This window comes from Marmota monax, unplaced genomic scaffold, assembly GCF_021218885.2.
Source record: "Marmota monax isolate L192 unplaced genomic scaffold, Marmota_monax_Labrador192_F-V1.1 WCK01_AAM20220418_F8-fsc00125, whole genome shotgun sequence".
In the NCBI taxonomy this organism is placed as follows: Eukaryota; Metazoa; Chordata; class Mammalia; order Rodentia; family Sciuridae; genus Marmota; species Marmota monax.
In genome coordinates, this window is record NW_026695235.1 from 4,054,190 (window position 1) to 4,198,368 (window position 144,179).

A 144,179-nucleotide genomic window follows, 5' to 3' on the forward strand; every position below is an offset into this window, starting at 1 on the left:
CAGTTCATGGTATTGCCTTGGCCTTTGGCTTGGTACATAAATGCTTGGTTCATATTTTCTCATTCCCAAATAAGTGGGTCATGTAATTAACAAAAGGAAGAAGAGGTGAAGCAGGGATTATCCTAGAATAATCTGTAACTCAATCCTGAGGGTCCAGAAATTCCTTGTTTCCTTCTGTTAAGTATGCTACTCCTTTAAACTAAAAGTGAAGGAAGTTGACATTAACTAGGTAATTTGAATCAATTACCCGTGCGGTTTCATTCAGAAGAACACGGGTTGTGAACAAGGACAGAAAATATTAAAACCCAGATGTCACAGAAAAGCTTGTGTTCAAGCATCCTCCTCATCTTTAGTGCAGAATGGAGGTAGATGTAAAATGGCAAGGACTCTGGGTAAGGTGACAAAAGTGCTCATGGAATTAATTCGCTGAATAACCCCAGCTCATCCATTTGTGTAGGGAAATGTAGTGTGGTGCCCAAGAGTATGGGCGCAGCCTTTAGTTAGTCTAGATCCAAATTTTGTTTCTACTGTTATGTGTATGACCTTGGATTGGTTACATTATCTCTGCATGCCTGTATTTCCAAACACCTAAAATGAGGTTAATAGTTCTTGCTTCATATGGCTGTTGTGAGAATTTTACGAGACACATGTAACAGCCTTAGCATGGTGCCTGATAAGAGTGGATTCTCAATAAATGTCTGCCAATTATCGTTTAAGCACTTTAAAGTTGACAAATATTTCCCTTACAAACCCTTTAAATGGGATCAGCAAGGGGGCAGACAAAGCCTTTACAAGGGACTCCATCTCTAAGTAGTGGAGCCTGAGAAAATGGCATTTCCCACCAGTGGTTGGAGGGGGAAGTGAGCCCTGTGTGCGCGTGTTCCTGGATGTCAGGAGAGCACAGGCTGTGACCCCTTGATCCCCCAATCTTCTCTTCCAGGACAAGCTCACCATCCCTGACGGTGGCTAACCTCGGCCTATCCTTTAAATGAAACTAAGCAAATATTCGAGGAATATTGGATAAAGTCAAAGTATTGGCCTTGCCCTGGCAACAACTCCTGCATCAGGCAGGCACACACAACAAATACCCGGGTAGCCCCTCGCTCTGTCTGCGTCAGGTACCCTTTTGCCGTTTAAGTGCATCAATTCACTCAGAGGCATCACATCCCACTTTCCGCAAAAAGGAGCCTGCACAAGGTCACGCAGCCGCCAAGAGATGGAGCTGGACCCGAAGCCGCGCACCGCAGCCCGTGGCCTGCGCCCCCTCGTCGGGGAGGAGGCCTTGGGTAGGCGCGCCAGGGCAGCGGGCTGCAGGCGGAGAACAAGTGGCAGGCCCGCGCACCCGAGCAAGAACGCTTCCGGCAGCCCGGCGCGCCGCCATGCGCTGGGGCAGCCTGGGTCCGGCTTGGACACCGCCTTCCGCGGGGAAGGTCCCACGCGCCGGGGAGTCGGGGCGAGGGGCGCGCGCAAGGACGAGGCCGCACCGCAGCGCACGCGCACAGCGAGCACACGCTCGCCCGCCGCCCAGGATGAGACGGAAGGCATGGAAAGTTCCAGCCCATTCGAGAGCCGTAGGTAGAAGGAGCGGTCTGCGGAGGCGGGGCCACGCAGGGGGAGGAGGCGAGGAGGTTTGCCGCTTCCGCGAACCGCTCTGGACCGCGCCCAAGGGGCCGTGCCCGCACAGCAGCCGCGAAGCCCCGGGGTCCCGGCCCGTGGGCGCCGCGCAGAGCGGGGCTGTGGGGGCGGCGGGCCGGCGGGAGGGGCGGGGTGCCGGCCTCGCGGGGGCGTGGCGCGCCGAGGGGGCGTGGCGCGCCGTCTGCGCAGCTGCCAGCGCCTTTAAGCCCGGGCTCGCGCGGCCGGAGCGTGCTTTCGCCGCCCGGGAGCCGTTCGGCCTAACCACCAGCACTTCCCTGCCAGGTTTCCCTTCAGGTCCCCGCCCCTCCGCGTCCCGGGACCCGGCTCGGTTCGGAGCCGCGCACCTAGTGTTCGGGCATGCCCCGCTACGAGCTGGCTTTGATCCTGAAAGCCATGCAGCGGGTGAGTGACCTTCCCTCAGAGCCCGTGTTCTCGCGTGGGGACCCCGCCGCCGCTAGGCCGCCGCCCCCCGCGTGCCGGGGTAGCGGGACTGCGGGCCTCCCAGCGTGGCCCCGGGGAGGCCGGGGAGGGAGGCGGAGGGGGCGCGCGCAGGCCCGCTCGGCCCGGCCGCGTGCACGCGGGAGGCGGGGGTGTGCCTGCGCGTGTGCGCGGCCGCGGAAGGGTCTGCTTCGCACTTGGCCGGCCGGCGCGGGGCGGGCGCCCCCTCGCCCGGCGCGCGGAGTCCAGTGGAAGGTCCGCGGGAGGACACGCGCGAGCGCCCGTCATGAAGCTGCTTGTCGCCGGTCCCGCGCCCACCCCGTCCCGCCTGCCGGCCGCCGCCGCCTGCAACGTCCGCGCTCAATAAAACGTTGTTCCAAAGCGTGTTTGTGCAGTTATCTACACCACTCGCTTGTAACCGCTCTCACGCTAAAAAATCTTTTGACTTCTCTTTTTCTGACTTCAGCGACAGTCCTGCTGCGGGTGCCCTTAGCCCAGTTTCATTCATCCAAGTGTGGCCTTGCTTGCGCCTTCCGAAGACACTTTTCTCCCCCCACTTCCCCGTTTTTGATTGATCTTGAGGGGGGGGCTTTCAGGTTTGGAGGGATAAGCGAACCAGCAGCCCGTTCACTTCAGGTGATGGCGTGGCCGAGGACAGGGGCCGGCGGCGGAGGCAGCTCTTCGTCCTCTGTTCTGGGTCAGGCACTCCAGTCGTCGCTGAAATCCCCATTCTTCCGAGAATTTGGTAACGTAGTGTGTGGTGTATGCACTCCCCTCTCCCCACCAGGTATAATAAAAAACAAGAAGCGTTGGTACTTCGTCTGAATTTTGGAAACATCTTTCTACAGCGGCAGGGATGTGGACACATTTTATGTTTGGATCGAGCTTTGGGTCATTTTCAAAGGGTAACTTACCGAGTTTAACTGAACCTGGGATCATCGTCTAGGCTGTATTGAAAAATTAATGATCACGGAGCGCGGAGAGGTTGTTAACGAGGTATGCTTGGTCGTCAGGGAAAGGACACCAGGGCCGCTTGATCAGGTCATGAGAGTCTGTTCAGGCGTGCCATTGTGTCCCCAGGCTTGGTCTCCCTGCACTTCGGAGAAGTTAAGATTGTATTGTTTAGCGTCTTGATATTCCTCTGCCTTGGCTCATTACCAGAATAAAGAGCTTTAAGAGGAACAATGAAAAAAAGAAAAAGACCAAATTATTAAAAAGAATATTTTTACTTAAGTGGAAATTGCTTGAGCCCTCCCTTTAACTGTGCTTTTTAGGCAGTGTTACTGCACCTGGGAAATGTGGTTGCTGAAATTCCTTCATTACTTTTCTTGTTTTAGGGAGGTAGCAGGTTAGGGTGTATTTGCTCATTTCATAAATCTTATTAAAATGAAGATTCTGTGTTGTTCTTTGGTTAACATGACTTCAAGTATGTTGGTTAAATGTATTTCCTTTACCATGCTGCTTGTTTTCTTTTTTGCTTTTTGCTTTTAACACCCAGTATTCACAATTTCCAGGTGTGGAGCATAGTTTTTATTCCAGTTAGATAAGCCAAACCTGGTGTAATTTGGTTAAAACAATGATTAAATGCCTTCCTTGAAATATTTGAAGGCAGGGGACAAAAACACTTAGAAAGTAGATAATTCAGAATGCCCTATAGGAGGAGGCATTAATGACAGTAGATAAAATGTTGTAACTATATTGAAGTTGTGTCCAGGGAATCTTTGACCTAAATAAACTAAGATTAAACAGTAACAAAAGTTTGTCACTTTTTTATTCAAAAAATTATTTTAGAGTTAGTTGTAAATGGGTAAAATAAAAACTTAAAAGGTTTTGCTTGTTTTCAATTTTAGCAATATTGGATTCTAACCATAGGGTGACTTCTTGGGGGAAAATAACAGTAGGCTTCTTTAATGTAAAATCCACTGTGAGCTTGCACACCTTTAGCAGGCTCTGGGGAAAACTCACCTCCAACCTGAGGCAGTTTGTGCTTCTGTTGCAGAAAGGCTATTGCAGATCCTTAATTCTCAGTTGTCATGTCTTCTCATGTTTTCAGATTCTGGGAAGTACACTTAACAGTGTGATCCTTTAATATGATGGTATTTTCCTTTGATCCTCCATATAATCCATTTATGTGTTTCAGAATTGAGGAAATATGTTAAACAACTTTTGTAGCAGATAGGGAAGACTATTTTTTTCCAGTCTTTTAGATTCCTAGAGCTGTTTTCCTGTTTCTTTTCTATGCCTGAAGAGCATTCTTGCTCTCTTTGGGGATGTTAGTCTCCCTCTCCACCCCTATTATTTTGTTCTATTTGACTTCTGGCTTCACTCCTTAAAATTGAGCTTAGAGTTTTAAAATAAAGATACTATGTTGAGATTCTTAAAATATCTCTACTGTAGGAAAAGCACTTGTGGGAGTTCCTGTAGAAAGATCCCATGGTGTAGTCCATAGAAAAAGTACTTTTTTATTACATGATTGTGTGTTAATCAGTCACTTAGAATTTGCAATGCCATCTTTTTTCTCAGTTTGCAGTTGGGAGTGGATATAATAATGAGTCTTTGCTTTTGTTATATTTCCAAGTTTGTGCATTTATATAAAAGTTTTCCCAAGAAATATATTTGCAGGTACTGTTGAGCTTGTATGTGTGTATTAAAAGTTGTAATTTCTATATTCTCCCTGCTTTTACTTTAGCAGAAAAAGTAGATGAAAGGGTAAATTCTGAAATATGACATAGTGAAGTAATATTGTAAAACCAGGCTTTGAAAGTAATGACCAACTTTGAAAAAGAAGTTGTTTAGAAACATATTTATAGAAGAGTCTTTAGAGTAATGATTTTTGGAAGTCTTGTTACCCCTACATTAAATAGCAGCAGAAGAGTTTTATTCACTTCTGGAAAAAGGTGTTATTCATAGGCTATAATATGGAAGGACATAGCTGCAAAGGAAAGACCAGGACTGCAGATTTCAGGCAGTCTCATCTCAATATGAGGAAGACCTTTTCTAACAACTGAAAAAGAAAAGGATTGTAAGATGGTGAGTGCTTTCTCTGCCTCTACCTTGTCTCCTTGAAATGTGAACTTCCAGGTGAATAGGAGAGAAAGGGCCATGTGGTTTGGTGGGTGAGTTCTGATTTCTCAGTCACTTCTGTTGAGTCTGGGGGAAAAGATTATTGTACTTTTGCACTTAATTAGATTTTAAAAATTGATGTTTAATTTCAGTTAGGTAAGAGTAAATTGCCCAAACATGAGTGATAAAATCACTTACTGTGGGGAAGCCCAAAAAAGCTATAGAAAACTTTAGAACTTTTTTACATCTGGGATGGGTGTAATGAGAGGAATCTTAAGGAGAAAAATCTTTGCAGTACATAAATATTCTTTCATTACTTAGTTTAGGAGCACTTTAATTATCATGTCTTATTCTGTTGGCTCAGAAGATGATCGCAGTTGTCACAGTTAGATTTGTGAAAGCCCTATGAAAATATTTTCCCTGAAATCATCTCATCATTCAGGAATTTTTATATGAGAATAGTTTAATAACTAGCTCAATTGCTAAATTAGTGCATGCAAGTACCATAAAATACTGTATATATAATCTTTTTATATGTTTCAAATAGTAATAAAGAAGTAGGTAGCTATTTTGGAGATGTTAAGGTTTTTCATTAAATAATATTTTTAGGTTCAATACTTGCCATTTAGTTTTAAGTTGATTGAGAAGATTGTTTTAAGATAACTCACCAAAAGTAGTTTGTAGAGTTTTATGATACAATCTGAATTTAAATTCCTAGTTTCTAAAATGAGGAAAGCAGTAGGTGTTTTAGTTGTCCTGTGAAGAGATTTTCTTGTTTTTTCTTCACTTAGGTCTTTTTTATTATTTATTTTTTATTAGAAAACCTCAACAAAATTTTGTATTTGTTCTAGAGTTGTTGTCCTACTTAGGATATTCTGGAATACCTATAAACCATTTGCATTCTAGATTTTTTTGAAGATATAGGGTGCTAATGAACTCTTGTGGGACTGGCCAACCCTGTATCATTGTAGCTTGGCTTGCTTGACAACATTCTCTAACTAGGAAATATTGTAATTTCTGCTGTTCTTGGGAGACTTGACTTAAATTCATATGGAAACATGTCATATAATCATTTTTCCCCTCTTGGGCCCTCTCTCAACAGCAGCTTAGCTTGTATTTTTAATAATTGCTTTGTCTGTTTGAAATGAGACAAGTTAAAATAGTTTTTCAGTAGTGAAAGGTGTGAACTTGGTGGGCAATGTTATGCTTTCATCTGGTATTAAAGTTTTCTTGGGTTACAGCCTATTGCCGCAGCAAGTGATTGAAGAAGGAGTCCTGTTCTGCCCCTGAGCTACAGCTAAGTTACAAGGAGTGGCTTGGGGGTAAGGAGTCCTTCCTCACCAGATATGGTTTGTATGTGTGAAGAATTCAGAAGTTGACAATTCTGCCCTAATTAAAAAAAAAAAAAAATATGACTTGCATATTCAATACTGATATTTATAGGTTTTTAAAGTCTACTTATGTCTAGTATTTTTATGCAGGCTGACATTGAATCGTTTTATTTATTTTTAAAATTATATAAATTACTTTAAATGTTTAAAAGCAATGAGGGCTAAATTCTAAAGGCTAAATTTTCATCTGGTACCATTACTATGTTCATAGTATAGGAATAGCTCATCTGAAAGAAATACCAAATACAGAAATTTGACTTAACATCACAATGGAAGGAAGGGTAGAGGGAGAATGGTATATTGTATGATTATTCATATGTATAAAAATCTGTTTGCCATTTATTTAATTATCTTTTGCTAGTTTACATTACTGGCTTTGTGTTAGAATTTGTTTCTAATATTCTCACAGGTTTTTATCTTTTCGAGATAAGGAGTACCTCCTTTCAGTACTTATTTTAAGAAGACAGAGGCAGTATTCATTTTTTTAAAAAAAATTTTTTAAGTTGTCAGTGGACCTTTATTTTGCTTATTTGTATGCGGTGCTTAGAATCGAACCCAGTGCCTCACACATGATAGGCAGGCGTTCTGCCACTGAGCTACAACCCTAGCCCCTGAGAAGGCAGTATTCTTAAACTAACATGTCTATTAACACATAGTTGTCTCATGCTTAGGGGATCAAACTTGAGAACTTTAGTCAAATGGAAGTGGTAAGTTATCAATTTATCTATAAGAAAATATCTGTTAGAAGTTTGGAAAAGCATAGTCTTATCCTTGTTGCTGCTTCTAACTTAAAAGAGTAGGGGCTGGCAGACTAACCCACAGGCCAGATGATTCACCATTTCTTTTTGACTTTTTTATGATATTGTTTTCTGACATTTCTTCTTTGATCCCTTCCTTTCTTTTTATGTACTATACCTTTGGCATTATGTGGATGATTTGTTATATTCATAACAAGCTGACAGCTCTGGCATTGCCCCTCTGTGTTGGTCATAGCCTCCAGGATGCTATACTCATTGTGGTTCAAAACTTAGTGAGTTGCCTTCCCCAAAGCTTGCCTGTTGGTGTTTAACTTATTTCTATTTATTGCTACTGTGCCTTCTGTCATTTGGGACTGAACAAATCTACTTTTTATTTCTGTAGTCAAAATCTCATGTAGTCTCCTCTGCCTTAGTTGAGCTGTTCATCTTTCTTTTGCAGTTTCTTAGCTGGTCACTTCAATCCTATCCCTAAGGGGAGAATAGTTAATACTTGCAAGTACACATATTAGAGTGCAAACACACTGTTCTTGAGATATTTTAAAAGAATTAAACTGTGTTTTTAACAAGGAAATAATATAAAGTATAGTAATGGATTTCTGATCTCCATACCAGTTGATTATGTGAACACTATTGCTGAATTACATCACACATCTTTTCTCAGACATTTCAAATGAAGTCTGACGTCCATGGCCACCTTTGAAATGACTGACGTATTTTTGTAATCTCATAATTGAGTTTCTTACATTCTTTATTCCATATTCAAATAAACAGAGCTGCTATGGATTCCTGTGTATACAACATTCTCTTTGATTTTCTTTGGTGTCTATACCACACTTCTTTTCCGGAATGCCTTCCTTTTCCACATCACTCCATCATCACTATGAAAAACCTCCTCAAGCTCATTTTAACTTGATACCTTAAACATCAAGGATTTGCACCATTAATAGTATAGAACATGGGGGCTGGGTTGTGGCTCAGTGGGAGAGCTTGCCTCGAACGTGCAAGGCTCTGGGTTTGATCCCCAGCACCACATAAATAAATTTAAAAAAAAAAAAAAGATGCTGTGTTCAATTACAATTAAAAAATAAATATTTTTAAAAAAGTAGTATAGAACATGATCTTTCCTTTGATCACAGTTTTTCTGTCTCATTACATGGTCATTTTCTACTTTAACAGTTAATTGGCGAACGTATTTTACCTCCTTTGCTAGATAACAGTCTCGAGGGTCACTTCTGTTTTTATTTCTGTCTTCTGCTATGTTTTGTGCATGTTAGATGCTCACTGAGCTGCTTCAAGGAGATTATGACTGATTTCTTTAAAACTGTTTTTTGATATGATACAGTATACTGAGCTGTGCCAGTAGGTTGCTTTCAAGTCAATGTGTTTTCCATGGACAGGGTAAGTTGAATGCTTCCCAGAAGTTGGGTTGATTTCCAAGGCTTTTGTGGCAGGTAATCTTGATTTTTGTAATTATTTGAGTATTGTGTGAACTGACGAAGTGAGTGCAAAGAATCCAAGTTGGATTCTTTGGAAAGACTTGATAAAAGGTGAGCCACTGAAATAATGGTTGTAGAATTAGATGTGACTGAAATGTTTAGGAGGAAGAGTAGTAATAGTCTAGGATTCTGTGTAGATTGCTTATAAGGATCTCTTAAAGCCTTTTACTGTAATGAGACTGAAGCTGTAGATTATACCTTTATATAGATGAGGCTTAGATCAAACAGAAGGAACTTCAAAACTTCCATACCATTTCCCAATGACCTTGGCCCCCATGTTAAGGTTGGTTCTGTTAAATAAAATATTTAAGGTATGAGTGAGTGAGTGTGTGTGTGTGTATGTGTATATATATATAATTGGATATGATTGTTTGGGTATGAAGACTTCTGCTTCAGTATGTGCTCTGGTATTGTTTTCTAAATGAATAAAAGAACATGAGATCCCAAATGAAGATACTGGATGTATTGTGGTAGAATAAATGGAAATGATGGGAGAGCATCAGGAGCATTAGAAGCAGGTAGACCTGTTTTTGGATTCTAGCACCTGCTTGCTAGGGATCTGAACCATTTTGGACCCTTAGTTTCTTATCTGTTAAGTGAGGGTAATCCTTACATTGGAGAGCCTGTGAAGATAAAGTAATGTGACCTTGGAGGTAGTGGGTGTTCAGTATGACAATAGAGTAGCTTTGTGATCTTGGGTAAGTTACTGAATTTCATTGCCTAGTTTTTCAGTATTCCTTTACTGATGAGACTTAAAATATGAATTTACTATATGCAAGTATATTTTATCATAATCCTAGATTGAATCAAACCTGAAACATTTGCTCAGTTTATATTAGAATTTGATGGTGCTTTCTGTTCCACTCTAGTCAGTTATTGCATGTGTGGGACTGATCTCATTAACTCAGAAAAGAGTTAAATCTTTCTACTCCTCCTAGAATTCTAGATTTTATAGGGAATGTGATTTTTTAAGATGTTGGCAATTTATTTCAAAAATATATAAAAACCATGGGCCAAATGAAATGTATCTGAGTCCCATATAGCTCTCATTTTATAATTTCTGACTGACTTGGCTTTAGGATGACATTTAAATTTCTCAAGGATTTATATTGACAAAGTTCACCTTTTTAATTGGTCATTGGTTTACAGTGGGGCTCAGTAGCTGGGTGCAGTGGCGATGCCTGTAATCTCAGCAGCTCTTGAGGCTGAGGCAGGAGTATCTTGAGTTCAAAGCCAGCCTCAGCAAAAGCGAGGCACTAAGCTACTCAGTGAGACTATGTATCTAAATAAAATACAAAATAGGGCTGGGGATGTGGCTCAGTGGTTGAGTGCCCCTGAGTTCAATCCTGGGTATCCCCCACTCCCCCAAATAGGGCTCAGTAAATGGGTAAGTTTGTTCAGTTCTTTAAACTAATAGCAATCTTTGTATGCCTGTCATCCCAGCAACTCCTGAGGCTGAGGCAGGAGGATTACAAGTTTGAGGGCAGCTTCAGTAACTTAGCAAAGCCTAAGTAATTTAGTGAAACCCTCTCTCAAAATAAATAAAAAAGGGCTGGGTTCAATCTCCAGTACCAAAACAAAACAACAAAACATAAGTAATAGCAATCTCTAGTTTCCAACTGTTGGACATATGTCTGCATAAATGGCTAAAGTATAAGTAGATGCTTCAGTATTGCATATTATTGGAAGTGGGACATGACTTTATAAACTGTCAGAAATTGATATTCACAATCCTTTGGATGTGTCAGTGGTTGCTTATTTTAAGCATGCATTAGTACAATTTGATTTGTACTTCTTGAATTAACCTTGTAATACTGCTTCTAGGCAAAGATAGGTTTGTCTAAAAAATGACATTTTTATCCTCAGGGTTTATCTGTGACATTTACAATAGTTTCTAATACCTGTGATCTTGGAATATAGTATTACTGTGGGACAAAAAAATTTAGATGGCTTTCCTAATCAAGAATATAAAATTAAGGGGATGATAATAAGTTTTTTGTTTTATCATGTTTCCATAGAGAAACCAAGTTATTATCTCTACTAAATCTTTGTTCTTTTCCCTTCCTGGCTCCCACTTCAGACACTTAACATCAATTGCAAATTAAAACTTTCAGATCCATGTTGTTCTTAACATATCTTTTGGTACATGGTTCAATTAAATTGTTTTGCCTCAGCCACTTTTATGCGGCATTGCAGTGCCCCAGTTAAGGGAGTCCTTTACTCCCTTTGGCAACACCTCAGTAGAGGTTGGCGTAGATAAGATCTTAAAAATGAAATTGGAAGTGAAAGCATAACTTAACAAAACTTTCTGGACTGGAATCTTCAGTGACCATAAATAAGGCACTAACTCCAGCTGTATTCATAATCTGTAACACCATGGCCCTATAACTTTCTAGGTTCAATTCAGGGCTTTTGTCTCAGAATAGAGAATTCCTGATTTTGTCTTAGTTTTTAAGATGTTTTCCTTGACACCTAGCCTGGCTATTAAATGCTTTAATTTTGTTGAGTGAAGAAACTAAGTGCACCTCTCACAGTCAGATTGCTGTGGATGTAGTCCAGTTTGAGAATATTCTCATAATGATCAGAAATGCAGTGCTGTGCTTACTTAGGTTTCAGTGGCTGGAACAAGGCTCCAATGGGAACTATGTACAGTCCTTGTTTCTGTTGCAATATTACAGCATTGCTGTCCCCAGTGTTCTGTTTTCAGTTTGTATTCAGAAGTCTTATGTGTTAGTTAGGAATGTATAGTGTCTGTTCACGGTTTTGATTCACTTAAAGTGAGTTTCTAATAGAGAAAAGCTAAATATGAGGGTAGGGTCTTTGGCAGACATTTTGTAGGATAGGTGTACTTGTTTTTTTTTTTTAATTAGAATTTTTTTTATACCTTTGTTTTTATTTATTTATTTTTATGTGGTGCTGAGGATCGAACCCAGGGTTTCACATGTGCTAGGCGAGCGCTCTACCGCCGAGCCACAACCCTGGTCCCAATTTTGTTTTCTTTTTAAATTGCTTAACTAGATGGCCTAGTCATAGGTTGTTTTGATTGTCGTTCTTTCATTGGTGTACTGCTTGCCTTCTGTTTTATTGGTACTCATGAGAAAGTGTTTGCATGAAGTATCTTACCTTTAAACTTTGACAGCCAAATTTTCATCTGAGACAGTTGAAGCCAGCAAACTCTGGTAGCAACATTGGCCTCACATGAGAGCATTCTTATGTGTGGACTAAGTATGTTTTTGAAAATGCAGGCTGTGTGTAGGAGAAAATAAATTTCTCCTAATGTAATTTTTCCTTTTAAAATATTTCATCTAATTAGGATATAATCCCTGGAAGATACTTGTAATTTTCAAGATCTCCTATCTTCTGATATCCAAGAAAAACATTTTTTATATCATCTACTTGTCTCAAATACAAGAGGAAACTCCAGCTGTATTCATAATCTATAACACCATGCGCCTATTTTTAATGTTAACTTTCTAGGTTCAATTCAAGGCATATTTTCTACCTTTTCTTCCAAGTACTGTTAAAATTATCTTATTTGTAATCCCCACCCCCACGCCACCTTTTTAAAAAATTTCATGAAAAATCCTGTATTCTCTAAATTTTGGAGAAAATTAGAAGGTTTTTAATTTTTTCCAACCAAAATGATATTTCTGATTTCAAGATCTGTTTATGACTTGGTATTCTGGAAGAGTTAGAATCTGGTCTACCAGGAAGATGCTTGTGTTTACATTTTCTGCCTGTCACATGGGAAATAAGGAGAAACTATTCAGTGTAGGTTCTAGGAACAGTTTTTCTAGAAACATAAAATTGAAACCAGTAGGATGAGAACAAAAAACATAAAGGTGGACCACAAAGTTCTTCAGACCAGCTGTTTTACCTCTGTAAACCTTATGGTTGTTAGTGCCACTCTTATACCCTTCCTCAATGCCTAATACCTAGGCTTAGTGATTGATTGAAGCAGGGGTTATATATGTGTGTGAATATGTATTTAAGATAGATAGATATTTTGCCCTCTCTTTGAATCCTGAGTATCTTAATGGTTAGATAATATGAATTTCTATTCCAAGATTTTTTTTTCCAAATGAAAAAAAGCAGAAAGGGCCACACAATTCAAAGTGGCCAAGTCAGGATTCTACGGCAGTATCAAGGTGGTCATGTCTTTGAACACTGCATCTGTTAAAAGTATAGTTGAAGTCCCTTTAAACTAAAGGAAATGTTTTCAGTGTTGACTAGGTGCTAGTACTGCCATGTGTTTGGGGAATATAGTGGTAAATAAGACAAAAGTTCCAGCGTTTTGGTATGTGTTTTCTAGTAAGAGAGACATACCAGCAAATGCCATGAAGGAAACCAAAGTGGAGGATAAAGGGACAGAATGTGGAAAGTTCCAATTTAGTTAGATAGTTAGGGCGTCTGACATTTACCTATTTATAAAAAATCTTCCAGTAGCTTTACCTGAAAGAATCCATAGTGCACAGATAGCAATTATTTAGTGCTTAATTTTTTTCCATAGAACTTTAGTAATCTATCTTGCTGATGTTGTTTTGAGGTACATGATTTTCCCATTTTATAGAAGGAAAAATAGGCATACATAAAAGCAAATAATTTAATGACTCTCCATATTGTACCCATCACTCAGCTCCAATAGTTAGTCAACATTTTACCAATATTACTGCATCTCCACACTGTTTAAAGAACAGATATTAATACTTTTATGTTTTATGCTTTTTGCCTAGATCACTGATTGTTAGAATTACCTACTTAAACTTTTTTTATCTGCACTATTTGAGTTAGTCATCTTGATGTGCCTTTCTTAGGAATAAGGGCCTTTCTCCCCCAATCACGACATAACAATTACATTCAAATAACATTGATAGAATAGTAGTACAAAATATTAGGTTTATGTTGAAATTTCATTATTCTAGTAATATTTTTAGTTTTTTAAAATTAATATTCAATCAAGGGTCATACATTTAGTTGTGGTTTATTCTCCTTTAGCAGTTCTAAAGCCTTTTAGTAACAGTAGACTTTGATACTCTGAAAAAAGAGGTAAATATTTTGAACATTTCTAATGTTTTATATTTTAAAATATTTTTCTGTAAGCAAATAACTCACCCGATAAATAAAATGTATCTAAACTGTTGTATTCTTCATAAGTGTTTCCTGAAAAGTTAGGACAAAATAAATGCTTTATAATACAAAAAAAAAAAAAAAAAAAGACACAGCACGAGGCCCGTGTTTAGATATGGCCATCCAATCTTGAAATTTCCACTCCCCAGAACTATGAGCCAAATAAATCTCTATTCTGTACAAGTGAAAAAAAACAAAAAATACAAAAAGTGGACTCTGAAGTGTCCAGGTCCAGTATTTCTTCAGAATCCCTTGCTTAGAATTTTTCTGCAGTTACTTTCTCATTATTAAATACCAGTTAAATATCCATGACGGGAATGGTCATGGGAATGTCAGTTTGTGTGTTAAACAGTTCTTAGGTTGAGATGATAGCCACCATTGTAAACATTTCTTGTAATTAGCTATTTGTGAAGTGACAAATTTGAAACTGATTTTTTTTTTTTTTTTTCCCCTTCTAACAATCATTCATTGGCTTGAACATCCATCTCCTGGTGATTCTGAATGGGTTGTTGCAGGGGTATTTTCAAGCAAACACAGGTAGATAATTTCATATTAATATTTAGTGTATATCTAAAAGATAAGGACTTTTAAAAACAAACCACAGCTCTTTATCACACCTAACCATAATTTCTTAACATCTGGTAACTATATTTAAATTCACTGAATTATCTCTCCCACAGATAGTGGAGTCTGAATCTGAACCAGGTCACATTTTTTTCTTGATGGTCTCTTTGTAATACTTCCCCTACTTTTTTTTCCTCTCTGTGGATTTGGTTGATCATTTTCTAGCGTTTTTTGTGTTGCTCTATTCCAGGAATTTTCCATAAACTGATAGGTAGAAATTTGGTTAGATTCCGGTTTTGTGTTTTGTTTTGCACATGTACTTCAGTTGTCTTTGGAAATAGCATCAAATTGAGGCACACAGTCCTATCTTGTAGGAAAAGATTAACTTTTGGTGAGTGTAGTTAGTTACCCATCCATTTTGAAGTTTGCCATCAACCTTAAGTGTTTTAGCATCCATTATAATTATTACCTGAGGTTAATTATTGCAATAGAGGTTGCAAGTGTTGATTCTCATTGTATCATTTTTTAATGTATCAATTAATTGAATTTTTTTCTGACTTTTTTTCCCTTAAAAACAAAGATACATTCTTTATCTTTACTCCAGAGAGGACTTTCTTGTACTTCAGTAATTCTTTCTCTAAAGTGTCTTCATTTTTCTCATCTGTAAATTGGGTATAATTATGCCTGCCTTTTTGGTTTTCGTGAAGATTACAGGAGTTCGTATATGTAAATATAGGGATTGGTTAATGCTAGTTTAAAGTAACTCTTTGAGGCTGAGGGTGTAGCTTAGTGGTAGAGTGTTTGCCTAGCATGTGAGGTCCTGGGTTCAATCACTAGTACCAAAATATTACTACTAAAGTAACTCAGTTCTGTGGAAACACTGAACTGAAGTATAATGGAGAGCTGAAGCTGGAGAAGTTCTTCATGAGTTGCCATCAGCAGGAAGCTTGGGTCTGTGTGGAGTGAGGTAAGGGGAAGTGCTGGTGTCTTTTTGACTGTGGAAACAACCATTGACCATCAGACAAGAAACATACAGGGAAAATAGTAGTAAAAGCTGGAACACATTCCAAAATTAATAAAATGAGGGGAAGTGGGTCCCATTGTGATGGGTAGGTAGAGTGGAGATGGTGGTTCTATCTACAGGTTTTTACTGTTAAAAATCTTTCATGGCCTTCTGAGATTTTTATCTGAACAAAGAAGAGGCTTCTTGCCTAGTCTGACTTTTGTCATTTCATACACCCTCAATTGCATTAAGCTACTTGAGAGCACCTGAAATGTACAAGATAGTATCTGGACACTGGGAATATATCCGTGAACAGTAGAGATCAGAATCATTTAGATTCTGGCATGGAGGAGGCAGAACAAACACAAATAAGTTGGGTAGTAGTATATTAGAAGGTGTTACAGAAAATAGAGCAGGAGAGGAAAAATTGAGATGGCCAGGGATGTCACTTGAACAAGACCTTAAGGGACAGGAGAGCAAGCCTTCTGGGAATGGGGTGCAGAGGGTTGCCTGAATGGGAAACAGTCAGCCACAGAGGCTTGTTTGGTACGTTGTGATTGAAGGAGTGACTGGATTTTATCATAAGTGATGTTTGTAGTCTTAACTTTGTTAACATTGGCAATATAGCCTCCTTGGGTATTTTCTCTGTAAATACAACCTTTTTAAAACATTCATGGTGTTGAGTGATCTTTTATCAACTAATATTGTAATATTCTTCCTCTTGGTCCATTTCTTTGAAGGTAGTATTACATTGTGATTAAGGGCAGAAACAAGCTGCACAATCTTCCTTGTTTCAGTTCTCATCTGTGAAATGGTAATAATAATTGTCCTTATCATGATTGTGATGAGGATTAAAGTAACACACACAAAACTTAATTTAGATCCTACATGGTGTTAGTCAGGACTTAGTTCAGTAAGGCCAGGTTTGCTGATTTTTAATCTCCATTTATAAGTCATCGTCTTTGACAAATAGTTTTTTTGTAAGCAGATAATGCTGAGGATTTTGGATTCTTCCCACTAAAGTTACACAGATGTTTAGTCATTGAGATTTATGTGATAACACTGTGTTGTCACAGACACTGTCTCTTATTTCATATTTTCATTTTTCTCTAACAAAAAAGGTTGTTGAAGTTTGCTTTTTTATGTATGAGCTAATAAAATCCACGTAAAAGTTAAAACTAGTAACAGTTTAACATTTGTGTTTGTTCCCCCCATATCCAAAACATCTTGTTTCTCTGAAACACTTAAAAAAAAAATCCAATGAGCCAATTTTCATATTGATAGCAGGTTAAAATGAATATATCTTACGGAGTATATGAATGAAATAATCTTTTTTTTTTTAAGTTTCTAGGTGAACATGATTTTATTTGATGAAATGGTTTAGTTAGAAATTATCCATTTCACACCCTCCGTACCACATGAAACCCTGATCAAAGTAGAGGTATCCTGGTTGGTGTAGGTTTATGGGAGTATGCTGCTTCTCTTTCTCCCCTTGTATTGCTATCATGGTACATGAGGAACTGGAAATCCTCAATGCAGTTAAAAAACATTTGGGTCCCATTAGGGTTTCCTATACTTATGTACTTTAAAAACCTGAATAGCAAGAGTTGTAGGTATAATAGAAATATTTTCTCAGATTTAAGGGCAAACTCCTTCATTGATTAAGCACTGTTACATAGTTACTTATTGTGTTGTCTTCAGCTTCACTTGTAATTTTAAATTGGCTGGAGTTCATATCAGTTGTATTATGAAGACTTGTTTTTGCTTTTAAGTCATTGGTAAATCTTGTCATACCTGGTGCTCCACATTTTTAAAGTAAGAAAGGATTGAGGATTGCCTGTGTGTGTGTGTGTGTGTGTGTATGTGTGTATGCTTGGTACTAAGCATCATTAAGTATTCACTTGCAAATTTCCTTTGCTGAACTTTGACTCAGGATGACAAAAGTGAAATGTGTGAAAAGTCCATAAAAATAAACTTTTTTTTTTTTTGGTATTTTATTAAAACACAGTGATGTAAGAAGAAGCTATTGTGAAGATAAATTTAAAATATTGTGAAGATAATTTAAAATATTGTGAAGATAATTTAAAATACTGTGGAGAGAATATAGCTTTTTAATATGTAAGTAACTTGTGGAGAGCCTAATATGCCTGGCATGTAGTTGTCAGTTTAATTTGAAAGCTTCATGCCTTCTGGTTCATTCCAGTTGTGGCAAGTAAACTGACATTTACTGAGCCATTGGCCTTTTAACCCTGGGCAGTATTACAGGCTTTCTTTGTTATTCTGTATTAAGCCATTAGGAGCTAGGCAGATGATTCTTGAGCTTTATGGAGATAAATTGTTGCTCAAGATCCTGTAGGTAGGTAGTGACCTTTGAAACCAGGCTTTTTGAAGTTGACTGCTTTCTAGTCTATTCTACCTGTACATCTCTCAGTAGCCTACACTTATCTCCTTTGCAGAATCACAAAACCTGGTGGTAGGTAGTCAGAGCTGTTTCTATGACTGGGGGGTGAAAGCAAACCTCCAGTATTCCTATTATTTTCATTGTTTTTGATAGGTTGCACAAAGGCGATTATTATTCAGGTAGTCAGGTTTTTGAAGGTCTCTGTATAATCTATAACACTTACATTACTAGTTGGTATTATGAATATTTTTCATTTGATCAGTGTAGGAGCAGGGCTCATTAAGTCTACCGTTGGTAGTGCTAGGCTGGACTTCTTCAGTTTCAGAGTGAGTGCGTATAAACTGACCCCAAAGCTAAAGATAGTTGTTTGGTCACTTCGGGGCTGACCATATTCAACTCTTTGTTAGCCCACATATGTCAATGAATTTATTATGATGTGGAACCTGACTGAGTTCAGGGATCATTTTCCTGTTCTCTGTTTGGTTTTTATGACAGATGACTTTTCTTTTTTGATAGTGACTATACATCCTGAATTTTATAGATTGTTCTAAACTAATATGCTGATTTGGTAGATAAATAACGTAGTCACCTAGATGGCAGGAGAGAGAATTGATCATCATAGCCAATTAAATTTTTGGTAATCATGTTTTCATTTTCACTAAAGGAATTTATAGCTGATTTAAATTAGGTCTTAAAAAACTCTTTCTAGTTGAGCAAACAAAACAGATATTTATATGTACTTTTTCTCTTTGAAATTAATTCTTCAATTCCTACAAATACATGACATAGTATCAATTGCCTTCTAATTCTGTGCAAAACTGTTAATAAAACATTACTTTTCTGAGAAGGAAGCCTTCTCTTTAGGTGACAAATCTTTCAGAACACCTTTGTGTTTGAGGTTTGGCTAAATCTGCTCATTATCACTAGGGGACCATATCTATACGTTCTACAAATATTACTCTTACTCTAGAAATAATTCTTTTTTAAAAATGCTGTACCAAGGAACCAATCCACTTACCTTGTATAAATATACTTATTTTATTAGTTGTCCAACATTCTTTCTTAGGAGATTTACCTGAACTGTGAACTGTGGAAAAAATAAAGAGAACATGAAGCTTTTCGTTTTTCCATGTGTATTTTTCCAAAAAATAAAGGAATTTTGAAAAGTGTTCATTAAACTTTTGTTGAAGGGAATTTTATTTCTTTAAAGGAAAAAACTTAGTAAAATCTAAGTTTTACATGGGAGTCATGTTTAAGGAATGTGAAAATTATCTTCTGAAAGATTGAAATTTAAGGCTTTGATAATCTTAATGACTAGAGTATGAAAAAATTGAGCTGCATTGATAATACAAAGTATTTTATTTTTCCAACAAACTAAGTTGACTTGTTTTGGGTTCTGTTTTTTCCTTTCCCACTCTTTAGCAGGTGCTGGTCTGTGGATGTATTTTTGTTTGAACTGGAAAAATCTAAAAGCCACAAGCTGGTGTGGTGTCCATTGAGGAAATCTGTCAGCAGTAGCTTTTGAAGGGTTGAAGAGGCATAAGCAGAAAGAGTTGAACTCAACCTTGAACTCACTTTTGGCCCCTCCTTATTTCCCTCCCTATGGACGGAACATATCTAGGGAAGTTAGGGGACAGTCCTTGCATGGGAATTTCAACTAGTCTTTGAGTAGAATATGGCTTAGTGCATAAATCATATTTGACAGCAAGGAACAGTGTTATTGATATAGTAGCATTGCTTCCTAGAGATGGAGGAAGGAAGTGCTTGCTTTGTTCCTGAGCACTTTGCCTCTGAACAAATAAGCTGTTGCAGCAGCTATTGACAGACTCAATTCTGTTCCACATCCAAACACTGAAAGTCACTGGATTGGTTTCTTTCCCTTATTGGGGAACTTGTGGTACTGTCAGCTGCTGCTGCTTAGAAGAATAGTACCCAAAAGAAGGTCTTCTGACCTCCTTTGAACTAAGTTTACCTGTAAATGTTGAACAAGTGACAGGGAGATGGTTTGGATTTTGGGTAGCAGAGAGAGCTTCATCAAAGGATTTCATAACTGCCAATAATGATTTTCATTGTAAATGAAAAGTAGCTGTCCTTTCCACTGAAGCATTTAAAATGTACCCTTTTAAATAAACTACATTTGTCATAGATTTATTTAAGTGATAATTCCTAAATGATTTCAAAGTATTTGTTTACAAACTTGAAAGCTTTTGGGGCTGGGGAAGATGGTGGTAAAATATGACACAATTTCAGGAACTGCAGGTATGAAGTGATGCAAATCCCAGCTTTATTATTTACCTTTGGCAATTTTATTTATGCCATCCAGTGACTCTGACAGAGGCAGGATTTTTAATCGATTTTCTTAGCATAATTATTATACTGCTTTGTGTTTTAAAAAAGGGATAAAGATGGGATTAACTTTTCTTTTTTTTAATTTTGGCAGCTTTATGAATTAGACATAATAACCTAATTTGGTGGGGTATTAGTCTTTTTAGACCTTGTGCCTAGCTTCTTGCTGGTGGGAACTGTGTTTTTAAGTTTTTTAATATTGTGGGTATTTGGGGGTTTTTTTGTTTGGTTTTGTTTTGGTGGCAGGAGCTGAACCCAGAAGTGCTCTACTACTGAGCTGCACCCCAGCCCTTTTTATTTTTTTTATTTTGAAACAAATTGCTGGCCTCGAACTTGCAATCCTTCTGCCTCAGCCTCCTGAGTATCTGGGATTTACAGGCATGGGCCACCATGCCTGGCTGTGGTCTGTTTTGAACAGTTTGGAAAAGAGATGGCCTCATTTATGGGATTTAAGTTTTCCATTGGATTTAAAAAGAAAATGCCTAAATTCATCATAAAGCAACAACATTTATCCTGATGTTGCTTCAGGAACGAGGAGAAATCACTTAGAAGTTAACATATGGAGGTGTTAGGTTGAATGGTAATTTTTTTTTTTTTTTTAAGTTAAAATATCTTTGAAGAATTAGAATTTGTCTCTTTACCAGGGGAAAACCACTAAACTCAAACTTGATTTAGGTGAATTTAAATGTCTGTTTTGCAGAATGGTTACAGAATGGATATCTAAATCCAGGACTGACAGATATCAGAAGGACTTATTGAAGATGATTTATTTAATGATTAACAAATGTGTTTTGTTCAGGTTTGGAAGATAAATAATCCAGTTATTCAGTCTTCCAGAAAACTTTTTCTCCTCCCCCCTCCCCCTGATTTCTATACCCTTCAACAAAAAGGCATTAAAAGGAAGAAATGCTTGAGAGTGCTCTACAAAACTAAAACTTGAGTCTGTGCCTTTGTATGACTCAGAAGGTCTCTTGGAAATATTGCCTGAAGAAAAGAAAGGGAAGGAAATTACCTCTTTTAAAGTTCTTTTTGTTTTCCAACAACTTCTCACTAGAGGAAAGAATAAAATGTTAGGATTGTTTTGTCAGTTGTATGTTTCCAGTTTTTTTCTGTGTGGAGTATCTTGTTTCCCTTTAGGTGTTTAATCAAGTCCCAGGTTATTGTATGATAACTATATAACATTTACAGTTTGCACAAACTGAGTAGTACTTGGTTTTATGTGTTTAAATTCTCTGGAGGAGATACTCACTAGCAAACACATTTGCTGTTCTATCCAGGACCCTAACTGGCCAAAAAGTTAGTCCCAAATATTCTTGAGATTCACAGTATTTGAAGATTCTCTTTGATACCCTTATTATAGTAATTAGTACTCCCTTCTCTTTAGGGTGCTTTATGATTTCCATTCCTGTTCCAAGCTGAGACTGCTACAGTAAGACAAGAAAGGACAATGTGATACAAAGTTACTTGCTGGAGAAGTTAGGCCACTTAGTTACGAGATGGGTGAATTTTTGTTTTTAGTTCAAAATGATGAATATTCACACTTTTAAGTATTAGTTGTGATAGTATAGACCGATCCTTGCTGTGGAACTAAAGTGTGTTTTTAAAGTTTTTGTTTCTTTTTATAAAAAAATGTCTTGTTGCGCCGTGTTTGCTCGACTGAAAGTTTCCTCATCCCTTGGTGAGACCCTCCTCTAATTCAATCTTTGTCTTTTGTCTTTGCTGCCTTGCAGGGTTGGTACAGTAGGCTTCACTAGACTTAGCTGCAACTCAGAATTTCTCCTCCAGCACCTGAGTAAATGCTGATGGTCTTGTGGAGTGTGGATTAAGAGTACGAGCTAAGTTCTCAAATCCCAATTAAGAAGCGGAGGAAAATTTAAACTGTCTCCTTCAAAGTTTATCACAACCACCACCATCAAGACAGCAAACCAAAGGACAAAGACTTTGACCTGCTGTGTTGCTCTGTATAGTCCAGTTCACGTATGGTTTACAGACTTGGCTGAGGTTACTAATAAGTAAAAAAAAAGTTGGACACTTCTGTCATTTGGACGCTTTTATTCACGAGTTACCAGAATGAGGGCTGTTCTGGAGACAGCAGACATTGCCATAGTGGCCCTGTATTTTATCCTGGTGATGTGCATTGGTTTTTTTGCCATGTGGAAATCTAATAGAAGCACCGTGAGTGGATACTTCCTGGCGGGGCGCTCTATGACCTGGGTAGCAATTGGTGCCTCTCTGTTTGTGAGCAATATTGGGAGTGAGCACTTCATTGGGCTGGCAGGATCTGGAGCTGCAAGTGGATTTGCAGTGGGCGCATGGGAATTCAATGCCTTACTGCTTTTGCAACTTTTGGGATGGGTTTTCATCCCAATTTACATCCGGTCGGGGGTATACACCATGCCTGAATACTTGTCCAAGCGATTTGGTGGCCATAGGATTCAGGTCTATTTTGCAGCCCTGTCTCTGATTCTCTATATCTTCACCAAGCTCTCAGTGGATCTGTATTCGGGTGCCCTCTTTATCCAGGAGTCTTTGGGTTGGAACCTCTATGTGTCTGTCATCCTGCTCATTGGTATGACTGCTTTGCTGACTGTCACCGGAGGCCTTGTTGCAGTGATCTACACAGACACTCTGCAGGCTCTGCTCATGATTGTTGGGGCACTCACACTTATGATTATTAGCATGATGGAGATTGGTGGGTTTGAGGAAGTTAAGAGAAGGTACATGTTGGCCTCACCTAATATCCCTTCCATCTTGTTGACATACAACCTATCAAACACAAATTCTTGTAACGTCTACCCTAAGAAAGAAGCCCTAAAAATGTTGCGGGATCCAACAGATGAAGATGTTCCATGGCCCGGATTCATCCTTGGGCAGACCCCAGCCTCAGTGTGGTACTGGTGTGCTGACCAAGTCATCGTACAAAGGGTCCTGGCAGCCAAAAACATTGCTCACGCCAAAGGCTCTACTCTTATGGCTGGCTTCTTGAAGCTTCTGCCAATGTTTATCATAGTTGTCCCAGGAATGATTTCCAGGATACTGTTTACTGATGATATAGCTTGCATCAACCCAGAGCACTGCATGCAAGTGTGTGGAAGCCGAGCTGGGTGCTCCAATATTGCTTACCCACGCCTGGTGATGAAGCTTGTTCCTGTGGGCCTTCGGGGGTTGATGATGGCTGTGATGATTGCAGCTCTCATGAGTGACTTGGACTCTATATTTAACAGTGCCAGTACTATATTCACTCTTGATGTGTACAAACTCATCCGCAAGAGTGCAAGCTCCCGGGAACTAATGATTGTGGGGAGGATATTTGTGGCTTTTATGGTGGTAATCAGCATAGCATGGGTACCAATCATTGTGGAGATGCAAGGTGGCCAGATGTACCTTTACATTCAGGAGGTAGCAGATTACCTGACCCCCCCAGTGGCGGCCCTGTTCCTTTTGGCGATTTTCTGGAAGCGCTGCAATGAACAAGGGGCTTTCTATGGTGGAATGGCTGGCTTTGTTCTTGGAGCAGTCCGTTTGATACTGGCCTTTGCCTACCGTGCCCCGGAGTGTGACCAACCTGATAATAGACCAGGCTTCATCAAAGACATTCATTATATGTATGTGGCCACTGCATTGTTTTGGGTCACAGGACTCATTACTGTAATTGTCAGCCTTCTCACGCCACCTCCCACAAAGGAACAGATTCGCACCACCACCTTTTGGTCTAAGAAGAACCTGGTGACAAAGGAAAGCTGCTCTCAGAAAGATGAACCATACAAAATGCAGGAGAAGAGCATTCTGCGATGCAGTGAGAACAGTGAGGCCATCATCCATGTCATTCCCAATGGGAAATCTGAAGATAGTATTAAGGGCCTTCAGCCTGAAGATGTCAATCTTTTGGTGACCTGCAGAGAGGAGGGTAACCCTGTGGCTTCCTTGGGTCATTCAGAGGCAGAAACACCGGTAGATACTTATTCCAATGGGCAAGCGGCTCTCATGGGTGAGAAAGAGAGAAAGAAAGAAACAGAGGATAGAAGCCGGTACTGGAAGTTCATAGACTGGTTTTGTGGCTTTAAAAGTAAGAGCATCAGCAAGAGGAGTCTCAGAGACTTGATGGAGGAGGAGGCTGTCTGTTTACAAATGTTAGAAGAGACTCCACAAGTTAAAGTCATACTGAATGTTGGACTTTTTGCTGTGTGTTCTCTTGGAATTTTCATGTTTGTTTATTTCTCCATATGAACTTAAGGATATGATGAGACATTTAACTTAATACTGGTCTTTGGAAAAAAATTATGTAACTGTTGCATCTCTCAGGCATTGTTTACGCTGTAGGTTTTAGCCAAATTTTACTTAGCAGAAAATCATCTATTTGCAAGACTTTATTTTCCCAGACATGGATTAAAGTAAATCTTCAACTTTTAAATGAAGCAAAACAGACTGAAAAGTTAAAAAATGTGGTTTAAAAATTTCCATACCAAAGTAAGGAGAGACCAATTATTCTCAGATATCTTAGCACATAATAAATGTTAAGGTATCATGAATAAGATATTGTCTGCACTGCCAGGTCTTGGTAGACCTTAATGCTGAAGTAGAAGATTTGCTCATTTCTAAGTTTTTTCTGTCTCCGTAATTCGCACTACCATTTAAAAATACAATAACTGAATTTTACATATTGTATAATCAATTATGTTCTGAAACTCTAATGTGTGGTATGTATTTCAAGACAGGTTAGTTTGCCAGGTTAATTTTTGTGTGTGACTGTGGATTCTGATTGCCAAAAGAGAGGAAGAATGTTATTCTGTAGGTGTTTTTGTACCACCTGTATGTGGAATGTTGGGGGGGTGGGTTGATCCGGTTCTTCCCCCACCTGTTTTTTCCTACTTTTCACTGAAGTTTAATGAACCACATAATGAACACCAAGTCTGTTTATAAAGTTACATATTCAAATTGTATTACTGAATGATTATGGGGGGAAGTAAAATAAATGTTACTGATGATCCCCACCTTTATTGACCAAATTAAGGTGGTTTTTACATAGTTTGAGAATTACCAGCTTCCAAGCAGTGTTTGATTAACTTTGTCAAGCAGATGATTAATCATACTTCAATGAATTTGACTTTTTTTCCTTGTCATTTGATAACATTCTTTATTAGTTAAAAACCCAGTAGATTGAGTTGGAAGGTTTGTACAGTATCTTGAACAAACGTTTTCACTGCTTTTTGTGTTGCTGGGTTATCATGATATAGCAAGGGAAAATTTAATTCTGAGATCATACTGCATTCTTGATAATTTTTCTTATTTTGTATTTTTTCCTCAAAAGATTTACCATCTGTACACAGCCTGTACATCTTGTTGTGAGCATGTAAGGATGTTTCAGTGCAAACTGGCCATTAGTACCAGAAAACTCAGAGTGCACACTTGCCATTGGTAGATTATTTGTAGGATGGATAGCATGTTTAAGAGATGCCATAAACAAGAACTTCTGGGTTTAGTACTGTACTTATGGAGGAAATTATAGGACTTGTGTAATTATAGGATCCTTATCTTGACATGGTTTACCCAGTTGCATCATCCACAGGTGGGAATCTATTTTTCCTTAGTGAGGAAGAGGACTGATGATGTTAGAGAAGAGCTTTGCAGGGGATGTAGCTCTGTGTCCTCAGCACTGTCCTTTTTCCTCCCTGAAAAATAAGAAAACTAATTGTATCTACTTTCTTTGACTTTCTTTAAACTAATACTTTTTAAATTGCATGATTTTTATTAAGCTTGTATTCTTTAGGAAAATTACTTTTATAGATACTTTCATAGATTTTGAATCAAAACTCAGTCCTGATGACTTTGAAATTTTTTAGTGTATAAACTAATTTGTTTTTGATGGACTTGATTAGTCCAAAGTTGATTTCAGAAATTATCAGGTATAATGTCTTCCCATCATCAGGAAGCTTTTTGATGGACTGAGTCTGTAGGTGAAAAAGTAATTCATGTATGAATAGCATGTATTTCTAAAGCGCTTAAGAGTGCCTTGTAGAATTTTTTTTTTCCTCAATTTCATTCTTAAGGTTTATCTGGGGATCAGATAGATAGGGACCATCCTTTCCTTGTATGGAGGTTGAGGCTGTGACATGTTCAAGGTTAGAAAATCTATTTCAGAAGAACAAAAATCCAGTCTCCAAATCTGGACTCTACATTTGTCAAGACAAATGATTTGTCCATGGTTTGTGCTTTTCCTAAAGTAAGTGTTCTTCCTTTGGGACAACCTTTTGGTATTTGGAAAAGTAATAGGATCTTGGGTTTTCCAAATTGGCATTAAGCTGTACGAATTAACATTTTCTTTGAACATACTGCTGTGTAACTCAGCAGTGAGAATTGACGCATTGGCTGGGTAGCCTTCCTATTGCTTCTATTTATTTATCAATAAGTGAATAGGAGGTATTTATGTAGATCCCCACCCTTGATTTCATGTTAGGTCCTAGTGCTTTGGAGTATTTGAGCCCCGTCCCACCCCCAATCTCTGCTGTTGTCTTAGTATGATACATAGAATACATCATCTTGTGTCTGGTGTATGTATAGCAGTAGGTCAAGTTTAGATTACTAATGTTTGTAAATAAAGAATGACTATTAGTGTATCCATTAGAATTCTTTACTCTTGCCAGTATAAACATCACTTTATTTAGACGGAATTCCCTGAAGCTTTGTCCTCTTCATTGTTTCCCAGTAATAAATAATGTGCTTGAATAGGTAGGTGAATTGCTGATGGCAGCTTTATTTCAGGGGTCTAATCTTCAGTCTTCATTAGAATGATTATTCCTAGGAAATGACATATGGACTGTCTTAAGCTAGCAAAGTGTTCCTGCTTTATACTGAGTAAATGAGTCATAAAAGATGACATTGGTCTCTAGACATTAATGTGTATATTTTGTATATTTTGTTCAAGTTAAGTTTTGGAATTGACCAAGTGATATTATACTGACTAAAATAGTAGCTAACCATCAGAATGAGGTGAGAATACTGGTCTTCAAAGGTAGAGAAAAATGCCACCAAATCAGCTGCAAAATGTGTTTCCCCCCGCTCTAAATTTTTTTCTTCTCAGGCAGTCTTTGTCTCCAGATTGGATACAAAGGACTTACTACAGAGATATGCAAAAGGATAGTTTGCTTTTTTTGTGGAGACTCTAGTTTCTCTGTCTTTTAGATTCTGTCCTGTCACCCCAAGAGGGAGGTGATCACTTTTGCCTTTAGAAAGCAGTAGCAGTGGTTCTGTGTCCTTTGACCCAAATTTAAGAGATCTGCTCTCTTTATGGATCCTCTTGGCTCAAAGGATCCATTGTCTTTTTACCCAGAGAGGCTGGCCAGGATCATGTAGCCAATAGCTCTTAGGAATGGCACCTCAAGCAATTAGGAAGGACCCATCACTTTGTGAAACTTTTTATTTTAAGAGTTGGGTGGGACAGTTACACAGTCTAACCTGAAGCTAAGCAGAGGGTTAAAAGTCTTGTCTGGAGAATTAGAGTCTTTATGTTTCTCCATTGGCAGTCCACAGCTTTTTTTCTCTATATTAGGTGCATAGATCTTCTCCTCTCTCTCAATGTCATTTAATATAGAAGTCATTCTCATTCTTTTCTACCAAATAAACCAGCTGTATTTTTAGCCATTAAAGGGTTAGGTCCTTCAACATTCCCACCTGGCAGTATTAGGCTTACTCATTACCTTGTGTTTTCCCTAACTCATTTTCATCAGAAGTGTGATGACTGGAAAGGGACCATATGGATGTCTGGTAATGACTCCTCACCATTCCCTAGGTTTTGGGTTGAGAGATATGTCTAAGGCCATTCCTCTTAGATTATGTAATTGTGGAGCCTTGCCAAGACAGAATTTTCCTAAGAAATCAGGAAAACTATTAAGTAGGATATCAATAAGTACTTGGGTGATACAGATGTGGACAGTTGGTAAACTACAAACATTAGCTTAATTTATAGCCTTAGAGTCATATTCATTGCATTCTAGATCTTGAAGCATCTTGGCTATCAGCTAATTAAGCCACTCCCCTTATAAATTGGGGTATCAGTGTATAAAGATCCAGCCTGCTAACTCCTGGTTTAATGTCGAATATAATACAAATTTATTAATATTAGAGGTTAGAATGGGATTTGATAGTGTTAACTTGTAGGCTTTAGCATTCAAGATTTCTTCATTAGCCAGGTGCTTAGGTGCTTAAGTCACTTCATAGGTTGATATTAGCCCAACGGGATTTTATAGTGGCATATATCAATGTGTTTGTTTTTATCTCCATACCATTCTGAGAGATTGGTCTTTTTATCTTTATTCACATTGCTTCTTTAATATTTCAACTTTCAACAAATTAATATTTTGCTCTTTGGTCAGCTTATTTCACTTTCAGGCATACTGTCTTGGTGTTTAATTACTGTCCTTTTCCCCCAGTATTAAGGACTTAGTTCCAAATAATACTTTGTATATTATAAATGTTAATTAACTTAAAATGTTAATTCTTGACAAATTGTCTCAGATTTGTGTTGACTAAATGATAAAAGCACTAATGGTTCATCACTATTCTCAAAACTCCATCTCAAAAATTAGAGAGCAATAGTGAAAATTCATGAGTACCTTTGAAATGACGGTGGGGTCAGAATGCAGAAATAATGGAGTTTGCTTTAATGCCAAAAACAAAAACAAATTATTCTTGCAGTAAATAAAGGTAAAATTTTGGAAGTAGTCAGCATATTAAGAAACCTTGGATCATATAAGAAGTAATCTTTTGAATATTAGAATTGGTTGACTTAATTCAGTGTTGCAGACCCTTTTCCTCATTAAGATCACTTCTTTTAATTTTTTTTTTTTTTATTATCAGACTCTTATGGAATACTACTTGGACTTTTAGAAGAGAATTAGGCTAAGCTTCTAAGTAATAAACTTTGTCAGCACTGAGTACCACATCATTCACTTAGCTGTGTAAATGTATTTTACTTTTCAATTCTGGGAATAAGATTTTACACTGCTGATTCACCTTTAAAGAAACGTGAAATTGATGTCATTTGTGTTTCTTTCTCAACTCCTTTGTAGAAGGTGAAATTTGGTTGGTGGTTTTGGGGTAGGCACCTACCTCATGTATCTGGTAACCAACAACCATAACCTTGACAACCTTTTACTTAAAAATGAACAGAAAGGGTTTGGTGTGTTTGTATCATTACTAATCTCATGTGCTATACTCTGTAAGTGGAGTATCATACATGATCTGTGGCTGTTGTTGAATTAAAACCAGTAACCTTAATTGAATTTACTTACTTGGGCTGGCAGCATGTTTGAAGACAGGTGTGCTGGAAAAAGTTAATGTAGCTTGAAGAACAAATCAGGATAATATGTATTGGTCCCAGATTTCTAGTACAGGAAAGTGGTTTTGCTCTCCTCCAAAAAGGAGAAAAGCACTATGCCATAACTACAGCCTGTAATAAATGAAGCCCTCCCAAGCACTTCAAGACAGTTTATGTTTAGTGAACTCTGCTGATAAGGGAAGTCACATCATAGTGATTTTTTTTTTTTTTTTTTTTTTGCAACAGCACAAGTTGATAGTAGATATCCACAACCTAATTATATTTTGGTGAATTTACTCTATTCCTTAGTGCTTCTGGATAAAGAAGTATTTAGTTATCAGTGTGGCCTGTACTTCTATAAGTTCATTAGCAATTTACTTTTTTGGTATGATAATTAGAAATTGAAATTAGGCTTATTGCTATTAGTGAAATCCCCACTTGTCAAAGGCCAATACATGGTATTTCATAGTATAACAATTCTTGAAATTGATGTGTTTGGATTAGTGCCTTCTGGTTACCAGTATTGACTCTGTTAGTTTTCACCTTTCCTTTTCTTATAGAAAATTCTTATTTGGTACTACTCCTTCAGTTTTAGTATAACTAGTAAAGAGCATTAAAAAAAAAAAAAAAACTCTCATATTTACATTTCATGCAAGCTTTAGGTTCAGGGAAACAAGTAGGTGGACCTTTGTGTTGCTGCTTAATGTTATTTGTCTTTATTTGCTTTTATATCCATAATTGAAAATTTAAAGTTATATAATTCTTTCGGTTTTATCATTAATCCATTATAGGTTCCATAAGTAAATCTGAGAACATGTGACAACAGTTCATATTCTATGATAGAGAAAAAACTAAAAGTCCATAGAAAGCACAAAATCGTGTTAAAGTATAACGCGTGTCTCCACACGTAGAAAGCACAAGACTGATAGTGTTCTCTTTAACCCACAAGTGCCAGTCCTGGAACCCATCAAGTATTTGTTGTGATGAGGACCACATATTGATAGCCCGGGACAGTGAGGCATCTGTTATAAGTGGGTCCTGAGAAGAAATTCAAAATAATAGTCTGGGTAAGTTTGTACTGCTTTGGAGGAGGGAGAGAATATCAGGAGTACTGTGATTATATTTGGGTGTTTCTAGCAAAATTGGGGTCTTTGGGTTCAATCCCAAGTTCTGAAACTAAAGAAATAGGGACAGATTTTTAGAGTTTTGGTGTGTAGAACAGGTAACAGCCTTCTGGTTTGAGCTGTAGAGCCATTGGAATTTTTAAAATCTTGAGGAAATATTACCTCTCATGAACAAAAATGCTCTAAACCCTGGAGAAGTTAACATTTTAATAGGGCAAATACTACGTTAGTTTTTATGTAGGTTTGTGAGAGATGAAGTGACCTTTTATTTTCTTCACATGCTTGACCTTGCTTCATTTTAACCGAGGAAAATTTGATCCAGGAGTTCCAAGCATCAAACTAAGTCTTAAGACAGATTTGCCAAATGAACTACTTTGCTTTTCATAATGGTACCCATAGTCTGAATGAGTCTTTCACCTGTCCCATTGTTTTCCTCAAGACCAGATTAGAGGAAATCTGTGAATGTACACATGAAAGATTAAATGATGTTCCACTTCACAGTTGGCTTTATCTTGCCCCAACTTAATGCATTTCCCAATAGTCCCTGTTTGCCAAGAATGAATAAATAGCTTTATCTTGAATTTTGCCCATGTCAAGATACAACTCTCAGAATAGGAGTGACTGACTACCTTGTTCCGTCTCTCTCCTCTGTTTTGTGTATTTATCTTCTTAGAGAAAAGCTTGTTTAGAATATAGCTGATATAGACTATTGTGACATGTTTTGGAAGAGTTAACCTGAACACTGGAGGGAGAGATTCCTACCTCCAGCTAAAAGCCAGGCAGGTGTATACCTACATTTCTTTAGAATGTAAAACCTTAGGCTTGAGCTCTGAAGGAAGAGGAGTGCCAGAAGAACAGGAAACTGGAAAGGTTCGAGGACCGTACTTGGCTTAGCAGTATGTAATAATGCAAAACAGTTGTAACCTGTTAGTTCTATAGATTGTGTATCCTATACCTTTAAATTTAAACTAGTTTGTAAAAACTTTATGAAAGGATGCTTTTGAAAAAACTTTTGGCAGAAATATCTTTCATTTATAATTCCATGGAAGACTGCTTTAATTAGCCTAGGTGAAAAGTAGTCCTAGTGGTGTAAATATGTATAATTCGAATTGCCTAATTTCACTGTGAGATCTCAGACTTTTAAGTGGCAAACGGATCAACAAATCTTGCTCATGGAGTTTTCTGTGGGGTTGTTAAAATGCAAAAGCTTTATTTTTTTTAATAATGACATATTACTTTAGTGTCAGATAATGGTATGGAATCTGTTCCCCTGCTTTCCCCTGCCATTATTGCTTCAGTTTATAGATTGCCAGCAGAGCTCATAAATAGAGCAGGGGTTTGCCCATTCTCTGATTGGACATCCCATGTTCTGTGTCCAGACTGTGTCGGCAATTATGATATGAACTATGTTAGGCTTCTCAGTGCTTTTTTTTTTCTTTTTTGATAAGATGGATATCAAAAATAGTTGCTGTGCAAAAGTTAGTAGTCTTCTTCAAGAAGAAAACCAATTCCTTTTCTAATAATATCCTGTGAAATTGCTTCATTCATTCCTTTGTTTTTAAGCCAAATGTCAGCAGAATACTGCTGCTTTTATCTAGTAATTTTGATATGTAAGTATTAATGCATTTTTAAAAGATATCTGCATTGAAAAATGCTTCTCCCAGTGTCCTGCCTATTAAGCTTTGTTCACATTTTCTGTAAGAGACCTGGGGAGTGTGTATTGTGTACATGTATCATTTTAGTCAGGTATTGTAGGTCAAATGTAATTATAAATGAAGTTGATGAACATTCATTTTGAGTGAGTCTTTGATTGTAAACTTAATTTCCAATTTGCCCTTCGTTGTTCACAGCTTTTTTGTCTTAAAGTTTGGCTAACTGGGTCTGTTCCATTGTGCAATGTTTTAAGAGAATAGAATTTAGTATAAATCAGGTTACTTCCATATTGAAAGGAAAACAATTGAAACTGTAGATTTAAAATTGTTAACCATTCCTGACAATTCTAACCTGACTATTCCACTGTATACAATCTGATTTTTTTTAATTGTAGACATGTATGATCTTGGTTTAATGTGTTTTAAAAAGTGTTATTGTTGTTTAAAAATGAAAAAAAAAAAAGGAGCAAATCTGCTAAAAGAGCTGTCAGTTTTCATTACTGACTCTGTAAAATACACTGTTCTTTGTATACTGTGTGTTATTTTGCCAGCTGCTGCATTAGCCTTCAGAAGTATTTGGAAGATGAACTACATTTCTTGCAAAAGTACATTCCTTTCTGTGGTATTTTGTCCTGTAACTGAAGTGTAGTAATTATTTTATGGAATTGTCAGCACTTCTGTACCAACTTTGAATAAAACGAAAAATTTACATTGTTTTTGAGTGAGTATTTTCAGTATGAATACATCAACCCCCCTCCCCCATTGACAGCGTGTTATGTCTCAAAAGTTGAAGAGGTTGTGCCTCAATTTCTTATTCTCTTGGCTTATAAGTGGTTTACAGTGAATTTGCCCCTATAGGTTATTGTCACTTTTATCCTTTATAAACACTGATGTACAAGTATTGGCTGAGAATAGAATTACATATAAAACATGGATTAAGTAAAACTATTCTTCCACTTCTAGTTTTGAAATTTCAAGTTATAGGAAAGTTGTAAGAATGAAGGAAGAATTTAGGAATTCTCTTATCCAAATTCACTAGTAAATATTGCCACATTTGCTTTGCCATTCTTATACATTTTCCAGAACTTTTGAAAGAACCATTTGCAGACATAATTCCCCCCTTTCATAAGTTCTTTGGGGTATATTTTTTGAGACAAGGGCAGTTACTTGTAATTGTTATCAAAATCTGGAAGGCAAAAATGATTTTTAATCAAAGACCATTCAGATACTTCTAGTTCCAGTATGGTTGATTTAGGAACATCTCCTCCTCCCTCCCCTTTGGTGCTGGAGATCCAACTGAAGGCCTTGCACATGCTAGTTAAGAACTCTTATCACTGAGCTTACATCCCCAACCTGGGAACTTGTAGTCCATGGCAGTTGGCTCTATGTTGCTTGTTTCCTTTCATCTAGAATAATTCCTTGGCCTTTGTCTTTCATGGTATTGATGTTTTTAAAGTGTATAGGCTAGTCATTTGTGAATGTCTCTCCTTGAGTTGGATTTATTTGCTTCCTCACAATTAGATTGAGACTACATTTGTGGTAGGAGTATGATGTAATTGATGTGTCCTCAAAACTTCACACTGGGGACATGTGATGTCATGTCCCATTGTTCACATTAACTTTGATACTTGATTAAGGTGTTGTCTATCAGGTTTCTCCACTGTGAAAAACTGCCATTTTTCCCCTTGGTAATAAGTAATTTGTGGGAAAATTATGTGGGGGCATTAAAAAGCAATCTATTCCTCATCAAACTTGAACCATCTAGTTAGTATGGCTGTATAATTCTTGCCTAAGTTATTATACTGATGGTATAAAATGGCTATTTTTCTTTTTTCTTTGGTCATACTGAACTCAAGAGCTTCTCTTTTGCCTGAGTACTTGTCAGTATGAATTCCTCAATTATTTTATTCAATGGGTTATAATGGATTATAATAATTTTGTTCAAATGTTTGCACAGTTAGCAAATGGGACTTTTCAGGGCAGTTTTGTGTTCTTTGTGACATTTTTCCATCAGTGTACTTCTTATTTTTCAGCACAACAAGCAGTGAAGGCTCATCTTGTCCTTTCCTTGCCCTAGTCAGAGAGGCCTTTAGTAGGGAATGGTGTGGATATGCTCACTGCCACAGGGATGTCATGGCTGCTCTCTCTGTGTATGGAGCCATGAAGTTCATATACATGAGCTACTGATGACTGAAGCTCTAGCTAGCACCAGAGGTTTCTTTTTAGCTTTTCCTCATTCTGTGTTCATATTTTCTCCAACTATGATATTAACATTCCCTCCCACCCCCGATCCTGTAACTCATTGCCATTAATGTTTTTTGTTTTAGAATGTCTAATAATGTTTGGCCAAATATGGAATTCTGTACTGGAAAACATTTTCAAAATACATAGACTAGAAGCTAGAAAAATATTGAAATTGTAAATATAAGACCGTATTTTTCTAGCTTCTAGTCTTTATGTTTCAAATTTTGTAATAACATGCCTAAATGAAAGTTTTTTTTTAATTGGCCTTAGTGGTCTCTTAAAATATGGCAGTTCAGTTCTGGGCTAATCGTTGTGTTTTCTCCTTTTTGGAACCATTTTATTTACTTCTTGGACCTTCTAGACTGGTACTTTGTTTGGTTAAATTTTTTTGTATTTGTTTTTTAGTTGTAGTTATTTCTTTATTTTTATGAGTTGCTGAGGATTGAACCCAGGGTCTCACACAAGCTAGGCAAGTGCTCTACTGCTGAGCCACAACTCCAGCCCTGTTTTGTTAAATCTTTTAATTTTCATTTCTTTGTGCTCTTTCTAGGAGAGTTTATAAACTATCTTTAAACACTTTCTATCAGGTTTTTAATTTTAAGCTCATTTGTTTCCTTAATCTTTATTGCTTCTTGTTCTTGTTTAATAGATGTGGTATCTTATCATATCTGAAGACACTGGAGGTTTTTTCCTCCTGCATTATTTATTCCAAGACCATTTTTATTTGTGTTGGTCTTTTGTACTGTGCTTTCCTCAGATGTTTGCTGATCCTTGGTTGTCTGCTTATATTTAATAAGGCGAATTTAAAATGCTCTGAATGTGTCGATGGAGCTTATCAACTTCAATAGTTGGCTTTCATGGCCTTGTGGTTTGTAGGGTCTTTCATTATCTTTAGAATGGGTCAAATTCTCCAAAGGAATGAGTTTTAAACTGAAGGGTAAAAATCCATTTTTTTCTATGAGTCAGTGGGGAAAGAACAGAGGGGTCTTGGCAGTCACTGTGCTGTGTTTTTCCTTAATCCCTTTTTGGTATAGCACTCCCACTTTATGGCTGTACCAGTGGTCTCCAGTCGAGAATAAACTTCCAAGTATGCATCTAGGGATCCTATTGCCCTCCCAACTTTCAGCCAATTTTGAGTAGTTTAGTCCCACACTTCTGCTTTCAAAGGTGCTCAGGTCAATTCCCAGATATTCGAGGAATTCTATGTTGTATATGTGGTTAATTCTTAGTTTTCTCCACTACTGCTTGTTTTTGGGTGGTGGGGAGGTAGGTACCCGGTATTGAACTTAAGGGCAGTTGGCCACTGAGACACATTCCTAGCCCTCTTTTGTATTATATTTAAACCAGGGTTTCACGGAATTGCTTAGCACTTCGTTTTTGCTGAGAATGGCTTTGAACTCTTGATTCTCCTGTTTCAGCCTCCCGAGCCACTGGGATTACAGGCGTAATCCCACCTCACCGGCTCTCTTTCCCACATTCTTGTAGGGCTGTTTCTTTAAAATCATGCACAATATATATGTATAGTGGGATATTATGTTGTACACCTGGAATATTTTTTTTTCACTTTTACCTCAATAAAGCTGAAAAATGATCTCTTTATGGTAGTTTTGGTAGGTTCTCTAGAGGGGCATAATTAGATGCTTGAGTTCAGTACTACAGCTTGTCTGGAAGTCCTGGTGTTCACTCTTGAATTAGCCTTTGAAAGTTGAAATTTCAGAGCTTACTGCCCATTTCTGCCCTCCTTGAAACAACATTTTGACTACCAGTTAAGTTTGAGTGCTAAAGTTCTGCTTTTCTCTTTAAGTGCAAAACTGTAAAAACTGTTTGCATATCAAAAAGGCCTTAGAAGCTGTATAATTGATTATTTTGTGCAATGCATGAATATCACCCTTAAATACTCAATTCATAACTGACACAAATATAGTGCATTGATTATTTTTTGTAGTTCTTAATTTCTCCAAATTTACTGTGAACCCTGAGTGCTTGCCTGTTGGGTAAATGTAGGGCCAGATTCCTGCATGCTCATTTTTGTTACCTGATCCATCCTTAATCAGTTTTTATGTGTATTTCTGTTAAAAGTCAGCATTTGTAGCATACATTGTTGATTCCTTTGCATTGAGCTCAAGGCCAACAGCCCTGCAATGCATGTTTGAATAAAGCTTACTTATCTCCTGAAGCCATATCACAGCCTTGTGCTTAGGAACACTAGACGGCACTTTAGCACTACAATTGGGTGTTGTGAATAGTGAAATCACCAACGAAAGCACACAAATGCAAAAATCGTAGCACTGCAAAGATTGTGCAAAGGGTATTTGTTTATGGTGTGAGAGTACTGAAACTAGAATGCTGCCTTACTTGTCCCTACCTGGGGCTATGTGCAACAGATGCTACTCTGCATGTGTGCATGCATACAGTTGGCTGCAAAAATGCTAGGAATATGGATTTGGAGGTTACAAATAAGTTCTAATAGGTAAATTGGCAACATGGATTACACAATAATAAGAATCAATTGTAATTGTGAAGCAAGTGCATGTAATCGTTATCCACATAAAATAGAATTAATTATTAGTGCTGCTGCCCAAGAACACTCATTTTTTTCCCAGAGAGTTCCAATTTTAAGGAGTTTTCTTGTTGATGCTTTATCTCTGGCTTTTGATCCCAAGTTTCGCCGCAGAAATGTCATCTTTTCCTTCCTTTATTTGAAATAAATGTATTCATAGTATTTAAAATCAGGCTTACTATTCTTCTTTCTTTGGGATGTTATCTTATTCATTTCCTGGTGCTGTAACAAAATAATTTACACATTAATTTATACAAAGTAGAGCTAGATTTAGCTAATGATTTTGGAGGCTGGGATGTCCAAGAGCATGGTGCCAGCATCTGCCCTATGTCTTCAATCTGGTGAGGGCCTTCTTGCTGCATCAGGACATGGTAGAAGGCATCACATGACAAGATAGAGCAAGGTAGCCAGAGAGCGCTCTTACATACCACTCCACATACCACTCTGATGGTAATCCATTTACCTCCCAAAAGCTCTCCAAATATTAGCATGAGTTTAATGATTAAGTTTCCAACACATGGAATTTGTGGGGCACATTCAAATCATAGTGTGTAGCACAGGATATAGATTTCAGATCCTTACCATCTTGGTCTTTTTTTTCCCTAGACAACTTTGAGGCAGTTGGTCCTTTTTCACTTGCAGTCTCCAAGTTAAATTCAATACTCTAAGTAGACACTGCTAACGTTAGGTTGTGGAAATGAGAAATCAGAAAAACAAAATGAAGACTGCCATTCCCTTAGGTTTGCTCCCTTTCCAGTTCCCATTTGAAATCTCATACCCTATGTCAGACCCCCTATTTGGTCCTGTAATGGCCTCAGGATTGCTGCCTCAGTTCCCAGAAGTTTTCATAACTTTTCAGAATCTGGGTTTTATTACTATAACATTCCCTATACGCTCTAGGAGTTGAGTGTTATTGAGTTTTTAATTTTGTCCTGAGAATTTTAGAAATCTATAAGCACCATTGTGACTGACTGTAGTTTTGTTTTCATCTTTCACTTTGTTTATTCTTCGGTCCTTTACTCCGCATCTGTTTCAACTAATAGGCTGTGCATTAGCTTTATTATACATCTGTCTTTTAAAAGAAAAGTTTTTCTCTTTGCAATGAAGATTTTATATTTTATGGCTTTATTTTGTATTTCCTTCCCTTTCATTTGGATTAAACACAGTTACCAACATATTTCTTAGTTGTTGTTTTTTTTTTTTTTTTGGTGGGGGGCAAGTATTGGGGATTGAACCCCAGGGTGCTGTATTACTGAGCCACATCCCCAGTCTTTTTTCTTTTTTTTTTTAATTCCCAGTCTTTTATCTTTTGAGACAGGGTCTTGCTAAGTTGCTGAGGCTAACCTCAAATTTGCCATCCTCCTGCATCAGCCTCTCGAGTCTCTGTGATTATAGGCATGCATCAAGCCCAGTTCATTTCTCAACTCTTTCACTTGAAATTTTCATCAGAATTTATTGAACACATATTGTGTGCCACGGTCTTTGCATTTCTGTCATCTTGTAAAGAGGAGTAAGATGCAACCTTGAGAAGTTTTGTTTAGGGAAACGAATAGACTCCATAATTATATTTGCAAGATATGTATAGAATGAGAGATAGCTAGGTGATTACAAGTACTTCTATGAAGTAGGTGAATCTCAATGAATGTTTTCATTCCTATAATTCTTTAGTGCTTTTGCACCCTTCCACTTCCCTATTAACGGCTTTCTTCCTATCACTTGAATTTAAGCACTGCCGCAGTGGCTTAGTTGGTGGACCCACTGTGGGTCCATTGTTCAGCATGGCATGCCAATCTAACTCTTGCCAGAACCTTTCTGGTTCTGTCAGTACATATTTTTTTTTTAAAGAGAGAGAATTTTTTTTTAATATTTATTTTTTATTTTTCCGCGGACATAACATCTTTCTTTGTATGTGGTGCAGAGGATCGAACCTGGGCCACACGCATGCCAGGCGAGCGCGCTACCGCTTGAGCCACATCGCCAAACCCTCTGTTCAGTACATATTTTAAAAACTCTTGACCCAGTCATCTAACTGTTTTTTGTTAAGCTTTGTCCTGGCATTTAGAAGATTCACAGGACCTCAATAGAATTTCCTTATAAACGTGTCCAAATCTCTGATTGAGTCAAATCTCCCCTGGCATTTCTTTTGAAAGAAAGGAATCAGTACTGTCCTCTCCCTTCTGCTTGTGAAGAGGCTGAAATCCGAAGTGAAGGAAGGAGACTGGATTGTGGTTGAAGGAGAGCAATCAATAAGAAAGGTAGCTCAGTAATGTCTACCTGATTCCTACTCTGCTGACTAGCTCATAAGCTTTGGCATTTCATTTACTTTCTGCCTTAGTAACTAGGCCTCCTGCCAATCTTCCCTTTTCTCATCTTCTTTTATTCATCTGTAAGTGCTTTTGGAAAGCAAGTGGGAAGGACAGAAATGGACCCTGTAAGAGGGTTGTGGACTTGAGAATGTCCTCAGAGCAGCAAGCATGAGTGCCTTAATTTGGCATTGTTTCTAGCCAATGAAATGGTATTTTCAACCAGTAGTCACCCATTGAGTTTGCCATTTCTCCACTTCACCTTCAGGGAGAACTGCAGTATTCCTTAAGTTAGAATTGGAAGCGATCATTGCTTAAAATCCTATTCAAAGTTTAGTTCAGCCAGATTCATACATCTTTGGAATGATGAGACCAGCCAGGTCCTATTAAGAATATAATTCTATGGGCTGGGGTTGTAGCTCAGTGGTGGAGCGCTCACCTAGCATGTGTGAGACCCTGGGCTCGATCCTCAGCACCACATAAAAATAAATAAATAAAATGAAAAAACTAAAAAAAAATTTTTAAAAGTATAATTTTATATGTGCACCTGAGGAGCTTTAACTTGTCTTTTTTTTTGGGTGGGGGGAGGGTACTGGGATTGAACTCTGGGGCACTCAACCACTGAGCCACATCCCCAAACCTGTCTTTTTGTATTTTATGTAGAGACAGGGCTTCACGGAGTTGCTTAGTGTCTCGCTTTTGCTGAGACGGCCTTTAAACTCAAAATCCTCCTGCCTCAGGCTCCCAAGCTACTGGGATTATAGGCATGCACCACTGCACCTGGTTTAACAAGTCTTAATTCCCAGAATTTTTGAATTCTCAGGACAGTTCTATATAAGTGTAAAATATAACTTCAGATGGTGCAGAATATTTAAAAGCATTCATGTTTGTAAGGCTCCCAGCTGATTGCAGCATGTGCTGAGGAATTCCATTGCGACTTTGGCTTTTGCCTTTGACTTAATTGTGAAAGAAATGATTGGTTTTATGCAAGTGAGCCCAAAACTTGTCCTTAAATGATATCCAAATGATGTGCTTTGGCTCGAGACTCCAGAAACCGTATTGTGGTTGAACTACATAAATTAATGCTAACTCTAGGCAAATAACAGGCAACTAGTAAATTTATACAAGGTTTGATTTCATGTAATCATGACTTCTTGTTCTGTGTGGTAGCTCTTTAAATTATTCATTTTTAGCATTTTAGTGCCAATGCTGATTGGCTCAGCATGGGCTTGCTGCATGGGCCCCTTGGATGGGAAAGTCAGGTTTATGATATTTTACTGGCCTTGTAGATAAAGTTACTTTATCTACCTTCTATATTTGTAAGTTCGGCCAACCATTACCTCACTATGAAAAACTATGACCATTTTATTTTTGACCGTTAGTTTAATAGAACATTAAATCTGTGCTTAACTCAGATCAGCTGCTGGACTAGTAATCAGATTGTTGCTCTTTTTTCCTTTTTTTAAAAAAAAAAAAAAAACAATTCAGTTCTTTTATTTTCATCATATACACCAAAGAATGAATTTTCATGTTGTATTTCCCAGGTCTCCAGAATCTTATTCCTAGCTGCATGGCCCTAGAATGGGCAAGCTCCTCCTTTTTTCCTTATCACCTTGGCTTCATTGGCCACTGTAGTGTCAGAGCCAGACTATGCCTGGTCCTGTTACATGCTTTGTTTTGCTTGGATTCTAGAGTCAGTGATTTCTGAGCTCCTGACTTTGAGATTCCAGTTTTTCCTGATTTCCCAAGAAACAGAGTAAGAAGTTGTAGCAACTGATGATGCTAGAGGTACCAGTGTGCTCTATGGATGTGGAGTCAATGAATTCTAAATGTCTAGGTGTAGATCTAGGACTTACAAGAATTCACAAAATATTTTATCTTTAAAAAGTTAAAGGAAAGTAAATTTGCCCCCAGAGGAATAAGGTTCTAGTGTAGCCATGTGGAAAATGGTATGGCATTTTCTCAAAAAAATGACAGCTAACTACCATATAATACCAAAATATACTTCGCTAAGAAAAACTATGAGTTTTTATGGGTATATATACCCATTTCTGAGTATATATCCCAATGAAAAAGAACAACAACAGGATATTAAAGAGACACCTGCTGTTATATGTTTATTGCAGCAAAGGTGGATAGTAGAGGCTGGGAATTTCAGGGAGATTGTGGGGGCAGGGGTGATAAAGAGAAGCTGGTAATCAGGTACAAAAATAAAATTATATATTGGAGGCTCAAGTTCTAGAGTTTTATAGCACAGTGTGGTTCAAGTTAATAATAATTTATTGTATATTTCAAAATAGCTAGAAGAATGGATATTGAATGTTCCCAACATGAAGAAATGATAAATCTTTGAGATGATGGATATGTTAATTATCCTGATCTGATCATTACACAGTGTGTATATGTATTGAAATATACTAAAACTCAAAAAACTGACACAAAATTGTATATTAGTGGAATCCCGTGAGTACATACAGTCTATAAGTGTATATAATTATTATGTATTGAAGTTTTTTGACAAGTTTTGTTTCTAAAACACCCTTTTGATGCTCATTATAAATCAGGTAATAGCCCAAAGTGTTAAAAAAGAAAAGACTTCTTGTTTACTATCCAGGGAAGAGTAATGACATTTGGGTGGTTCCATGCCACTTTTCCATCTATGTGTGTATATAGTGCTTTCTTTTTAGGAAGAAAATGTGGCTGTATATTCTACATGCTGGTTTTTCTTATTAAAATGTTTTTATGGAACATACAAGTTTCAATGTATTGATTTTTAATGGCTACATAAAAACATTTTGCTTGTTCAATAAATGAAAATAATTCATTGAATCCCTCTTATTAATGAACAACTAGATTTCTATGTATTCACTGTCCTCATAACTTTTGGTGAACATTTTTATAGCAAAAACCTTGTATATGGATATAATAGTTTGCTTAAATTCTTAGACGTGGTAGGGTTGAAAGTATAAACATGCTGTCCAGAAAGTTTATTTTTATCAGCATTATAGGTGAGTGAGTGAAGAAACTGAAGTCTTAAACTATTGCCATGCATAGAAAGGCAATAGTTTAACTTCTACATATACCAAATCTGGTGCCCACTTCAGTTCTACCCCAAGTATAAATTCTGTCAGTCGTCTTTCGGTACTCCTATCCCAGTGTGTTAGCCAGACCTGCTTGGAGAATACCCTAACTGGCCCTCTTTGCACCTCTCAAAAGGGCATTCATTTTTTAGGGCCTTCTCTAATCAACAGTCAGAAGTAGTTCTTCATCTGAGTTCTTGAAGCAAGGCTGCCTTTTCACTTCAGTCTTGCCTATGTTTCCATTCACCTTTTATTAGTATTAATACTAATATTAGTATTCTTCATAGACTGTCTTCATGTCTGATCATATGCTGCTTCACATATTTTGGAGAAGGGTTTTATAGGAAGCAACTTGGACATACTTGTCTGGGGAAAGACACTTTGAGAAGAATGTTTCCAGATAAATAGTTCAGCCACAAAGCAAGTTCAGTATTTGACTGTTCCTGATTGGCCCATAATGGTAGTTTCATAAGGTTCAATTTACGTTTCTGATACCCACAGAATTTAGTGTGCCCATGAGAGATGATTCAGTTTGCTCTCTTTTGTGCTAGAGGAGAGGAGTGTGTATCTCCTGTAAGACTCACTTGTGCTATACAAGTTATCTTAAAGTAGCTCTCCAATAAAATCTCTTAAGTGTATTTCCCCCATATTGATTACTGAATATGTAATATCATATATTTAGCAATTTTTAGGGTTCTATAGCCTTAACAAGTAAGTGACCCCTTGTTAAGTCTGGACTATAAATCTACAGAATTTGGTGTATTTTTGTTTTTGCAGAGCCACATAACAGTGGCTTATAAAGAGACACGTTTTCACTGCATTACAGTATTTTCCTAGTACACTTTGTGTGTATTGATTCTTGTCTCCTCTTCTTCCCACTGCCCTACTTTTTAGAGCCTGATAAGTCTTTGTTCAGTAGTTACTCTGTATTTATTGTATATGGCCCGTTAACCATGATTCATGGAAAGGTAGTAGAATAATTATGTTTTCAAAAAGTGTTTTCTATCTTTGACCTTTGAAATGCCTATAAAAGTTCACTTCCAGTTATTTGGTGCATAATAACCCATTTAGGTAAGTGGTCATGTTTAAACATGTATTTAGGTGTCTTTATGTTTCTTAGCATTTGTGACTTGTCCTTACGGAATGACATTCTGATTTTAAATAGCTTCTGTGTTTGATAATTTTTAAATCCTTTATTACCTAGAACACAGCAACTGTTGATTTACCAAATTGGGGGACAAGGGGTTCTGGAATCAAAATATGTGATCAAAAGTTTTTGGGGTAACAGTGTCAGTGGAGCTTTGCACCCTGCCTAGGCAGGGCTGAAATTTCACACACTTAAGGTTGTTCTTCCAGGGTCTGCTAGTTGCAGAATTACTGCCATTCCCCTGGAGACCTGTTGAACTATATAGAAAGGTTAGTGCTATGGATTTTCTTTTTCAAATTGTTATGAGAATTCTTAGCAGAATTTCCAGGGACAGTCTCTCTATTGAAAAAAAAAATTTAATTTAAAGGAAATGTTTTAAAGGAGATGTCTTTAAGGTTCAACAGAGAATGGAAAAGCTTTTGCCTTTACATTTTCATAGGTTTTTATATTTTCTGTCCTGGCTGTACATGCTCTGGCCCTACAACTCTGTAGGAGGCACTCTGGAAGAGGGCAAGGTGTAGGTATGTGCCCTTAAGTTTTGTGGGTTCTAGGTGTTTTTAATTTCCCAGTGAATGGGGAGAGTGGTATTGTGCTAGTTGGGTGCTCTGGCTCAAAATGAATAGATAAATTTGTTGTTGGCAAGTTTCTTTTCTGGGACATAAGTATATATAATTAGATTAAGCATCAGTCTTTGATCCTTTCATGAATTATTGGTTAAAATAACTTTATTGAGAGGATTTTGTTTTAGGGCAAGTAAGATGCCGGTCTGTTATACTTCTCACCTCTTTGCTCTCATCTTTATTATAGAAACTGCCTGTCAGAATTTCTAGAACTGTGATTTTCAACACTTTATCTGAGGACCCTTGGGCTTCCCCAGTACTCTTGGAGGGGATCATTGTAAAGCAATAGAGTTGACCTTTGAACAACATGAGTTTGAACTTTATAGGTTCATGTATAGGCTTTCTTTCTTTCTTTTTAAATTTGGGTTCATTTGAAAAAACTCAAACAAACCACATATCCTGGAAATATAGAAAAAAGGAAAAGACACATCATAAATACTTAGATGATAGTCTATTTTATCATTGAGTACCATAAAGTATACACAAATTATAAAGAGTTAAAATTTATACATGTACATATTTAGATTATATGTGGACAAATAAAGTTATAGTATTGAATCATAATTGCATAAAAGTAAGTGTAGAACACATTGTAATTCTTTAATAATTTCCTACCTATCTCTTGTTGATGTTGTAGTGAGCTCAGGTATTGCAGGTATCTGCTTAAAACACTGTGTGGATGTAGTTACCACATGAGCAGTTCCTCTGTACCGTAAAAAGTATCCTGCCATTTGTCATGTTTTTTGCTGTGTGTAATACATACAACATAAAAGTATATTAATTGACTCCTATGTTACCAGTGAGGCTTCTGGTTAACAGGCTATTAGTATTAAGTTTGGGGGTATTCAAAAGTTGGGCTTGGATTTTCAACCTCTGGAGATGGGGTGTCAGCACAGCCAAGTGGGTAAAAGAGCAAGCACATTGACATAAATTTGGACAGTGGTACCAGTTTCCACTAGTAGTCCATGTATTCTTCACCACCACACAATTGCAGTTTTCAAAAAAGGCAGTTTCACTTAGGAATGCCCTTTAGAATGATGAATGGTACCAGAATAGAGAGGAATTTAGCTTTGGTAGGGGATTTAGAAGTGATTGGGTGCAACCTCCCACCCACTGCAAATATTGATGAAGGTGTGCATCCAATATCTTATTTGTGTATCTCAGGTGATGGAGAGCCAATACTTTACATGGCAACCAATTTCATTTTCATACAGCTGTATTTTTCAGAAATGTGTTCTGCAAAACACAAAGGCTGTTTTTCTGTAAACTTTACCCTTTGATTCTAGTCTACCCTTGAGGTCAAATCAAAAAGCAAATCTCTTTTACATAATAGACCTGCAAATATTTTAAGTTAGCTGTTGGGTTTTCTTTGTCTTTTGTATACTAATGGTTATGGTCATTTTAGTAATTGATAATGTAAAAATTGATTTTAATTTTTTCTAGGAGTAATTATTTTAAAAAATACTGTTACGTTAAATTGCCAGGTGATACTTTATCTTACCAGCAAATAATTAGAACAATGTAATTTTTTTCTTTTTCTATATACATGACAGTAGAGTGTATTTTGACATACGTACATGAACTACAGCTCATTCCAATTAGGATCCCATTCTTGTGGTTGTGTACATAATGTGGAGTTACACTGGTCATGTTAAAATATAGTCTTTAAAAATATATATATAGTCTTATCAATTTTGAAATGAAATATTAACTCTGGTCACTGTGGCCATGCAGTAGATCAGTATAACTTCTCTCACCTAACTGAAACGTCTTACACTTTGACTAACAAGGTTCTTCTCCCCATTCCCTACCTCACTTCCCTCAATAAATGGAACAACCATCCTACTCTTCATGCCTGCATTCTGCTCTTTTAGATTCCGCACATAACTGAAATCATGCTGTAGAACAATGTAACTTTTATCATTTATATTTATATTTGTATGTGTATTTGAACTTGATGTCGAAATATGTGAAATGTTTTATATAGCTATGAACTGCATAATGGCTTTTCATTCAGTGATGGATTGCATATAAGCTAGTGATCTCATAAGATTATATGACTTAATGATAGCATATGTTTGCATAGTGACCGAATGCATGACTGCATTTAGTTTCACTTCTAGATGAATTCTGGATCTTTTTGAAATATAATATCAGTATTAACAGCATTTTGGTACTACATAAGACAAAGAGGAAAGCACTAGTATTGTAATTTGGCTTCATTATTATGGTCACTACCCTGGCAGTGAGCATTGTATTATAGATAGGAGAAAACTCAGGGGATCCTTGAGAGAAGATAGGAATAAGGAAGCAAGAGATGCTCTTAGGAAGGTACAATTGATACCTTAAATAATTTAACCATCTGTCTATACTTATTCCTTATTGTGGACTCTTAAGACTTTGGAATAAAGTTGTGTACCTGATGAGCAAAGTTAGCAAAAGAATATTGATTGATTATCATAAGTGATGTTAGAAGTAAATGAGAATGACATCAGGAATGCCCGGAAGGGGTGATGAAGATTCAGAAAGGAGGGGCATAAAAAAGAAACTTATCAAATTGTGTATGTCCTCAGGAGGTATTGAGAATTACAACATTATAAATATTGTTTAGGTAAGGCTTGTAGAAACAGAAAAATTGAGAACCACTTATTTGGCAAAGGAGAAAACTTGAGGCATGACTTTATCCAAAGTGTTATAGCTCATTAATCAGTGATCAGGGACTAGATTCCGGTTTTCCTAGTTCCAGTTCATATTCATTATTTATTTTCCACTCAGCCCCCCAAAATTGTTTAATTGGCATATTGGTAGGTTGGGAAAGTCTCAGAGGGTACTGCTTTCAGATGGGTGGGGAAAGCTCATTAAAAAGCATGCATGACTTAGAATAGATGGAATTGAATGGCTCAGAGACCTTGTAACTGAGAATCATAGCCACAAAATCATTTGCTTTCAATGAACCATATACTTTTACAAATTGTGCTAAACAGACCCCTCACACCCCCAGCCTAAGTATTTCATTTTATTGGATCTCTAGGCTTCACCAAATTAGGGAGGCTGAATTTTGCAACCTGGGTTGATTAGATTAAGAGCATGTGGATGGGGTGGTGAGTACAGAATCTGTTCTGAGCCCTGTGGTAAGTTGAGGCTGATGGTGGTCATTCATTAGGTGGTAACCCTGTGTGTTTCTCTGATGGCCCATCCTATGGGGAATTCACTTTTTCTACCTCTCAGTCACTGGCCAGACTTGTGGGTTATCTGGTGCATTTTAGGGTGAGTGGATTGAGGCCCTACCAATTTCTTCAATCCATCACAATGTGAAGCAGGGATTAGCTGAATAGTAAAGGATTTAGGAATTGGGCCATATGGTCTCTGTTTTAACCACAGATCTCCCTTTAAGCACAAAAGCGGCCCTTAGACATTATGCAAATTCATGAGTTGGCCGTGTTCCAATAAAACTATTTGCAAAAATAGGTAGTGATCTGCATCTGGCCCATGGGCCCTGGTTTGCTGAGCCTGCTTTATTATAGGAGGGACATGTTGGACTACCCTAATAAACAAGAAATGTTTTTGCTCTTCCTTCAGTCTTTTTAACATTTGGGGTAATTTGAAGTTGCAGTCAAATTAGTATAACCATTCAAGTATTCTTCCAACATGACCTTTACATACCAAACAGGTGTGTTTTGATATTTTCCTAAATTACATTCTTGTTAGCAGCATTTCCCCATTTTGGCGCAGATGTTAAAAAAATTATTTTACAAGCTTTTACTTCAGAAGAGGGTACTCCCTATTTCACGCTGTAAACAATTTGGTTAGATTTTAAACAAGACATGAGATATTGAAATAGTCCTCTTTAATCAAGCAAAACTTAAAATTTATGATTTAGGTTACTAATCAAAAGACTGTAGGAATCTATAATTTTTTAAATCCATCACCCAATCTTTATTTGGATAGACTGTACATCCACTGTATTATAAGTTAATTGATGCAATGCCAGGTCAAGAAATAGCATTTTTAATGAAATGAAATATTATCCTACTGTTAATAATGAGGCTTCTGCAGAAATACGAAAATGTCTTTGTGAACTACTGAAATGTGAAAATTCAGTTTTCATGTGATTAGAACTGCATATATTTGATACTATCATAAGGAGCAATTGCCATAGAGTTTTTACATAGTTAATGGGAAGAGATTTTGATCCCTGATGTTATTATTTTCAGGAAAATTCTGTTTTATCATAAGGTTGGTTAAATATATAAACATAATATTTCAGTTGGGATTATTTAAATCAATAGTGGACTACAACATGAGACAAAAGTGAAACTATTCTAAGCTTAAAGCTAATAGTGCATTGATAATGTCTTAGCAGTATTTGTCAGAAAGAAAATGTATCCAATATAGTACATTTTCCATGGTCACCAGAATGACACTTGTTTTGCAGTTTTCTGATCATTGCAGCCACGGGGAGAAAGCCTTTTATTCAGTTCCCTCCTGTACTTCAAGATCTCCTTGCTTGTGTTGTTCCCTGAGTTCTGAGAAGTGCCCCTGTTTGCCACGCCTTCCACCTCCCCTGGCTGTTTTCCTTTTCCTTACCACAGGTTCTTCAGTTACTAACTGCCTTGTCATAGCATCTCTTAGAGGCTCAGTTCCAAGTCTGTAAAGCTTCTCAGCTCCTTTTTTACTTTATTTTATTTCTTGGTGAAGGTTAAATATGTAATAATAAAACACTACTAGACCAATGTCAGGCCTGTTGCAGTCAGATAGTAAATCATGGCTGTCATCGTTGTTGTTATTTAAAAATGCTACATTTAATCTCTTGACTGGTGCATTTGCCATTAACTCCTGTCTTACTCTTATGTGTTTTTTCTCCTGAAACACTTTGCTCAGACTTGCTTGCCCCTTGAGCTCTGGCACTTTCTCCCTGTCATTGCTGTCCCACCTTTGCCTTGGGAACTGCAATCTGCCTTCTGACCACATGTTGCTAAGTGCCCCTGTACTCACCAGGTTTTTTTTTTTTTTTTTTTTTTTTTTTTTTTTGTGGCTCTTTACTCCATTCTCAACCCCACATTGTGGAGGCTGCCTCTTTTCTTAATTTTTTTGTGACAGGGCAGGCTCCTGATATTCCTCATAGTTTGACTTTGAGTCCTCTTGTCAGCTTCTAGATGTTTATGCTCTTCAAGGTTCTGTTGTTCATACCTCTTCTCCCCTCACTGCAGGAGTCACCTCCTCAGGGCTTCCAGTAGCTGGATGCACAGATGACTATAAAACATGCATTTCTAACCCACCTGTATTTTGAACTTCGAATTTCTATCTTTGGGTCAACCCTGGGAGCCACAGACATCTCACACTTTGTGTGTCCTAAACCCAGTTCATTGTTTATTGTCCCCAGCTGGTTTCTCCAGATTTCTGTCAGATGCTAATGACAGTGCTATTCTCTAGCCACCAGGTTTTGGTGCCCTCTTTTGCCACAGCTTACCCTCCTTCTCCACATTGTACAAGTTGGATTTTTCAGGTTTATTGTGAATTATCTTCCCACATTTTGTTGTTAATGTATATACATATAGAGATGTCTAGAAATACTTCAGATGGTTCAAGTCTTATATCTCTGGGTGATTGGATTTTATATTGGCTGAATTTTATTTTTTATAAAGGCTTTTATTACTTATGTCATCAAATCCAGCCTATTGTCATCTTCTCAGCCCTCCTTGACCTGATCTCATCCTCTGGGACTTGTGGCTCTATCTCAGTGGCCTCATGCATTCTTGCCCTTATTCCTGTACTTGGTGCCTGGTTTGTTTGTGTGTTCCATCTCCAGTCTTCATTTTCAGGGCTCCTGCCATGTAAGCTTTCCTTAATGAGGCCATTCTCCCAACTAAAGGTGTTTCTTCCTTCCATGAGCCCCCTGGTCTCTCTGCTACTCTTTTGTTCTTCTTTCTGATCTTCTTCCATGTGTTTTATTAGATTGTAAGCTCCATGAGGGCAGAGATTGGGACTTATCCTTCCCCCTTTTGGTTATAGCCTTCTAACATTTCTTTTTTTAGTTGTAGATGGACACAATTTCTTTATTTTTATGTCGTGCTGAGAATTGAACCCAGTGCTTCACACATTGAGGCAGGTGTTCTACCACTGAGCTCCAGCTCCAGCCCATCTTCTAACATTTCGGGAACTACAGGCTGTGGTTTTGGTAGAATGGTCAACTAAGGTGTTCAGACAACAGGATGCTCTTCTCCTGGAGTTTAAGTTATAAGATACAAGGACTGACCAGTGATTTGTACTGATTGTACCTGGCTCAGGTGTTCTGAAGAAGCCACTCATAAGTTCCTGCCTCCCAGGTTCTTGGAGCTGATCTGACCTTGGAACTCTCTGAAGCCTGATTCTCCATATTTTTCCTCTGTGTCTGTGAGCTGTCATATCTTTATAATAAACATCTCCTCTCACACTCTTAAGTTAACCAAAACCAAATTTCTGTTGCTTTAACCCAGAGATCCCTGCCAGTAGAGGTGTTATGATTGGAACTGACTGCACTTAATCATTCTAGTTCTCATATTGATTGTGATGATTATTTTTTTTTATTTCTCTTTAAAAATGAAAACAAACAATCAAAAACCAGCCAGAGACTGCTGCTGCTTTGAAACGGACAATAGAAGCCCTGATGGACAAAGGAGCCATAGTGAGGAACTTGGAAAACCTGGGTGAGCGAGTACTTCCTTATAAGATCTTCGCCCACAGTCAGCAGCACAGGAAAGGCGGGTAAGTTTCTTCATGAAGTGCGTGGAAAATGTCTTTGATGGACTCATTAGAGAATACTTATCTATCTTAGAAATTATCATAATTTTGCAGTCAAATCCCTCTTTTATTGGGTGTCATTCAGGTTGTATCACAGCAGTATCATGTTGTAAATAGGATTCAGTTATGCTGGCCCTTGGCAGACTATAATCAGAGCAAAATAGGCCATCCTACACACAGAGGCTTATAAGCTCTCAATTATGGGAGGCTTTTCTTGTCAAACTGAACATCTTTGTCCCTGACATTTTCTTTTAACTTTTGTCTTTAAAACACCTCAGTGAACAGTGTGTGTCCACATACTCAGCACATTCTTTTTGAGTATGTAGGTTGCAGAGACGCAGATGTGCTTCTTTTGACCAGTATACACCAGCAGAGCTAATCCACAGGAAAAGTGTGGTTTTACCCACTCCAATTAATGATCAGTTTTCTGTAGTGGCATTTTTTTCTCTCACAGGGTACAGCATCTTCCTCAAACAAGGGTTTGATACTGTGCTAATAACTATCTTTGTAAATAATGTATAGAGGGGGTTTGAAGCTTATTTAAGCTTTAGTTAGTGGTGTCTTTTTTACATGCAAGGTTTCTGGTTTGGGGGAAGAATCTTCTCATATTTTGTTGGGTTTTGTAGGTCGGTATTAGAGAAGATGGAATTAGTCTTTAGCACAGTGGGGCAAGCCCGGGGCAAAAGATGCCACTCTCCCTCCAGTACTCAGCAGCTCTCTGTGGTGAGCAATTCATTTAGCTTTTCTATTCCAGCTTCCTTGGGCATGGAATTCAGATGGTCATTCTCTCATTCATATTGTCCCAGGGATCAAGCAGTATAATCTCTGCAGATGTGCTTTGTGGACAAAATGCTGCTTCAGTCTTGTTTTGTGGTCATGTGCAGGTGGAATGCATGTTGGGGTCTCAGTGGAGTCACACCTCAACAGAGGCTTTCTTACGGCATTTCAGCTTCTACTGGGATGTGGCATGTGCTACAGACCTCCTCTTTTGCTTGCCTCACATTATTTTATGCTAGTGTTCAGCTTCTTGAGAGCACCTGGGAAGAGAGTACCTGAGCATTGCTAAGCAACAGGAAATACACAATGGCTAGGCTTCTTCCACAATCAGGGAGTGAGGAATGGAGATTGTGAGGGGTATGTGTAACTAAGTTCCCTCCCTCCCTCCCTCCCTCCTTTTCTTCTTTCCTTCCTTCCTTCTAGATTTAAACACAAATGGGTATGGCTTTAACAACAAGATGGTGGATTTTGTTTATAAAGGAGCATATAAGTCATGTAGTGATAGGCACCTGTAGTCCCAGCTGAGGGAGAAAGATGAATTGAGCCCAGGAATTTAAGGCCTGCCTGGGCAACTTAGACCCCCATTTCCAAACAAACAAAAGAGAACAGAGCATATAAGATCTGGCCAGGAATTATTAGCCAGGTTCTCAGATGGAAGGCACTGTACAGAGAGAAAAGTCAGTTTCCTCATCCATGTGGTACTGCAGGGGTATCCAGTAGGAGGACCTCCTTCTACAGTTTTTCCGAGCACAGGACTTTTAACTTTTTTGAGGGCTGGTGTGACCAGCACTCTAGAATATGCACTTCTAACAAGTGCATGGGGGAATGTTGATGTTGCTTGTTTAGGATCACGCTTTGAGTGCCATCATATGAACTCCTTTAGTATCAGGCCTCTGTGTGCAGTGCTGGGGATATGTGTGTGTGTGTGGCAGGGGTCACTCTTTTCTTTATGGGTAGAATAAATTCAGGTCTTAGAAGAACTCCCCTGAAACTGCTGACAGCGCTAGCCCTGCACTTTGAATTCCTGACCAAATCTGCATGTGCTTCACCAAGGACTTGATTACATTCACTTAATACATTCGCTTTTAAAGATCTTATTTCTGTTTGTTGTTGTTGTTTGTTTGTTTGTTTGTTTTAACTTCACTGTCCTTAGCAAAGGAGAGACAGCACACTTAGAGTGTATACATGTGTGTGTGGTATACATTCATAGAAAGGAAATTCCCAGCTGTGGTCGGAGAGGTTTAGCTTATTTTTCTGAGACAAGTCAGTGCCTGGTATTTATTTGTTTTAAAGGTACTCTTTTTCCCAATGTTTATAGAGAAGCTTCAAAACAAAAATGGGGTGTATGTGATCAGTTAGATATGGAAAGCCTTGCATGATCTACTCCCTTCTAAAAACTTATGTGCATTGGCATATGAATGGTGGTAAGCCCTTCGGTTAAATCCCATTGACCATATTGCCTTTTAATTTTGTAAAAACTGTGAATATTCTCCACAGTGACTTTTGGTCACTGAGCATATGAGAGCAAGTGTATTGGAATTAACTGGATAAAGAGAAGCCAGTGATGTGTCCAGATGGGAGCTTGAGATTAGTTGGATATTCTCTTGGTTTTGGCCAGTCCCCTGGAGTCACTAACCTTAGTCAACTTTTCCTTCAGTTGGCAAACTATTCATATTATTGCACATGGTCAAAATGATATTGCAGATATTTATTAAGTGGATTATGTGCTCTTGGTTGCTAGAAGCTGGAGAAGTCTCACTTTTAAAAAATAGTTAAGAAGAAACAGAGTGGACTTGTCACCTGTGCATTTAGTAGTCAAAGTTTTGGCTAATTTTCAGCAGCTGAGGAGGCCACGACATATATTTGCAGTTTAGGCAAGGCACCAGTTTTAATCTTGATGCTAGTTGTGAGAGCCATTCTTCTAGCTGGGTTGTGGAGTAAGCCTAGATGCCCTTTGAGAATCACATTCCATTGTGCTATTATTGCTGGTACTGTGTGCTTTTATTTTTACATTCACAAGAAGAAGTGGTCTGTCCTAGTGGTATCCATAGGTCTCAGGATGGTTCCTGGTGTCAAGGAATTTTCCGTCTAATTAGGGACTTGGCTGCTTAGTAATCTAGGTACCAACAAAGGGACTGTGAGTAAAGGTGCCTCATAGCAGTAGGGCCAGGGCCAGGCCCAGGCTGACAACCAGCTGTCCCTGTCACAGTTAGTTTCCCAGCATGTTGGGTGATTACCACTGCCATTCTCTATCCCTACCTCCTCCCCCAGATTGGCCCCCTGCTGCATATAGGCCAGATGGGCTGAAGGATAGACAGTGCCTGGCAAGGAGAGAGCCACTGCCTTAGAGTTATCAGGGATGTCTTCCAGCGGGGGACACTTTGGGAATGGTGCCATTACTTATTATTTTATCAGCCTATTTCCAGGTTATGCCAAAAATAAAAATATAGTCATTTCCATCCCAAATATTAATTTGGTCAGTCCCTACTTTAGAGATAAGTATGTTCCAGAAATTTGTCTGTAAGTTCGTTGTTTGTAACTAAGAACTGTTTTCCCACTGGAACAACTTGGTTAAGTTCCAAGTCTGGTCCACAGAAATATACTCAATTCATTTTCTCTGAGGGTCAGAAGTTGATGGGCCATTCATGTTCAGCTGAGGACCATTTTAAATTTGTTTTTAAAGATACTAGTCTTTGTTCTATCTGGCAGCAGAATGGAGCCTGGGTCTGTTCACCCTTATCAGGGATGGGGTCAATATCTCAGACACCTTAATAAAAGGGGTTCACACTAGTTTTCTATTTCCCCAAGGGCGATACTGTCTCAAGCCAAGTTTCCCTCACCCCTACCAGGTGATGTGAACTTAAAAACAGTGAAGTTGACCAGCTGCACCTGTTGTTTGGGGTGGTTGGGGACTTTTAATTCTCCTGAACCAGCTTTCCAGATGGAGATTTCTAGCCTCATTTACAACCTGTTGTCACCAGGCAGTGTCTGGAAACCACTGGTGCCCAACCTAGAGGGGCGGGGGGTCTTAGGACAGCAAGGAACTGCTCCTAGTTCTGGATTTGCTTTAGTCTCTTACAGGCCTCTTCATTAACTGCCCCCTGTGCTTTCATGTGCCCACCCTGATGTGCTTGTCTACTCCATGGGGAAGGCAAGGTGCTGTGAATATGCTTGCTATATTCCTCGCTGTCTGAAAGGGAAGGATGTGCCCCACAGAGTGGGGAGCAGTGGGAGTTGATGCTCCTTTAGACCCTTGTAAAGGGGCAGGTAGCTTACTGAGTACTAGTTGACATGCACACCATTTGAGATCCTCTTTCCACTAGATGGGGCTGGACAGGGAGAGATTCCAGTGCAGCAGAGAGAACTATAGACGGAGGAAGCTGGTCCATATTTCAGTGTTGGGCTTCTGTGTGCTGTAAAAGGCTGCCTCAGTGGTGTTAGACTCCATTTACTTGGTCTGACTTTATTTAGTGCTGTGAGACTGTGCTGCCTGCTGGACCTGTAAATAAAGAGTTCTTCAGTAGTAAAGGGGGTTCTGCCTCTTTTTCCCCTTCTTTTTCCATTCTCATCCACTTTAAAATTTGGATAGGTGCTTACAGCAAAGTTCTGCTGGCCTACATACAAGATACCGTTCTATTTACGGGTAAGCAGAATGATAAAAATAACTGACTCTATGGTGAATCAGTGGAATTTTACTGACTTGCTCCCCAAGTGTATCGGCAGTTTACTCCAAGAGTGCTGGCACCATCTCTAGAGGAGATTGATTCTCCTCTGTAGTTTTCCCGTTAGCTAACATTTCCATGTTCTTGTGCTTTCCTGCCAGCATCAAGTCAAGGCCAGCATCCTGACCCCATTCTTGAGTATAGGTATGCTGCAGCCTGTTTCAAGGCAAGGCTGTTGAGTCCTGGGAGGTTTCTAAGTGGCAGTACCCCAAGATTTGTAAGGATTCTGCTTTGTAAGGTTCTTAAAATGAGACCCAATTGATATAAAAAGAAATGAGGCTTTTGCATGCAGACAGTGCCTTGTTTTTAAGGTGAATAATTTACTGTCTCTGTGAAGCCTGAATCCAGAAAGATTTAACCAATATAGTCTAGGAACTGGCATCCAAACAGATCTGTTTCCTATCTACAAAAAGGCTCCAAGATGCTTCAAGGCTGCAAAGCCCTCCCTCCCCCTCCTCTACCTCCTCCACCCACTGGGCGCCACTGAGTGCTTCAGTGGAAATTTCCACTTGTCTGACAGGGGGAAGGGGAGGTTGTCTGAGAGAGACATACAAAGAATATAACTCTAATTCAAGCAAGCTCTTTTTGTAGAAAACTTGTAAATACAGGGTTAAGACAAAAATGCAATTAAAAAAAAAAAAACCACCTTTCTTGCATTTAAGTATACTACAAGAAAACAAATTTTCTCCCTTAAAACCTGGAGGAGTGGGACTGGGAACTGGCAGCCGCAGGCAGTCTGCACAGTCTGGTGTCAGAAGATGACCAAGTGGTACCCAGGGTCTAGGATGACCCTGGGGACATGGAAAGCAGCTGTTTCCCTCATGAGGACACTGCTGTGGATGGTATTCATTTTTTCAAGCATTGAGCACAGTTTGTCCTGGAAGCTGTTTCTCTGGGTCTTTTCAGATCTCTGAAAGAGTTTTCTAGTGTGAAAATGTCTTAAGAAATCGAAAGGAAGGTAAATTGACACTTTGAAGACCATGTGGGTAAGTTCAGCCTGGAGAGTACTTGACTGTTCTTTTGAATGTTGGTATCTGATAAAAAATGACTTGCGGGGAATGAAATTGACTAAATTTCGTTGTGTTCATGTACAAATATGTAACAACAAATCCCAGTATTATATGTAATTCTAGTACTAAGAAAAAAAAAACTTGAAAAAAGAAAATATTTTTCCCAGTTAAAAAAAAAAGAAAAAGAAAATGCCTTAGTGTACTGAACCTGTTTTGGCCCCTCTTCTCTTCCACTTCTGCAAAGTTGGTGTGCTTACAAGTTCAGGCTTTTCTGTAGGGAAGAGATGTGCTTAGGAAAGCTGATACCAGCCTCGTAGATGAACAGATTCTATAATAGAACCACACATGGGGAGACACCACTTTAAAGCAAATATTGCGAGGCGTTATATGTTTTAGACAGTGGTAGTGCTTAGGCTTAGGCTACCTTGTATGCATGCAGAACCATTTCCCTTACACCATGCAGCACATGGCTGAAGGTGCTGGGAATTAGATTTTAGATTGTTTTTCCAAAATTATTGTCTACTTATTGGTTCAATCACTGACTAGAATAAAATGGAAAATAGAAAACGGAAAGCTAGCTCTTTGCAGTATTTTATTATTTTTTCCTCATTGCAATGTCTGCTTTGGGGTAGTTGCAGTATAGTCATAACTCTAAATTATTCTACTATAGTGAGGAGTTTATAGTGAGGATATAGATGGAAATAAGAGAGTCCATGTGTAGGATTTCAGGTCTTGTGTTCTGATTCTGCCTACATTGGTGAGGGCAGGAAGCAAGCATTGGTAATCTCATGGTGACTCTGTAATCTTCTGGTTCCTTTCCTCTCTCAGGCAGGGTGAAGGTGGAGCCAAGGGCTCCCAGATTCCTTGGGAGACTCTGAGTGCTTTTCTGCATCCTGCCCTTGAACTCAGCTCCTGAATTTCAGATGCGTGCGATACCCCATCAGGATGTAGAGAGTGGACATCAAGATAGTTCCAAGGTCATTTTTTCCACCTAACCTTTGGGACTTGAGCTGTCATGTGAATGGTATCTCCCCTCAGGCCTCAGGAACTGTCTGGATCCACAACTCCAAGTGGGTTACAAGGCTCTCCTGGGTGTTTATTTTCACATCTGCAAAAAGCCTCATTCTCATTCTTTGAGTCATCTGTTGTTAGCTAAGCCCAGCAGCCCACAGTTGGGTGTCTGTGATTGTCATGGCATTGCCACAGTCTCCAGCAGGAATGGGAATCTTGTTGAAGTCATAGAATCCTGGGTTTCTGCTGGCACAGCAGCCCTTGCATCTTCTCTCTGCAGCTAGACTGTGTGTTCCAGGAGAACGTCCCCCTTCATCGTTTCAGACTCCTGAGGTTTGCCTGTAGGGTACTCAATAATCAGGTTTGCTCTGACAGTAGGTCGGGTTGGAGGAGGAATCTTTACTGGAAGTAACAAATAATTGATCCTTCATATATGGGAGGGACATGATGAACCATTTACCTGTGTTCTTGGGCCACTCAGGGAGACAGGTTGTGTGTGTCCTGAACTTCTGCTTGGTAACCTTATGGTGGGGAGGTAAGGAGCTCACCTTTCAGCAAGGAGTGAACACAGTAAGATCTTCCCATCTCTGAGCCACTTTCCCCTTTTTCTGTTTGGCCACATTTCCTTTTCATGGAAATTTTCATGGTGTAATAAGGAAGGAGCCACGGGAGTGGAAGCAGTCTTTGCCCTCAACAGCCGCAGGCACAGATCAGCAGGGAGATAAGCGTGAAATGACAGTCACAAGCTGTGGTTGTGGGTGCAAACCATTTGCATTTTGGCCAGCACTTAGGGTTTGGTTGTTGAAGGAGTGTCATGAAGGAATTGAGAGAGTAAAGAAGAGTGGGCTTTTGGTGGCAATAGGGAGCTTCCAGAAGCCATTCCACAGCCCAGTCCTAGAATTTCCAGACCTTTTTCTAGGACTTGGTTTTACAGATAGAGGGAGGAGCTGTGTGGTCTGGGGTCTGGAGTCTGGAGCTTGCCTCTTAAATCTTTGTGACCTGGGGCAGATCACTTCCCTTTCTGGCTTTGGTATTCTCCTGTGAAGGGTTGGGCTGCATTGTCCTTATTGTCCTTTCTAGCAGTTAGTCTATGATTTTGTAACTCATTTCGTTACCAAGCAGTCAGTGGCTTCTCGCGTCCTAGAGTTGCTCTGTTTGAGTCCTGGCTATGGCCACTTAGTAGCTGAGTGAGCTCAGGCTAATGAGGGAACCTTTCTGGAGTCTCTTTTAGTGATGTTAGATTCTAAGACTTGGTGCGGGCAGAGTGTATGGAAACCACACACTAGAAAGTTCCAGGAGTCTTCGTGGCTGGGAGAGCACTGCTGGAACCACACAACAGCACTCAGCTCCACTTCCTCTTCTTCCACTTTCCTAATTTCTCCCATGGAGTGGGGTTTCTGCTGCCCTTCATCCTCCTCAGAAGCTGTTTAAAAGATATGAAAGCACTTTGAAAATTAGAGAGTGCTGTTATTATGTAAGGCGCTTCTTTCTTTTTAAGTTCTGAAATATGAGGTTTGTGATCTATCTGGCTTCTATTCTTTTTGCCCATATCACAAAATGATATCCAGAAGCTCTGGTTGTGTTTCTTAGGATTATCTGGTGAGTGCTGGTCTGTGAAGAACATGGTTTAGGAAGACTGAGGATTGATCGACAGAGGATGTAAATACACTTTTAGTGGCAGCTGTAAACATACTTTCTCTTAGAACATGTGGGCTAACTTCTAAGATAGCCCACAAAAGTGCCTTAGACCTGCGATGCAATTGAATAGAAAATGGAAGAAAACAGTTCTTGCCATTAATGATATTATAAGTAAAACTGAGACAACCCCAGACAGTATTTGAGGAAGTTGAAGGGCAGCCTTTACTTGGGGGAGCAGGAGATGGCTGTGGACTTGCTAAACAGGGCTGGCAGTGGTGATGACTCTGTCAGTTGGTGCCTCAGAGCAGCCCAGGCCCTTGCTGAGCACCTCCCTCCCATGTTATCCGACACACTGCCCTTAAGCTGCCCGCACAGGTGTACAAGTGGAATGAAGTAAGAAACTAAAGGCAAAGAAAGAAGCAGGGAGGTGCGCAGAGAGTACATATATGTTCAAAGGAAAACTACCTGCTGTCGTGGGAATGCTAGCAGACAGAGTAAGGTCACAACTCCTGCATGGTAGCTTGGAAGGACATTTTGATGAATAGTGAGCAAAAGAACAAATGAATAAATGGGAAGAAAGAAGTGCTGGGGAAGCTCTCCTCCTGCCACCAGGTGGCCAAAATAGAATTAGTGGAGGGCAAGGAAAGTGAGGAAAAGACTGGTGCTGGCATAGAGCAGGTAATTTGAGATTGTTCACACTTATTTTTCAGGCTCTACTCCAGAGCCTTGTTCAAGGCAAGCAATCAATAATTAAATGTGGAACAAATGAGTAGTTCATTAGTTAGGTGATTGCAACCCTATTGTCTGCCGTATGGGGATAGAAATAAGCAAGTAGAATTAAGCCCTGGCCAGGTTGGTGCGTAGTTTCCAGAGTAAGCAAATATGTGTGCAAGTCACTTATCTCAAGAAGCTCATAAAATGATGGAAGAGTTTACACCATTTCTGCTTCAATTTTCAAGGAATCTAGGAGGCTTCATTGGTTGTAACTGCTCCCTTGTCTTTCCTACCCCATTATCAGGTCATTTACCAAGTCCTGCACATTCAGCTTCCTAAGTACTATTTTTAAATCAATGACGTTATAGAGGTAATTTAATAGATATACAATAAAACTGCACATATTTAAAGTATACAATTTAATAAGTTTTGATATACACACACACCCATGAAATCACCGCAATCAAGATAATAAACTTTCGTCATCCTGTCTTCTCCTGTCCTTGTGATCCCTTCCCTCTTGTCCTCCACCCAAAGCAACCCAATTGCTCTCTTTCATTTCAGATTTGTTTTTTATTTTCTGGAATCTTAGATGCAATCAGGCAGTATGTACTCTTTTTACTCCAGTTTCTTCATTTGAAATAATTGTTTTAAGACATGTCAATAGTGTGTATCAAGAGTCTAACTCCTTGTTGTTGCGGAGTTGCTTACCACCATATGCTTATCATTTGACTGATATGCATGTTGCTTCCAGTCTGGGTTGCTCCAGACAGCAAGGCACAGATATTGTATGGACCTGTGCTCTAAATTCTCTTGGGTAAATCTAGAAATAAAATGGCTTGATCATAATAGCAGTTATGTATTTTTTAACTATTCAAGAAAATGTCAAATGTTTTCTCAAATTGGTTAGAGCATTGACAGTCCCAGTACTCGTATATGAGAGTTCCAGTTTCTCTCAGTCCTTACCAACACTTGTTATGGTCAGTCTTTTTAAATTTAGCTATTTTGGCAGAAATCACTTTGTGGCTTTAATTTGTATTTTATCAATGATTGATGGTTTTAAGTATCTTTTCATGTGCTGTTTTTTGTCATTATGTATCTCATGAAATGTGTTTTCAAGATTGTATTCTGGGTAATAGTATTTTATCAACAGTTTTTAAATTTTTTGATCATAGTCATTTTAATATTAAACTAAGTCTTAATTTGCATTGGTGTTGTATCTGAGGACACTTGGCTTCACCCGGGGTCCCAAAGACTTTTCTATGTTTTCTTCCAGAAGTTTTATGGCCTGATGTTTCACATTTAAATCTATGTTCCATTTTGAAGCTCATTTTCTTATATGATACAAGTATGGAACAAAGTTCAGTTTTTGTATAAGGATTTTGAAAAGTCTGCTTGAAAATTATATATTTCTCTACTGGTATTCACATTTATTTCCAGTGTCTGATTATTTGTTGTTAATATAGTAAACTAAGGTCATTTTTTGGTCTATTAATTTTGTATTGTGCAGCTTTGCCAAACTCAGTGGTTCCAATCTTTTTAATAATGTCTTTAGGTCTTCTCAATAGTCATGTCATATGCAAATAAAGACAGTTATATTTCCTTCTTTAACAATCTGGAAGCTTTTTATTTCTTCTCCCCTCCCCGCCCCCACAGTATTTGGGATTGAACGCAGGGCTTTGTGCATGCTAGGCAAGTGCTGTACCACTGAGCTACAGTCTGTCCCCTTTTTATTTGATTTTCTGGCCTTATTACACTAGCAAGCATTTTCAGTGCATTGTTGAATAAAAGGGATACTATAGAGGACATTCTTGTTTGTTTCCAATGTTGGGGGAAAGCTGAATTTTATCAGTTGGTAAATACTATTTGTAGGATTTTTAAAGATGTCCTTTGTAGGATTGAGGAAGTTTTCTAATTCTCTCTGGTTTCCTGAGAATTTTATCAGGAATGAGTAGGGTATTTTGGTTAATGCTTTTATTCACCTGTATTGAAATGATTGTGGGGTTTTAAAATGTTTTGTTAGTAACTAACAAAATGTAACAATACATTGTTACAATACATTGGTTGATGTATTTTTTTCACATGTTAAGCCAATATTATATTTTTGATATGTGCCCTGATTCGTCATGATAGATTGTCCTTTTTATATATTATAGTGATCATTTTGCTGAAATTTTATCTAGAATTTTTTTCATCTGTGCATATGAGAAATCAATCTGTTCTTTTTCTGTGATGTCTTTGGTTTTGGTATAAGATAATGCAGGCCTCTAGCAGAATACAACAGACACTAGTATGGCAATATGTAAATCAATGGATGTGTAACTGATGTGATTCTGCAATCTGTATATGGGGTAAAAATGGGAGCTCATAACCCACTTGAATCAAATTGTGAAATATGATATATCAAGAACTATGTAATGTTTTGAACAGCCAACAATAAAAAATTAAAAAAAAAAAAAAAAAAAAAAGATAATGCAGGCCTCAAAACAGTTCATAATATCCCCAACTATCCTTTTAGTACTTTAAAAGGCTGTTTCATTTCACTTTTCTCTTTCTTAATAGTGATAATTTATCTTACCTCTTTTTTTATTGATCTGACTAGAGACATATTGATTTTATTGATCTCACTGAACTAGTTTCATTATTATTGTTTTTCCTTTTTAGAGATTTCTGCTCCAATCCATCCATCTTATCTTCTTCCCTATTATTGAATTTAATTTGCTCCTTTTTCCAGTTTCTGGAGGTAGAAACTGACATCATTGATTTGAGGACTTGCTTTTTACTTATATCAGTGTTTTTAGGGCTCAATTTTTCACTATGTACTATTTTTGTGGCATCCCCAAATTTTCAATATGTTATAGTTTCATTTATTTTAAAGTACTTTGTAATTTTCTTTTTGATTTCTTTTAATCCATTCTTCATTTAAATGTGCATTTTAGCATTCAATATTTAGAAGATCTTTCTTATTATTTGAGTTCCTTTAGATTTATTGACACTTATTTTTTTATTTTTTGAGTGACATAATTTATCTCACTGTTTATAGAGTTAGTGTCAATTGTGACATAATTACTGCTTGAAGATAATGAAATTTTAATAAAAGTCAGAGGGACTGGCTGTGATGCCTGCCACTGATGCCTGGGTCTGACAGTTTGCACCATAGCCCTCTGAGCACTTTTTGCTCTGCCTGAGTCCCAACAGGTGCATACAGGGGAAACTTCCACTCCACCACAGAGGTGCTCTACACTCTGTTATGTGGAGGTGGGAAGAGACTGACTCCATTTTTGCGCTTTCAAACTTGTGCCCACTCACACTGCTCTCCTACACCACTGCATTTCTCCTGGGGTTCATCATCAGTCTTTTGCTGTAGTCTCTGTGGTCCACAGGTTTCACATCCATCATGGTGGCCTTAATTTGAGACTCATCATTGTAGGTCACCAGTTTGACCCTGATTCTGAATGTAAAGGATCGAAAGTTGGCATTCTGGGAAACTTCTTCAAATGCCTGCTCATTCTTCTCTTTTAATTCCCCAAGATAAACAGTATTTCGTCCGAGGATAGCTTTGGCAGACTCCTAGAAACAAGTCACCCACTGATTTTCTTGGAAATCTACAATATTTGCCGACAAGATCATGCTGTATTTAAAATTGGCAAATTCACTGTCGCACTTTTCACAGTGGTATAATCCATTCTGTTGGTCAATCACTTATTGCAGCCCTGAGTTGGGCAAGCCTGGTACATACAGTTCTCTTTGCAAAGACACAGAGCTAAATAGTCAGCCTTGTCACCATGGCCCAAGTTCTCCGATTTAACCTCATATAAAGTTTTCCAGTTGGTGTTGCCTTCTCCTTCTTCTCCACTCTTTAGTTTAGAGAGGGAACATCTGAGGCTTGTTCTTCTGAGTCAAACCATCCACAAAGCTTATAGGCCTCTGAGATGTCAGGGTTCAAAATGACAGTGCTTGAATTCAGATAGTACGGAAATGTTCTGTCCTCCAAAATGGAAAACTCTGGCTCCTTTAATGGCTATCACAGGATGTCTAAACCATCAAACTTGTCAGCATCTTCTCTCCACAGAGTAGCAGTCACCACTTTCCCTGACATGTCCATTAAATAGATATTTCTTTTAGAAACTTCTCTGTTGTTAAATTTTATTATGATTTTAGAAGCATCTATATAGCTCTTGCAGATCCCGATTATGTCTACAAGTGTGTCTTTAGACTTGTTCTCTAAGTCACCGATGTCAGTGAAATCAAACTGAACTTTAGGTAGATGATGATCATCTTCACAGGGCATGACACAAGTCTCATTGAAAGTCATCTCATAGTCATTTTTAACAGCAGAAAATTATTTGTTAGCGATCTTCAGGGTGCATTTTGAGAAATAATATATCTTCTTAACTTCAGTAAGGAGAAAGAACTTGTCTACTTGCCAACTGAAAGTAGTAGCTTTGATTTTACCACTTTTAACAACTAGTTCTATAGAGAAAAGTTTACTTCTCCTCGAATTGCTCCAGGTACAGATTTTACTTTTGTTGCTAACATGAGCATAAATAGTCCACTTGGACTGGTAAGAGGTGGGCTGGCAATGGGTACCACTTTGGACTATGCCCCCCCCCCCAAAGATGTAATAGGCTGGTTCCTCCAGGTTTTCCAGATGTCTTTGAGGCACCATAACCCATAGATGATGAGCTCCCATTCTATTGCTGGGGCTTGCTGGTTTGAGGTGGGGAAAGAACTACTTGCTCCTGCCACGTCCTTCATTACAGGGCACTATATGGCCAACCTTCAATCCACCTGTTTCAGCTGATTTCAAAACTTCTAAGTCCATCAAACTAACTACTCTCTCTCCATCTTTCAGAGTTCAGAGTGTTAACAGTAAGTTGACAACAACAAGAGAGTTCAATTGTGTTGCCAACATAAAAGACAATAGATGTGTTAAATTCATCACTCATAAGCAGTTGATAACAGGGTGGACTGTTCCCTGTTGTAATGGGATGGATGTTATTGGCCTGGAGAATTGGTTTTATTGATATATCTCCCTGTCACAGTATGGCCACCATGGTCCCCTTGCTCAAATGGCTGACCATGGTTCCATGGTGCTAACTGTCATGATTGCTCCTTGGCTCCCCAGCTTCACTGACACTTATTTTATATCTGAGAATATCTTTGACCTTGGTACACGATCTGTGTCCTATTTTGGCCGAGTGACGGGTTCTGTAAATGTCATTAACTTCCAGTTGGTTGGTGCTCACTTTTTGTTATCTTTGCTGATATCCTGCACACTGGTTCTCTCAATTTCTGGGAGAAGAATGTGAAGAGTCTCCAGTTGATTGTGAATTTGTTTCTCCACTCAGTACTGTGAATTCTTGCCTTCTGCATGCTGAAGCTCTGGTATTTGGTGCATCCACATTTGGGGTTGCTATCTTCTTGGTGAATCCACCATGAATGAATTCTCTCCTTTTTATCCCTGGTATTTTCTTGGCTTCAGAGGCTATAACCTCTTGAGCTCTATTTTGATTAGTTTTTTTTTTTTTTTTTTTTGCTTGGCACATGTTTTCCCATCTCTTGTTTGTTTACCTGAATGATTTTCCCAGTAGTGCTAGCTAAGAAGAAACAGTCACTCAAAATTTAAGCTGGGTGCAGTGGGTACGTGCTTATAATCTCAGCAATTTAGGAGGCTGAGGGAGGAGGATTAAGTTTGAGGCCAGTCTCAGCAATTTAGTGGGGCCCTATCTTAAAATTAAAAGGGGTGGGTATGTATCTCAATGATTAGAGTACGCCTGAGTTCAGTCCCCAGAAATTTGCTTGAAAATTTTGAACTTTCTTTGTATTAAATTACATAGAATGCCATCCTTTTTCTTGTGACTTTCTTCCTTGCAGAACGTGTTCATTTTCAATGTGGTTTTTAGTGCTTTCTGTGAGAATTGCACAGTTCATGCCAGCACCACCACTGTGGAAGAGTTTCCCTGGACCTGCTGATGTCAGGCTATTCAGGATGCTGGGGACAACAAAGACCTTCTCTCTATATCAGTTAGTTTTAGTGGAGTGGGGCACCCAGTAAACAAACACATACTGTGCCAGGGTGACTGAGTGCTCTGGGAAAGCACTGAGCAAGGGAGACAGCATCTGAGGCTTGGTGGCTGGGGCGGGTATACCACTTTAGGGAAGTCAGAGATGGCTTCTGAGCAGGCGACATTTGGACAGAGCCGTGTGGAAGTGAGGGATGAGGCGCATGGAACTTGGACAAAGAACATTTCTACCTGCGGGAGCAGTGAGGGCCAAGGCCAGGAGAAAAGGTGTGGCTAGAACAAAGTAGGTGATGTTGAAAAACTGCCAACTAGAACGTCACCAAATTCCCAACTACTGTGCCTACATGGCTCTTTAAGCGCACTGTGGTCCACCTCAAAGAGTACAAGGGAGGCTCCAGTGTTTAGAACCATGAAGAGGGTTGCGCAGAGGAGGGTGCTTTGTCCTTTGTGACTTCCTCCAGCAGGCCCGAGGGAGCAAGGGGGCCATGAGTCCTTAAACTACGGCTTTCTGCAGGGCCCGTGAGCATCGGCCCACCCTGAGATGCATGTGCTTTCTTTTTCTTACCCCAAAGTTCAAGGCATTTTCTTTTTGTTTCTTGTCATTTCTTGTACATACAATGTAGTCAATGTAGTCTTCTTTTTCCTTGTTTGTGTAGTTAACTGGTGGTCCTTACTGTATCTCTTAGGTGCATTAAATCACCCAAAATCCTTGGGAAAATTAGAAGACTACCTTGTGGATGTTTTTACAAAGAATAGCAACTGATGGCCTAAAAAAATCCAGTCTTATTAATGGGCTAGAAAATTCTGTTCTTGCCCCATAATTTTACCATATTTTCTTGTATTTCCCACAGTATGTCATAATGCCTTTTTGCTGCCATAAAGTTAGTTTACATTCACATTTCCACAGGAGTATAATGGGGAGAGCCAGGCAGGTTGGGTGTATACTGCATGCTCGTAAGCTGAATTTCTGTTTTAAATGAAGGGGTCTTGTGTTTATGAGTAGTTGGTGTATATCTGGGAAGAGTAAAATGAAAACATTGATCAGAATTGTAGAACACTTCAGAATGCAGGAATTCACCAATTTCTATTTTATTGCAGGTATTTCTTGGTGGATTTTTATGCACCAACAACAGTTGTTGATAGTGTAATGGAGCATTTGTCTCGAGATGTCGATGTGATCAGACCAAATGTTGTTAAACACCCTCTGACCCAGGAAGTAAAAGAGTGTGAAGGCATTGTTCCAGTCCCGCTTGAGGAAAAATTATATTCTACAAAGAAGAGGAAGTGAGGCGATTGACTGGATTTTAGTCTTCTATTGAATTGTCTGGGGCCTGAGCAGCATGGATGAATAGTGAGAAGCTTGGCCTTTATCTGGTGGTGGGGTGCGGGGGGGTGCAGGTGCCGATGGCCTTCTTGTGATTCCCTTTGCTGCAAGAGGCGGGAGAACTGCTCGCCCGCCGAGAGCTGCTCTGTAACCTGGGGTACCCACAGTAGGCCATTTTTTATTTCATTTGCATTATGTAATTTCATGGTCAGTGAGAACTTTCTCCTTAAAACAATAATACAATTTTGAAGAGCAAAACACAGAACTGGCTTGGATTGTGAGCCAGTAATTCAGAGTGAAGAGCCATGCAAAAATAAAAATTGAAGACCCGTATATTTTGTGGACAACTTTTATCAGGGGAATAAACATTTTACAAACTCTGCCAGGTGTGTTGCCTCTTTACCTGCCTCAGCACGTGCACCTCACAAGGCCTCATGGCTCCAGCCTGGCTGTGGGTTCTCCAGCATATGGGGGGGCACTGAAGATCCTGGGGTGGGGACAGGTCTGTTTCACAAAGTCAGTAACCTTTTCTCCCACGTCACTGGTTATTTTTGGTGGGTGCTGTGTATTCTGGGGCCATAGATTTCTGGCACTGTTTCCTGTCCTTTCTTGGCTATTGGCACGTGCCTTTTCTATGTCCCTCAGCCTTAGGCAGGCCTCCTGGAGGAAGGAACTTCCTGTCAGTGGAATGACTTCTGTGATGGGTGAAAATGGGGCTTTTTCCTGGAGTGGTCATGCAAATCTCATCCTCAGTCTCCCTAGGGCTGTGAATAGGAAAGACATGAGCAGCAGCCCTTCCACCTTTTCAGAGTGTCCTGCACAGTGGTCTGTCACCATTGCAGATGGGAGAACTTCAGTGGGTAAAATGGAGGGGAGATAGAAATGCCAGTCACTAAAATCCTGGACTGTGTTGATTTATGGGATCAGACTGTCTTGACAGGAAGGGGCAAGAGATGCCTGTAGAGCTAGGAGGAACCTAGTCCAGGGCTCTGTCCCTCTGTAAAGCTGACTCTGCACTGGGCCATCTGTTTTGTCACTTCTCTTATTAAGAACCCAGACGGTGACTGCTTCAACTTCCAGGCACAAAAAAACTGTGTTATAAAAACTGTCTTTGAAGAGCAACAATTGAGTAAGGAGGGTGACTAAGAACTGTAGAATTGGGGGAAAAAAAGGGATAAAGTAGAAATTACCTAAGGAAGAAGCCACTTCCTGTTTCATTGGGAATTTCCTAAAACCTCAGGTGCTTGGCCAAAGCTCACAAGAACCCACACCTCAGTATCCTTTTGCCCAGATACTGCTAAAGGTGAGCTTCCTACTTCCCGTGAGGTTGAAGTGCATGTCACTCATGATGTGTGGTGCTGCACATAGTTGGCCAGCCTTGAGTGTCCCTTTAGCTCCTTGGGAGTGTTAACCTTACTTTTTGACTCAAGATTTGACTTTGATCCCATAGCTACCAAGTGACTTCTGGGTACCTTGAATTGGGGACCCTGATGCCATCTGGGCTTGCCCATTCTGTATCACTGAGGTGTCTTTACCTCTCAGGTCAAACAAGGCACCAAGTGTCTGGGGTGATTGTTGGCACTCAGGTCCTAGCATCTGTTTTTTTGGCTCTGGCACTTTTTCTCTGTACCTGCTAGAGCCTGAGAAGACAGGTGACACCATTGAGCATTCTTGGCCCCACAGGCACTCAGAATCCTATGACACAACCTGAGGAAGGAGGCTGGCTAAGTAGGACAACTGTGTAGGGTGCCACCGCCCCCCCCCACCTTTGAAATGCCAAAGTGAAGCCGCATCGCTCTGCTCTGAGCCCTGGTTTGCAGCTGGACCCTCTGTGGCTTACTGAGGCTATGGCTGTTGTGTGCCCGGTGTTCGATCAGGGCACCTGTGCAGGTGACTTCCAGGCTGTGTATTTGCTGTCAGAGCCAAGAATCAGGTCTTCCTGCCTGGGCTGGTGGCTCAAGGGCTGTTGTGTTGGTCCACTCCTTCCTTCAGTGAATGAAAATGAGCAGGGTGCTAAACATATAGCAGTGAGCAAGGACCATCCCTGTCCTCACTGGGAGCCAGCCGGGACAGTGCAAACCTGTGTGGTGGCAAATGGAAAGTGCCACCAAGGGCAGGTGCAAAGACCATGGGAAAGTAGGGCCTGTGGGATGAGATGTGCAGGGACACCCGAGGCCCTGAGAAAGCAAATGGGAGGGAAGAAGGGGGCATGGCATGTCAATGAGGGCCCAGATCTGGGAGGCTGGAGAACCCTGAGGACTAAACGTGGAGGGATAGGAGGTTGCCGAGGCGAAATGAGCTACAGAAGGTGGACTTAAGGTGGCTGCTCCCTCAGGCTCACCTCCTCCATGAGGCCATCTTCCTTAGCTTTGCAGCCTTCCTTAACCATTTGTGCACTACTCTGGATAAGATCAGTCTTGCAGAAGTGCTTTGTTTGATCTGACCCATGTTCTTGGCTTGACCCGGCTGCACTTCAGTGCATACACTCTGACTCGCTCTGACTCGGAGGAGGAATTTGAGATGTGGTCAGGATTGACAGCACAAGTGATGTTTACCCTCAGTCCTGTCAGCTTTCCCACTCGAGTGCCAAAGTCACTTCCCTTTCCAGTATTGGGTGAAAGAGTTCATTTTTGCCAGCCATCCCTGCCTCCTGCCTGGAGGAAAGTGTGTGGACTCAGGTCTTCCAGAACAGAGGTCCTGAGAGGAGGCCAGCCGTCCTTATGACAGTAATATCTCCCAAGAGTCAGCAGTCCACAGCAGCCAAGGTATGAAGTGGCCCAGACAGGTGGATGATGAGATGCAGACTGAGGGCCCATGGTCTTGAGGTGCGCTTCAGAGGGAAGCTGTCCCATGACACCTATGTCAGACACCATCGTTCAGTGAGCCCAGGACATGGGTACATTCACAAAGAGGGACGATGAAGCCTTAGCAAGGCTTCCAGGTGTTTACCTAAAGACCAGATTTATGCTGGTAGAGATGAGTAGGGTATTTGGTTAAAAGATGGGAGGAGTTTGAAGTCAGTGCTGCACAGAGTGCTTCTGGGTCCTGCTGAGATTTGAAGAGCAGGTGCCAACCCTGGCTCACTGAGGGTACCAAGCCAGACTCAGAGTGGCCTTGGTTCCTTTACCCTCCTCACCTGTGTGAGGCAGACCTGCTTGTTTTACAGATAAGGCAACCAAGGCTTAGAAAATTGTAAGTAATTCATCCAATGCCACGAAGGGAGAAGACAGGACTGGGAGTCTGTCTGTTTCCAAAGGCCACTTTTGGCCTGCTGGAGGTGGACACTGGTTTTATCAGCCCGGACTACGGTGTCGAACCCTTCTATCTCCCACACCCAGACTCTGGGCTTTGGCTCCAACATCACTCTGGGGAGGATAGCCAATGGAACGGGGACTTCTTGGGAGTGTTTCTCATTTCAGGTCTTCAAAAGGAAGCTCCCCCGAGATGAACAGGAGAGAATGTGTTTCCTGGAGACCAGGACTCCTTTTTGCATGTTTCTCCCTTTTCCATATTTCTCACAGAGCTTTTTTCTCTGCACATTGTGTATTTATAGAGCACACGGGGCAGGTGCAGCTCTGGGCAGGACACAAAGACGCCATGGGCAGTGCCCCTGACCTAAGGCCCTCACAGATGGAGGAGATGGGAATATTCCAGCTATCTAAAACTCGGGCCATGATAAAAACAATGGAGATTCAAAGCAAGCACCATGGAAACGGGTTGGGGGCGGGGAGAACTGGTTCATTAGTACTTGGAATAGGAGTGGGGCTGGGAAGTTTTCCAGCAGAGCTGATGTTTGAGCTGGCATGGGAACAAGTAGTGGGGAGGGGGAACCAGGAGGTGGCAGCGCCACAGTGCATTCTGGGAGCTCCCTGGAACAGGTGAGTGTAGTGTGATGGTGGGAAGGAGCTTGGAGTGTCAGAGCAATGGACTTTCTGTGGGGGGAGATTGGAAGTCAGGGTCCAGGACCCCACCTGCCAGGGGTGCCTTGTGGCTGCTGAGGATGACTTGAAGGATCACTGTGAGGAGCCGAGGGTGAATCTGTTGCCGTGACTTGGCAGAGGATGTGCATCCTAACTGAGCAACCCCATGCTTGCCTGTGTATTTGTGAGGAAGGAAACAATTCTGCAGACTCACCAAGAAGTACAGAGAGGGTCGAGGTGAGGTTTTTAGATGTCCTCAGACAGCGCAGAGGAGAATGTACGTGCTTGCTCAATCAGCCTCAGCTGCACAGGGTTTACTGCGAAACGTGTGTGGGAGCATTTGAGAAGGACAAATCATTCTTTGTGTGGTCTGGGCTGTTGGCATTTGCATCAGGAGGTTGGGCAGAGACCACTGCACCTGAAATGGCCTTTCAATGTCACCTGCCGATCCCTGCTCTGTCTGCCTGCACCTGGGAACAGGCAAGAATGGTGACTTTGGTGGGGAGTTTCCAGGGCAATTTCTTGGTCACCTTGAAATAAATTCAGTAGTGGAATGAGCATAGAACTTTGGATCAGGGTTCCACTCCAAGGTCCTGGCTTTGTGACCCACCAGCCACTTGACCATGGACAGTTTCTTCCCATCTTCAGTGTCGTTGGAAGGAAAATGTATCCAGAAAACCAAATGGTCTTGAAGAGTCCTCCCAAGCCCATTTCTGCCTGGTTTCCTGAGGAGTTGTTTGAGGCTCAGGAACTTGGTAGTGAGTGGGGGAGGGAAAGCATCTTCCTGGAACAGGCTTCATACTTAATTGTAAGAACATGGCAAAGAGAGCCCTGGAGGCCAGCAGAGTCGTCTGCTGTGTTCACGATGCCGGCTTGCTTCATGCTCTCTGAAAATGAAGCTCTGAGGGACGTGGACTTGGAGCCAGATGCAGGCAAGAAGCACCCTGACAATCGACAGGAGGAGAGAGTGTCACAACCCAGAAACCCACAGGTGGTGGTGAAGTTCAGCTTTTGGAGAGCCACACCCCGACCCCAAAATCAACCTCTTAAGTCTATTGTAACAGTAGCAATGTCATCCAACTGCAGCTCCTGGCTCCCCTGACTCTACTGAGACCAGCAGAGGCAGAGTCCCTGAAGCAAACCTCACCTCCCAAGGGCTCCAGTTCTTTAGCTGAAAGGAGGGCAGAACCCTTGTATCCAAACCCTGTCCCAGGAACATGAGCATCATCACATTTCTGAGAGGACTGGATCTGCCTGAGACCCCACCATTGGGAGAAGAGTCAAGGATGAATGCTCAACAGATAATGCAGGAAGTAAAGATTATGCATAATGGACTCTTGATTCCTTTGTTCCACAAAAGTGGGAGACTCCATTATTCCCATAAAGCTCCTATGGAGCTAAATGTTGGGACATGGCAGTAGCCCCTTTTGTCCAGATGAATCCCAAAGTGGAAGCACCTCTTTGTGGAAGACTAGGTATTTCTTCTTAACAGAGGGGTCAAACTCTGTTACTCGGTGCAGTCGGTCCTCATTATTCGCAGATTCTGTATTTGAGCATTTGGCTACTGACTAAAATTAATGTGTAACCCTATGTAGATACCTGTGGTACTTTTGTGCTCATAGAGACACACAGAACACACAGTGTTGGAGTTGCCTGACAACGAAAGCCAGACAAAGCAGTGCTCTGCTTTCTTGTTGGAGCTCTTGTGCTGTAAACAAGTGTCTTTGCCCATCTGCTTAGTGCCACATTTTTTGTATGTGTGTTTTGCACTTCCATTTCCCTGTTCAAAATGCACGCCCCCAAGCCAGGTGAGGCGGCACACACCCATAATCCCAGCGGCTCTGGAGGCTGAGGTAGGAGGATCACAGGTTTGAAGCCAGCCTCAGCAACTAAGTAAGGCTGTAAGCAACCTATTAAGACCCAGTCTCAAAATAAATAAATCAAAATCTGGGGATGTGGCTTAGTGGCTAAGCATCCTTGGGTTCAATCGCTGGTACCAAAAAAAAAAAAAAAAATGAAAAAGAAAAAATCCACCCCCAAGTGGACTGCCCCAGTGCTGCCAGTTTTGTAAGCTCCAGAAGATCCAGACCTGCCTTGTGGTGAAAATATGTGATGGATAGGCTTTGTTCAGGCACGAGTTATAATGTTGGCCTCCAGTTCTGTGTTACCCAGTGTTTTAGTCAGTTTTTCATGCTGTAACCAAAAGATCTGAAAAGAACAATTAAAGGAGGAAAAGTTTATTGGAGCTCATGGCTCCAGAGGTCTTGGTTCATAGACAGCCAATGGCATTCTTTGGGGCCCAAGTCGAGGCAGAGTATCACGGAAGAAGAATATGGCAAAGGAAAAGAGCTCAGGACATGGCCACCAAGAAGCAGAGACAAAGCTCTGCTCACCATGAACAAAACATACACCCCACAGGCACGTCCCCAGCGACCCCACTCCTCCAGCCACACCACCCCCCCCTGCCTACAGTTACCACCCAGTTACCCCATCAGGGGAATAATGCACAGATTAGTCGAGGCTCCCATAACCCAGTCATTTCACCTCTAAACTCTTGCATCTTCTCGCACATGAGCTTTTGGGGGACACTTGACATCTAAACCATAACATATAAAAAACACAATGTCTTTAAATAGAAAAACACAAAACAGGATTATGTATTAAAAGGTCTACATAAGTGCTGGGACCGGAGGCTAACCTACCCCGTATTTCCCTGGGCGTAGTGATTCAGTAGTCTTTAATTCAGTGTTCACAATGACGTTACAGAAGGTATTTGCTTCAAATAATAAGAATTGACTGTATTTGACTCTGAGATTTGTGCCATGTTTTGCTGATGAGAGCCTTTTCGACATATTTCTTTAACTTCCCAATTTTATCTGTAATAAAGGAGATTTTTTTATTCCCACTAGTGTTTTTATTCTGCTTATCTCTTCTTCCACCATCCTGCCTCCTCTTTGCAGCCACACGCTTTTGTTCCCAGCCACCAGCTCCCATTCGCTAGGGAGCTATGACATCAACATGAGTTGGACACCTTCCCTGGGAAAGAACTCTCAGACACCACCTCTGCAGAAGGCACTGAAGAGGTGGCCAGGAGCCGGTGCCCCATCTGCCTTCCAGCCTCCTCAAGAGGGTTTGGTGAAGAAGGCCACAAAAAGGGATCAGCAGATGGCTAGTACAGCAATCCCCTCCAAGTGCAGGATAGCTCCGCAGTTCTCAAGTACTCTCCCAAAACAGCCATTTTAATTAGCTTTGCAAAGACTGTCACAGGTTGTTCACATAGCCCCCTCACAAGGAACTTCAAAGGTGCTGATTTTATAAAGTTAGAAGCTACAACCTGTTTTAAAAGCTTTATTTCTTCTATATATGTCTCACCAGATCTATCAATATCACCTGGTTTGGGGTTCAGTCTGTAGCTTGGTGGGATACGATGCTATAGCAGTGATGTCCCCCCTTACAGAACAGGTCACACATACTCTGCTCTCTTTGCAAAAATCTGCACCTAGAGTAAGAAACCAGAAGTCTTCTAATTTTTAAAACATCCAAACATGCCTCAAAGTACAGAAGATAATATAACACATTTGAGGCAACTGCTGATCCAGCTGAATGGATAATATATCTTTGCTGTTTATGCTTCAGGTAGAGTAACGGAAGAAAATGTTAGCGTGAGCTGGAATCCTTTGTACCCACCTCCCCCGATCCTGTTCCTTCCTGAAGTAACCATCATGCTTAAGGTCAATAAAATTTTTTAAAATATTTTTTTGGTTATACTTGGACACAATATCTTTACTCTGTTTATTTTTATGTGGTGCTAAGGATTGAACCCAGTGCCTCACATGCAAGAGGCAAGCAATCTGCCACTGAGCCACAAACCCAGTTTTATACATTAATTGTGTGTGTGTGTATGTGTGTGTGTAATGTACACAATTCACAACATTGCTCTGTGGATCTTTTTTTTTAATATTTTTTAGTTGTTGATGGACCTTTATTTATTTATTTATATGTGGTGCTGAGACTTGAACCCAGTGCCTCACATATGCGAGCAAGTGCTCTGCCACTGAGCCACAACCCCAACCTCTACTCTGTGGATCTTAATTAACTAAATGGATTCAGGAGAGGTCACCTTCAGCAATGGGCTTTATTTTCACCTGGCACTATCATTTTGAGATCTAGCACGTAGACACTTGCAGGCCCAGTCGCTGATTCTGTATCACAGTTTGTTCACCTGCCTGTTCGCGGGACTGCCCAACGTGGCACTGTCTGGAGCAGTGCTGGTTACCAGGGTGTCTCCAGGGACCTGTGTGCAAGTTCCCCCCAGCAGAAAGTGAATTGCTGACCCATTGGGTAATTTCATCTTTGTTTGTTTACTTGTTTTTTTGCAGACTGGGAATTGAATCCAGGAGTGCTCTTTCATTAAGCTATGTCCTCGCCCCTTTTTATTTTTTGAGATGGGGTCTCTCTTAAGTTGCCCAGGGTGATCTAGAACTTGCGATCCTCCTGCTTCTGAAGTAGCTGGGGTTATGGGGTTCGCTACTGTGCCCCACGGGGTATTTTCATCTTTAGCAGTTACTGACAATCTTCTCTCCAATGTTGGCAACATTGGAGAGTTCCTGTTTTTCAACCCCCTCCCAGGTCATGGTGTTACGTTTTTAAAACACTTTGCCAGGATAATGAGTGCCAACAAGCATCTCTTTTTCAAACTTTTCTCTATTATCAAATATAAATTTACTTTCATGCTAGCAGTCCTTCTGGGTTTTCTCCCCTGTTAACTGCTGGTTTATATACTTTGCAAATTTCTTTCCTGGATTGTCTGTCATTTTTCTGACCTTAGAGAACAGAAAGGCAACGTTGGCTGCATGGGTGCTGTTCAGAAGAGCATTCAAGACCACCACCCACCTCGCCCTGCCCCTGACCTGGACAAAGAGGGCCCTGAATTCTACATGCTTCTAGAAAAACCCCGTTCGTTCTTGGACACCCTGACATTTCACCTGCCTGCCCACCCCCACACACCGCCCAGCTGCCCTATTTTCTTTCTTCTTTTCTTTTTTTGTGGACACAATGTCTTTATTTATTTTTATGTGGTGCTGAGGATCGAACCCAGTGCCTCGCGCATGTCAGGCCAGCGCGCTACCACTTGAGCCACGTCCCCAGCCCCCAGCTGGCCTATTTGCCTTGAAGACTTGGGGAGTAATGTAACAGGGCCCGGAGCCCTTTATTCCGTGTGTGTGTGTGTGTGTGTGTGTGTGTGTGTGTCTGGGGATTGAACCCAGGGCACTCTACCACTGTTTCACCCCCAACTACTCCTTTCTCCCATTTCTTTTTACTAAGTTACTCAGGCTGGCCTTGAACTTGTGATGGGGCCTCCTGCCTCGGCCTCCTGAGTAGCCGTAGCATGTGCCACAGCGCCTGGCTGGCCTCCTATTCTTATTGATGGGGATCATCAAGAGAATCCCGGGTATTACAGGTTATCCCTCACCCTCAGCAACCCAGTTTCTATCAGTTCAGTATATTCCAGCCTTGACCCCCCTCCCTCTCCCACCCTGAAACCTATTCTCTGGGTCCCCAGAGTTTAAGTCATCATCCAAATTTCTGTCCTCCTCAAACTCTTCAAAATTTTTCTTCCTCTTGTTGTTCTGACTGAAACTGGAACCTCAAAGCTCTTGCTTTCCCTGTGGCTCTATTCTGTGGTGACCCTTTTCTCTCCCATGACCCCTTTCCTACTAGGCCTGGAGGTAGGGCACCTGCCTCCTGATCCTGTGCCCCATGCAGACCTCAAGCCCTCTCCCCACTCTAGTCCTAGGTTTTGACCTCATGCCAGCAAGCTGACCCCAGGGTGTGACTGGTCACCTGGGGACTTGGGTTATGTCCTCTTGTACCTGAGAGATTTCAGATCCTGATCCACTGTTACTCTTTCCATTCCAAGCTTGTGACTCTGGGTGACGTCAGTTACCACTTGGAGATCCTTCCAAGGCCCTGGCCTCTTAGTTACCTGGTGTCCCCTCCTCCATACTGCCATCCATCCTACCTCAGTCACCTGCTCCCTGCTTGTACCAGTAGATGCATTATCCAAACTCTGTTTCAGACACCCCCTCTTGTCTCTCCAGCACACTCCCTTTTGTCTCCTGCACCAACAACCCAGTCCCCAACCGCACAGAGACCTACCCATCCTACCACCTTTTCCCCGCATCTCTCCTCATGCCACCCATTCCCTCCCTACCCAGCTCAAACTCCAAGTCAGCGACCACAACCACTCAGCCCCCTTGGTCCTCTCCTGCTGATTTTCGTCACTCTCCCTGCTACATTTGTGCGGCAGAACATGGCTGGAGAAAAACACTTCTGTCCTGACGTCGGCCATTTGTGCTCCCTGGCGCGGAGATGCTTCCCTGGTCCACCGATTCTCAACCTTCCCAGGTAAACCTCTGCCTTCCCCTCTCCCCAGTCTTCCAGCACCTCTGGCCCCCACCTCACCCTCAGCTTCTATTTTACTGAAAACGGAATTTTTACCTTCTTCTATTTTACCATTATCTCACCTTGTGAAACACACACACACACACACACTCAGAAGGAAAGCTCCACACACGCTCTCAGAGTGCATCTCCTGTCCATCACTGCACCCTCCATTTTCCCTCTTGATGAGCACACGGTGCTCCAGAGGGCTCACATCTCCCCGGTGTCCCAAGTTCAGTCCCCTTGTTCCTGCTGTGGACGTTGCTCCAGGAGATGTCGCCCTGCTGTCCTGCCACACTGAACTCCACAACTTCTGGTCATTCCCATCAGCAAAAACATGCTGTTAATTCCTCCTGGGGTGTGAGTGGCGCTGGTGGGGACACTCAAAAGACTTCTCTATGTTCCCTTCGTTTTCTGTCTTTTCAGTCTCTTTAATGAAAATAACAGCGGAAGAAGAGAAACCCAATCTTCCTCACTGGAGGGCACCCACTCTCCCTGGAGCCCCCTCATCAGGCTCTGCCCCCGCCATGCTTGCTTGTGCCCTGCTCCCTCAGACCCAGGCCCCGTCCTGGGCCCCCTTTAACTCCCCACCAGCAGCACTAACACAGTGGCTGGTGTCCTCCCCGGAAGTGCCTCCTTTGCTTGGTCCCTAGGGCATCCAGACCCTGCTTGCTCTGACTCGGGGCTCCTCTGGTGGTTCCCCTCCCTTCTTCCTTGTAGTGTTGGGGTGTTCCGGCCGCAGCCTGTCTACTCTTAGCTGCCTGGTGACTCCACCCTGCCTGGGGTTCTGATTGTCATTTAGGTTTATACTGGGGCTCCCTGATTTCTGTCTTCAGCCTGGATTTCTCTCTGGGGTCCCCCCAGGATCTCCAACAGCCTGCACACATCTTCTTTTAAAACCCTAACTGGTGTCTTGCCTTCACTCTCCACAACTTGAGCTCCTGCCTCCCTCCCAGGCCTGCTCCTCCAAGGGTTTTCCTGCCTTCCGTGCGCTCCAACCAAGTCTTGGAATCGTCTGACTCCTTGCTTTCCTCCACATCCCCCAGAGGATCCTGCTGCCTCACCTTCGAAACACATCCAGAATCTCACCACTTCTCGTCACGTCCACTGCCACCACCAGGGGCCCGCCACATCTTCTCTCTTAGACCACGAGAGCCCCTTGTTTCAGTGTCTGGTGACACCATGACACAGCACCACACTGGAGGGCTTGCGGTTGTGTTGTTCCCCCACTGACGGAGCCCGTTTCTCTTCTGGATGAATAAATCAGAGTTGGTAGATCCCTTTTATTTTGCCTCCCAAATTTATTCGAACTGCTGCAAAGACTGGTCTGAGACAGGACTGCTTTTGTGTTGAACTGGGTTTTAGCAACATGTATACCACCAAATGCAGCAAAGGGTGAGGCCACCCTGGACAAGGGGAGTGTCTCTGGGTGTCCATCCATGACCCACGTTATTATAGTGTGGAAAAAGGGGCTTACGGGGCACTACAACACAGTCTCGTCTCTTTACCAAAAAAATCAGAAACAAAGACCAAAATGCTGAGTAGCAATGTATGAGTGGCATTGATCTCTGAGGAATGTGAAGCTGGGTACTTTTTGTTTTCTTTCGCTAAGTACAATTTCTAATTTTTAAAAACAGTGACATGTGCTGGAAACACATTAGGGAAAAAAATCAATAACAACAGAAGAAAGACGGAGTAAGAAAAATACTCCGAGAAACAATCTAACAGGTCAGCACAGCGTGACCTTCCTGCACTGCAGACCTGTGAGCATGGCTAGGCTTTTATTTAGGGAAAGCTAATGTGATTTGGAAGATAGCACGCCTGTGGGTGAGGTCATTGTCCCTGGGGCCTTATTATGCTCTTTCTGGTCGTAAGAGAGACCCAAGAGGTTCTGAGCACAGCACAACTACTAATAAAATTAAGATGATAACAGTTGGATTATTCGACTTCACAGAAATTACAGCTTAAAAGTTAACTTTTACAGTTTTCAGCCAAGACACTAATCTTTTTCACAGAGCACAGAGCAAGAAGAAGAGTCCCTAAGTTGATCAACAGCTCAAAGAAGAGACCCTTGCCGGGATAGCTGCTGAGACCCTGGCACGAGAGGGCAGTGGACTCCCTCAGCCCCAGGAGAACCAGATAAAGGAAGCAGCATCTGTCCCAGAAGATCCAGGGAGATCTGAGCAGCCGGGCCAGGAAGTTCCTTGAAGTTCTGGATCTTTGATGTCTTGATGAAGGTATAAATCCCCCTAGCCCGTTCCTGAACTACATGTCCTGGAACTCAAAGTGTCTGTATTCTTGGCTGGGACTGGCCTCCAGAGAGTTGGTGGCCATCTGTGTGATCGGAGGGCCGCCAGGATACCACTCCTACTGCCGAGTCGTGCTGTGTGAAATCCTGCCAGGTGATAATCATTTCTTGGTCATCAAGAGCCCAGTAGGGGTGTGAGTGATGCACTTGTAGTTCTTTTTTTTTTTTTTTTTAGTTCAGAAGGGATGAGGTTGGAAACTTTGGAAACTTTGATATAACTAGAGTTTTCTCTCTTAAAAGAAAACTTATCTGAAACTTAGAAATAAGGAAGGCCAAGGGACATTCCCCACCCCCCAAGGTCATACTGGGGGCATTGTTTGTCAGGCTCACCCAGAGATAGTTCCATTCTTGAAGAGAATATACCTGTGTGTGACTTTACTATTTACTAGTTGATAAGCCCAGACACAGTAAATATACATGTTACCTTATCAATTTCTGTCCCTTAGCGAAGATAACCACAAGGGTTACAGGCTCATTCCCACGTCGGCACATTCACCAGCTTCCTAGCTAGCCTGGCAGTCACTCCAACACTTTATCTTGTTCTTAAATGCTGTAAAATTCCACAGATGTTCTTTAAGCTTCTTTACTATCCTATTGGCTTAACAAGTTGAATATTAATTTTATATTTGTGTAAAAGTTGTGTGTTTAACTTTTTAAACTTAATAAATTTAAAAACTTATTAAGTGACAGGAAGGTAAGGAGACATTAGGGCCATAGCTTTAAAGACGTGACATGGATCTCATTTATATGTGACGAGCTGGGTCTACCGTCGATCCTTGAAGCAGCAGGATGCGTCAGGTGGCATGGAATCTGTGCAGGGAGCCCCTTGGTGCGCAAGAGGCCACTGGATTTTTTTTTCCAACCTTAACAGCTAGCTGAGAGCAAGGTCAGAAGAAGAGGGTGTGGGTGGAGCCAGGGCCACCAGATGGAAGGAGGGGATTTCTGACTGCTGTTGTGATTTCTGAACCAAGGCCCCTGGCAGATGCAAATGTCAACTGGAGGAGGAGACCTCAGAGGTGGAGGAATCTAGGGAAGACAAGGTCCGGTGTGATGATGGAGTGGAGCAGAGGAGGTGAGGCAGAGAGTGGTGGGAACCAGAAACCACCTCCCTGAGGCTGAGCTCCCTGGGGACAGCAACAGGAGTGCCTGCCCTCGAGGGCTGAGGGCTGCCTTGGCCTAAAGGACAATGACTCATGCAGAGCAAAGGAATGAGGGAAGGGAGGGCCACAGAGCTGTAGGGGGACAGGGTCCCGTGGCCAGAGGGGCTAGCATTTTGGACCACAATCACGGATTTTTCAGGATGACTGACACAAATGGAAGAAGTCAGCTTTGAGAGAGGCCCAACCACCACAGCCATAGTTTGGGTGACACAGCAGAGGGTCAGAGTGAGGTCATGACCCATCCTGCCCCAGGCATAGAGGTGCAGGTGACCCTCGGACTCCGCTTGTCTTGGGTGGACACCTCATTCTAGAACCTGGTCAGGAAACAGGCACCTCTGCCTCACAGATGGGAAGGTTCTAGAGGGGCAGGCCCACCTTCTCAAGCCACAGAAAGCAACACACAGCACCTTTGGACCTGCAGGGCTGTGTTCTAGCCTGGGAAGGCCATCTGCAGGTGGCTGAACCCCACCCCTCCTGCCACCTGGGGCTCCTAACCTGGTCCCTGTCTTAGCTCAAGGCCACGCTGCACCACAGGCCCTGACTGCTGCTCCCCACCATGGAGTGTCTGGGGCCTCCACCCACGGGGCAAGATTTTCCCAGGCACCTACTGAACGGAAAAAGTGCCCAACTCCCAGGTGCTCTTGTGTGGGTGCCGCTTCCCTCCACATGCCTCTCAGCCACAGCTGCAAATTCCAGTTTTATCTCGGTTGTGTTTTTTAGCCTGTTTGCCCTTGATTATGGTTTAGTTTTGAAAGGGAAAGGGGCATACACTCTCCAGCTCCCTTTTTGTTTTTCTTTCTCGGAGTAACGAGGCTTATTTATAGTGGAATTATTTTTTCCATTATGGCACATTTGGTTTCATTATTCTGCTGCCTTGCATTTTGAATTGCATAGGGGAAGAAACCCATAAAGGAATATTCCACCCCACCCCACCTCCCTGGAGCTGATTGTAGGCAAAAAAAAAAAAAAAGACAAAACATTCTATGAGTCACTCTGTACCATTATGATTTTTTTGCCCTTGACCAATAGAATTACAGGTCTGTGTGAACCATGTCACTCAGCTTAAGTGGATGTGAGGTTCAAAGTACAAGTATCTGTGGTACCACCTGCTTGGGAGGCTGAGGCAGGAGGACACTTGAGCTCAGGAGTTCAAGGCCAGCTTGGACAACCTAGTGAGACCCTGTCTCAGGAGAAAAAGAAAGAAGAAGGAGGAGGAGGGGGAGGGGGAGGGGGAGGGGGAGGGGGAGGAGGAGGAGGAGGAGGATTATTCAAAATATGGAGAAGCCCAGAATCCTACCCTGAGTCCATTTCTTCCCTCACTGGTGGTTCTTTCTAAGGATGAAGTATGATGCTGCAGAGCACAATCCTCAGACTTCTGGAAAGAAGTTGTTCATTTTGCTCTTCTGCCTTTCCATTCAAACTGGCTGAAAACACCACTAACTCCAGGTATCTGGGCAGAATCTTTGGTTACAGCACTGGCCACTCAGGTTACTTCTCTATTGCCCTGGTCTTTGCTCTCTTAGGCCTAGAAAGAGGACAAGGAAAACCTCTCCCCTTGGGATCCAGGAGGTTGCTCAAGTTGGCTTGCGAAAGACTTGGCTGAATTTCACATCAATGTTGGTCACATGTTCTAAAGTCCTAGGTTTGAATCCATATTTCTTGCTGTTTTTATAGTGTTCAATCATGAACGACAGGGATGTCTTCTGTGAAATGAATCATTGGGTGTGTTTGGCATCATGCAAATACATTATGTGACTGTACTTACACAAACTAAGATGGCTACAATATGACTAGATGACTTAAAATTATGGGACCACAGTCATGTCTGTGGTTCGTCATTGACCAAAACGCTGTCATGCATAACTCTATTTAAATAAGAGGCTTATGCATCTTTCTTCATTTCTAGGAGAGAAAATGGAATCGCAGGGGAGGGCTCAGCCTTGCTTGAAATCCCCCAATTTAGGGGAAGAGCTTTGATCAAACCCTCTTGCTTCTGCTTCAATTTGTACAGATGAAAGACAAGCAGATCTTTGCCAATTTGTAATGCTCTCCAGGAGAGAGGTGGGGGTGCCGAGCATCGCATTTTCCTGTAGTTGCTTGTTCTTCAGCTGCTTTAAAAAGTATCCTGCCAACATGGAGAAATCAGAACCCTCATCCACCACGGGGGAATGCAAAATGATACAGCGCCTTTGGAAAACAGACTGGCAATTCCTAAAAAACACTAAATATAAAGTTAGCATATAATCCAGTAATTCCACTCCTAAGTCAGTATTCCCAGGACAATCGAAAAATGCATGTGCCTAATAAAACTTGTGCACAAATGTTCACGTCAGCATTGTTCATATTATTTTTTCTAAAGATAAATTAAGTGAGATCTTTGTTATTTGTTTTGTTCCTTACCTAGTCATATCTTTTTGGAAACAACTCAATAGTGGGATAAATATATGATCTTCCCTCACCCCCAGTTCTTCTTCTTTCCATGGTAAGGAGGGGTTCCATGGCTGAGGTCAGCTTTGGCCCACAGCCCCGGGGTCAGGCCTGTGTTCATCTGTGGAGATTCGAATCATAATATTGCAAGCTAGATTTACCTTCCTTGGGAATTTAGTTCCTTTTTATTTCCAAACACATTTTCTTTATTTCATCCTATTTATTTCTGCACCCTGCCTCAAGCTCTGACAAATTTGAATTTTTCCAAAAGCACAGAGAAATGCATTATTCCAATTATGATGATTATTTGTAGTTGTTCTTTTAGTTTATAATAATGAAAAGATGGAATTCAATATTTTTTTTCCTTTGGCTGTTTTATTGTTTTGCATTTTGCGTTTCCATAATTTTGCTTTCAGTCTCCTCATTGAATTTTTGATCTCTGAAATAGCAATTTTAAATAGCTGTCCGATGGCATATGTATCCACAACAGAGAGTGTTGCCAAGCATACAGAATGATCGGGCTCCTTACTGAAATACTGAATGTCTGTGCAGCGGAGTCCACGTACAGACCTGAAACTGAGATCTGGAATGGGGCTCCATGATGAAGACTGTCAAGATGACAGCTTCCAGTGGGTTGAGACTCTCATGAACTTAGCAGTCCCCCAGTGCTACCTAACAAAACAATGTGATTCTCTTCTCTGCATGGTCACAAGTGCCCACTGAAGCTCACATCCTGGCTGTTTGGAACCACTTGCTGTGACCCACACTTTCCATGCTCTGGATCTTTGCTGGTGCGAGAGGTCTCCTTTCCATCTGCCAGGGATGCCCCTCCTCCCCTGTTCACTGGGATGCTCTTCTGAACCCAAGCCGGCGTGGGTACTCTCCTGGGCCTCCTCAGCACATCACATACTGGTTGCACCTGTCAATATGTCTGTCCCTCCTTTCCAGCTAAGGGTAATTTCTGTGCCATGGATCTCTTTGGCAGTTGATGAGGCCTCTGGATCTCATGTCAGAATCCTGTTTTTGAATGCATAAAACACACTGGGTTCTGGTTCAGGGCAAGTTGGAGAAAGCACATCCCACCTTGTTTCCTAGTGGATGCTGCTGTGAATCCCATCTAGAATGTATGGAATAGCTACTCGAAGATTCAAAAAAAACCAAAAACAAATATTAGAGTATTGGCCAGGAAGACAGAATCTCAGGTCCTGCTGACCTGGTGATGAGTTATCTATCATTTTTCCTTTTCTAGAATTATCTGCCCTCAATTCAGCACAGCCTGGAACCCAGAAATGGACACCATCCCAGACAGAAAGAGACCCTGGGGCAACCCAGAAGGAGATCTCCTAATACTCAGAAGGGAGGGAGAAATCCCATTGTGTTCCTTCTCCTGTGTCCCGGCTCCCACGCAATCCTGAGAAGGTCAGGGCAGGAGATCTTTCAGGAGTCTTAAACTCTGAGGAAGGGGACTGGGGGCAGAGAAGCTGCAGTCCCAAAGGGTGGGAAAACCCCCAGTGTTATTTTTCCCTCCTCGCTGCCCCCCCACAGCCTGTCCCAGAACACAGATAGGATTGTGGGAAGTGCAAGTAGAAGAGGCTCCTGGGAACTAGAAAGTACCAGGAGAGGGAAGAGCTCAGAAGAGGAGCCCTATAAAGTTGTTCTTGAACTTCTGGCTCCCTGCTGAGAAGTACAAAAATAGACCTGACCCTAAATAACATACCACCAACTTTGAGAACTGAATTACAAAACAAAACATTGCCCAGGTCCCAGGCTGGCCATTGGCCACCACACGTATCTGTGAGGACAGATCGGAAGTCCTGGAAAACAGAACTGAGATTGTAACCACTCCCTATGGAAGACTGGAACTTGTGACCCAAATTCAACCAGGTAACAAGACATTTTTTACAGAGTTTAAATCCATAGTCTTCTGACATAATCATCAAATGTCCAGGTTATAATAAAAAACGGCTCAGCATATACATGAAGAATGTGGAAGATCTCAACACGTATAGGAAGAGAGAATCAGCAGATGCCACTGTTGAGATGACACAGAACTTAAAGCAGCTGTTATAAAAATGCTACAATTTATGATTTTTAGTACTGGGGATGGGACCCAGAGGCGCTCTACCGCTGAGCTATCTTCCAGGCCTTTTGTTTTTTTTTTCAAAACAGGTCTCTCAAGTTGCCAAGGTTGACTTTGAACTGCCCCCGCCTCCTGAGTTGCTGGGATTGCAGAAGTACACCCAGCGAACATTCTTGGAATAAATGAAAAGATAAAAAAATGTTAGGAAAGAAATTGCAGATATAAAGAAGCCCCAGAAGGACATTGCAGAATTAAAAACTCATGTAACTGAAACACAAGTCTCACCCGATGGGCTCCACAGCAGAATGGCGATGACAAAGGAAAGAGTGTATGAACTTCCGTATAAATCAACAGACATTATAGACTCTTAATAACTCAGGGAGAAGAGACTGACACAGAACAGAGCTTCAGGAACCTGTGAGGAATTACAGAAAGTCCAACAGTCTCGTCTTCAGATTCCTGGAAAGACAGAAAAAAGAATGTGGTGTGTATAAGAAGTTTGAAGAAACAATGGATGAAAGTTTCCCAGATTTTGGGAAAATATATAAACCCACAGGTATCAAGAAGTCTAGGAAAAGCCAGGCACAGTGGCACACACCTGTAATCCAGTGTGACCTGGGAGGAATCCCAGTGACCTGGGAGGCTGAGGCTAGAGGATCCAGTTCAAAGACAGCCTCAGCAACTTAGCAAGGCCTATACAACTCAGTGAGACCCTGTCTCAAAATAAGACATAAAAAGGGCTGGGGATGTGGTTCAGTGGTAAAAACCCCTGGGTTAAATCCCCAGTACCTAAAAAAAAAAAAAAAAAAAAAAGAAGAAGAAGAAGTCTCTGAAACCCCAAACAAAACCATGCCCAGATACATCATTCTCAAACTGCTGAAAACTAAAGAAAAAAAAAATTGTTTATAGTAGCCCGAGAAAAACAACACATTACTTAAGGGGGAATAGGATTCAAATTTCCTCCTGATTTCTCCAGAAGGAAATGGAACATTTTTCAAGTGCTGAAAGAAAAAAAACGTCAACTCACGATTCTATTTCCAGTAAAAATGTCCTCCAGGAATAAGACAAACGAAGGCTTTCCTGAGTGAAGGAGCACTGAGAGGGCTCGTGGTCACTAGCCTGTTGCTCCAGAAGTTCTTCAGGCAGATGAAGCAAAGTGGGAGTACCAAGAAGCTGAGAAGAAAGAGCAACAGAAATGTAAGAGCCCGGGGCAATTAATAGACTATTCCTCTCCTGAGTTCTTCAAGATGTGTTTGATGCCTGAAAACAAAAACTACAATATTGTTTAAAGGGTTCTTAATATATTTAATGGAATGAATAAGACAACCACAACGTGAGGGAGGATGAATGGGAACCCACAGGTTGATAACATATCACTTGAAGTGGCAAAAAATTAATTCCATATAGACTGTGAAAAATTGAGTATGTGTATTTTAACCCCTAGAATAAGTACATAAAGAGATATTTAGCAAAAACATAAAGAGATAACTGGGCATGGTGGTGCACACCTATAATCTCAGGTAATTGGGAGGCTGAGGCAGGAGGATTGCAAGTTCAAGGCCAGCCCCAGCTAGGGAGACCCAAGATCAAATAAATAAGTAAATAAGGTTGGAAGTATAATTCAGTGGAGAGCACCCCTGTGTTTAATCCCCAATACAAAAAAAAAGCAAATGATAAAATAGAAAATATTCAAAATAACCTAAAAGAAGTTAAGAAAATGCAAAACACAGAAACTAAAAATAGAGAGGGCCGGGGTTGTGGCTTATGAGGTAGAGTACTTGCCTAGCATGTGAGAGGCACTGGATTTGATCCTCAGCACCATATAAAAATAAAATAAAGATATTGTGTCCACCTTTAACTAAAAAATAAATATTAAAAAATAAAATTAGAGAAACATAAAACAAGTAATAAAATGTTAGATATTAAAAAACCCAACAATTATCACATTAAATGTAAATGGACTAATTAAAAGACAGATTGCTAGGACAAAATTTTAAAATGACTCAATTACATGATGTCTACAAGAAACTCATTTCAAATATAATAATAATTACAGGCAGGCTAAAAAGAACATATAAATGAATACAACAAAGTAGACTCCAGAACAAAGAAAAGTATCAGGGATAAAAGAGATAGTACATACACTTTTCACTAAGAAGACAAACAGTCCTGAATGTGGATGCACCAACCAAACAACAGAGCTGGAAAATATAGGATGCAAAAGTTAACAGAACTGGAATGAGAAACAGGCAAATCCACACTCAGAGTTGGAGGAACCAACATTCCTGTCAGTGATCAACAGAATTCAGCAGGCAATCAGCAAGGGCACACTGCAGAAAACCAAGAAACACTGTAAACAGCTGGTTCTAATTAACATTTACAGAACAAGCCACTGAACAGCAACAGAATACACTTTCTTCTCAAGTTCATGAGCCATTTTCACCAAAATAGACCATATCCTAGGTCATAAAACAATTTTTAACAAATTTAAAGACTAAAAATCATACCAAGTATCTTCTCTGGTCATAATGCAATTGGACCAGAAATCAATACAGAATAAGAAAATCTCTATACTTTTGGAAATTAATCAGCACAGTTAAACTTGTAAATACTTCAAAGGTCAAAAAAGAATTCTCATAGAAATGTGAAAACATTTTGAACTGAATGAATATGAAACACAATAAATCAAAATTTGTGGGATGCAGCTATAGCAGTGCTTAGAGGAAAATTTATACCATTAAAGCATTCAAATTGGAAAAGAGAAAAGTTCCAAACAAACAATCTAAGTGGCTGCCTTAAGAAACTAGAAAAAGAAGAGCAAAATAAAACCAAAAACAAAAAGGAAAGAGAATAATAAAAAATTAGAGCCCAAGGGTTTGGGCTGGGGCTCAGTGGCAGAGCACTTGCCTCCCACGTGTGAGGCCCTGGGTTCAATTCTCAGCACTACATTAAATAAATAAATAAATAAATAAAAATAAATAAAATAAGGGTATCATGCCTATCTACAACTAAAAAAAAAATTAAAATAAAAGCATAAATCAATGAAACTGGAACAATTTCAAAACAATATAGAAAGTCAATGAGTTCAATAAAATTGATAAACTTATAAAATTATGACTGGCAGAGAGAAAAAAAAAACACAAATTACCAACATAAGCAATGGAAAAGAGGCCATTACTACAGACTCTGCTTATAAATTTTGACAATTTAGATAAAATGGAAAAATTCTGTAACAAGTTATTAAAGTCACCCAAAAAGCATGTCGATAACTATTGCTGTTTTAAAGTTGAATTTGTAGTTTAAATCCTCAATTAAAAGCAATCTCCAGGCACATATTCTAACATATGAGCATATACTACCAAATATTTTAAAAAGAAATACAATGAATTCTACATAATTTATTGTATTTTCTTCCAGAAAATAAAAAGGAGGGAACACTTCCTAAATTATTTTACATGGTCAACTTACCCTGATACCAGAGCCAGACCAAGATGGTGCAATAAAAGTACTGAATAATATCTCTCATGAACATGTTGCAAAAACATTAGCAAAATATTAGCAAATACCCAGCAATACAGAAGCATACAAAAAGACATTTAACATAATTGACCATCAGGGAAATGCAAATTAAAATCCTGATGAAATATAGCCACACGCCTGTTAGAATGGTAAAAATAAAAAGTGCTGACAATCCTGAGAATTCCCAATAATGCAAAGCAATTATGCGAACTCTGATACATCACCATCAGGAATGGAAAAGTGCACAGTCACTCTGAAAAAAACCACTTGGCAGTTTCTTCTAAAACTAAGCACACACTTAACATATGACCCAGCAATCCCAAGTGAACGGATCATTCATGGTCACAGAAGTCTGCATGAGTGTTTATAGTGGCTCTGCTCGTGATCACCAGTAACAGGAAACAACCCAAATGTCCTTCAGTGGGCAAATGGGTAGACAAACTGTGACACATTCCTGCAATGCAATACACCACCGTCAGCAATGAAAAGGACAGAACTATTGACTTTGATAAATCCTAAAGATACGCTGAGTGAAAGAAGCTGGTCTCCAAAGTTCAGCAGTACAGTATGATTCAACTTATGTGAAATTCTTGATAAAATTCGGTGAGAGAACAGATCACTTATTTCCAAGAGTGAGAAGCTAGCAAAGACTAGTGCTGTAATCTTTTCCCCAAATTCAGGACCCCCAAGTTTTAATTATTGACCACTTGGGAGGAGAATCTATGGATCCCGGGTTAAAACCCTGATGTAGCACGTATGCTGTGTAGAAAATGTCCATTTTGTTCATCCTCTAGGTAGAGTGGCTTGGCACATAGTACATGCTCAATTATTTGGTGAATGGACAAACTATCAAATGGTTTAAGCATTAAACAGTGCATTGGGAGATTCAAAGAAAGACAGGTGCATTTGTTTAACAGGCAGTCACCATTGGTAATTATTAGCTGGACTCCCTCTGATGACTCTCTTAACTGTATTTTTCTGCTTGTGGCACTGACCGAGTTTTGCCTTGTGTTGCTGTACCTGCACTGTTTCTGAGTACTTATCCAGTTTCTGTCCTGAGTAGGGAATATAATTAAATATGCAAGTCCATAATTATATGCCTATTGTCACCAAAGATAGTAGATAACTGTCATTGTTTAGAGTTTGATATTTATTAGGCTCTGTAGGACAGGAGTTAGTCAGGGCAGTGCTGAGATAATAATAAGATTCCCTCAAATGGGCCCCACAGAAACTAATCACCAGAAGGTCCTGGAAGAATTGTACAGACTGAATGAGTTGCTACGCTCTCCTGACCCTGCCATGTGCCAGTGATTTTTTCTGATGGTCTCTGGGGGGGCTGTTTCATAGAACTAAATAAAAGATTGGGAGGGGCTAATGCCTTAGGTCAAGCCCAGTCTAAGAAGTCCTTGATGGTAAGACCAACCATTATTTTATACATTGATAAGACAAAAAAAAAAACGCTGCCAATAGACTCTGATGGATGACTTTAATGACAATCTTGAATGGCATCTGAATCAATCACATCAGATTCCTTTTAAATTAATCTTTCTCTCTTCTGGGGAGTTTGGCAATGCCACAGATGTCTCAATAACAGAAAGTAACACAGCTTGCTCAGCTCATGGGCACCTTCCTTTTCCAGGTTCCTAACGCACTTGGTTGTTCTTTGCAAGAAAACGTGGACTCATGACCATCCTTCTGTGACAACATTCTTCATTAATACCACATTTACATCCTGTTTCTTGGCGTCTGTGTCCAAGTACAAAATAGCTTGTCATTTCAATGCTGAATCATAGCAAAATCTTTTGGAGGACATTTCTAAATAGCAGTTCAATGCTCACATTAAACTCACAAATGTATATATCTCAACTGAAGCAATAATGACGTCAATTGCTATAAATTGCTATAACCCAGGGCTATACTTAGGAACGCCAGGGCAATAATGTCATGACTGCCCGTTGGTGATGGATTTTTAATATTTTTCTGTACCGGGGATTTAACCCAGGGGTGCTCTACCACTGAGCCCATCCCCAGTCCTTTCATATTTTTTTAAATTTTGAGACAGGGTCTCACTTAGTTACCAAGGTGGCCTCGTCTTGGCCATCCTCCTGCCTCAGCCTCCCCAGTAGCGGGGATTACTAGTTTGCACCGCCATGCCTGGCGGCTGATGGCTTTCGAAAGGCACTGTTGATTAAGACGAATCTCAACTTCAGAGATGTTAAGCTGTGAAAAACTATGCATCTTAGGACCAGTGGAAATGCAGTGGTTCTGTTGGGTTCTATAATTAGGGAGAGTGTTTTGCACTTAGAACATGTTTCTTGAACATCCTGCTTGCTGGGGAATGTTCGGAGGCTATGGTGGTAAACAAGCTGGATGACTCTTCTGCCCACATGGAGCTCACACGGTCGGGAGGAGACACAGTGAATGAATAATTAGAAGAACGATCATGCTATTCTAAGTACAGTGAAGGAACTAAACAGGAGGCTGAGCTGGAGCCGCATGGTGGGGCAGGTACATGATGTATACACACATTGGTGACAGGCCTTCTTAAATCTGGCTGATTTCCAATTAAGTCAACATTGGGATTTTGGTGTCAGAGTCAGTAAGAGCTTGAGGAGGGATCAACTGTCCCAAGGTTTGCCCAGGACCAAGGGGTTTCCCAGGATGGGGCACTTTCAGTCCTAAAACAGATAGTCCCAGGCTTCCTGGCACCGTGGGCCACCATATGGGAGTCTTAACTTGGTTTCTTTTTAGTTTGATATTTTATGACAGAGTAAAAATTAAAAAAAAAAACCAAATACAAATTAATATTTTATGACTATTTCTATGTCTGATGAAATTTGATACCAGTGACTTTTATTTTCTTTCACTCTCATCTCTCTTATTTTCATAAATTGAAGTAATTCGATAGATATGATGAAAATCTTATAATGAATCCTTAAGGTATTCAGTCATTCAACAACACTGATTAAACTCCTACTAAGAGTCCTTTGTGGGCTACAATTATAGGTCAAGGTAGCTCCAAGGGGTGAGAAGTTCTGTACGCAACAGCCTGAAAAGAGTACAGCACATGCCCGTAATTATAGCTGCTCAAGAAACGGAGGCCCGAGGATTGCGAGTTCAAGGGCAGCCTGAGCAACTTAAGGAGACACGGTCTCAAAATAAACATTTAAAAGGGATGGAGATGTAGCTCTGTGACAGCATGCCCCTGGATTCAATCCTCCGCACAGATGTAGATACAGACATAGACAGAGATACAGAGGTCTAGATATAGACACAGGTAGATAGTTAGGTAAGTTAAGGTGGTGGCATAAATGGAATCCACCAAAACCTCCTCTGGGCAAAGTGGGTGGTTGGTAAAGCATGCTCAGGAGGGCTTGGAAAGCTGCTTTGTTTTGTAATTTTGTTTTACTTTGGATGGACAATACCAATCAGAGGCTCTGATGAAGAGTAATTTTCTTTGCCTTTGAAATAAATTAAAGGCAAGACCAACTCCATCCTTTCCTGTTAGGAATTATTTTGGTAAAACTGTACCTTTCTGTTTTTTTTTTTTTTTTAACTAAAACGACAAGCTGAAGTCTGAATTATACATGTTTCTGCAGCTATTAGAAACATATATTTTTCCTCTTTAAAACAATGAACTGTATATTCTTGGTTTTCCCTTCATGCAAGTTGCCACCATGAGAAGTTATTTTCTAGTCGGTTTGCAAATGTGGTGATCAGGTTGCCATTGACATTACAAGGCAAAGGGTCCTTGACTTACGTGGCTTGCCTTAGGATTTTTGGACTTCATGATGGTATAAAAGTGATACACATTCAGTATAAATCATGCTTCAAATTTTGAATTGCGATCTTTTTCCCAGGCTAGTGATGCGCACTAGATACTCTCACAACACTGGGCTATGGCACTGTGCCCATGGCTCCCAGTCAAATGGATGGCCTACCACTGAAGCATCCTCTTCATCCAGCAATTACTTTTAGTTCAATGTTTCAAACATTCCTCGGTCCCAGTGTGCCTTCCACTGTGCACATCAATGGTGACGCCCATCCAAGCATTCCGTTTCCCACATTCAGTGCAGTAGTAAATAAATGATGTGAGATATTCAAGGCTTGAGTATAAAGGGCTTTGTGTCACACGATTTTGCTCCACTGTTGGCCCAAGATTCAGGTGGACTTGCCTCTGAGCCAGGTTAGGTGTATGAAATGCATTTTCTGCTTATGATAAATTTCATTTATGAGGACGTAACCCCATCACAAGTCCAGCAGAACCTGTACTTGTACTAGTTTTCCCAAGGCCTCCACGGACCTCATGCTTGATCTCTGCTGTTCAGTCCCAGGGTGGATGCATACACGACTCAAATACCTACTATAATATTTTAAGGCTACTGTATGACTCCTTTCTTTTGTCCTTAAACAACACTTTACATTTCATTTTCTCTCGTATCTCATGAGCACACCATTCCCTCTTTAAGGACCGATCCTCTTGAATGCCACAGCCAGTATCAGAAGCGCTTTTATTTGAATCAAGCAATCAAACTTTCCACCCGATGACTCCTGTTGATTATTTTTTCAAAAAAGATGAAAGTTGTCATCTGGAAATCAGGGAGGGCATTAATTCCTTAACCTCTCCCAATACTCTAGCTCACAGATGGCAAAGAAATAGAACAGGGAGCTTGAGACGGTGCGTGTGTGCTGGGAGCGCTAGAAAAGTAGAATTTGGAATCAACATTTCAATTAGATAGGCTGTACAGGCTGATTTTATTTGCAAGCTGAACAGCTGATGTCAAAAATAGATTTCCCTTTCTTTCCAAAGTGGGGCCAAGGGCCAGTAAGTGGCAAAAATAATCACATGCCTTTCTTGGACTCCCTACTCCTACCCCAAAGGGTTTTCTTGTGTAGGAACCAACAATTCCTTGGAGGGGAGCACTGAATAGGCTAGTCATTATTTTGAGATGTAGGGGACTGCAGATTCTTGGCAGGGCTCCCTTGTTTTTCTAGAGTAGTAGGCAATCCTTGGATAAAAGGCAAAAAGCTGATCCACGACGCTGGCTTTGGGTCCTTTATGAACAAATGGGACAAATCCAGTGGCTGGCCTGCTCACCTCGCTCTTTGTTTTGTGAGATAACTTGCTGGTGGCTCCAGTGGTGGGGTCCCACCCCCCCATCTGGGTCTCTTGGAAAACACCCAGCGCTCCCCCCCTTTCCTCTGGGCTGCTATAGGAAGACCTCAGGGAGACGTCTGCTGGTTGCCAGCCCAGCCACCACGGGGTTAGAAATAGAAGATTCGCTTGTGGAGAGAGAACAATCACTCCATTGTCAGATCCTTTTTTCACTTTTCATGCAAACGCGGGGCTGCTTGGTGGCACAGCTCAGGGCAACGTTTCCTCTGTGCTTTCTGCGGCTTCTTGCCTTGGAAAATTCCATCCTTTAACACTGGGATTATATGTCACCGTGGCTGAAATCATAGACAGAGTCCACTTAATTCGCTGCGAGCATGAGAAATAGCCAGAGAGAATGCGAGAAGATAGCATTCCCCGGTATAAAGAGAGGATTGAACGAGGTCAGTGAACCCAAGAGCCGGCAGGTCACAAACCCTCAGGGGGCCATGAAAATCCTCCCGGGGGGTCTCCTGTCTTTAGGAGCAAAAATGATGCCTGTTTTAATTAAAATAATAATAATAAAGTATTTAAGGTGACTCTGGTCGGTTCAGCTGGGTCATGTATTCTATGGCTCATTCTACCAGTTTTTGCACTTTTACATATTTTAAACAAAAAAAAATCAGTGAGAACGAGTTTTTGGAAGGTAGGAAAGTACCTTTTCTTTTGTCTCAACGTTTCCCGGAGCCCCGAGTGGATACCAGGTGCGCACGCGTGACGGGGAGGGCCGCTCCACGGAGCATGCTCGGCCTTAGCCTTGGTCAATTTATCTGCAAGCAGAGCCCCAAAGGTTCCAGCCGGTATTCTCGCACCTTTTCACAGGGCCTTTATTCTTAGCCATCCGTTCTTTGGTCCATATCCCCACTGGAGCATTTATTAAATATAGGCGCATAAGCAATACAGAGGTTGGAATTCGTGTTGAGAATTGAGTACATGGCCTCATGATAATCTTCGCTTTATCCGAAGATGGCCCTTTTCTCTCCTCGCAGTCTGCCCCTCGAATGTTACCTTTGGACATTAGGAGCCCAGAGAAGGAAAGTACAGTGACTATTATGCCTTATTTTGATTTTCACTTATAGAAAACAAATGGTTGCGATACAAATAGCAGTAATACAAATAAGTGATACAAATAGCAGCTAGTTGGTATTTTAAACACAGAAGGTAAGGATTTCAGATGTAATGTAATGAAAGTAACTTTTGATGTTATCGGCCCAGTTCTTTTGATTTTTTTTGAGAGTCTGGCCTCCAACTTAGGTTCCTCCTGCCTCAGCCTCCCCAGCCTTTGTGATGACAGCCACACACCACCAAGCCTGGCCAAAACAACTCTTTTATTGAATTCCTCCCTGTATCTGGTGACTTTGAAATGGTTGTCATGAAATTCATTGTTTAGTCACTCTTTCCTAGATCTTGTGGGCAAAGGTAGAGGTTTCAGAAATGGGGCACGTAGGCACATTGTAAGGTTTTTGATGTTAGACACTCTTCTGAAACTTGATGTTAATGCTCACATCAGGCTAAGTTTTAAGATATTTTGACTCAAAGATCATAGCTAACGTGAAATTCATAATTACTGAATAAAATAAAAAAATGTTATTTTCTCCCAGTTTCTTCTTTTTCATAAGACACCACATGGGACAGCGTTGGTATGCATCTCTCACCTCTGGCCCACCTTCCACCGCGGGGCAACCAGCTCCGAGCGGGTGTGTCACCTCCACGTGTCTCCCATTCTCCTCTGGGCTTCTCTGAGACGGTATCCTGGTGTTGGAGTATGTGCTATCTGGAAATGTGAGTCCAACACCCACGAGGTAACCCTGGTCCCAGAAATGAGAGCGTAGGGTGGATGCTTCCCTTTTCCTCTCCTCACACTGGGACTTCTGAGCATCTTCCTCACAACTTGTTAAAAGGTCGCAGAGGAGATGGAGCCCTTCACCACCTTCTCTTTTCCCTGGCTTTATTTCTTCCAGTCTTCTGGGATTGCTCTCCCAAATCACCTTTCCTTACAAAAGCCCTGGTTGCTGCCTTCTGAGAGAGTGTAGCCAAGACGTGAGCCTGATAGGCTAGAATCAAGGTTTGAATTTGAATGTGGGTTGTGTTTTTCTGTGACTGGGATGCAAAGAGAGATTTGGAAAGCTTAGGACCAGATGGCCCTAGGCATCACAGCATTTAGAATGGCCAGGTTCTTATCCAGCTTGTGTCCAGCATTATGAGTATCTGAGACTCCCACGAAAACAGTAAGTGATTTCCAGCTTTGTCAAGCATGGAGAATACCTTTGGATGTGTGAAACATCAGCAAAAACCAGAAAACAAAACCAAACAAACATCTTCATAATCATTCATAAATACTCAGGTTGCCTGCACTTTGTTTTTAGGTCTAACAATAAGCTGAAGTCAGTTATTGGTAAGAAATTGTGAATTCTAGCCTAGGCCCTGGTCTCTGCCTGCAGGGAAATATAGAGGAGAGCCGGGAGGCGGGGGTGGGGGTGGGGATGGGGGGCTGTTCTGCTTCTCTTGTGTTCCATCCCAGGGAGGGTGGGCTCTGCATCACCAGCCAGGGATGTGGCTGGATGCTCAGGATTCGGAATACCTAGTTACCTCTGGGACTTCTTTGTACTGTACAATCTAGGCCAGTGGTTCTTACCTGGGTAAGACCATCTTTTTCTAAAGCCACTTCCACCTGGAGGGAGGCTACAGATGCCAATTTGGGGGGGTCCTATCCCAGATCTTTATCAGTCTGTTTTGACAGTTCTAGGTCATTCTGAAGCTGGCAGGAGTGTGACAACCACTGACCTGGTCCCTTTCCTTCTCAACTGGGCCTGCAGGCTTTGGAACCTTCACTGTTGATTCACCTTCTCTTCCACAGAATGGGCTGGGGAAATAAAAGATGGCTTGATCAGCTGGGAGGCGAGGGAAAAAGGCAGCTACCCTGCTTACAAACACATCATGTTCTGGACTTTGGAAGTCAGCTGCTGGGGATGTGAGTTGTTTTCCGAGGAACGAGCGAGCGTGCAGGGGTATATTTAATCTTGAATTTAGCTGAAGTACTGCTGTGTCTCAGTGAAAGAAGCAGGTCACAATGCTCCTGGAGTATTAGCGACTGATCAAAGCAGAATAAAATCGATACAGCAGGGAGATAGTATTTGCTAATGGCAGTTGTCAAAGCAGAGGTTGACTGGGGTGAGCATAGGGGCCTGTGGGGGTTGCTGAGGGTCTGAAGGAGTCTGTGGGCTTTCTTTTCAGAAGGTCATGATTCTGATCCTTTCAGGCAGCCTTTTCTCAAATGTGGTCCTGGGCTCTGTCCGCCTTTTCTGGAAGGTAAATTTCTCACTGGAGGGCAGGAAGTAAAGAATTCTGAGACAAGTCGGCAGGAGTATAAATGGAGAAAGAGGATTAAAGAGAATGTGGGTGTATCTATTCACATCAGCACCAAGGGAGACCGAGGGAACTTGAGTTATGAGCAGGGAGAGGGAGCCGGCCAGGCAGAGACTGCGTCAGGATTCTCCTCTAACATTGGCAACAGGGAGAAAAGAAAGCAGAGGAGCACTGGCCACGTGGTAGGCGGCTGCCATTCCCCTGACTGTACCGCTCCGTTCCATTCCAAGTCATAGGAGTCCTTGACCTCTCCTTGACCACAGATGGGCAGCTGACAGGCCTTGCCAGTGACCACTGAGATGGTGTGGCAAGATGGACTGGACCAACCCCCTTTTTCTTCCTAAAGATCTGAACTGGGGAATAGACAGGACATTTGTTCACACCTCGATGGGAAGAGGTTCAGGGCTGTCTTGAGCACTTCACACACTCACAAATCAGCCTCCCAGTTAGGCTTCCTGGGGTGGTGGAAATGCTTTCCTTTTGGTTTCACAATGCCTTGATTCACCGTTCTATTTTTATATCATACAAATTATTAGAGCTGCCAGCCGAATGGCTGGATTTGGAGGAGTGTGGTAGCCCTAATGGAATTAATTAATTGAATAATATTGCCTGACAAATGGCTTCATTTATACCCAAGAGGGCCCGCAACTTAATTACTGATGTCATTTATCTCTCTATTTGCACCCCAACAATAAGTGACTCTTTCTCATTAACGTTGGGTCATCTTCCAAAAGGAAGAGAAGAAGCCAATGTATCTGGAAAGGGGGGTGGCGAGGAAGCAAAGTCTTTGTTCCCCACCTCATTATCCTGATAAATCATAACAGACTCTGCTAATTAGATGGGCAGGATTAGCCACTGACTCCTGCCCAACAATTACTTCAGAAAGAAACCCCGCTGAGAACATCTCCTCCCAAGGGGAGGAGATGAAAGGAAGTGTATAACAGAAAAGGGCACCATTATCCCAGCCAGGTTTGGGGGACCACAGTTGTCCAGACAAATTCCTAGACAGAAGAGCTGGGGCTGTTTCAGGTATGTCACCTGTGTGCTGTGGCCACGGCCGGGTGTCTGATATAGCTCTCCTAATCCAAGTCTTAGGTCATGGCCCTCGGAGCTTCCAACTATCCCCAGGAGATCAGAACCTAATTAAGCCGAGGAACAGGTGTAAAGAGGACCTGATTTGATCTGGCCAAATTAATTGCTAAGATGGGACTTGTGCTTGGTAAGCGGAAACAGTGAATTAAGTACAGCCGGAATACAGCTAATCCCCCAGACTCGGTGTGACTGTGTATAAAACAGACTGGGCTCGCCGTCTGAGGAACACAAACAAAGGCTGATCTGCAGCAAAGGTAAAACCGCATCCTTCACGGGAAAGGCTGCGGACGGAGTGCCGTTATGGAGAGAGGGTGGCTGTATGTCCTCGTGGCTTGCTGGAACAGCCCTGGCTTATGCCTGTGGTCAAAAATTTTGTGTGCAAAAATTTTAACAGTGTTCCCTTTCACTCGCAAGAAAAGTCCCAGTTTGGATAATACATTAAATGGTTATTGTGTTTCATGTCAATTTTTTTTTTTGCATACTAGGGATTGAACCCAAGCCAGGGACACTCTACCACTGAGCTACAGCCCCAGCCCTTTCTATTTCTTGAGACAGGGTCTCCCTAAGTCTGGCTTCAAACTTTCAGTCTTCTTGCCTCAGTCTCCCAAGATGCTGGGGTTACAGATGTGCGCCACCATGCCTGGATTTCATGTCAATTTTAAGCTCTTTTTTTTTCTTTACCAGAAGACTGATTTATAGATTGATTTGAGTCCCCCCCAAAGATGTTGAAGTCCTAACCCCCAGTACCTGTGAATGTGATCTTGTCTGGAAATAGGGTCTTTGCTGATGATTCAGTTGAGAGGAGGTCATTAGGGTAAGCCCGAATCCAATTTGACTAGTGTCCTTATGAAAAAGGGAAATTGCGACACAGAGGGTCATAGAAAAATATGCAAAGGTGAAGGCAGAGATGTGTGTGATGTGTCTACAAGCCAAGGAACACTAAGATCACCAGCAGCCAGGGGGAAACATGGTTCAGAGATTCCCCCTCACAGCCTCAAGAGGATCCAACCTTGATCCAGACTTGATCTCAGTCTTCTGACCTCCAGAACTGTGAGACAATAAATGTGTGTTGCTTAAACCCCCTGTCTGGGGTTCTTTGTTATAGCAGCCCTGGCAAACTTATCCACGTGGGTCCTGGCTTCAAAGTCTCTGATTAATATTCTAGTTGATCTTAATTTTTACAGTCAACCGAACTGAACCATCTTGGTGTCAAAGGCTGGCTTCAGGGCTAGGGCAAGAAGCTGATCAACCAATGGATACTGATTTTTCTTTGCCCCTGTTCTGGGAGAACAGGGATAGAGACAGCCCTGGTGCTTGGCCCCAACGAGTGGGCAGTCTGGTGGGAAGACAGGCTGTACAGGTGACCTTTTGTTCAATTAGGTAATCATGAACTTGTCTGGGTTTATCCAGGAGGGATGGAAGCTCACCACGGAGTGGCCATTTCAGGCTGGGCTGAGAAGAAGCAACCTCCCAAGAAGGGACACCTCAGCTGTGACCTGATGAGCAAGGGCTACCTGGATTTTAAGAGGCAGCAGGAGGGCGGGGTGCGCTTAGTGGCAGAGCACTTGCCTGGCATTCGTGAGTCCCTGGGTTCCATCCCCAATACTGCAATAAAAAGGAGGCAGAGGGGAAGCAAGTAGGAGGTCAAGGTCAAGGGGGCAAGGAGCCTGGGCACACACCAAGCAGCCAGGCCCCTACAGAGAGAGCAATGCTAGAGGCCACAGTGGCCTTAGTCATCAGAAGTCTAGAGCTACCTACCACGCAGCAGACCCCAGGCAAGAGTGAGCTTCAGGTAAGCCCTGAGGCCCAGAGCTGGGGGATGAGGGAGCAGCCTCCTAGAACCAGGCCACTTCTGTGGGGAGAGCTCAGGGCAGTGGAGGACAGCACCTCAGAGAGGAGTCTATGGAAATGCCCCCAGCAGGGGAGAGGGATGGGAGAAATAAAAAATGTGAATCTTCATTCAGAAGAGAGGGGCTCTTCGATCCCCAATCTTTCTGCCCAACAGTTTTCATGTGGCTGGGCCTGAAGGGGTCACAAGTCATGTCCAAAAGTGCTCATTATGTCCAAGTGTATAATGGATTCCTATTTCCCTGAAGCAGAATTTGGGTTCTCACTTTTCTCAGTTTCCTTCAGACATGGTAGACATTCCAGAATATTCTATGGAACACTTGTTGTGTTGGCCTCTTACCTTTGAAGATCCAGACCAGACATTGTTGAACGTGGGTTCACATTCTTGGGCTTTGGACTCTACTTTTAGACCCTAATGGGACACCATCTTGAATTTCGGCATTCATCCTTTTGTCTAGACTCTGGGGAAATTAATTGGACACCTATAGGTCCAATCGATGCAGGGCTTGTATTTTTGAATGCTAGCTTTGGCATTCCTTAGGTACAGCTCAACGAAAAAGAAACAATAAATAGTGACATTTTCAAGATGGATTTCAAGGTTGGTTGTTAAAGTCAGTTTCTCTTCTCTGGTTAATTTCAATATCTGTCGCTGATGGGCCCAGGACAGAGAGTGTTCTTAAGGCAAAACTGGGCTCTGATTGTGTAGGCATGGCATGTCTTATGTAAGCATGCAGGTCTGTGTTTCAAAATGAAAAATAACAATAATAATTAGAGTTTCTCTAGGCTCCTTGTGTCTAAACCAGTCTTGCAAAACCACCTTTGGATGAGCTTGAAGTGTCAGCAAATCAGAAACATGTGGATTTAATTTCCTTTGAAATACACCAGGGGGAGAAGGGGCAGCAGGACTTGGCAGCCAGCTGCTTAGGGTTTGCCAAACCCCAAATATCTCACACTCTGTGAGAGCCATTATGCTGGCCCCCCAGCAGTGTCATCTGGCCAGACTAGCCTCTGCATTTCTTATTGTACCATCTCGGCTTTCTCTACCCATTATGTTGTCATTTGGGTCCATTTTAGTTGCCAGAAGGACACTGGCAACTGGAAGTAGCTGGGATTATAGGTGTAACTGGAAGAGGGAGGCATGCTGAATGAGGTGTCAGGTTGCTCCAGTCTTATCTAGACCAAAGCTATTACTGTGCCTTGAAAACCCAAATCAACTGCAGGAGAGGTTTTCCAATTTAACTTCTAGGTGGGAAATATTTAGCTTTTTTGCTAGATGATGGTGTCGTTCCCCAAAATATCACTACCATCCAACATTCATGCATACAATGTGAAATACACCCATATTCTAGAAAAAGCACAGCCATTCCACCATTGAGCTCCAGGGTACACGTGGGTCCACAGTCTCCTGGGAAATGAAGGAGGAGTTTCAGTTAGAGGAGCTGACCACACAGTGTGGTGGAACTGAGATCTCTCCAGGACCCACAGACCCTAACTTGAGAGTAAGAGTGTGTTAATGAGCTCTGTATCACTCTCTGGCCCATGATTTTTCTTTTTTCCTTTTAATTTGAGATTTATGCCTCCTTTTTTCTTCTATGTTTTCAACCATCCCTTTCTGTCTAAAATAATAATGTACATTAAAAGTAAAGGATAGCTAGTTGTGTTGGTGCACACCTATAATCCCAGCTACTCAGGAGGCTGAGGCAGGAGGATCACAAGTTCGTACTTGGAAACTTAGTGATACGCTCTCTTAAAAAAAAAAATTAAAAGGCTGGGAATATAGATCAGAAGTAGAATGGCCCTGGGTTCAATCTCTAGTACCACCAAAAAAAATAAAAAGAAAGTTCGATTCTTTAAAAAAGCACTTTTTGTACCTAAAACAACTAACACTTTGGTGCCTGCTATGTGTCCTATGCTGAATCTTTTGTTATCTTCATTTTACTGAAGAGGCAATGGAGGCAATCCCAAGGAGATGAGTATCCTACAGATCACACAAAGAGTAAGTAAAAGAGCCGGAGCTTGACCTTGGGCTGTCAGGCTCCAGAAATGATGTGCTTTTTCCAGCAGCAGGGCTGCCTCTTATCTTATTGTGAGGTTAGTTTTATGTATAACTTGACTGGGCCATGGGGTGCCCAGATGCTTGGTCAAACATTATTCTTGGTGTTACTGTGAGGATTTTTTTTTAAATAACATTTAAATTGGTAGAATGAGTACAGATTATACAGATTACCCTCCATAATGTGAGCGGGTCTCATCCAATTTGTTGAAGGCCTGAAGAGAACAAAAGGTCTGACTTCCTCCAAGAAAGAAGAAATTCTCCTGCTTGACTAATTGAAATAGGGACACTGACTCTTTTCTTGCCTTTAGACTTAATCTGAAGCATCAGCTCTTGGGGAATCTCAAGCCCAACAGCCTTAAGTCTAGAATCTACCACATCTGTTTCCTGGTTCTCAGGCCTCCAGACTCACACTAAAACTGCACCTTGACTCTCCTGGGTCTCCAGCTGGCGGCTTCAACCTGCAGATCTTGAGACTTGTTGGCCTCCTTTTGCATGAGCCAATTCCTTTTAATACATTGTTTATGTGTATATGTAAAATCTCATTATTTTTATTGGATGCTGTAAAATCCAAGGCCATGCCGTGTGTTAAGACTGTTGTCGCTTATCCTAGGTGAGTCCTTTACTTCCAAGACCCTTTCACAAACCAGAGCCACCTCAAGGTTCAGAAGAGGTACCCTGTTCTCCCCAACCCCTTTTTGTCTTCCCAATGTCCATTCTGGCAGGCTGGGGCCATAGCTGATCTGTTAAACACTGAAGACAAATTCTGAGTGTTTAAATAGTTTAGTTCATTAAAAGCAAATTCAAGATTGGCGAAGCAATTTTTATGTGTCTTCGACGGTCACAAGTTCAGAAACAGCTGTGGCCTTCTGTGCTGTTCATAAGCAGCAGCACAAGATCCTTGCATAACCTGCTCATCCTCCTCCAATTCTCCAACTCCCACCCCAAGCATTTCCCCCCAGTAGTGGGGACTGAACCCATGAGAGGCAAGCGCTAGACCACTGAGCTTCATCCCCCAACTCTTTATATTTTATTCTGAGACAGGGTCTCACTATGTTGCGCAGGTTGGCTTTGGACTTGAGATCTTCTTGCCTCCATCTCCTGAGTTACTGGGATTATAGACATGGGCCTCCTCAATCAATTCACCCCAAGCATTTTTTAATATTGAGATGTCTGCAGAAAATGGGTGCAGAAAAGGTGTGTTTACCTTAGGATCAGTGTTTCCTCTTGAAGCACAACCCCTCTCACACCCCTGCCTCTGTCTGGTTCTGCAGGAGCCAATAAACTGGCAGCAGAAGAGGAAGGGCTGGAACTGAGGTGCTGAGATGCTCTAGCAAGTGGGACTGAGGCTTCCAGGCAGAAAGCCCTGCTTTTAAGGAATGAAATCCTGCAAGTTCTCAGCTGGAGAGAGAATTCAGGTAGAGAATTGTGGGATTGGACACGTGAATGAGATTCAGTTGGGCCAAGGGGAATGGAAACTGTTCCCATTCTTTTAAAAAAAGTTTGTTTTTAACTGACACATAATAACTATACATATTTATGGGAACAGTGTGAAGTTTCCATACCTGCTGGGTAACCATCAAACCAAGGTGTTTAATATACTCCTCGTCCTTGGCATGGGATCATCTGTCTTTCCCCATCTCCTACTCCCAGGACGGTATCATTTTCAAAGGTCTTGTTCTGTGGCATCAGACCATGAACTAGTTGCTGTGAGCAGCAAAGAAGAAAAGAATATTTTCCATCTAAAAAGTGAGCCTTCAACGCACTTGCTCTGCCTGAAGGCTGACGCTGTGTCCTCCACCGGCACCTCTCTAATGGATAATGGGTAGTTTTCCCTACTTTGAAAAGCACTGCTTTTTGTCTTTGCCAGTTGAGTAATCTCTGCCGGCAGGGCAGATTTGAAATGCCGTTTCTCAGGGAAATGGCTTTATTCCATGATACCCACAGAGGGGCTTGTTTTCATAAAGTGGCTCAAACAAACTGGACCACAGGCTCTCAATGGAGGAGGAAAATGGAGATTAGTGAAGCATTTGCTTTGGGGAAAGAAATCAAGCCAAGAGATCTATTCACGCACCCTGAACTTAGAGGTAGATATCAAGTAATGTGGTCATTCAGGCCTAGTTATTGGCTGAGGAGCAAACAGGGCTCGTGTTCCGTGCTTTGTAACCACCATCCTCTCCCTCTCAAAGCCTCAGGATCAGCAGTCTCAGATGCCATTCCCAAGTGGCCAGGTGCCTTTGATGGATCTTGACATTGCCTGGTCACATTCCAGCCCCTCAGAGTCGTCCTTAGCAGCCAGCCAGCCCCAGTGTCACTGGTCATGGGACGGAATACACAGGTATCTTTCTACTGGGTTCCCCTCTGGGATTTTTCCAGCCTGCAAAGAGGTCAGATTGTGCATTCGAGGTACTTCAGCAGCCTTTAAAAATATTGATTCAAATTGAAATCACCTTAAAAATTACAGATTCTCAATTCTATCCTCAGATCAATAAATTAGACTCACCTGAGGATGAGAGGGCTTGGATGTTGGCATTCTAAAAATCTTCCCAGGTCACGTCTAAGGTGCAGCCAGAGTTGAAAACTACTGAACTAGAGAAAAGAACTAGTAAAATTCTTGGCTCTGTTTTCAGGGATTTCTGGGTTTCTGTCCCCTGATGACCATAGCTGGTTCCATGACATTTATAGGTGTAAGCGAAGGGTCACAGCAGAGAGATCATGATCCTAGGAGGGGGCTTCATTCTTGTTGTCTCTGTTGTCAGGGGAACAGGTATTGCAAAGACTAAGCCTCCCTGGCAGGTGGACACACACCCACACTCAAACCCTCTTCCAGGTGAGAAAGCCCTCACAGTGGTCACCTGGCTAGGCGTGCTGGGTTTACAGTAGCTATAACTGCTGTCTTCAGGACCTCAGCTTCTAATCTGTTCCCTAATTTTTCTTCACTCATAATCTGATTTCTCATTGATTAAAAAGCTACTTCATTTATGTTGGTGATATCAAAAACTTTTCATTTTATGACTCTTGGGGACTTTCTAAGCTCTATTAATGCCACATCTCTCTTCTATCAAACAAAAAATTCTAATATTTAGAGCCCCTTGTAATGGTTAATTTGAATTGTCAACTTGACTGGATTAAGAGATCAAAGATTAAGAAGATTATGGGTATGTCAATGAGGATGTGTCTAGGAATGACTGGCATGTGGGACAACCAACTGAAATGGAGACCCTCCTGAAGCGTGGGCAGCACCATCCAATAGGATGATGGCTTGGATGGAATAAACTTTGGAAGAAGAAGGAAACAGCAGCAGATGCAAGTTCGATTCTTCTTGAATGGGTTCTTGATTGCTGCTGCAATTGTCTGCGGATATTGGACTCTCACTTCTTCACTCTTCCAAAGTGGACTCTGCCAGTGATTCTCAGAATAGGGTAGCACTGTTGATCTCTCTTGCTCTGGGCTTCAGCCTCCTGGGCGACCCAGCTAATGGTTCTTCCAGTTCTTCAGCCTGAAGACGGCCATTGTGGACTGTCCAGCTTCTGGTTACATAAGCCAACCTGATAAATCCCCTTTTTATAATTATACTTCCTATTGATTCTGCTCCTCTAGAGAACCCTGACTAATACACCCCTGGTGAGTCCAATTATGACAAGGAAGCTTGCAAGAGATGCCTTAAAAGGTTGAAAGTAATGGATGAAAAAGATGTCCTCTGCAAACCAGAAGCACAGGAAACTGGTGAGGCTCTCTTACAATACAACCAAGTAGACTTCTGTTGATCCATCCGAACAACCTTTTATTGTAACAATAAAAAGGACTTTATTGGGGTTTTAGAAATTGCAATTCAGAAAACACAGATGTAGACAGTTTCAAATCAGTGTTTCGAAGGTGGGGGACGTGAGAACTTATGGGAGCAAATAGTATTGTTTTATTACCTAGCAGTAAAAATTCTTTTGTGGGGAAACGTCATTTGGAGTTGAGAACAAGGGCTGTGTGACAGGTACAGTGTGACTGATAGAAGATTAAGAAAATAATGTATGTACTTGGTAAAAATGTGCACAAAATCAAAGTGCAGCAGCCTCTTGAGTGCATGTCGACTCTGGGGCCACAATCTGTTCTAGGTCAAGGTTGAAGGTAACTGAAGCTCACATTCCTGAGCAGTGGCTTGAGTTGTCTAAGTCCTAAGGACTTCCCTAATCGCCTCTCTACTCCTTTTTGAAAAGCTCTTTCAATGTCCTTTTCATGATTTTTCTTATATCTTCACATTTCAAGGTAAGGAGTATAATCAGAGGCAATCTCTCCTGTGCCCCCTTCCTATCCTGCCACTGCTCTACCTGGGTCATAGGGCCAGGAATATCAGGAAGGGTGTGGGAAGCCTGGGTAAGGTGTCTCGGTCATTTTGTGTTACTACAACAGAATACTCAAGACTGCGGAATTAATAAGGAATAGAGATTTCTTTCTTTCTTTTTTAAAAATATTTTTTAGTTATTGACAAACCTTTATTTTATTTATATGGGGTGCTGAGAATCGAACCCAGTGCCTCACACATGCTGGGCAAGCGCTCTACCACTGAGTTCCAGCTCCAGCTGGAGATTTATTTCTCACTGTCCTGGAGACTGGGAACTCCAAGGTTGAGGCCCTGTATCTGGTGAAGTCTTCTTGTGTCACCTATAGCAGCAGCTGCTCCTCTGGGAGTTGTCCTTGGCAGAGTTACTGCCACCCCCACTCCCTTGGCCCTTCTGCAAGCTTCCCATCCCCTCCCTTTTGTCTGACACCCTAAATTCCAAAGAGAAGCCCCACCTAAATGGTAAAGATGTTAACTGCTAAATAATCTTCCTTCTGATCTATGGAACCCAAAACGTCTGGTAATCTTTGTTAACACATTTTAGTCTTTAGTTCTGTATCAACCAACACCAAGCGTGTAAACTGCTGTGTGGTTTAACTTGCAGGAGAATATGTCTGGTTTTTAAAAAGTACAGGAACTAGCCCCAGAAGGTTGAAGTGGATTACAAGGATCTGGCTAAAGGGAAGAAAAAGAGAGAGAAAGGAGAGAGAGACGGGGGGAGACAGAGAAAGACAGAGAGAGAAAGACAGACAGACAGAAAGCCCTGGATGGTGAAGACCCCACTCAGCATACAGTCTTCCTACCTATTATCTCACTGTACTTTTCCTTCCCTATGACACCTCCCCAAGATGGACCTTTGGGGATGAGAGGCCCTCCATCTTATTTAGGGCCAGCCCCTGAACAAATCTGATCCCTTTCCATCAATTCTAGTCTCCCAAATATTAGCCCTCAAGTGGCAAGCAGCCCTGACTTAACCTGGTAATAATCCCATGGCAGAAGGCAGAAGAGCAAGAAAGCACACACAAGAGAGAGCAAGAGGGGCTGTTATAACAATCCACTCCCTAGATAATGATCATCGATTCATGAGGACAGAACCCTAAATGACCTAACCATCTCCGAAAGGTCTCAACTCTCAACACAGATGCATTGGGGAGCAACTTTCCAACATGTGAACTTTGAAGAACACATTCAAACTGCAGCAGAGTGCTTGGGCCCCAACTCTCTGGGGTGTTCCACAGACGCTCTGAGGTCCTCACAGTATATTGCCTTGTTCTGGATTCTTCCTCCTGCTTTCCTCCTCCTCCTCTCATCTTCTAGGCTTTAGCATAACCTTATCCAGGGATTTACAAAAGCTACAATTGCACTGTTGGGATCCCTAGGACCATGCCACTCACAATGTGACACAGCAGTACCTGGTGACATCCAGGAGCTTATGAAATGCAGATTCTCAGCTGCATCCCCCACCTGTCTCATCAGAATCTGCATTTAAATGAGATCCCAGGTTATTTGTGTACACATTGCAATTTTAAAAGCCCTGCTCTAGGGCATACACACCATGCTGATATGAACTTGCATATCTTACAAATATTTTTTTAAACAGTTAAGAAAAAATGAAAAATTTGCTTGTTAAATTAGCAAAGCTTAAAAATAAAGAGACATTATACCAATAGTTCTGTTAAATAGGTTCTTTTTCATTAGACACTGTTTGCGAGAATGTAAATTAGTAAATTTCTAAAGGGCAACTTATTTGAGAAGTCTTAGAACAATTCACGGCTCTGTAAAGGAACAATTTGCTTTCAATGATTTAATCTAATCGTATGGAAAAATTTCGGTTGTGAGGGAGCTTCAAGGATATGGTGAAAAGGATTTTCATGACAATACCTTAGTTGTTTTTCTAATATTCTCTTCTTTTCTACTAATCGAACCCCATTTTTGTAGAAAAGAGGCAACGTGTTCTGCTAACATGGGTTTTGAACTCTTTGCAGGTAGGGGTGGGTGGCCGATGAGATGTAAGCAGAAGTCACGGGGGATACTCCAGGAAAATGCTTTGTGGGGTGAATCTGTTCAGCTCCCTTCTGACTTAAGCCTCTGCCTGGAACTCCCTGGGGTGTTAGAATGACCACAACCAGTGCCAGCACTACTTCCTTCCCGATATTTCTTTACATGAGAAAAATAAAACCCTCATTGATATGAATTACAGTGGATGGGGTAGAGAGAGAAGATGGGAGGGGAGGGGAGGGGAGATAGTAGAGGATAGGAAAGGTAGCAGAATACAACAGTTACTAATAGGGCATTATGTAAAAATGTGGATGTGTAACCGATGTGATTCTGCAATCTGTATTTGGGGTAAAATTGGGAGTTCATAACCAACTTGAATCTAATGTATGAAATATGATATGTCAAGAGCTTTATAATGTTTTGAACAACCAATAAAAAAAATTAAAAAAAAAAATAAAACCCTCATTTACCTAAGATATTGTCTTTTAGGAGTTTGATATTTGCAGCTGAACATAACTCCTAACTTATAAATAAACCGAATGTCCAAAAGTAGGGGCTTGATGAATAAATTATCCTTTATCCACACAATGAAACACTATACAATATTTAAAAATCATGTAGAACTGTGGTTTCAACTACTTCTCATAGAGGACACATCCCTTTTCTATTCAGTCTTTCACGGAATCCCAGTAGACGGTACTATTGAAAGTATTCTATTCTGGGTATACTAGATGGTGAGAACACAGATTCTTCTCTTTCTACCTTGCGAAATTAACTCTTTCCCTTGGGAAAGCTCAGAAACCACCTTTCAGGCCTCAAGAACTGGGTAAAACTATAGAACATAGTTTGAAAACCATTACGATTATCTACCTACAGAAAAAAAGTTTATGTGATCATGTTAAAGCAAATAACTTACTTAACCAAACTACGGTATGATCCATTTTCATATTTTAAAACACGTATAGATATTAACTTCCCAGACTTTGCAAAATGTGAAGTCACATTCATAGTAATTACCAAATTGTCCTGGCTGGTGGTCCTGTCCCCATTTATGTGACAGCAGCACCTTCCTTCCCAGTCTTCCCAGCCATCTCTGAGCAGCTGTAGGTTTACTGTTGGGAACATGGACCCATTGGTTTATGGTTTCCACCACCTGCAGTGGTCTCTGAGGACAGTCCCAGCCACTGCTGCTGTAGCTGGTGCCCTAAGAATGGATGCCATCTGCACAGCGAGCCCACCTTGGACCCACGAGGTGCTTTCCATGCTGCAAAGGCCTGCTTTGCTCATACCACAATCCTACAGGGGGCGGGGACTGCCTCTTCCCACCAAGAACCAGGAGGATGCACCATCTTCTGTGGGGCGGGCTGTTCTGGACCAGGCTGGGGAGCACCGGCTAGGAAAGGAGTCGTGATTTCTACTCATTTTCTACATCGAGACATTCAGCATCCACCTCCCAGGCTCTCTCCACCTGCAGGTGGGCCCACTGGTCTTAACTGCCTTCCCCCATTCCTTGTGTGTGTGTGTGTGTGTGTGTATATATATATATATATATATATATATATATATATATATATATGAAAGCCATGTAAATTGAAATTTAAAATTTTAATAGTATCAATTCCTGAATACCTAGATTGGGTTGCTTAAATTTTATCTAATTTCTTCCTAATTATATTCTGAACAATTTCAGGGCTGAGAATGTAGCTCAGTGGTGCGCTTAGCATGCTTAAGACCCTGGGTTCAACCCTCAGTACCAAAACCAAACAACCTCCCTCCCCAAAAAACCAAAACCCAACAGAAAACCTACTATAAACATGTATTACTTATATTAAAATATAAGGATTCACCTGAAATCAGTTCTAACTCTAAGCAAACAATACAATTGATTTAGCACAGTTTACTCTGTGTTTCCTGCCACCCAAGGTGAAGGATTTACCTGTGTTGGCCTTGGAGGAGTGGAGAGGGAGTGTGGAGGGACAGGAATGTACCACACACACAAAATAATCATGTAGAACCGTGGTTTCAAGTAGAAGACACTTCTTTTTTTTTATATTCAATCTTTCATCAGATACCAGCTCCATATGCAGTTGGCCTTCCATATTTGAGTTTCCCATCTTTGGATTTAATCAACTGTAGATCAGAAACGTTCAGGAAAAGAAAAATGTGTCTATACTGAACATGTACAGATTTTTTTTTCTTGTCATTATTCCCCAAACAATATGGTAAACAACTATTACACAGCAGTTCTACTGTAACAGGTATTATGAGTAATCAAGAGATGATTTAAAGCATGCGGGGGCTGTTCATAGGTTATACATAACTATATTCATAGGTTATGCATAATTATCATGCCATTTTAATATAAGAAACCTGAGCATCTGGGGATTTTGGTGCAGGAGCGGGTCCCCAAGTCCATCCCCCAAGGACACTGAGGAATGACTGCATGTGCATGTGCAAGACTGAGGACAGCCTGAGTTGGCCAGGAGGGCCCACACGTCCCTTCCTCTCCTTGACAACTGACTCTGGGGACACAGGCTGCCCACATAGGGGACTGCATCACATCCCTCCATTTGGGATGCCCCTTGGTTCTCACGTGGGCACATCACAAACCAGCAGAGGGTACTGAGGAGGGGACGGGGCTCTTGTTACAGAGAAGTGGTGAGATAAGAATGACGCAGGTGGACATCACAAAGGGTGAGCATGGTTTTCACCTGGAGACCACAGAAGGTCCTAGTTCCCATCGAATTCTTCCCTCCCTCCCTTCTGCTGCTGAAGGCTGCCAGCGTCAGGCTGATTTTTGCAGAAAGGTTCAGTCCCTTGATGGGACTTTCAACTCAGGTGGGAACTAAGCAAGCCCATGGGGACACCTGCACAGAGGTCTCTATTGAGCTTAGTTCATTAGTGGACCCCTCTGAGGAAGCCTGTTCAGCGCTGTCAATTCTACTTAGCTGGATTTTCCAAGTGCCCTGTTGCGAGGCACAAAATTTCAGAGCCCCTTTTCACTGTTACAACAAAAGAAGGCTTTTCCACAGTCTAATGGGGAATCCCGAATTTTCATGTCATTCCCACTTCTGAGCCACTTCCAATACCTGGCAGCTCCTCTTTGCTTTTTTCAGAATATTCTTTTTGATCCTCTTTCCTTTTTCTTGTCACTCTCCTCTCACCCAGAGTCCCCTATCTCATCCCACCCTGTAGTTCTCCACAGTACTTTAAACAACTTCACAGCAATCCTGCTTTGCTTTAAATGCTCTCAGTGACCCCTGTTTTCATCATCTCACATCCCCCTCCCCAACAAAGCACAAACCACTCCATTTCTTTCCATTGTTTACGTCTTCCTTAGTAACACCAACTAGAGTTTGTTGAGTACATACTCTGTTTCTGGCACATGCATGAGTTAACTCAATCCTGACAGCAATCCTATGCAGTAGGTACTTCAATGCATCACATTTGTTAGAGAAGGAAACTGACTCTTTCAGGGCACAATGATGCATGCCTGTAATCCCAGCGACTTGGGAGGCTGAGGCAGGAGGATGGCAAGTTCAAAGCCAGCCTCAGCAACTTATCAAGGTCCTAAGCAACTCAGTGAGAGCCTATCTAAAAATATAAAAAAGGCTGGGGGTGTGGCTCAGTGGTCGGGTGCTCCTGGGTTCAATCCCCAGTACAAAAACAAAAGACAAAAAGCAAAACCAACCAAACAAACAAACCCCTGACTGTTGGCAAAAGCCTTGGCCCAAGGTCCCCCATGTAGAAGCCGAGATAAACTCTGGCCTCTGCAGCCTGGCTCCGGCCGCGGCAGTCCACCCTGGTATGCGTTGAGTGGTTCTTTCCTTTGGAGATCCTGTATTGAAGTTCTTCCACACCTAATCCTGCCATCCAGAGTTTCCAGTGGTCTCCATGGTACCTCCCTTCTGCCTGAAGGACAGATTGCCGTGGGGCACTCTGGTGCAGGGTGTCAGATCAACAGCGCGGAGTCTCTCCTTCTTACAGATCACAGGACCCTCAGGACTGTATAATGTTCCATCGCTGGTTGATGCTACAGCCAGAGCTGCATGGGCCTCCAGTTGCCTGAGTTTTAACTGAAAAATTTGAAAAGAGATAATCATTCATTCTAGTAAATAACATAAAGGGACTTAAAAGATAGGCTTTTTCACTTGATCAAACATCTCTATTTGGATAATCACATTGAATCTTTGGGGATTTTTATTATTAGTCTCATTAAATTTTTTTGTTGAGGCAAATTTCACATTGCATAAGATTAACCATTTTAAAGTGTACGATCCAATGACAGTTCATTCATAAAGGTGTGTAACCATAGCCTCTCTCTAGTGCCAAATCACCCCAGAAGGAAGCCCTGTGCACATCAAGCACTAATTCCTCCTCCTCCCTCCCCCAGTTCCTTGAAATCACCAGCTATGGCTCTGTCTCTGGGGCTTTGCCTATCTGGATGTATCCTATAAAGGGATCCATACAACGTAGGGCCTTTTGTGTCTGGCTTTTCCACTCAGTCTGTCCCTGAGGTTCATCCATATCAGAATTTCCCTATTTTTGCGTGGTGTTGGAGGTTGAATCCAGGGCCCGGCACATGCAGGGATAGTGCTTCTCTACCACTGAGTTCCCCAGCTCAGAATTCCCTTCATTTTTTTCTTTTTTTGGAGTGGTGGTGGTGAGCCATATCCCATTGTATAGACATCCCCCATTTTGCTACCCATTCATCTCTGGATGGACAATCAGGTTACTTCCTGCCTTGGGCTACTGTGGATAGTGTTGTCTTGAACATTAGTAATACTAGGATCTACCCATCCTAGGTATCTGTTTTCAGTTCTTGAGGGTACATACCTCGGAGTAGAATTTCTGGGCCACAGAATTAGTCTCCACTTAACTTTATGAGGAACCTTTTAGCCTCATTTTAAAAGCAAAAGACTTGAATTATGAGGTGCCCAAATTGGCAAGGGACAGCAGTCCTGGGAGCCAGCCGCATCCTGCAGCCATTCTGAAACCCTGACCTGGGGGACAGCACTCTTTCTCTCTCCAAGCAAGTCTTGAGGGCCAGAGCCAGCCCTTAGGGAGAATTTAACAATAACTTCAGAAAAGAGCTTCCTAAGGCCAGAAACCCCAGGAGAAATAAAACCAGGGGCTGTTTTCAATCGTAAATCAACAGGACTGGCGCATGCATACACCCCATCAAGCCAACAGGATTCGAGCCTGCTGGTGAACACTGTTCCTGTCTTGCCACACATTTTTAATGTCCTTGTGGAGATTTCACACAGATTCTGCCACGGACAAAAAGATCACTCTCCCTCGCTCGCTCGTTCCAACTGTCTTTCACAGGCTGCATTTCTTGATGGACCAGGGGTCGGGGTGCAATTTGATTCTGAAGGTCTGGTTTGGCTGAGAGTCTGTGAAAGTCACTGCAGAAAGGGAATGTGTTGCCGGCAGTGGGTACTTAAGGGGTTAAACATCAAGATGTCAAGGCCTGGGAGAGTGTGGGTCTGCGGTCAGCCCCAGCCTATTTGGGGAGTGGGGGAGATTAAGAGGAGGTGGGGGAGGGGAAGGCTTTAGCAATGCAAAGCTTATTTTTCAGCGGTTTCCAGGGGAATTCTACCACGAAGAGGCAATTTCTAAGGTCTGCCCCTACTTCTCCCTGCTTACTGGTGCATTTTCTTTGTAGCCAGGCGGCCTGAGAGGCTTTGCAGGGCTGGGTTAGAAAACAAGCTCGGTTCCCACCGTCCCTCCCCTCCCCTCCCTGGCCCCGCTGACCTGATTAATCAGAACCTCGCAAAGCCCACTGAGGAGGGCTCCCTGGCTAATCTCATCTCCGCACCCACGCGGGGACAGGCGCCCCCGCTCCGCCAATGAGACGCGACTCTGCAGGCTGGCTGGGCGGTGGAAAATTCCATGCGCTCGGCGCGGCCCCTCGGCGGCCCCTGGAGGAAGGGAGCGCTCAGCGCCGCGCAGCCCGCCGCCCGGCAGAGCCCGCTCGCGGCGCAGCTGCAATCAAACCCCCCCACCCCATCACCCCGGGTCTCGGCGCCTGTCCACGGGACGCCGTGCCGCGAGTCGCCGTCGCCCATGTTCTCCCCATCTCTTGCGAGGGCTAGCTATTTCAGCAAATCAGAGGAAAGCAGGCGATGCCTGTAATCGCCGCGGGGACCGCGTGTGGTGGGTGGACGATCCCTGCCTTGTGGTGTGTGCGCGTTGCAGACCACCATCCCCAGCCCCCACCGCGCCCACCCAAGCTACAAATCCCGCCTGGAATTGTTCCTCTTCTGGGCTTTGCAACTCCGTGTGTGGGGAGAATGCACAAGCGGGGCACCTTCCTAATCTACCCACCCTTGAACTATGATCCCCTTTTAGAAGTGGCTGGTGGGACCTAAAAAGAAAAGGGTTGAGTTACCAAAGGTGCGGAAACAGGGTAAGGAGGGGCCCCCCAGCCGCCAGCCCAATGAAACAGATTGGTGTGTTATGATTCAGAGAGGAACAGAAAATTCCAAGGCTACAGAGGAGGGACCCTTTGCTCCTGAGAGGGTGGGGGGTGGGGATTCTCAGTGGAGAACTAGGCAGGGAGACGGAGGTGCCTCAAATCCTTCCCTTCACTCCCTTAATCCGTTACACCTCAATTGTGGCGATAAATCCCCAGGACTTCCGGGCATCCAGACCTGTTTCTGCTCCTTGCAATGTGGAGGAACCTGGGGACACAATCCAAACATTAGAGCACAGACTTCTGCCAAAAGGGAATTGCAGTGACCAGGCCAGTTTAGGGCTTGGGGAAGATGGACCGCTATCCAGGAGGCAGGAAAGGGAAAATTACAGGTGTTTCTTCTTGTAGCAAAGTAGGAAGTTTCAGGAAGAGTCCCTAGAATCGAAGAGGAAGAAGGGCCCACAAACAACCCAAAGCCCTACACTAAGGTTTGGGGTTCAGGAAGGCATCCAGGGAAGTAGGGCACATGGCATGCTGAGTACTTGAACTCTGAGGCTGTTTTGGGGCAGGCAGTCTGTTCTCCTGGCTGTCTGTCTTCTGCTCCCCTCTGCTCCACAGACAGGTGGTAGAAACTGGAACCTGTTTTCCCCAAAAGCAGCCTTCAAAACCTAGAGATATTACTATCGTCTTCCTTCTGCCTTTCTGTGTAAGAGCTGGCCATAAAGAAGTTCTTCCATCCACCTTTTCTGATAGATCACAGGACTTCATTCCAGAAGGGCTCAGTCACATTCCTACTAGGAAGGACCACTCCATAGAGTGGCCAAGAAGAATTGGAGCAGACAGGCCTTGCTGCTCACCGGCCCAGTCCATTCCCTGAGGTCTTACCTTCAGTCAATAAAGTTGTCTCCTGCACTGTCCACTCTTCATTGAAACTGTCAAGTAAAAATATCAAAGTGGAGTAGCATTAGTTTACAGCACATAAAATGGAGTCCAGCGGTCACTGTTAGTCAAGTCTTAGATGGGATCCAGGGTGAACCTTTGAATGGGGCTGCAGACACACCCACCCCAGATTCCAGTTGACCTTTGAAACACAGTTAATCCCTGCTGACCTTCTATACAATGAACCCCTTTCTCCAAACTACCTAACAAACACCCAATCCCTTCTTATAAAAGAGCTTAACCCTTGCCAGCCAATCCAACCCAACCAGTCAAAACTCCTGACTAAGAAATGATGTAATTATCCATCCTTTTCTTTTTTTTAAATATATTTTTAAATTATACAATATCTTTATTGTGTTTATTTATTTTTATGTGGTGCTGAGGATGGAACCCAGTGCCTACATGCGTGAGGCACATCCCCAGCCCTGAAGCACCTTTTCAAGACTGCTTGAATCTGTTTCTCCCTCATTGCAGTCCTAATTTTCTTTGCTCTCAGTTAGGTTAATTTTCCGCTAGGTCAACAAGAGTAAACATAAGACTTTTTTTCTTGAGTGTTTGGATCTTCATTTCTGGAGTCTTTCATGTTAGGTGAAACTTTGGTTAACTACGTCAGTTATGCTTTTGTTTGTTAAATTGTGTTTTGTGATAGGAATGTCAGTGCATCCCTTATGAGTGAGGAAAGGTATCACACCTCACTACCGCTACATAAATGAAGTCCAGAATCAGTGACAAAAAATCCCAGTGCCCCAGTTCTGCTAGTAACTAGCTGAAGGTTCTGGGAAAATCTCACCTCTCTTGAGTCTTTACTTTTCACCTCTGTGAAATGAGGATATTTACAGTTCCTGCCCCATTTACCCACTAAGGTGATCTGTGAGACTAAAATAAAATGAAATTCTCTCTATGAGACCACAGAGAAATATATGGAAGTGATTTTCATTCACATGCATAAATGATGTCTAATCTATGCCATTTTAGTTGAATTAACTTGGAGCAAGAGCTACAGCTAAATTAACTAGTCTGTACATTTATTGGTGCACTCAGTAAATAATTATTAACCACCTATTATGTGCCAGGCACTGTTCTATGCTTACTGTACAGCATTGAGCACAATACAAAAATCTCTGTTGTTGGAAAATCTGTTGTTGGAGGATACAACTATAAAATAAACAGGAAAACTATAGAGTTTTAAAAGTAGTGATAAGGATGGAGAAGAATAAAGCAGGGAAAAGGTGTGGGAGCATGGGAGGTTGGGGAGTGATTTGTAATAGGGCAGGGAGGATGGATGTGTGAAGAAGGTGGTCTTTGAGCAGAGGCCCAGCAAAGAAGCAAGAAGGTGAGCCCCTGGAGTTCTAGGGCAAGAACGGTTCAGGGGTGTGGGGGTTTGCCCATCAGTGCTACGGGTCTGAGGTGGGACTGAGGCCCTTCCTCTTGGAGGGTAGGAAGGTGGGAACTGTCCCTGGAGTGGAGTGAGTAAGGGGGTCAGCAGCCAGTAGGGTAGAGGTGGGTCAGGGTGGAGTCCAGCTCCTAGGGCCTTGACGCTGACCTTGCACACTAGCTTTTAGGTTGAGTGTGACAGTTGGAGGGCACAGCCGCAGCTAAGCCTTGACCTCTCTTAATGCAGCCCCACTTTTAGCTTGGGTACTGGCAGGCCACCAGCAAGCATTTATCGCAAGACTTGCTGTGTGTTCTAGGCTGTGCTGGAGGCTCTGAGAACACGAGAAGGCACAACAGAGATCTGTGACTCCCAGGAGGCCGCGTTCTTGTGAATACAATTTAGCTGCAAAAAGCACTTAGAGGCTAGTGGGCGAGGGTTGTGATCATGTGCAGCGATGTGTGGAGGGGCCTGACAGGAGGAACCGTGGAGCTCTGGGATGCCCAGGGGCACCCCAGGAGGGTACGGGGGTCACAGTAGGTGCTCAGTGATCACAGAGGAGGCAGAGAGCATTCTGACAAGTCCTTCCCTGCCCAGGCCCAGGGTGGCCCATGGCACATGCCGGTCATTACTGTCAACACACAGCGTGGGTGCTATGCACTGCCCTCCAGCCCCTGGGGAGGGGGATAGAAGTCCTCATGAAGAAATAAATGAGCAGTGTGAAGTGTCCCCCAGGGGGTTAAAAAATGGACTCTGGTGTCCAGCTTCAGCCTTGCTTCTGTCATAGGCCAGTCAAGAGCCAGGCCTTCGGGGCAGCCATTTCCTGCCACTTTCTTTGCCAGGTCTCTGCCCCTCCTTGGTTGGGTTATCCTGCCTGAACTCACCAGGCCTGGAGGGTGATCAGGGATAGAGAAGGCAGAGGTGAGTTCAGAAATTTCCTCAAAGCCTGGTCATCCTGGCCAGCTGGCCCTGGACTCTCTCTCAGCCCCTCGGGAATGCAGACATGGTGGATGCCCTCAGAGACTCTCCAGAAAGGCCTCCACCCCTGGAGTAGGGTTTCTGCTGCAGCCCTGGGTTTCCGGCTCTAGGATTACCCTTGACCTCACTGGACAGGTCTGAGCAAGTCCTGAGACCCTCAGGGACTCAGCCCAGTCGACAGCAGGCTCTGTGAAACCAAGACAACCTCACGTGCTCATTCCTCAGTGCAGCAGGAGCCAAGCTGCTCTGGGGACAAGAGGAAGGGAGAGAGAGAGAGGGACATTGCCTATATCCCCTTCACAGAGGGGAAGGTTTTATTTATTTAGCTTTTCAAATAAATAATGCATTGTGCGGAGCACAACAGACACTAGTATGGCAATATGTAAATCAATGGATGTGTAACTGATGTGATTCTGCAATCTGTGTATGGGGTGAAGGTGGGAGTTCATAACCCACTTGAATCAAAGTGTGGAATATGATATGTCAAGAAATTTGTAATGTTTTGAACAACCCACAATAAAAAATTAAAAAAAAAAGATGATATATGGAATGTTCTCTTCTTGTAATTTCACTAAAGTCAAATTCTTACCTACATGAGACTTTTAGACTTTGGGATTTCTCATCTTAGTTCTAGTTTTTGATGGAAAAAATAAATAAATAATGCATTGTAGGGGTTCAAAAAAATAACAAATATAAAACGTTATGTGGTAAAAAGTGTTCCATCTCACCTGCTCAGTTCTTATCCTCACCCCAGGGAGGTAGCCACTGTTGTTTATTTGTTGGGAATGTTTCAGAGACTTTTTTTTAGCACCAACCAGCCAGCCAATGAAAATATGTTCTCCCCCACCCAACTCTTTCTACTAGATTGATAATACACAATACAGAGTTCCCTGTCTTGTTGTTGACAGTTAACAGGGTATTGTAGACATCTTTCAACATGATTCATGAAGCATTTCTTTATTCTTTTTTTTTTAAACTAATGTTTACTATCCAAAATGTGCCCAAACAATTCTCTATAGAGGGATATTGAAGTTGCTTGCAATATTTTGCTTTTAAACAATGTTGCCACGGATAACTTTGCAGTTCTTCCTTTAGCACATGATTCTGTTCACACATAGGGTGAGTGCTAGAGGTGGAACCGCTGAGTCAAAGGGCAAGTGCATCTCTAATGGGACCGATGTTGCCAGAGTACCCTCGCAGGGGGGCATGCCCACCAGTGCCCCCAGCAGCAAGTCATAAGAGAGAGTGCCCATGCTCCAGAGATGGTCAGCGGGGTGGCTTTTTAAACTTTTGGATTTTTGCCATTTCTGATGCATTTTACAAAATCAATATGTTTTTTGTTGGTGTATTTCTTATTATGATTGACATTGAGCATGTTTTCATATGTTTAAGAACTATATGTAGTTTCCTGTAAGCTGTCCATGTTTGTGTCCATTTTACTGTTTTTTTTTTAACCTTTTGCCTTTATCAATTTGCACAAGGTTTTTAGAGACTAGCAAAATTCACCCTACGTTTGTGAAGTGAATTACATATATTTGTGGTTTTGTCATTTACCGACTTAACTTTGTTGTGCATTGGGGGAGAGGTGCAGCGGGGGAGAGGTGCAGGGAGGGAGAGAGAGAACGTTTTAATCTGGTTTGGTTTTGGCTATGAGGAGTTTTTAAATTTTCATGTAGTTGAAATTATCTACCATGTATTTTGCAGCTTCTAGAATTTGTGTCATGGTTAGTAAGATCTGTCTCGTTTCCTCATTTTTATTTATATGTATGCATGTGTGTGTATAAAACAGGGCTTAGTAGAATAAGTTCCAAATGTTATCAAAGATTTATATATAAAACATCCTACTATCTCGTTGAATTCTCTTAATGATTATCATAATTTTTATTTATTTCTCTTGGGTTTCCAAAGCATAAAACCAAATTACCTGCAAATAGTGATAGTTTAATCTCCCATCCAATTTTTATACCTTTAATTGTCTTCTTTTTCCAATTGTGTTGGCTAATACCTCTAGAATAATAGTAAGCAAATATTTGTCTCATTCTTGATTTCAGAGTAAAATATTTTCTCATTTCTCCATTAAACCTGCTTTTGATTTTGAGGTACACACACACACACACACGTTCAGAAGTACCTATTCTGTTTTATTGAGTGAAAAAAATCAAGAACCGATAGCCAAATTTTGCTGAGTTTGGTTTAAATGCGAATGGACATAATTCCACAAATTTCTCCTTAGAATTATTAATATTTTTAATATTATTAATTAGATTTTTAATTATACTTTTTTGTTGTTGTTCAATTGCCCTAAAGATTTCGTGTATCCCTATCACCTTTTACCTTAAATTGTTACTTTTACTTCTTAGTTAATACTGTGATACTCTTAAGACAGTTTGTTTCATTTATTCTCTTCCACACTTTGGGATATTGTTTTGTGTAATTTTATCTTTATACATATGTCATAAAGCTCATAAGACATTATCATTTCTACTTCATACAGAAAAATTTCTCTTTTTCCATATATTAACTTTCTCCAGTCCTCTTTGCCCCTTCCTAAAGTTCTGTGTTTTTACATGGAAAACATTTTTTTTTTTTAGCTTGAAAAAAATGTCTTAAGTATTTCATGTAGTGCTTCTTCCCTGGGGATGCATTGTCTTAACTTTTATTATTTATTTATTTTGGCTGAATATATTTATTATTTTGAATTCATATCTAAAGGCCGGATCTTCTTTCTTGTCACCCTCTGTTATTTGTATTAATGTTTGTATATTTTTTTTCTCTCAACAGCTATTTAATATAGTGTTTAAAATTTTTCCAGATAGTAAGGGCTTTTATTTCCTGGTTTTCCACATTATTTTCTATGTTGTTATTAAAGCATGTCTTTTGTTCTATTTTTATTTTTGGAAAACTTGAGATTTGTTCTGTGGTCACTTGAAAAAAAAGATATTCTCTCTCTTTCTTCTTGATTATGCAACTTAATTCTCCTTTAGGCCTGTTAAGTTTTCCCCTCTGGCCTGTAAAGCCTGGGTGATTTTCTTGGTCTCTGTTATGCTGTGGTTCCACTAGGGTGCATCTAGGTATTTATTTTAATGATCCTCCTCAGGCTTTGGTGTACTTCTCTAACTGAGGGCTTGTGTTTTCTTCAGTCCTGGAGAGGTCTCAGCCATTAATTCTTTGACAGTTGCCCCATTCTTCTTTTTTAAAATATGTATTGAAACTCCTCTTGGGTCTATTTTGGTTCCTTCCTTTCAAATATTTGTGTCTCTTAGCTTCTCCTCATATTTTCTATCTCTTTATTATTTTGTGGCAGGTTGGGTAATTTCCTTCAGTTCTCGAATCCTGCCCTTGTGTACATAGGACATTCTGTGCATCAAATGCATTTTCCTGTGGAAAATGTAAATGTTTCCTTTTTCAAACTTGTACATTTTTTTTTTACAATACCGCTATTAAAAATTTTCTCAGTTTCTTCCTTTATATGTTTAATCTTGTTAAGAAATTGGTTTTTTTTTTTTTTTTTTAACACTTAAACAAGATTATAGCTAATGTCCCATTACCCTTGCTTGATACCAACATAACTGTTACTAACGGAACATAGCTGGTTATCTCTGCTTATCTTTACTGTGGCTGCTATTTCCTGGGTTTGGGAATCACCCTGTTGAATGGATCTGTATTTTCCTCTACCATGGCCCTTGTGGACTTCCGGAGTCCAGAACTACCTTCTGTGCTGTATTGTGACTCCACACTGTCCAACAGTGCTGGCCTGGGTTCTGATTGTTAGTATTTTTCTCTTTTTCTTCCCCAAAGTCTGAATGGACGGCAAGCAGACAAGTAGGTAGAGTCTTCCTGATATTTTTCCTCCTTATAGCAAGTAGGTAGCCACCGGGACCACAGCCCTCTGTTTTGGCTCAGCTCTTGCTCTGCACGGGCTGGAGTCTGGCCCATGCTTGTTTCCTCATGGACATTAAATTGCAGTTCCCAGCCTACATTGAAGGCTAGATTTTCATCAGTCCCTCACCTTGGACTGTTGCCGTCACTTTTACTTTTCTTGCCTTAGAGCCTGACTATGAATAAATGTTTTCCTTGTTAAATTCTATCCTGGATTTTAGTTACTTTCAAATAGGAGTGAGGGGCTTACCAATATAATGATTCTGCATCTACAAATAAGATTATTATTAGGCTTATCTTTTCTTTTTTTAAAAAAAAATTTTTTTTAGTTGTCGATGGACACTATACCTTTATTTTTTATTTATTTATTTTTATGTGTGCTGAGGATCGAACCCAGTGCCTCACACATGTGAGGCAAGCACTCTGCCACTGAGCCACAATCCCTGCTCCTTCTTTTCTCTTTTTATGGTGGTACTGAGGATGGAATCAAGGGTTCTCTACCACTGAGTACATCTCCAGCCCTCTTTATTTTTTTTATTTTGAAGCAAGATCTCACTGAGTTGCTGAGGCTGGTATTGAACTTGTGATCCTCCTGCCTCAGCTTCCCACATAGCTAGGATTACAGACCTGCACCACTGTGCCTAGCTAATAAATATCTGAAGGGTTTTTTAAACAATAAATCATATATAACTCTTATGGATTAAAATAAAAACTTGCTTGAATTTTGAAGATAGTCTGGATACTAAAAAAATCTTGCTTGAGGCAGAGATTTTGAGCCAATTTCCTCCATCCCCTGAGGTTACATGTTTGTTCTGTTTTGTCATTGGGGGTACTTCTGTGGAAAAGTTTGAGAGGCCCTGCCCTGAGGTGACCTTGATCGCTGAGATGGAAATCACTCATGGGCAGGTCCCCTGACTCGTCAATTACCCACCCCAAGCTCAAGCCCTTGCCTGGCTCAGTGGGCTGTAGCTGAGGTTTTGCCTAGGCCTGGCTTAAATGTCAGGAAGTAGGTCTTTAAAAATCATCGTTGCTCATGGCAAAAAGCTAAAACACTACAGAAAACTGAAAAGGGGAAAGAAAAAGAGTCCTAACCAGTCATCTCTCTCCCCTTCCTGTTCCCATGAATCCCCAGGGCTACAGCTTCCAGAAATGTTCTATGCATAGATATAGATTTTTAAAAAATCTTTTTAAAGCATATGGGATCATAGTACAGCTGTCCCTCCTTATCTGTCGTTTCCACACCCTCAGATTCAGCCAACCATGGATGTGTCTGTACTGAACATGTACAGACTTTTTTTTTTATTACTATTCCCCAAACAATACAGTTAACAACTATTCAGGTGGTGTTTACATTGAGTTGGGTATTAGATTAATCTAGAGATGATTTAAGTGTAGAGGAGGAAGAATGTAGGTTATATGCAAATGCTGCATGAACTTGAGCACCCATAGATTTTCGTCTTCACCTAGGGTCCTGAAACCAGTCCCCTGTGGATAGATACCAAGGGATGACTCTCTGCCTGTTCTGCAGATTTTTATTTTTGATTTATCAAAGCATGTTGAATATATTTTCATATCATGGAGTTTTACCTCGTGTTTTCACCAGCTATAATAGATTTCCCATATGTTAATGTTCCTCTATTAATAGACTCTGGGTTTATTTCTCTCTCTCTCTCTCTCTCTTTTTACTATTTCCTACAATACTTTAGGAAGCACACTTGTGCAGATTTTCTTTTTGTGAATGTGTGAGAAGACCTGTGGTTGGACCAAAGGTTTGTGCATAATAGGTTTTGATGGAGAACATTGTTCTTTACCTTCACCAACAGTTGGGGAACCACCTGCCTCCAGTGAGCAGGACTTTTGGTAGCCTGCAGGTGTGTCCCCTCACCGCTTGGCTTCCCCAGAGACAGCCTTCCGTCTGAAGCTGCACTGATACCAAGAAGTGAAGTTTGCTGGTGATGTCAAGACCAGAAGTTCTGGATTTAAGGCTTGTGCTCAAGAAGTGTGTTGGTCAACTTTCTGTCCCTATAACAAAATACCTAGATGATCAATTTCTTGAGGGAAAAGTTTTATTTTGGTTCATGGCTTCAGAGCTTTCGGTCTGTGGTCTTTTTTTTTTTTTAATGTTCTAATGAGTTATGCATGACAGTAGAATGCATTTTGACACATTGTACACTAATGGAGCACAACTTCTCATCCCTCTGGCTGTACGCTGTGCAGAGTCACACCATAGTGTAATCATCCATGGACATAGGGTGATAATGTCTGTCTCATTCTACCGTCCTTCCCATCCGTCTGTGGTCTTTTGATCCTGTTGCTCTGGGCCCGTGGTGGCACAGTATATGGTGACAGGAACTGTTCAACTAATGGAGGTGAGGAAGCATCCTCTTCAAGGGCATGCCCCCAGGGACCTAACTAACTCCTAAGTAACTAACTCCTAAGTAACTAACTACCTCCTAAGGTCCCTCTCAATAGCACCAGAGGCTGGGCACCAAGCCTTCAGCACATGGGCCTTCCATACTGTGGAATTAGCTCTTGGGATTCAAGATGGAAACCAGGAGTGGTCCAGAGTGGGAAAGTGGGCAATGAAGGACACTGGATTAAAAAAATACCTACACGCCGAACTATTCCTTAGTTGCATTTTGATGAATAAAGGCAACCCTCCATCTTCATGAGTTCCTCATCTGTGGATTCAACTAGCAAGGGATTGAAAATGTTTAAAAAAGCTTATGTCCTTCTGAACGTGTCCAGGCTTTCCCCCCCTTGTCATTACCCCCTAAACAATAGTTTAAGAACTATTAGCAGAGCATTCACATTGTATTGTAATAATACATAATTTAATTGTACTGCAATGCACAATATATTTTAATATGATGTGGGTATTACAAGTAATCTGGATGATTGAAAAGTACACAGGAGGACGTGCATAGGTTATGTGCAAATGTTGCACCATTTTGCACAAGGGACTTAAGCATCCAGTGATTTTGTTAGCTGCGGGGGTCCTGGAACCAGTCCCCTGTGGGTGCGGAGGCATGGCTGTAAGGTATTTTCTGTGTGAACAAAAAAGTGGAAAAGATGGATATAGTTAACCAAGATATTACCCTGTGGGCAATGAAATAATGATCAATCAATAAAACTACTTTGTGTGGGGAACAATTGAACACCAAATAGTAAAATACTTCCAGCACGGAGAGGGACTAGGCCCTTTGTGCTTGTCCTTGGGGGCATACCAATCTGCACACACCAGCCACGGGAATGACATCCAAAGTGTTTGACAACGGGTTTAGTGCGGATGCTGACCAATAAGAACAGACAGCAATCTGTTGGGTGGTAGCTTCTACTGGCCTGGATGTTGACCCTTTAGTTTCTGAGTGGTGGGAAGGTCTGGGAAGTCCTGGGGATGGAATGGTGACAGTACAGTAGGAAGAATGGGAAGTGGCCCAGGGAAGTTAACTTAAGTGTAAAGTGTTTGAAATGTCCTCTATGGCCATCCTGGCACATACTGGCTGAAGAGCCCTCAAGAAATAATTAGTGTGCCAGTTTTTGTACTTTTAAATAAAATTAAAACCCTACATTGCATTGACAATTTGCTGCAATTATCAAAATTTACGCTGGACTTAATGATTTGTAACTCTTTGACTTTTAACATCATCTGTGTGATGAGATATTCTTCAGCATTAATTCCAATGGCTGTGCATTATGGGATGGTTGTACCATCACCTACTTAGGTAATCCAATGTCATGAGACATTTTGGTAAATTTCCAACATTTCAGCATCCAAAACAACATCAAGTTGGATATTTTGGGGTGTACAGCATCACTTTGGGTGTCTTCTCTCCAATTCTTTCTCATCCAGTTCTTGGATGTGAAATCACAGGTTCAAGGTTTATGTACATTTTATGCTGGGCACGGTGGCACACCCCTGTACTCCTGTAATCGACCTAAGTGGCTAAGGCAGGAGAATGGCAAGTTTGAGTCCAGCTTGGGCAATTTAGTGAGACTCTGTCTAAAAACAAAAACTAAAAGGGGTTAGGAATGAAGCTTAGTGGCAAAGTGCCCCAGGGTTCAATCACCAGTGCCACTAAATAATTAATTAAATACATAAATACAATTGACATGCGTTGAAGTCTTTTGTTCTGTTTTGGCAAACTGTGGATAGGCTGCCTGCATTAGTATTGCCATTAGCAGTGCATGAGGGGACACCGTGCCACGTCCCTTGCCATGGGCGATATTTTCTTGCCACATCATAACGACATGAACAAACAAAATGAAAAGAGGAAGAAAACTACTCACCTAGCTTCTCAGCTTTACTTTTGCATTACTTTTTAAAAATATAACTTTATTTTATTTATTTACTTTTATGTGGTGCTGAGGATGGAACCCAGGGCCTTGCACGTGCTAGGCGAGTGCTCTACCGCTGCTGAGCCACAACCCCAGCCCTGCATTACTTTTTAAATGTTTTTAAATGCCATCAGTTTTTATGAAATTGTTTTCTAAGTTTTATGTGTGTAGCTTTTTAAAATTGTAAGAGTTTATGATAAAAAAATAGCAAACTTTGTCCTATATGTGGTGATTATTTTTCTCGATTTTCCCTGAGAGTTTCATGATAATATCTGAAGAAAAGGTTTGATCCACAGTCAAGTTCATGTGGGCCTGCTTCCCGCTAGCCGTAGCCTGTTCTCTGGAGGAGGATGCCCTCAAGTCCTCGTGCCCAGAGGATGAGAGTTGCTGGTTGGGTCTCCTGGATAAAGATTCCCAACATGGAAGGAAGGGACCATGTAATTCCATACAATCTGATGGAGACTGGTGCTCTGGGCAAGGTTTCTTAGATGGCTTCTGTAGCTTCTCGTGACAAGATCCCCCTCAAATCTGTCCACTTGCCTAGTGACTTGGGATCCAGTCTGCGCTGAAACTCCCTGCTGTGGAACATGTTCTTTCCTGAAGGAGGCCACCAGGATACTGAGCCTCCTTCGCTGCTTGGTGGCTTCAGGGCAAGCAGATTGGCTCTTCCTGTGCTACACAATGTGTCCCTATAAAATGTCACTTTGGGTACTGGGACCTGGGATTCGTCTTTAGTCAGCCTTTCTTGAGTGTCCTGGGATGCAAAGCCAGCTGTTTTCTTGGTGGGAATCTTTATTAAAATGCTTAGAATTCCTGCAGCGGTCTTGACACCAGACAGAGAATGAAGCCCACATTGAAACCAGAGATGGAAAGAAGCAAGCCCTTGTTGACATCCTTGAACCACTTCTTCAACCGTCCCCCAAGTTCCCCAAGAGGGAATTCATATTATAGGAGAGAACACACTCCCTTATGGATCATCCTGGTTCAAGTCAGCCTTTATGTGGCTGGTGGCCCAGGCCTCCCAGTGGATAGTGTAGTTATGTGGCCAGCGCCCCCGAAGCCCCACAGCTTCTTAGCACCCAAAGCCCAGGAGCAGTGTCTCAAAAGAGGCCCCCATTGCTCTTTTGCACGTCTTCCCCACGTTGAAATTTCCTTTCCTGGACTGAGCTGGCCTTCCTCCTCTGCTGAGGTTGGCCTCCTCTTGGCTCCCCTCCCACACGTCTGGGAAAGAGCAGGAAAGCTTCCCCTGCCTGGGTCTCTCCTTCAGCCTCCTGTGTGTGGGGACTGAGGTCTCAGTTCTGTGGGGAGAAGGAGAGGGTCCTGGGTGGGGAGCCGGAGCACTTGTCAGTGAGGGAGCACTACAAGGAGCTTTCATAGAAGGGGCGGTTCCTAGTTGGGGGACGGCTCACCACTAGTGGGGGTGGCTCACTAGTTGAGAAGGCTCATCACCAAGGAGGCAAAGTTTTTCAGTCAGAGAAGACTTTGTCATTTTGAATGTGTTTGGTTTGCAATATGTCTCTGTAGAGAAACTTCAAGCAGCCTGGGACACTGCTTTTGGGGAATACTGAGAAGTTCAGAAATAATGGGTTTGGGGGCGGGTAAAGCAGCTGGCCCGGAGGAGTGGCCCCTTTCTTTCTCTCTGCTCCGCCAGCCTTGGTGTTGGCTTCATCTTCTGTCTGGCTTCAAGATGGCGGCATCTTGAAGTTGAGAAATCGAGTCCTGAAGAATGGCCTTCCTGTGGCCTTTTGAAGAGCTGTCTCATTCTTAACAGTCCTCCACCTGTGGGCACTATTCATGTCCCACTGGCCATACTGTGTCTCTGAGATGGCTCATCCTAGGAAATGACTGGCTACTTGGGATGAAGGACCTTTGGGTCTCTTCAGGTCTCTCTCCAAATCCCTGTCCTGGATATTCAGCTTCATGGGAATGGGGCACACATCTGACCAACCCAGGGATTCTTTTAAGGAGGAGGATGGGGATAACAGATACTATAATGATCTGGGGCACCCCAAATAAACCCCATTCGTGGAATTGTACCACATCACAGGACTTGATCTGCAGTTTCTAACACCCCTCTTGGTCTCTCCGCGCTCCCACCCCCTGTGGCCCAATGAGATCATACTTTTATCTTGTCTCACAGAGGAGTAGACTGCTTAAAGGTTAAGATTTTTCAATGTTGAAACTTTTTCTAAAACACTGTGGCTATAGAGTTTGCAAGTGGGCAGCTGGGGATGTAATTTCCCAGGTGGATGGAGTTCAGCCAAGGCCAAGGTAAAACCTCCCACCCTTCATGCGGCCAAGAGCTCCACAGATACAGGCTCTCCCCGGATGCTCCTTGCCTTGGACCATCGAAAAATCTCTGTCAGCAAAGCCAGGCCTGTTCATAATAAGGGAAAGCTTGCCAGATACCAGGCAGAATGACACCCGGGGACAAGGTCAGGCACAGACCTTCATAGCTTCCCATGTCCTCCCGTCCCCACTCCAGCCCACTCAGGGCCACCCAACAAATGATGCCCTGGAGACTTGGCATGCAATTAAAAGTGAAGAAATGCTTAATCAAATCATGCCACTTGAAGTGAGTTGGGCTGGAATGAAAAAGTGGTGCAGCCCTGCCCGCAGTGGAAATTTACCAGGCCAAAGTGGACACCGAATATTCCCAGGTTGTTTTGAAATAGATGCTGTCATGTTCTGTAAAGTTCTGAGCTCCATTTCCAAATATTTAAAAATGTTTCCATTAGCTAGCATGGCTTTATGAGATTCTCTGTCTCTGTCTCTGTCTCTCTCTCTCTCTCTCTCTCTCACACACACACACACACACACACACACACACACAACACGTGCATGGGAGAAACAGAAACCCACAGCAGACACTCCAGGCACCCCAAATATCTCCTCAAACTGGCAGAGACCCATGAATCCCCTCTGTCATCCTTTGAGACGGCTCCTATTTTAAAAAGTTTATTTACATTTTACCCCCTCAAAAATGTCATGACTAACTTTCCATTCATTATCAAAATATTCTTTTGCCACTAATTTCCCTTCTTGGTTAAAATAAACAACTCAGAGCGAACACTGTTGGCATCGCATTTGGGATGCACTCTGCTGTAAACAAGAGAGAATTTTCTTAACGGGTCTTGAAGAATCCCCCTGGGAGAATTTCCTGTGCAATCTCTCTCTGTTTATTAACTCCATTTGCACGAAGAGCAAACAGACACCAAGAGGCACAGGGGCAAAGTGGGGTGACCTTGGACTTGCCGGCATCCAGCATCTCATCCTTCAAGGTCTGGCTCCAACTTCCCAGGCCTGGTGCTTTGAGCCCCTCTGGCAACCTCCCAGCTGAGTATGCAGAGTCCCATGACCTCGACTCTGGGGCTGGCTACTGTGTGACCTTGGGTGGCCCTGGGTCTCAATTTCCCCAGTCATTAAATGATGCCATTGGATTAAATTTCCCTTCTGCACCAAAATTTTAGGATTCGAATCCAGCTGTGTCTAAATGAGAAAAAAAAAATGGGGAAGACTCTTGAAAAATAATCTCAATTTGAGGATTCAGGATTAGGCTGTGAAGGATCTTTGTGTGAGTAAAGCATTTCATTTTCAAAAGGCAAAGTCCAAGAAAGTGGATCAGAAACACAGCTCTTCCAAGGTTTCCTTTCCTTCAGCACACCTGAGAGTCCCCAGCACACACCCTGCGAATGGAGAGAAAGGGGACAGAGCGCCTCCTCCTCTGCCTCCAGCCAAGGGGGGCACCTTTAGTTTCCCTTCTAGTCCCATCTAACCTGCCTACGGCCTGGGGGATTCTGGGGAAGAGGGCAGGCCAGCAGTTCCTGCAGAAGGTCCCCGTCCTCCTAGAGAAATGGAGACGGGGCAAGGCTGGACGTGGGAAAGTCTCTGCTGAGCCAAGACAGAAGCAAGGTTGCCAGAGGGACCCAGAGCAAGTGGGAGGCAAAACAGAGTCCTGTCCTGATTGATGTGGCCCTCGATGGATGGGGCACTACCCAGCATTTCTCAGGGGGCCTCAGGGATGGTCTCTGGAAGACTTGTCCTCCACGGAAGGGAGGGGAGGCAGAACCCTGTTGGTAAAGGTGGCTGAAAGGAGACCTCAGGGTCTCTGCCTGGGAGACTTCCATGACTGGAGCACCCTTGGAGGAGGCAGCAGCTGTGTGGGCCCCCCACCTGGGAAGGACCTGGCTACCCGGGGGCATTTGGAAGTGGGAAGGCTCTGAGATGAGGAAGGCCTTGATTTCCATGTGAGCGGCGGGGAGTCGCTAGTTCGTATCTGCCCCCAAATCAGAGTAGCTTCAGGAAGGTTCAGGATGCTGGTGACACCCTCACAGCAACCCCTCAATCATGGCTCCCAATTCAGGTCAGGAGAGGAGTGCTTGGCAGGTGCGCCAGCCTGAGAGGAAAGAAGAAAATTGATCATGAAATCGTGCTTTCTTCCATAAATCCAGATTCATTTAATTTAAAAGATTGTTCTCTATTTTGAAAGTATGTCTTCTCCAATTTTGGCATTAAAGTTGTCCTTTCTTTAATGAAATTCTGGGAACAGTTGATAGGTTTAATTTTTTTTAAAATTTGACAAAGCTGGCAATTCTTGCTGATTCTGCTAGTTTTCTCTCAATTCTGTTTTATATTAAGAGAGGCTTAGAGGGGTGTGTGGCCACTCAGAAGGAAGCCTACAGGTCCCAGTCTCCCTGAGAGCTCCGGGTGGTCACTGGTCCAAGCTCCGGCCTATGGGCGGTTGCAGAAGTGATGCATGCAAAACTCTGGGTTGTGTCCTCAAAGGAAAGGGGCCAGTCTGCTACCCACCCCTTCCCTCTTCCCCAAGGCTGGGAGAGGACAGGGTGTGAGTTCCCTTGAGCTGGAGGCAATATGCCAAGGCTGGCAGAGCAACAGCGTGGGAGCCTGGAGTCTCCAGTGCAGAGCACAACTGCATTAGCTCAGGAGTGTGGTGTGAGGAGAAATTGCCATAGATGGTTCATGCTTCACAGATAAAAAGAATTAGTATTTAATTTAGCTGTTTAAAATGCAGGCGATTGGTGACCTTATCAAGAATTGTTCCATTGAAGTGGTGGAGTAAAAGCCAGTGGGAATGGGGTGAGGAATACACGGGAGGTGAAAGATAGACACCTTTTTCAAGAAGCAGCCATAAAGTCAGGCACGGTGGCCCACTCCTGTAATCACAGGGGCTTGGGAGGCTAAGGCAGGAGGGTCATGAGTTCAAAGCCAACCTCAGCAACTTAGTGAGCCCTAAGCTCACTTAGGGAGATCCTGTCTCAAAATTAAAAAGTCGAAAAAGAGCTGGGGATAGATATGACTCCGTGGTTAAGCAACCGTGGGTTCAATCCCTGGTATCACACACACACACAAAAAAGTGAGTGGCCATAAAAGAAAAAGTCAGGAGACAGATGGAGATGGGGAGATGTCTGTCCTTCCTTTTTCCCCCCTTCTTTGCCTCCCCTCCTCTTCTATCTCCTTTCCTCTTCTTTTTTCCTTCCTTTTAAAAAGATTTCAGAATCTAGGGACTTTAAATACTGATGGGAAGAGATGGAAGGATCCATCTGGAGAGAGGGTCCTTGAGAGCATCAGGCTCCTGAGAAGGTGGGTGGTATGAGAGTGGAGAGCATCCTTGAAGACACCGACCTTCACCAGGAAGATGGAAGGCTGGGTGCAGACTCAGGGGTATGTCTTTATAGATTTGATGGTGGGGCGGGGCGGGGCAGGTGGTTCTCTCCTCAGTACAGGAGAAGACAAGGCCACTCAGCAAGCATGAAGGGAGGAGAAGAGGTGCAGACACAACGAGAGGCCAGAGGTGTGAAGTATAATCTGTGTGAAGTAGGAGCCTACACTGACTGAGGAGCCCGCCGTGGCTCTGATGGTGGACAGCTGAGGTGGAGCAGCTGTGTGACGTTCCTCCAGCAACATCAGCTGCCTGGTGGCCATTGTGGAAGAGATAGATGCTGACATTCACCTGGGGGTGGAATTTTGCTAGATGGGTGAGGTGTAAGGACAGAGAGGAAGGTGACAATATTCAGAAAAGGGTGATTAAACGACCAGACCACTGAATCTAAGCAGAATCAAATAGAAGTTGAAGAAGGTAAAATGATTATGAAGATTATCTGCAGGGTTCATTGGATACTGGGATTACAGGGGTGAGACAGAGGCTCAGTCAAAGAGCGGGGCACTTGGTTTTGAAGTTGAAAGGTGGAGAAGTCCTGAGGTTGGCCCAGTCCAGCTGTGAGCATGAGTGTGCCGTGCGGAGGTGGAGGAAGCAAGATGGTTCCTGAAGATGGAGGACAAGGAAATGAGAGGCCAGGATATTGGCTGGGCTGTGTATAAAAATCTGACACAGCATCCGATGTAGGGGTAGAGAAAGTCTTGAGCCATTTGGTAAATATTAACTAAATGAGGAAAGGTGTGGGAGGCCCATATAGCATGTGACCAGCGTTTGCCTCCCTTCTGATCCGTGTGGCACTGTCAGTCACCCTGTGATCTGGTTGCTTGGTAACCAAAGACAGTAGCCCCAATCTTTAGGGTTGTGTTTTCGTGCATGGGCGTGCCTTCCTCTATCCCCCAGGGATCAAGCTCCGCTCACCTGTTCCTTTGTGATATTACCCTTGCCCTGTTTAGGATAGACTTTCCATGGAAACGCTCTTTGTGTGTCCCCATCTCTTACTCTGCCCTTGGGTGTGGCCTTGTTACCACTGTTTACTGGTGACGAGTCCTTGCTTCCAGGAATGCTGAAGTAAAACACCAGAGCAGCATGCCAGGCAAGTGGAGAGTGGAAAGTGGAAGGCTTTAGAAAAGACTTCTCCACAGAGGAAGAAGGGGACTGAAAGGCGGAATCCGTGGAGGGGGAGGTCTTCCCTTCTTTATAGCTACGGTCTTCTTTTAGTCCTCCCACACTCCTGTCCTTTGTTTCCCTCTGTCCTGCAGTGATAGAATGCAGGTGGGAAGGCCAAAGTGGGAGGCTGGGAGGAGTAATCTGGGCAGGAAGGGCCTGGGGTGGTTTGTTTGCTGGGAGAAGCTTCATTAACAGTTCCTTAGGATGGGTTCTGGGCCTTGGGGACCTCAACATTTCAATTTCCCCAAGTGCTGCTCTGGTTTCCTGAACTCCATTTTCTTTATCTTACTCGATATTGGACCCGATTTACCTAACTACACTAACTACCTATCTTTAAACCTGGCTTCAGTCTTCCTAGATGTCAGTCACCTGCTGACAGCAGACATCATGAAGCCAGACTCAACCCCATGAAACCTGACCCCTTGCCTCATTTGAATGGCTTCTCCTCAATAAAAGCGGTCAGCACATGCGTTCTCTCTCTCTCTCTTTTTCTCTCTCTCTCTCTTTCTGTGGACCCTTAAAGTCAGAGGAGCCGTCACAGCACCCCTAAAGAAAAAGGTATCTCTGTCTCTTGTGTGGTTATTTTACGCAGCCCAGTCCCCCTGGAGTGACCCCTGAGTGTTTTAGTCACATGCAACACGGCAGAAAGGTGCCAAGGAAAGTTCATAAATGTCTTAGACAAGGGTAGAAAAAGACCTAAAATACCTCAGCCCTGCTTGAAGAGGTAATTTGCAAGATTGTAATTTCCAGACCACTCAGAGAAATGATCTGGAAGTAACAATATGGAACCAGAAAGATAGGAGCCCAACTCTGGCCCTAGGGTCAAGGACATGAGAAGGAACAGTTTCCTCTTGAGAAGCTTGTGACAAAAGTAACTTTGTTAGCCTTGTACAGCTCAGTCACCTTAATATGGTGAGCTTTTAAAATTCAGGTTCCAGGGCCAATTAAATCTGAATGTTGGGGCTGGGGTTGTGGCTCAGAGATAAAGTGCTCGCCTACCATGCATGGGACACTGGGTTCGAACCTCAGCACCACATAACAATAAAATGAAGATGTTGTGTCCACCTACAACTAAAAAATAAATATTAAAAAAAATCTGAATATTTAGGGAAAGTTATTGGGCATAGGGCTGGATACAGGCTAGTCCCATAGGAAGCCTCATTACAAGGGCTCTGAGCTTGGTTTAATGCTCTGCTGCTGCCATCTTGAAATTTGTAGTTCTTATTGAATGATGTGTCCTGAATAGTCTTTTTGAACTAGACCTCTCAAATTAGGCAGTTAGGCCTGTCTGGACAGCAATACCTTTTTCAAAATTCTGATGTGTAGCCAGTGTTGAAAAAAATCACAAAGTAAAGAGTTGAAGAAAATGGTCAAAAAAATGGCGGAGGGAATAGTATGTTCGCCAATCATGGAGCAAGAGTTTAGAGAGAACTGTGGGAGGGAAGGAGGAGTGGCAGACCATGTCAGGGGAAGATGGAAAAGGGGTGTTAGAGAGGAGGGTGGGCACAGAGATTTCCATTTCAGGTTTGCCTTTGGTTCTTTGGAGAAGGATGAGGCTTGGCCTGGCAAAACTCTGCCGGGTCTGGAAGGCAGATCCAGTGGTTGGGAGTGGAGTTGGAGAGTCTTTGCCTTGAGATCTTCTGGGGAATACGTGGGTACAAATATGGGCTAGACAAGAGATAGGAGGACAGCGCCTATGGAGATGTGGGTCAAGTGTTAATGACCAGAGCAAATGGCTTTGAACTGATGCACTGTGTAATCGTACTGGGTCTTGCAAGGGTCTCCAGAGCTCCCCTGAGCTGACACTCATGATATTTTGGCTAGAAGGTTAGACTTGGGAGTCACCATCATATAGTTAGAACATGGAACAATGAAAATCTCCAGTTTGGAGTACTTGGAATGCTCAGAAAATCTTACTAGGGATGTGGCATGTCCATGAGAATCTTGATTTCCCTAGGAGTCCAAGAGGAAGTGATCAGTGCAAACTAAACCAAGACAGGGCTCTGGGAAAAGCAGGCTCCCCAGAGAAACGAGCCACAACACAGGCGCCCCGGGGTCACCTATCTATGAAATGTTGAATTTTTTTTTTAAACTAAGAAGATAAGAGGTGATGAAATCTTCCCTCCACTTTAGCCTTTTAGTACAAAATTTTCTTTCAAAATCAGCCCAGACAGGGAGTTAAGGAGGAGGAGAGGCCAGGTACCCAGTCTTGTTGCTTCACATCTGAAAGCTGCCTTGTTCATCCAGGTCCTGCCACAGAGGCACAAGCCTGGATTGTGTACCTCTGGAGGCTCCTGACACTCCTCCAGGAAGGACACTTCACTAATAGCAAAGGAGAAGCCACCTGGAGGGTACTTCAGCTCCTGAGCTTGTAAGGTGGTCCGGGGAGCAGAGGGCCCATTTGTCCCTCCTCCAGACTCAAACAGGGCTGAGCAGCAGGAGAGGCTGATGAAAGTCATCTACTTTGGAACCAAGCCAAATCTAAGCTCTTGTTATTTTACGAGCACATCAGACACAAAGGCAGCAGCTCATCAGGGTACATTTTCATCCACTTTGGGCTTCCAAAAATCTAGCTTGCTCCCACTTGCTGGTCTCCAGCCTTTTGAGATAAGATAATCCATTCCAAAGACACCTGTGGCTCCACTCCAATGTTAAGAACAAATTGGCCCGGTGTGTCCCTAGCACATGACCACCACCACATGGTAGAGGATCCATACCTGGGTTTCCTTGTCCAACAGCAGGATCATGCTGGGACAGTAGACTTGATTTCCAGCCACTCTGGATGTGCCACTCTCTACAGAAATATACTCATGTTTTAGGTTCTCAGTGTAAAAATGGCTAATAGAAACATGAAGAGGTGCCGAACAACACTAATCACCAAGGATGTGCCCATCAAAACCACAAGAAGATACCACTTTATGACCATCAAGATGGCAGCCATCAAAAAAAACAAAGTAACAAGTGTTGATGAGGACATGGAGAATTTGGAACACTTGTACACTGCTGGTAGAAATGTTAAGTGGTCCAGCTGCTGGAGAAAAATCCATGGCAGTTCCTCAAAAAATTATATATAGAATTACTGTCTGATCCAGCAATTCCACTTTAGATATACACCGGAAAGGATCTCAAGAGATGTTTGTATATCTACATTCCCAGTGGCATTAATCACAATAACCAAAAGGTGGAAGCAACTCAAGTGTGACAGATGAATGGATAAGCACAACATGGTACATAATACAATGGACTGTTATTCAGCCTTAAAAAATAAGGAAATTTTCACATGTGCTATAGTGTGGCATGGGTGAACTTTGAGGACATTATGCCAAGTGGAATAAAGCAGTCACCTAAAGATAAATAATGTGTGATTACACTTACACAAGGAATTTGGAGTAGCCAAAAATCATAGAGACAGAGGATGGAATGATGGTCACTGGAGGTTGAGAGGAGGGGGAAATGGAGAACTGGTGTTTAGTGGATGAAGAAGTTTTAGTCTTACAAGATGAAAACAATTCTGGAGATGGATGGTGGTAATGGGTGCATGATATTTATATTAAGCACACCATGGAACTGTATGCTTAAAAGTGGATAATTTTATTTACATATATTTTAACATAATACAAAAATCAAATTTTTTAGGTTCTCTTGGAGCACCAGAGGTTGGCTGCTTTGAAGAAGTCCAGCTCCAATATTTAACTTGACCAGGGGTAAGACAGTCAGGAAATCTTATTAGATCGTTGATTGGGCGATTGGCAAGTGGGATAGCCTGTGGCTTTCCATCCTGATTCCTGAAATTTCTTTAAACCACCATTGGAGAAACCTGTATATAATACCACAAGAAGGTCCATCTGCTCTTGACCTTGGGCTTGCAGTATCAAGTGCATGAATATATAGCATCAGAAGAAGCCAAATTAGTGCTTGTCACCAGCTAATTCTCCCTGTGCATGTGGGGTTTACTGCTCACAGCATGGGGCATCATTTGTGACCTCTGCTTCCCTCCATCCCCCCACTGCCTGCAAGTCCTATGTAGGTCTCTATCCCTGTGAAGTCCCTCAGTTCCTTAATTTTTGCCTGAGAAACTTTCCCTGACCTCTTTAATTTGGAAACCTTCAAGCTTCTTGTTTTGCTGGTCCTTCCCACCCACTTCAATTTTTGGGTCAGAGGAGGGTGGAAGGGTTTCATATTAGGAAGGTGGGAAAAGGGCCTGGATTCTAAAAGACAGCTCATTATCCGCACTGCCCCCAGCACCCACACTCAACCTGCACCTAAACTCTTGCACATCAAGGTAAATCTAAGATTTGCTGAACACACGAAGCTGCACTTGCCCAAAGAACATGTGCTTTCTTACTGACCTTCAAGTGCATTAAAAAGGTCACCTTCATTTGCTCCTTTCCAATGTCTGAGTCTTTCCCTCTTCAACACAACAGGAAGGAGGGATCCAGGCTTCCAAGTTCTCTTCCTGGTGGGAAACTTGGTGACCTTGCAAAGTCAAGAACAAACTCCTTCCTCCTTCCCAGTGTCTGGGTCAACACCTTTTTGTGGGGACCTGTTCACTGGGGTGTTCCTCTCCAGCTCTGGGTCACTGAATCACCTGGCTTATCAGGCAGCTCTCCTAGTGCCCTCCAGAGGCACCAGTGTTGGTCCCTGCGCCTCTGAAATCCTTCCTCTGACCTCATGACCTGACCACGTCATCCCTGGGGGCAGTTCCTTGTCAGAACTTCTGGTGTCTCAAGAGCATCTGCTGCTAGCTGAAGATCAGATATAGAGGTTCCAGCACCTCCTGAGATGGGGTAGCTGCTGTCCCACTTCTGTCTTCGGTCTCCATCTTGAACCAGTGGTCTCCATGCCTTTCTGATTGTGTACCCCCCATTCAGTAAAGGCTTACACATTCCCTCCTTGTTGACTTATAAATGTACATTGTGTGAACTATAAAACATACATAAAAATGAGGCTCAAAAAAGGAACAAGATAAAATAACCAGTGTTTTAGGTACTGGTAATTATACCCTTTTGTATTGCCACTAGATAACACCTGAAGGCATGGTATGAATTTAGAGTTAAGGTTCAGTGTTAACAAGAAGGGTTATAAGTATGCATATGAAGTAGTCTTGTGAATTTTGACCAGATCTGATTGGCTTGCCAATGTCCTTATGGTGTAATATGGCCGTGGGGAAGGTGACCTGGCCTGGGGCTCAGAGGCAAGGGAGCTCAGCCTTTTCCTTTGCTTCTTGCATGGACAAGACCAGTGTCATCACCAATTAGCTTTTTACTGATAATCCTTAATACATCATTCATCTTGTGAGAACTGATTAAATGAGGATGAGGTGATCTAATCCACAGGTCACCTCATGCAGGTAGATGGCTCCTGGTCACTCTGCCCAGGTGAGGGCTTGTCATGCTCTGACTTGGGCAACTCCCTCAAGAGGCTCTGTATCCTGCATGTGAAAGACTAGGACCTTTAGGTTAAATAGTAGTAAGTGAACCTCCAGGGCTGCCCCAACACAGCACCACCAACTAGGTGGTGTGAGCCACAGACATTTATTGTCTTACAGTTCTGGAGGCTGGAAACCCCTCAGGGCTGGTTCTGAGGGGTCTGGGGGTGCATCTGCTCCGGACCTCCTTCCCAATTTCTGGGGATTACTGTTGGTCACTGAAATCTGCCTTCACATGGTGTTCTGTGGGTGTGTTCAATATTTCCCTTTTACTAAGGACACCAGTCATTGGATTCAAGCCCTTCCTGATAACCTAACTTTAACTTGATCATTTCTGTAAATATCCTACCTCTAAATAAGGTTACATTTTGAGGCACTGGGGTTTGAGACGTCAACATGTCATTTTTTAAGGAGAACACCATTCAACTCATAGCACTGAGTAAAACTAGTCTTGTCTTATCTTTTAGATTAAAAAAAAAAATCAATAGGCAGAAGCTCTAGTGGGTTCTTCTGGCATCCCAGAGGATAAAGTCCATGTACCTGGGGGTGTGTGATTTTCTTTGGAGACCACTGGCTCATCAGCTGTCCCTCTTCTTCCCCCCATCTCATGGTCTCCCCCCAGGAGAGGATGTGCAGAACAGTAGCCCTTCATGCATTCCACCTGCATTCTGAACATCAGGGTGACATGGACTTCTGGCACCTAGATGGCTGATGGAGCCACTGCTAGCCTTCTTTGCCTTGTTCGAAGCCTCAGAAACAATGGTAAAGACACACAGTTTAAATGAGGACGTAACTGTACTCCAAAGCAAGGAGGAGAACAGTTTGGTTGTTCTAAAAGTTAACCATAGAATTACCATATGACCCAGCTATTCTACTTCTAGGTATATGCCCCAAATAATTGAAAATATATTCAAATAAAAGTTTACATATGAATATTTATAATAGCACTATTCACAGTAGCCAGAAGGTGAGACGATCCAAATGTCCAGAAATGGATGGATAAACAAAGCATGGTATGTCCATACGGTGGAATATTACTCAGCCATGACAGGATGAACCTTTAACATCACCCCAAATGAGAGAAGCCAGACACAAAAGGTCACATGTTGAGTGATTCCATTTTATGAAATGTCCAGAAAGAGAAGGTCGACTGCTGGTTGCCAGGAGCTGGGGTAGGAAAAGTGGGGAGGGATGGTGTAGATGGAACAGGGCTTTCCTTGGAGGCGATGAAGATATTTTGCAACTAGATAGAGGTGTTAGCTGCACAAAGTTGTGAATACACTAAATGCCACTAAATTGTATGCCTTAAAGCAGGTAATTTTAACTTACATTTATTTTACCTCAATTTAAAAAATAAAGCAAGCAAGGGGAGAAGTTTGGGAACCAGAGACAGTGAGTCCTCGCTAAGCGTGTGTGGCTCCTTACAGCAGTGTGGACACTGCTGTGAGCTGGATTCAGACTCAAGGGTACCAGCTGGTGCAGGGTCCCTGTAGTCAGCTTGGGCGGCCTCCATCAAGTTGGCCTTGAGAAAGTCCTAGCGACAACATGGACTTTTCTTTATAAACTCTGTGGCTTGGGGGTGTCCGTGGTTCAGGCTCCTGGGCCATGTCAGAGTATTAGTAACCACAATTTACAAGACCCTGTTGTGTCTTTCCTGCCTCATTCCCAAACGTTCAAATCTCGTGTTTTCCGTTCCCCCTGCTTTCTCTGGAATGCAGTTAATTGACTTGGAATGACTGTAATCTCCGGCGGAGAATAACATGCTTACTGGGTAAATAGCTCCTTCTCAAAAGAGCTGCAAAAAGCAGATTATGTGCAAATTCAGAGAATGTTTTTCTGTGCCAAGCGCTGTTGGATTTGAAAGGTCCTGTCAAATTTCAGATTCACAGCTTGACATTTATATGGTTATTTATGTCACTTATTAACTGTGGTGTGTTTGCGGCAATCTAATTATGACTGCCCTCCTGGCTTGTCTTGTGACGGCGAGTAGGGATTGCTTTGTGACAGGCGCTCACCCTGGGATGAGCCTCAGGAACACAGCTGGGAGGGACGGGGTCAGAGGGCTGATGGCCTGTGTTCGTTTCCCTCTGTGACCCTCCTGATGCTTTTGCCGCGTGCACACTGGTTGCTGGGCATTTCTGCTGCTCTGGGCCCAGGAAGAGGCTGGAGGATCTCTTGGCCAAGTGCAGGGGCTTGAATAGCTTTTGTTTCTAGGAGATTCTGAGGCTTTGCAGAGGAAGAGCTGGATTTGTTTTAAGGTGGTTTGGAGAACAGGACTGAATAGAAAATTGTCAAGAGCCAATCTCCTGCTTTGGGAGAATTTGTTATGATTTTTGACATTCTGTCTCTACGTAAATATCTTGAGCTGTGATTCCTAGCTCTGCGCCTGCGTTGCGAAGGGAATGCTCTGTTCTGAGAGGGCTGTCCTCTCAGAGGCGGACGCAGAGTGAAGGTGAACTCACCTGCCAAGGCTTCTGGTTCAACATTTCCCCTCCCTCTGTCTGCCCCACCCTGGGGAGCTTAGAGTGAAATGCATCCTCAGAGGAGAGGTCAGGGTCAGGGAAGAAAAGCGAAGGGACTTTGGCTGAGAACCAAACCCACTTGGTTCCTCAGCTCCAGGTGAGCATCGTGACAATCTTGGTACTTCCCAGGAGGACTAGAGAGAATGAAGGAAGCCAGTCTGAAAGGAAACACTGCACCAGCTGCAAGGCACTCTGTAAAAGATGCTGGCCTTTTCCTGGTGGTCAGGAGTGGCCCGTCTCACACCCCTGTGTCCACACCACAGTGCAACCCTCCACAGCCTTAGGAGCAATAAGGGACCTATGGGAAGTGGAATTAAACTCACATTTTGTAATCACTCAACTTTTGTCTCCTTCTTGGAAAGATGCCTCTCCCATCTGATTAAGGGTCAGTGGCCACTCACCCTTCCCCAAATGGTCTTCAGTGCTTTTCTGAAATGAAACTGTTTGCCAGGGATCTGTTCCTTTGCAACTGGGTGAAACTTTTACCCAGGCTGCTGGAAGCTGTGACTATCCATCCAGAGTCTCTGTGACTTCCGATGTGTCCCGCCATAGATGTGCTGTGAGCCAGAAGGGTTTTTAAGGAGACAAAGGAGAGGTGAGGGTCAAGAGAATGCCTCCACTCTATGCAGCCCACACTTATGTGTATATATATGTCCTGGGGATTGAGCTCAGGGGTGCTCTACCACTGAGCTGTACCCCCAACCCTTTTTTTTAAAATTTTTATTGTTGGTTGTTCAAAACATTACATAGTTCTTGATATATCATATTTCACACTTTGATTCAAGTGGGTTATGAACTCCCATTTTTACCCCATCCCCCAACCCTTTTTATTTTTTACTTTGAGACAAGGTCTTGCTAGTTGCTGAAACTGACCTTGAACTTGCGATCCTCTTGCCTCAGCCTCCTGAGTTGCTGGGATTACAGGTGTGCACCAATGGACCCAGCCGTCCAACAGATTTTTTGACAGGGTTGCAGAACTGATTCAGTGGGAGAAGGAAGGAGGTCTTTATATCAAGTGATGCTGGAGCTGTTGATACCCATGCACCAAAATGAAGTTCAACCTTCACACATGCGAAAATCTATCATGGACTTAAAAATCTATCATATAAACTTAGGATGTAAAAAGTAAAATATTGAAACTTTAGAAGAAAGCATTGGGACTCAGGAATTGATGGTGAGTTCCTGACTTGATATTAAATCATGATCCAGAAAAGAAAAAGGAAATTTATTTATTTATTTTGTGGTACTGGAGACGAAACCCGGGGGTGCTCCATCTCAGATGTACATTCCCAGCTTCTTAAATTTCAAAAGTTTAAGGTAGGGTCTTAAAGTTACCCAGGCTGACCTCTAATTTGCAATCCTCTGCCTCCGCCTCCTGAGTCGATGGGATTATGGGCGTGTGTCACTGCAGCTGGTTTAAATTAGTAAATTTTATCTCCTTCAAATTACAACTTTTGCTCCATGAAAGACCTTGTGGAGAGAACAAAAACACAAGGTACAACCTGGGAGAAAATATTTGTGAACTTTTTTAATAAAGAACTTGTCTCTGGAATATATAAAGAGTTCTCAAAATACAATAGTTAAAAGAAAAAAAAATCTGCCAAACAACTAACAAAACTAACAAAAACCAAGGAAAACTGGTGCAAGATGTGAATAGACATTTGCTGAAGGGAATATGGAGAAGGTGAATGAACACATGAAAAGGTGTTCAGTATTGTTAGTCATCAGGGAAATGTAAATTAAAACCACGATGCGCTGTCACGAGGCGCCCATCAGAATGACTGAGATGACACCCAAGGTGAGCTTGGTGTCTGTAGGCCCATCTCCTCCAGAGGCTGAGGTGAGGTGACCTGATCCTAGGAGTTCAAGGCCAGCCTGAGCAACATAATGAGATCCTGTTTCAATAAACCAAACCAAACCAAACAAACAAACAAACCAAACCGAACAACGGTGGTAAAGCCAGGTGCAGACAGTGATGCTGAGAAACTGGATCATTCACACGTTGCTGATGGAATTATAAAATGGGACGGCTACTCTGGAAGGGTATGACAATTTCTCCCAAAACTTAATATGGGCTCACCATAAGACCCAGCAATTGCACTCTTGGACATTTCCCAAAGAAATGAAAACACACACACACACACACACACACACACACCTCTACAAAACTGTTCCTGGCAACTCTGTTGATAATAGCCCCAAACTGGGGATAATGTAAATGTCCTTCCATAAGTGAACTGTTCAAGAGACAGCGGTCCATGGGTATTGAAGTCATTTTCCTGGTTGCAATATGCACTGTACATGCAAGAAGATGTTACTGTTAGGGAAAAGTGGAGGAATGGATGTTCCTATATTAATTTTTACAACTGCATATGAACCTATAATTATTAAATTTTTTTAAAGCTATGTATATTTAAAAAGGTAAGAAAATACAGACACTGGGAAGTAGGGGGGCAGTGGCACTAGCAAACCAAACCACTCTGAGGACTCTCTA

General features: G+C 42.0%; 2 protein-coding genes, 2 long non-coding RNA genes and 1 pseudogene across 4 annotated transcripts; 3 read left to right on the top strand and 2 right to left on the bottom strand.

Moving 5' to 3' along the window:
- Window positions 1-1,898: 1,898 nt before the first annotated feature.
- Window positions 1,899-33,027, top strand: Slc5a3 (solute carrier family 5 member 3). The gene is made up of 2 exons (XM_046439271.2): window positions 1,899-2,037; window positions 21,953-33,027. The coding sequence occupies exon 2, from the start codon at window positions 22,293-22,295 to the stop codon at window positions 24,447-24,449; it is 2,157 nt and encodes a 718-aa protein (XP_046295227.1). The 5' UTR covers window positions 1,899-2,037; window positions 21,953-22,292; the 3' UTR covers window positions 24,450-33,027.
- Window positions 1,899-67,647, top strand: Mrps6 (mitochondrial ribosomal protein S6). Its single transcript, XM_046439272.2, has 3 exons — window positions 1,899-2,037; window positions 50,870-51,009; window positions 67,042-67,647. The coding sequence occupies exons 1-3, from the start codon at window positions 1,993-1,995 to the stop codon at window positions 67,229-67,231; spliced, it is 375 nt and encodes a 124-aa protein (XP_046295228.1). The 5' UTR covers window positions 1,899-1,992; the 3' UTR covers window positions 67,232-67,647.
- LOC124089282 (replication protein A 70 kDa DNA-binding subunit-like) lies at window positions 63,236-65,001 on the bottom strand (annotated as a pseudogene).
- Window positions 67,648-79,646: 11,999 nt separating the features above from the next.
- LOC124089270 (uncharacterized) lies at window positions 79,647-83,806 on the top strand. Its single transcript, XR_006850677.2, has 3 exons — window positions 79,647-81,011; window positions 82,437-82,545; window positions 83,111-83,806. It is a non-coding gene; the product is annotated as an uncharacterized LOC124089270 (long non-coding RNA).
- Window positions 83,807-112,278: 28,472 nt separating this feature from the next.
- On the bottom strand, window positions 112,279-114,913 carry LOC131423965 (uncharacterized). Its single transcript, XR_009226237.1, has 2 exons — window positions 114,725-114,913; window positions 112,279-113,043 (listed from the first exon to the last, which is right to left on the bottom strand). It is a non-coding gene; the product is annotated as an uncharacterized LOC131423965 (long non-coding RNA).
- Between the last annotated feature and the right edge of the window lie 29,266 nt (window positions 114,914-144,179).

Bases quoted from the DNA above. Each gene is read 5' to 3' on its own strand.
- Mrps6 (XM_046439272.2), top strand. From the start codon at position 1,993: ATGCCCCGCTACGAGCTGGCTTTGATCCTGAAAGCCATGCAGCGG. The intron at 2,038-50,869 runs GTGAGTGACCTT...ATCAAAAACCAG, and splicing joins TCCTGAAAGCCATGCAGCGG to CCAGAGACTGCTGCTGCTTT. The intron at 51,010-67,041 runs GTAAGTTTCTTC...ATTTTATTGCAG, and splicing joins CAGCAGCACAGGAAAGGCGG to GTATTTCTTGGTGGATTTTT.
- Slc5a3 (XM_046439271.2), top strand. From the start codon at position 22,293: ATGAGGGCTGTTCTGGAGACAGCAGACATTGCCATAGTGGCCCTGTAT.